The sequence below is a fragment of the Electrona antarctica genome (assembly GCF_951216825.1).
Source record: "Electrona antarctica genome assembly, chromosome: 18".
Classification (NCBI taxonomy): Eukaryota; Metazoa; Chordata; class Actinopteri; order Myctophiformes; family Myctophidae; genus Electrona; species Electrona antarctica.
Window position 1 is genome coordinate 21,465,088 of NC_136799.1, and position 106,871 is coordinate 21,571,958.

At 41.4% G+C, this 106,871-nt stretch overlaps 2 protein-coding genes across 12 annotated transcripts; both read right to left on the bottom strand.

Moving 5' to 3' along the window:
• Positions 1 to 882: 882 nt before the first annotated feature.
• sash1b (SAM and SH3 domain containing 1b) lies at positions 883 to 68,582 on the bottom strand. 6 transcript variants are annotated; one of them, XM_079528337.1, is made up of 20 exons: positions 68,459 to 68,582; positions 19,816 to 19,941; positions 18,547 to 18,597; positions 17,779 to 17,828; positions 15,421 to 15,461; positions 15,069 to 15,155; positions 14,788 to 14,903; positions 13,611 to 13,712; positions 10,292 to 10,424; positions 9,656 to 10,092; positions 8,793 to 8,867; positions 8,282 to 8,425; positions 7,988 to 8,120; positions 7,403 to 7,572; positions 5,881 to 6,087; positions 5,399 to 5,549; positions 4,262 to 4,393; positions 1,890 to 2,794; positions 1,288 to 1,419; positions 883 to 1,129 (listed from the first exon to the last, which is right to left on the bottom strand). In XM_079528337.1, exons 1-20 carry the CDS (start codon positions 68,531 to 68,533, stop codon positions 1,061 to 1,063), a joined length of 3,336 nt encoding a protein of 1,111 aa, XP_079384463.1. In that variant the 5' UTR covers positions 68,534 to 68,582; the 3' UTR covers positions 883 to 1,060. The 6 variants fall into 6 exon arrangements, with proteins under 6 accessions (XP_079384463.1, XP_079384464.1, XP_079384462.1 ...); XM_079528338.1 differs by lacking the exon at positions 68,459 to 68,582 and adding an exon at positions 68,254 to 68,452; XM_079528336.1 differs by lacking the exon at positions 68,459 to 68,582 and adding an exon at positions 67,325 to 68,452 and having other exon boundaries at positions 14,788 to 14,900.
• Positions 68,583 to 68,761: 179 nt separating this feature from the next.
• stxbp5b (syntaxin binding protein 5b (tomosyn)) lies at positions 68,762 to 106,575 on the bottom strand. 6 transcript variants are annotated; one of them, XM_079528341.1, is made up of 29 exons: positions 106,065 to 106,575; positions 104,804 to 104,901; positions 99,265 to 99,346; positions 98,599 to 98,699; positions 97,026 to 97,160; positions 93,994 to 94,057; positions 92,127 to 92,210; positions 90,790 to 90,913; positions 90,034 to 90,112; positions 88,869 to 89,023; positions 88,666 to 88,738; positions 88,342 to 88,483; positions 87,263 to 87,330; positions 87,047 to 87,087; positions 86,305 to 86,525; positions 85,705 to 85,904; positions 84,925 to 85,050; positions 83,103 to 83,251; positions 81,194 to 81,256; positions 81,059 to 81,109; positions 80,911 to 80,958; positions 79,545 to 79,595; positions 79,245 to 79,334; positions 77,977 to 78,216; positions 77,172 to 77,547; positions 76,203 to 76,368; positions 74,756 to 74,867; positions 73,839 to 74,059; positions 68,762 to 72,283 (listed from the first exon to the last, which is right to left on the bottom strand). In XM_079528341.1, exons 1-29 carry the CDS (start codon positions 106,200 to 106,202, stop codon positions 72,242 to 72,244), a joined length of 3,540 nt encoding a protein of 1,179 aa, XP_079384467.1. In that variant the 5' UTR covers positions 106,203 to 106,575; the 3' UTR covers positions 68,762 to 72,241. The 6 variants fall into 6 exon arrangements, with proteins under 6 accessions (XP_079384467.1, XP_079384468.1, XP_079384469.1 ...); XM_079528342.1 differs by lacking the exon at positions 80,911 to 80,958; XM_079528343.1 differs by lacking the exon at positions 79,245 to 79,334.
• Positions 106,576 to 106,871: the final 296 nt, after the last annotated feature.

Genomic DNA, 106,871 nt, shown 5'->3' on the forward strand with positions numbered 1-106,871 from the left:
CAGATTTCAGAGAGGGAGGGAAATACTAAATTAACTGTTAACTACATTAACAGATTTCGCAGGGGCGAGTTGGTAAAGGGGCGAGTCGTCTGGAATTCGGGTCTGTAACTCAGAGTGTAAAAATGGAACCAAACGGACCCTAACGGGTCAATTTGGTTCCATTTGTACACTTTCAGAGTTAAATTAACATTGATTTTACAATATAAATTGGGGGTCCCAGAGCTAGAATAAATAAATGGGGGTCTGTAGACTAATGGATGTCAAACTGGGGGGTGTTAGAAATTAAACAGGTTGAGAATCACTGCTATAGCCATACAAATCTTCTCTTATGGGGGTCCCTGGCATATCTTTTCTAATGGGGGTCCGCGGGCTAATGAGTGTCATTTTGGGGGTCCTTGATATGAAAAGGTTTGGGAACCACTGCTTTACATGATACTGACTTCACTACACTGTATTAAATAGTTGCTATTTTCAGACTTGTTATGCTCTTTTACTTTATTTAATCTTTTAAACTGCATAAAGAGTTTCACCTAACTTGTACCAGTAATTTTGTTAACTTGACAATAAAGTTTGATTGATGTGTCTATTTTTTTATTTGAATAAGAAATTAAAAAACACCTGTTTTCAGAATTTGTATTTACTACTAAGAATGATTTACAGCAAGTGTGATTATTTTTTGTAAACCAACATGATTTATATTTGTCTTGTTGCTACAATGGGGATTCAAACGAGGATCCCAGAACCCAAGAATCTGACTCCGAGTCTTGTATATCTATATATGGGACGTAACAATCTTGAAATATCTTTAAAATGAATGTCTGTTGATATGATTGACATCCCCCAGACATTATGTCCAGTAGTAGACCATAATATAAGGCAATGTCTCTCCCTAACATTTTAATTGGCTGTTGCAATGCAAGCTACTGTAAAACTGTAACAAGGAATTTCAGAAATCATTATCAGCAACTTGGAAGTCACTTTTAGTCCATTTACAGTATTTTACACTTGCAAGCTTCCATCTTCTGGTTTCTACAAACCGGTATATACAGTCCATCCATGCTCATATTCCACTCAGATGAGCATTTGACTCCAACATGTGACATGCCTTGGTCAAACCTTTTATTGGGACCTGTAGAAGGGGTGATAGAAAGACGAAGGAAAACAGATCAACCATGTAACATAATACTATATTAGTTACTGTACCAGTGTAGTGAAACCCTTATATAGTTGGTTTCTTTATCTCCCACCAACCGTAACCTCATTCAATTTTATTTAAGGGTCACTCACTGCCAGGCGGTGTTGCTTGTGTAGATGCTGAACTCTGAGCTGGTCCATGGCACAGACAGTTTCTTCTATAGGCTGCTCCAGCTCACTGGAAAACATCTCAATCAGGGACTGGGGGATCCCATATCTGCCATACTGTCAACAGGATAGAGCTGTGTGAATTACTACTGTAGTTGGATTGATGTAGTATCATAAAACACAGTCTTCAGTGGTTCCACTTTTAATGATGTCCAATAAAATAATGTCTAGGAATGTGTGTAATTACATTAAGAAATATTCCCTCTATAACACAATGATACGTGCTCAACGATTAGATTACATATCACTAATAGTGATATGGAATGTATCACTAATAGTGATATGGAATGTGTAATTAAAGTAAGAAATATTCCCTCTAACACACAATGATATGTGTTCAAAGATTGGATTACATATCACTACACTAATAGTGATATGATAGTAATGTATGACTCCAAACTTGGTTTTAACTTCCACTTAACTTTAAGCAAAGGATCTTTAAAAGGCCCACCTGTTCAAAATAAAAATAGCTTTTGACCACAATAATGTATTAACTCAATGCCTATTTCATCTTTGCAAAACAGTACCTTGTCAGAGAAGGGTTCCATGGTCAGATCAATACCCTGCAGCTGAAGTCTTTCCGCCAGATGACATTCCAGGTTCACAGACTTGACAGACATTTTCTTTTGTCCTTTCAGCCTGTGGGCTTCATATTGTGCTGAGATTGAAACATTTCTCTTGCCCTCCAAACAGATGGTGTCAGAGGTATTTGTGCACAGAATGTCATGAGCAAGGCTCATGTGGACTGGTAATGGCTCTCTGCATGGGTTTGATAATGGAAGCATAGCTACAGGATGACTGGACTGTCCTCTCTGCACTGCGGGAGGTAATTTTAGGGGTGTGCATGGGGATTCTTCTTCCTGCCCGGGCGTGAGAACAGGTGCCGTTGGTAAATCCACTTCCAAACTTCCAGGAAAACCACCACATAAAGCAGTTGATGTTTGCGATATTTGAATCCTGCGCTCTGAATGTCTCTGAGGATTTAACATGCGCTGCGTGGACTCCTCAGGCATATAAATGCTGATATGTGTAACCTTCCGATCCTTTGGGATAATAAGTAGTTGTCCTCTGTTCTGGACATCTTTGTTTGTGTGGAGGCTTCCCAGGGAGTGGCAAAGCCTTAGCTGCCTAGTCTCCACTTCACTAACACCTCCCAGTGCTTCCCAGCTATGACTCCTGGCTAGGGTTCCATATGGAGGTTGAGTCCTACCCTGGCATAGCAGACTTAAGTTGCCCTTAGGGGGTCTTAAGAAGGGTATGGTACAGGGCAGGTGTCCCGGTAAGCTCTGGAGGAAGGTCTTAGTCGGCTGGGAAGAGGTCGAAGTCAGGGTTGAGGTCAAGGGAATGGAAGGTTGTTCTGGGGACGGAAGATGGCTTGATTCAAAACCAGACGAGGACCTGCTCATGGAGGAAGATGTCTTTTTGTCCCTCCCTGAAATAAACAAGTGCAACGTGTGCATATCATGCATATTTAAATGTATTGTAAATGTACCTGATGGAAGAATATAGAGCTATAGTGCAGTACTTAGTGTTGGAAAGAAAATACATCATTAACTGATGTGAAAGGAAATGGGGGAAAATGTGAGAAGAAAATGACTAATGAATGAATGAAAATTTAAAAAACTTAAAAAGAAAAAACAAGACAGGAAACAGGCGAGTAGTCCAGTCTGGTTAAGCATTGAGCAATTTATTCCTCACGCTCAACTATGACAGTAGCACACTTCAGGACTGTTTTGAGACCAAATAATCTACACCTCAATCAGAAGTGCTAGTGTTATTTGAACTTTTATCTTATAACAGTTTTATTAATTATATCAGAGCAGACTGTATTGTCAAGGTTGTCCTCACTATGCGTTTCAATGCATTTTACAATGATACAAAAAGCCACCTTTCAACAAGTATAGTTATACCATTTAGTAAAGTTGTTTTTATTGGTCTGCTTAATGCAGTTTTCAGGCACATGATAAAATATTGCTCAACATTATATAGTACTGAACTAGAAAAATATACACACAAAACAGCAGAATTTTGAAAGATCTATACAAGAGGGGAAACATAAGCAACTAGCTCTGACATCATGCTATTCCCCACATGCCCTTTTAACATTCACAAGAGCCTTCGATTATACAGTAAGCATAACCTTAAACTTTTTTTTTCTCTTCCCAAGACGTAAACCAATGCAAACAACCACAAAAAAGAATGATTAAGCAAGCTTTCACAGTAAATAAGTACTGCAATTACTGTTAATTAAATGTTCAGTTTCTCTTTCTTTTTTTTAAAAACTAGTACTTTCATCACGCCTTGGTTCAACAGTCACTTTCAGCAAACGTGAAAAACCACCACGCGATTCACAACAGCAGATGTATTTGTGTAAGCAGACCTACAGGCAGCTCTACACAGAAACTGTACAGGTATTCTGAGATGTGGGTAATCTAGAAAAGCGCGCACCACCATCCCTTGCGAATCACAAACGAGAAGGTAATTTTTGGAACGAAAGGCCTTAGTATCTCAAATGAATTGAAGCAGATGGGAGGGCACGGATAATAGGACATCCTTTTCCATCCAATGCTGAGGAAACAGAACAAATAATGACTGACAGAAAAAAAAAAAGGAAGTTATGCGAGGAGGTGGGAAAAATGAAAGTTGCATATGCATGAGCGGCAGGGAAAGAGGCTTTCCGAAAGAGCATGAAAAACTGAAGTTTGGTTTGGAATGCTCAAGCATGAAGACCATGGTGTCCTTAGTGACGAAGGAGGGCAGAAAGCATGAAGACCATGGTGTCCTTAGTGACGAAGGAGGGCAGAAGCATGAAGCATGAAGACCATGGTGTCCTTAGTGACGAAGGAGGGCAGAAGCGGAGGACAGTGATCCGGTCACAGGCGACTCAGGCTGTCATTACCGTTCTCCAAATTCTCGCTGCTCTCGTAGCAGCCAGAGTCCCTCGGTGAGTCGCCTAAAAGGCCACGTCTGTCTAGGAGCAGCTTCTCTTGCGAGCCTCCAGACTGGCCGCTTCGCTCCGGGTCACTGCTACCTGCAAGGCACAACAGAAGCACCTCCAAGGTCAACAACACATGTTCGTCCTTGTACTGTTGTCTTTTATATTGGGTTGTATTTATGCAGTTCTTTACGCTGAATTGTATTTTTAATGCTGTATTTTACACTGAATTGTGCCGTGCAGTTTTGTTGCCATTTAAAAAATTCTCCAGAGGTGACAACCACGTGCCTCCTCCAAAACAGATGGAATCACCTGCACGCTTTATTTATTAGTTTCACCAGGGAATCAAACATAAAATCAAACATAAAATCAAACATAAAAAGTGCAGGATGAGAGGGATTCAAAGGCTTGTAAATATAAAAACTGAGGTTATAAGTCTGGAGGATCTCAACGGAGGGAGCAAACCTAACATGTATGCAGATGTTTACACAATCTTCCCCAGTTTCCCTCATTGAGTAGATACCCTCACCAACCAGTAGGACACAACACCCCTGCTGGATTCTCACCCGTTGGCAGTAGTGGAAAAAGTACTCACATGTTTTACTTAAGTAAAAGTATCAATACTGCAATATAGAAGTACTCCGTTAGAAGTAAAAGCCTGGAATTACAAATTTACTTAAGTAAAAGTACTGTTTGACTCTGCATGGCAGGGGCGTCCTGCTCCCTGAACCAAGCTTGCGCCTAACCGCATACCTTGGCATCAAAATGTACTTAAAGTACCAAAAGTAAAAGTAGGCATTATACAGAATGTCCCATTCCAATTACTCAATTGTATGAAAATCTTTTGAAAATAGCCGATCTACAAGCTCAAAATGCGTCGCATCGCGACGACCACTGTAGTACTTGCTTTAAAAAGATACTTAATTGGTGAGTGCATTGTTGTATTAAAATGCAGACATTTTCCAGCTGATACGGAAATAATAATAAAAAAAAGAAGGAATTGAAACTCAACCATACCCGATTTGTAGCTACCGTACCACCGAAAACAGGATGAATGAGTTATGAAACTAAATGTGTATGTTGTTGTCGTCTCAGACCCACCATCATACTCCTGCAGCAGCTCCACAGCCGTGAGCAGCACAGCTCTGTGCTGAGGGTCTCTGATGTTCAGCTCATCCAGGTCCTCTTCCTCCAGAAGCTTGAAGGTGTCCAGGTCCTCGTAGCCATTGAATAGGAATGTGGGAAGGTGCTCCTGTGGAGGAAAGAGAACACAGAGGATGTTAAACCACACAACACTGGCATCCCTATTTTTGGGAATGTTATTATAGAGAAAGATTTAAAAAAAGAAAAAATGTTCAATAATGTTCTAAATGTACTACTACAAATAAATCCACAACAATTCATACATTTCCAAATATTCAAAAACAGCTAAAATAGAAGATCTACAAACGTGTCTATTTCATGTACATGGCTTAATAAGTAAGTGGTTAATTCTTATTTCTTTATGTGCCATAATAATTTCCTTCCAGGAAAATAAAATCCATTATGTCTCTATATCTCTCTTTGTTGGCTTCATTAATTACTTTGAGGTTGATGCGATCAAGGAGCTCCTCCACAGAGGTGGGTTTGGGTTGCCGGGCCTTCCTCCTCCTGCGGGTCTTTTTGGGCTTTGCCACCTCTTCATGCAGGACATCCACATAGATGAATTTGAAGGTGCCCACTTTCCCGTTTAGCAGGCCCATCCATGTACCCATTGGCGGCTTGCTGATGACATCAATGACCTCTCCAATCTGCAAAACCAGAGGAACTAATTATACTGACCGTTCACAAAGATTAATGCTAGAGTAGTGGAATGGGTATGTCATGAAGGTGATGTGTATGTGGGTGGCATTGTGTTTTAGCCTACTAATCAGGGCAGTACGAAAGATCTTCAAGTTATAGTGTGCACCTTTTTCCAAAATAAAATAAGGTATTTTATATATAATCATTCACAGGCAAATCTCTCACAATAACTACATCACATTGAACATGCAGATCTAAAACATTAGAAGACAGATATAATACAGAGACAGAGAGAGAAAAAAAAAGAACATATCACAATAGACAGAAGTCATCAAACAGTAAAACCTCTATAGGAAAATATTGAGGAGACCAGGTTAATTTAGCAGACCGTATGGGAAGACAATTGCCATAGATGTAAAGTTCCATATTTTAGACCCTCTGAAGCCTATATTAAACTGAGATTGAGACGTACGGGCCTTTGGAGGTCTAAGGTGATTTGAGCTACCTGTTGGATAATTATGAACCTGAGAATGATACCCAAATAGAGTGGGAAGGGCTTTCCCCAGTGAGCCATGAACAAATAGACCAATTTGAAGATGGTTCACTTGGTAAACACTGAGGACACCTAATCGAATGTCTTGGATGTACACAACTTATTGTTCTTACAGCTCGTTTCTGAAGACGGTATAATGGCTCAAGTTTGGTCTGATGAGTACTAGCCCAGACTATATTACAATAATGAATATACGGATAAATCATAGAATAATATAACATAGTGGCTACCTCAGAGCTGATCAAATGACGGGTTTTACGTAAGATACCAATGATTTATTCAAACTATGTGGTTTAAGACCAAAACATATGAAGTTTGTGTTTTTAAGTGATATTTATCAACCAAATTGACAGATTACCAAGTTCTTCATTCAAGAACTTTATAATGGGTGACACGTATCTGAATACCATTATAATCACACAAGTGTCTGCTGGTGTCTGCCCCTGACACGGCTATCGCTGTTTTTAGGCCAAGGAGTGTCGCGAAAGTAAAAACATCTACTTTCGCGATGTTTCCGGCAGAGCAGACCTCTCATTCTGTGGACCTTAATGATCAAGTGAATAGAAAAAACACAAATAAAAAGTATGTCATGACATCACAGGTTAATCCTTAAGGCCTGTGACTCCCCCGATACTGTAATGACCACATAACTAAATACACACAAAAAGCTAAGTTACACAGTATAACTTTCACAGGGATGTGTCCCCAAATTGAACCAATGTAAAAAGACCCATATAATATTTGTTATTGGAACTTCTGAACTGCCTTACCTTGAGTTTAAGTGAGTCTGTGTCATATGGGCTTGGAGTGAAGTCAGTGTGGACCAGAGCACGTCCACAGAAAGGTCCTCTGTAAGGCAGTTCATCTTCCTCCCCATCCTCGGACTTGACGCTCTCCCTGTTGCTGTTGGAGGAGTCAGTGGTACCCACCGTTTGACCACCTGCAGACAGCACCAACCGCATGGCGTTCTGAATATTGTCATTGGATGTGCTGCACACACAGTCACAGAGCATGCATGCATACAGTACCAATTTGTAGGTCAATGTCAGCTTTTATTGTACCGAAATTGCAGGGAGTCACAGGAGTCATCAATGTGTGTGTGTGTGTGTGTGGGGGGGGTGTTGCGCGCGCGCGCACACACACACACACACACACACACACACACACACACACACACACACACACACACACACACACACACACACACACACACACACACACACACACACACACACACACACACACACACACACACACACACACACACACACACACACACACACACACACACACACACACACACACACACACACACACACACACACACACACACACAAACTCTCTCTCTCTCTTACTCATAGAACTCTGTCCACTGAGTGAGCTCCTAAGACTCTCCACAGACCCTCCTGGCTTCAGTTTGGATTTTCCCAGAGATTCTCTCTCAGTGTGGGGTGACTGGGGGCAGCTGGATATGTGGTCAGGGCTCGACTACAGGACAGAGAAAGAATGCTTAGTTCTACCACAGCGCCACAACAGTTCTTCATACTGGTTACTGTTTTCCAGCATGTCACATCTTTTTCTTTCCTACATAAAGTCAAATAAAACAGTGTAGGCAGTTTATGTGTGTAGCAAAATTACACAGGATCTACCTGTTCAGAGAGAGAGCAGTGGTATCTCTTGGATATGCGTTTCCTCATGGTCTCTCTCACAGACTTGACCTTTTTGCCCAAAGAAATGCGGGACATTGGTGGAGACTTAACGCAGGCTCTTGGGATGCCTACAATGTTTTTGTTCTGATTGGAAAATGAGAAACAAGAACAAATTACAAAATGAGGTACAAGCATAATACGGACAGAGATAAAAAAAAAACAATAGCCTAAATGCTCTGCTTAGCTAACAGATAAATATTGTCGAGAGATATCAGCATTACCGTTAGAACACAGGTAGTCTGTAGTGCAGTAACTTAAATGTATATCTAGGTAAGGTATGCCAGCCTCCCTGGTATCTTTGCTCCTTTTAGTAAACAATTAAATGCTGCACAAATCATGGTAAACATACAGTACACAGAACCGACTGTACTAGAATGCTGATGTTATGCCCGTTTTGCCAACCAAAATGCAAGGTTGGCCTCAACCGTGGTATAAATGAATGACTACTTACAGAGCTATCACAGTCACAGTTGACTGTGTGCAGTGACCGGCTAGTCAGATCAAAACCTCCAAAACTGCAGGTTCTCTGTGAAACAGAGGATATTCTCGTTGTAAGAAATGAATACACTGGGATGATGACGTGACTTACTTATTTGGCATTACTATTGCTATCTATGGTTCAATCAAACAGGTAGGCTAATTCTTGTTAAAGGAGAATTCCATGCTAGAAGGCTTTCTTACCTTTATTTGTAGTTGTTACGTCCCCAACAAAGAGGTCCAGGTGTTATATTGTGCAAAAGTGCATTATTGGCTATTTCCCCTACCATAAGCCCTCAATGGGGGTTGGGTTTTTGTGCTAATTCGCTTATTTCCATCGAAATAAGTAGTAAAGTGATTAGATTTTTGAGCGATGGAAATAAGCAAATTAGCATAACACCCCATAGCCCCATTCAATTCAATGCAATTCATTGAGGGCTTATGGTAGGGGAAATAGCCAATAATGCGCTTTTGCACAAAATAACACCTGGACCTCTTTGTTGGGGACGTAACAACTACAAATAAAGGTAAGAAAGCCTTCTAGTATGGAATTCTCCTTTAAGTCAAACATCCATATATTTATTTTTTATTTTATACATCTTTGATGAATACTTGATTCTGATAGCATTAATTAATGTTTTAAAGTGCAGACTCAAGGCATTTTGTGATTTCCAGATGGCACTCCAATGTTATGAAAAATAGACCAGTGTTCTGCCTCCATTTACGTTGCTCTGGAAGTATACGTATTGGAGTTTATTCTCCAATAATGACCACCTTACTAACTACACATTATTATCCTCAATCTTCTCCTAGCTCCTCTCATTCTACAGTACTTACCCCATGCTGGCTGAGAGGACTCAGTGCCCTCCGGCGGAGCTCTCCCTCAGTGACAGAGCGTGCCAGTTTGGGCTCCTCCTCCACACCTTCCCCAGTGCACCCTATCTCTGTCTCAGAGAGAGAAGAACCGCTGCCCCCTAACCCCAGCTCCCTGGTCCGCTCTCCAAGGCCTTTCTCCTGGTGGCTGAGGGAGCTGCTGCTGCTGGTATTCTTCCCAAAGACTCTGAAGATCTTGTGGCTGCTGCAGGTGTCCAGGCTGCTGGAGGAAGGGGAGGTGGTGCTGGTGGTGGCGGCGGTCAGGCTGTCCGAGTCACGGTCGGAGGTCAACTGATCACGCAGGGCCGCAGCCAGGGAGTCCACCTGGCAGCACGTCACATGTTTCTTCTGCACCCCGGAGTAGAAGGAAGCAGCAGCATCCACCTCAACACTCAAAGACTCTGTTAGGGATAGAGGACAGGATAGATTACATGTAATGATACTATGCTTCGGTCATCACCGAATATGATGTAAAGGCAAAATGGCCGCCATGTGATTACGGTCAATGCCATTAACTACTTTTCTTCTCCATCATGTGACCGATTGCCTAACCATGATAATTCCCTCAATATTACATGCAGTCAACAGTACAGTAAGTACCCTCTGATCCAGGCTTCTTAGACTCATCAATCCTGATGAGCTTCTTCTTGGCCTTGCGGGTGGAGTTGACTAGTTTGTGGAGTCTCCTAAATGTGACCGATTCCTCCTGCTCGTCGTCCGACAGGTCACACGGCTATCATGAAGAACACACGGAAAAGGGTTTGTGAGAAGAATCTGAGAGCTGACGTTTGAGAGTTGTCCTATGTTATTATTAACAATAGCACAATACACAAGCTTAATGTAAATTCCCCATTTACAGAATGGTGATAAATGAGAGAATATACACATTACTCATAATGAGGTAACGTTTGTTCATGAACATCGCCAACCAGCTATATTTTACTCTAATGTGACATGGGTAAACAAATGGGTTGTGTGACTGTGTCCAATCCCGAAACGTGAGACGCTTTGACTAGTGCACATATACAGTACAGAGTGGGTAGAGAGCCTGCCTGGGAATCGTCCAGTGTCTAATTGTCACTGAGCAAGACCCTCCTGGGTGCTGTATTAATAGCATCCACAGCTCCTAATAGTTAGGATGGGTAAATGTAGTGGACAAATTCCAGGTATGTTCAAATAAACTTGGAAAATCATCATCATCATTTTTCGACCGCGGTCGAGATCATGGATTTCACAATGCCATGCCAGACTTTCCGGTCCTTCATTGCCATCCCCAGTTCCTGCTTACTGATGCATGTGCCCCTAGCGATGACATCAGGGAACAACAGTTTTCTACCTCTGGTCTGCTTTGAGGCAGGATTCCAGAGAAGAAGGGAAGATATAACGTCATTGTCAGCTCTGTAGCAGTGGCCGGCAAACTGTGTTCTTCTGGATCGGACTAGTGAAGAAATACGGGGAAGGTTGCCGTATATAAGATTAGTCGATGGGTGGCTCTTCCAAGACAGATTTTGCGCTCTAATTAGAAGGCCATCCAACCGTTTCTCTAATTTCTTTGAAAGTGTCCATGTCTCGGAGCCATAGAGTAGAATCGGCTCAACGGTCGTCCTAAATATTTTCTTACTAAGCTGGGATGACCAAATGTTATGCATGTCATTGCAGGCTGACCAGGCCATACCCTTCCTAGTTTGAAAGTCCTTTTGGGAAGAGGATATATGAACCCAAATACCAACCTGTTTCAAAGGAGTGTTTTTATAATGTGGTTATTGTTAGATTTGCATATATTTACGTATTCAGTTTTCGTCTCGTTGAGATAAAGACCAACACAGTTGGAGGCCTGCTCAAGAGACTGAAGGAGAGCCTGGAAAAACCCTGACAACAAATAAAGGGGATTTATATATTACATGGCAATTGGGTGGGGTTTTCTAGGGCGGCGGCCATACAACCAGTGTCATAATGTTTAAACTCCCATCCGTCTGGTAAACCACACAGGTTGAATAAAATGGTACAAATGCTTTGCAAATTAACAGCATGGGTACTGTACAGTAGGTTTGATTGAAGAGAGGGGAATGTGAATGTATCTGTCAGAAACTGTCAGTGGGAGTGACGCGTGCTTTTCACAGTATACCCAGGTCTCAGAAAAAGGCACATGCGTACAGGAAGGCAGCACGTTCATCTCCTGATCCAGACATATATGAGCTATTCATAGTGGAACGTACACACGAGAGAACAGAAATTCAAAGTGTGTCAAAAGGTCAGGAATAGAGCGCTGTAATACAGTTACATGTAGAATTGTAGATGGTAAACAGAGACTTTCAGTAAAATGAAAGACTGTGTGTGGGAGGAGAGAGAAAAAGATCAGAGAAAGAGAGAGAGAAAGATGTGAGAGAAAAAGAGTGAGCATAATCACATCTCTCTTACATACAAATACGTAACAGAGAGAGAGAGAGAGAGAGAGAGAGAGAGAGAGAGAGAGAGAGAGAGAGAGAGAGAGAGAGAGAGGGCCGGAGAACACACAGCGAGAGGAGAAACACTGAGGCCATCCAGACAAATCTGAAAAATGTGCTCTGAACCTGAGCCCCCTAATCACCCCACCTAAGCATAAAAGAGCTGTGGCGGGCATAACAGGGCTCTGTGCTGAATCCACCCGCTCACCACAGCACAATAGGGGGTTAGCGCTTTGACAGCGATGAATAGGAGCCTGCCCCGTGCCCTGGAGTTGGGAGAAGGCCTGTGCAACATGGCTTTAAAGAGGCCCCGGTTCATAGCCAGGACAGAGCGAGCGAGAGCGCGCACGAGAGAGAAGACAACAGCTACGCAGCAGCCTTGGCACTGGTAAAGCGCTGCCTCTTCACTCACTCATGTCCGAGGTAGTGATTCAGCATTTGGACTGCAACTAGGCATGGAACGATATGAAAATGCCATCATGTAATCACAATGAGTGAAATAAATCTAAAACCTGATATCCCAGCATCTATTGTTTCAAATAGTTATGTGTTATAGAATAATGATTGTTTTTGTAGTTTCAAATTACACAGAGAAAGGACAGTTTTAAAAATACATAAAATGAAAGAAATGCAATTATAAGATCTCCCTGCCTGCATAAATAAGGAATAAAATGAAAACAACAATAGCAACTACTGCTCTTTAAATAAAAATAAGTCCATCTGGTATTGTGGCATAGAGTCACAAAGAACTACTTTGGACAATGGACAAAAACCCCAGTATTTATTTGAACAGGCAGTATACTGTACTGTACGTAAGAGACGGACATAACCATATGACTAGACAAGCCAGTTCAGGTGATCTGGTAACACTTAAACCAAGAACAAATATTCTCAAATCTGTTGCTCCACAAGCTCCACAATGTTTGGTGAATTCAATGTTATTTTGCATGTTATTTTGTATGTTGTATGTTAATACAATAGAGCTAGAAATGTGCCCTCTGCAGGAGTAGTAGCAAAAAGTGAGTTTTGGAAATAAATGCTAAATGACGTGTGTGGGAGTTGCGTATCCAAGGAATCCAGTGACATGTTCACATTGATTGGTCCAGTGGTGCTGGAGATTAGCTGTTCACAGACGGACACACAGACATACGGACAGACAGGGATGAAAATATCATCTCTGGCCTTTGGCTGCCTGGAGGATAACCAACACAATTTGAGAATTGTAGATCCTGTGGTAGGGTATGACCACTTGAAAAGTTGAAAAGTGGTAGGCCTACAGTCTACTGAGTAAGTAGGTGTGCTCTATTAAGGTAAACATTTTATCACTTGCGAAGGACATGATAGTTACAGATTGGATAGTAATCGCATAATAATCACAGTAACAATATTGAGAAAAGATTTCTGAATAATGCAGCCCTTTTCAGTATAAAAAAAATCTAAAAGGCTCTTACTACGACATACAAAAACAAACTTACATTGCAGTTAAAAGGCTCGTTTGTGGGACTGGAAGGATCAGTAGTCCATTCTGTTGGTTCGGGTCTGCAGGTCTGTCTGTTCTGAGATTCAAACTCCTTCAGCTGCAAACAGAATAGCAAGCAAAACAATGAGAGTCTGTGAACATCTCAGTGAATGATGCAGGTCTACAGTACAGTCCACTTCCTGCGCTGTACCAGCTGGTAGCCTATTGTTCCTTGAACAGCTGATAATGTATTTCTGTTCAAATGGATGGTTAAAGAATGATTACCAAAACAAATAAGCCCTCAAAATGTCCTATTAACACAAAGTTACAGTTGGGTGCCACCGATATTGTCCCTTATCATTTGACCCATTTAGGCCTGACCTCAAAACTTTTAAAAATCCTTCTAAATCCTGAAAAAAATCCTTCTAAATTTTCACGATTTTTCAAAAATAGCAGACCTACAAGCTCGTAGCGCGCCACTCGGTGGCGCGCTATGAGCTTGTAGATCTGCTATTTTTCAATAGCTAAATTATAACATAATGTTTAAAACACCAAAAGGGGTTCCCGCCCAAAATAGGTTAACTGTCCTTTTGCGCAGATCACGCAAACCTCAGCAAAAAGAAAAGGACAATATCGATGGCCTCCAACTGTACATTCAGGTTCAGGTTACTTCATCACTTGTTTTAACATAACAGCATCTCTTCTCAGGGTTGTTTGAGACAGTACACATTACTGACCAATGTTGTTTTGATTTCTTTCTTTTTTTTAAAGTTTTATGAGCCCTAGACAATATACATAACAGCTGTCATCAGATAAAAAATAAAATAAAAACATGTGTCTTTCACAGTCTTTCTTTATTTCAGTAAGACTATCCTATTGGATATGAAACCTTTTACAAGAAATATAAAGGTACAGTCAGGTAAACTTTCTATGCCAGGGGTTAATGGCTAAGCAAGACCTTTGTCCCTTTGCAGCAGTAAATAAACAAATAAATATGTTGTGATGTGACGGGATGTTAGCTTAAACATCTGTTCTTTTCAGTGAATGCCACCATAATGCGATGTTGTATAAATTAAGCTTTAACAATGCCAAGAGGCAGTGACAAGAGGATCTCATAAAAGGAAAAAGACAGATATATTGCAGTAACTGGTTTTCACATGACACCACTAATATGGGGAAGGAGATATTTGTACCCGTGCCAAAGCTTCCTCCACAGAGATCATGTTTTCTTTCACCATCATCATCAGTTGGATACGCTCTTCATCACTCATGGTGATCTCACTCGCCACAAAGCCAACATCGTCACCTGCTGGAAGGGAGGAGGGAGGGGGGTTACAAATACACACCTGTACTGGTAAAGTGTGAGCTAATGGGTTTAAGCACTCAATTTAGAGGTTATTAACATCAACCCCCGAAAACATAATTTCTATGCATTTACTTTTTAAATAAGTGTTTTCCTTTTGACTAAACATACCTTTTGAAGTCTGACGCACGACAGCCTTCTGCGACTTACGGAAACTCTGCCAAAAAGACTTGTTTTTTCTCTTTCCGTCCCACTTTCCTACACAAACATTTGTATTTAGTGCATGATGCAACATGGCCACAAAATGTAACTGAAAATATAAAATAAGGAAATATAATAAGTTATGATACTGTACAAAACTAGAGCAAAGACAAATTTAGCTTCTTCAAATGACTATAGGCTAGAAGTTTTAGCAACAATTCATTATATCCATTCTCTCAGGTATAATGGAGAAAGTGTGGGTTAACTAACAGCTCTCTAAACAATTATAATAACATGAAAGTAGCAGAAAACCTATACTTACCCCCTGATCCATCATCAGAGCTGGATTTGTGTACGGGGAACCTACGAATCACAGACAATATTTACTTGTTTTGAACTGGAACAGATGAAAGGAAATCAAAAACACAAGTCAAATTCAAATATGTTGTCCCACCTGTTTTCCAATACTATTTTCTTCATTTTATTCTATCCTACCATCTCCATCAACATCTTTATGTAATCTCCCTTCTTCCCTCACATAAAAAACAAAACAAAAAAACAAGCAATCACAATGGTGCACTATCCGTCATGACACTAGCTGCATACTGTTGTAAAGAGAAAAGGAAAATCAAAGCAGTCAAAACAGAGGAAAAAAAAGCTCTGTGCTCTTGGCTGATGAACAGAGGTCAGTGCACTATAGCCATCACCAGAACAATGGAGTCTTTCTCACGTTCTGCTGGGGTTTTACAGCTCAACTCGCACTAACGTGGCCCCTGCATTCCCTGCGTTCTCTCTCTCTCCCTCTCTCTCTCTCTCTCCCCCTCTCTCCTCCCTCTCTCCTCCCTCTCTCCTCTCTCTCTCTCCTCTCTCTCTCTCCTCTCTCCTCTCTCTCTCTCTCTCTCTCTGCATTTGTAGCTCTACCTCATTATTTATATCTTTAACTGTCTCTATTTCCCTCTAACTAAACTGTATCTTGGTTTCTCTCTTTGTGTCGTATATCACTCCCTCTCTCTCTGTCATCAGCTGACACTTGTTGCTGAAGCTAGTGGGAAGTGGCCATCAGCCTCATTCTGTTTGTGTCCCACAAGGGGGCAGTCCAACACAATGATGAGAGCATCTCAGACCATCTGTTTCTATAAACAACCTTTCAAATGATCTGCATGCTATCTTGCCCCCTCTCTCTCTCCCTCTTTCTGTGCCCGTTTGTCTGTCAGTATTTCTCTCTCCGTGTCCATCTCTCTTTCTCTGCCTCTCTGCTTCCCTTTCTTCCCCCCCTCATCCTCTCTCTGTCATCAGGTGTCAGCTGACACTTGCTGATGCCAGTAACCAGTAGAAGAGGCCAGTGTAACATGTACTGTAAATGAGCCTCCAGTTTTTCATAAACAACTTGTGAAAGCACATTTAGCCTGAAATGACCAGGAGGAAAAGACGGGGGGGAAGAGGAAAAAAACGTGGTTGCTTCTCACAGCTTTATACACTTTTTGTGAATGTGAATGTGACACGAGACACACTTATACAATAGACTATGAAATGCAAATAATTTCAGTGCACTGGCCCTTTAAGGCACTTAATCAAATCAATATGTCTGTTATTAGTCATTCATGACCTATATTCCCTCTTTTTCTTAGTCTACTTTCCAATGACAAAAATATGACTAATCTTCGAAATCCATCAAAAGAAACAATAGAGGGAAGGATGTCTGGAAGGGGAGTGGGGGGTGTTTCCTAAAAGTGACTGTATGGCAGCAGGAAGTTTGAGAAGCACACGTGTCCTCATACTGATGAGCTGATAATAAAAGTGTAATCCTAGTTTGTCCTCTTAAAAGCCCAAGTCAACAGTACTATATACACATTATATTGCATATGGGAAGAAAAATGTCAGGAACCCTCCATTATGCCCAGAAATGGTTTGGTGGTTTAGATTCTCTTCAGCAAAACCACTTGTACACTACTGCTAACTTAAACGCTGGCATGGTCTGTACTCCTGTCCTCACTGATCCTGCTCAACTCTGTTTTTCATGCTGCTTTTAAAACCAAAATGTGTTAATAATTCATCCATTTGTCAGTAACTTTGAGCGTGTACAAATGGAACACTCTACTTTACCAAAATAAAAGTGCCCACAGGTGTAGTTGGTGCTGGCTATAATCCCACCAGAGCCTTATCTCGTCGGTTTACCTCTCAGCCATTGCAACCATATGTACAGACACTATAGTAAGACAGGAGTGGACAGCCTACTATCGGATGTAAACCAATATGCAGTGCAAGATTCCATAATGTAGTTCCTAACATTAGTCATTTCATACACTAACAGAATACTGTTCCACTGGACTCTACAGTCCTACTTAAAGCTGGATTGCAGTTTAGAATGATGTCCTTCCTGGGATTCAAACCCAGTTCTCCCAGAGAACTGAGATTACTGAGCTAAAACAGAACTCCTGCTTGGGCAAGGGAGATATTGCTCCTTGAGCTTCAGGCAACACCACTTGTAAAGCAAGAACACAAGGTCTTAATTTGTCAATAGAAGAGCAGAGAGACCACCTTTAAACACTGCAGATGTGTTACTGTAGTTCTATTGTATTAACAATTTGGTAAAAAAAACAAAACAATTTATTCACAAAACAATGAACAGGTTCCTGATTAATGTTTTTTTAAGAGAAAGCCACGATGGTGTATATCTTACCTTCTGTCTGTCTCTGGAGTGGACATGGTGCTACTGAGACCCAGCGACTCCTGTGAAGGCAGGACCACAGTAATGAGGTCCAGTATGGACACAAAACAAACTAACCTTCTGCCAGTCTCATTTTGTTCACATCTCCACAACACATCACACAAGAAGAGAGTGCTACTGTTCAGTTTTCTTGTAATTGTGTTAATGTTGCTTCTTCCTGTTATTGAACTGAATGCAAGTCACACTCTGGATACCACCAGTGCCAGATACATGCCTGGTAAACACAAGCACAACAGTCCTATTCTTACTTTGAACATTTGGAATTCAGACATTTCATATCTCATTTTGCAACAGATGATCACACATGCCAGGGGTCACGTTCCTCTATCATCTCACTCCGGATGTGTGTCATCAAATTTGAGGGGGGACAATCTCAAGGGCACCTTTCTCTCTCACTCGGCATCTGAGCTTTCCTGGGGACAAATCATGACAAGGCACTTCCAACTGTCTCTTGTCAGGGTCCTCTTGTCAGGGTGAATCATTTTGGGTGAGTCAGAGAGAGGAAGTAACTTCTCCTGGGGACTAATGCCTGATTTATACGTAGTGGTGTGCAGGTGTGGCTGTGTCTCGCACCAGAAATAGTAGATCTACAAGGTCACAACGTGTCGCGCTGTGACACGTTGTGATCGTGTAGATTTTTGGTGCGAGACACACCATGCAACCGTACCAATCAGGCTCAAAGGAACATACAGTACATGAGGCCGGGGCAGGGCTACTCACCTGGATCTGTGAGCGGAGCTGCAGTGATGTGGCCACTGAGTCAACCTTTCCCTGAAACACACACAGGCAGTGGGAAGTGGACGAGTAAATTATAGTGTCATCATAGTGCTGAAATAGACATAATATTTAGATGACCGAAGCCACAGTACTGTGGAGTAATACTAGGTGTATGTATCGCTGCTGACGTCCTTAACATCACACAGTGCTGCTAACAAAAAAGTTTTACTTTGGACACACTGGGTATGAAATGCAAAAAGAGGCAGGTTTGATGGTGTATTTGGAATTCCTTCATATAAAATGATAGTATATATTGATAACCTTTTGATTTGCATTATATCTATCTACAGTATCAAATGATACAAACACCATGATACCATGATACATCCATGGTATTTGTCAATAGTAGTCAGAATACATGTTTCCTACAGTAGGTCTAGGACTGTCTGACTTGAGGTCCCTGGTGTCCATGTGCGTTGGTTTATATACGGTGAAATTTGGCAAGTTGTCAATGTCTCAGTCCCAGTATCACAAAGGCAAGGCAAAGTTTATTTGTATGGCACAATTCAACAACAAGGCAATTCAAAGTAATTTACATAAAGCATCAAGACATTAAGACAGAATTAACCACATGAACCCAAGGGGCGAGCATTCAGCAAAAATAGATTTACAAGCTCACATTGTGAGAGATTTGGTGTTGAGAGAAATCCTAGGGGACCTAACGGAGCCCTGGGGCATCCCAGTCAACTAATTATAGAGGGTTTAACTGGTTACGGTTTAAGTGGTTTAAGGTAAATAAACACATTATGAAAGGGCATTTCAATACAAAAAATAATAATAATCTTGCTGATTAAACTGTAATCCGTCTGTAAACTGTAATGTCAATTTTCTTTCAACCACATAAACCCTACAGTATATACTTCATTTACTGGGGTGCCCCAGGGGTGTATACTTGGCCTCCACCTTTTTTCCCTCCACTCCAAATCTCCTTGCCAAAAATAGCTGATCTACAAGCTCTGGCATTTTCACCAAATGTTCGCCTATTATGACATGCTCAGAATAGGGAAGCTATATGGTTCATGTGTGTTCAATACACTGTAGAATCTTTGGTGGTAATTGAACTCTCAGAATTACCGACCCTGGTGGTCTTGGCAATGAGAACCAGTGTAGATAATGTGGCCTAATGCATGTCAAACTGGCGGTTCTTGAAATGTAAAAGTGTGAGAACCACTTGGATAATATAACAGTGTAAAGTAAACCAACCTTACTTACCATGTTTGCATCTACCACTTTACGTTTGCGTATCTCCTCCATCCTTGCACAGACGTCACTCACTGAGGTGCCGTAGAACTCTGAGTATTCCTGAGCCAAATCATCAATGTTACCCAACGACCCATCCTGCCAAGAAAACACAAGAGTTTCATATGAGTGAAGATCGGAGAGGTAAAACATTGAGGCCCCTTTTCCACCGGTTGGGAACCGGTTCAGTTCTTTTTGGTCCATGGGGGAACCCAGTGTACCCTCTGCTGCCCCATCTGGCGGAGTCAGGTTAAGTCCATGAGCCAGAGCTCCAAAATTGGAATGAATTGAGTGTGCAAAACCATACCTACCGGTATATTAAATTGTTTTCACCATGAAACTTCCCCAGTTGATTACTTAAACAAAGACAATGATTTATTGTTTTCCAAATCTTAAAATTTTAAATATGCAAATTAGGCATTATATAGGAAAATATGCATATATATATATGAAAAAGCTACTACTGTGGAAGGGTTATCATATATTAATTTACTTATATTGATCCTATAAACAATTTAATATAAGTATGGTTATGCCCACTCGATTCATAATTAACGTTCCAATTTTGGAGGTCTGGCTCATGGACTAAAAACTGGTTCTGAACTGAACCGGTTCCCAACCGGTGGAAAGGGGGTCTCAGTGAATAATACACTACTGTACTGTTCTGGGTTCAACAATGTTGCAACGAAGGTCTCAAACAAAACAAAGCAAATATCCAGAATAGATTCTGTGTGTTTAAGATACTATCAGCAACAACAGCAACATATGGTGTATGCACAATATTTCCATGTTCAATTGGCGCATATCATCATCCGTTTCTCTGATTTTTTTTCTTGACTCTACAATAGTCATTTATGACTATTGTAGAGTCAAGAAAAAAAATCCTCAAAAGCATTTATGATAAAACCAACAAACCAATATAGCAAAAATAAAATAAGAGAAAAATTCGACAAATACTAATCTTGCCAACTCCTCTAGCTACAGTAGTCAACATCAACAGCACACAAGGAAACACTGAGATGAGAGACGTAGAAATGTATAACTCTGAGTCTATAAAATTAACCAAACGGATCAGAAAAGTTCCATTTGTACACAGTTAAATTAACAGGAGGATTTTACTGTGCAACTCCAACAGATACAAATCAAAAAAGGATATAATGACCATCTTCAAGATAATCCAATGCTTTTAAGCAACAGTCACCCCCAGCAATCCCAGGAAACATAGAAATACTGAAACGATCTCTCTGTGCGTCTCTGACGCACTGTGCCTGTTCACCGGACCCCTATTCTTCCTGATCAGTGAACCCTCTCCTTAGGCCTACTAAAGACGTGACCCTCGGGGACAGGGGAAGTGCTGTGTGACGCAGCCATGGCCCACTCGCTGGGTCCACTTCAGGAGTCACCAGCAGGGAAGTCAAGAGGCCAGTGGGTTAAGTCTACCGTATATCACGACAGCACACTGCCCACGGGTCAGTCCTCCATAAATCACACGTGTGTCCTTTGTCTTGACACCATCTGAAAAACGTCTCAGTCCCTACAAACTTTGGGAAATATCCTGCAATTGTGCTGCTACCTGATGTGTTGTTATGGCACATCATGGATGTGTGTGGGAGTCATACGAAAACAATAAGTGATATATCATCTTTTGCTGAGGGGATTTAGAACCCAGTGACCTTTGTGAGTGTCCAGAATACTTCATGTACAACACTATATCCATATTCCACACCTGGAAATACAATATATATTAAGCATGAGGATGAGATGTGTTTAATTCCGTTTGGTTGTGAAGTGGTATGTGTCTAAATCAAGCACATGTAATCGTTGACAATATTCTATATAAATATAAAATAATTTGTAAAGTAAAGAAATCTCCACATAGTATTGTCCAATTAAAATAGCCCAGTAGCTTTCAGATAACCAAATTACATGATGTGATTGTCTTTTATTACCAAGTGATCAATATGTCCTTTCAGATGCATTCTTCAAAACTAAAGTATCTTGGAGCATATTCAAGGCTACTGAATTAAACATTTAACTCAAATTCATTGCATTTCCTTTTCTTTTAATGTGAAGGATTCCACATTTCTGAACACTCTCTTTATCTACAGTCATCAATGATCAGGCAGCTACAGTACAGAAGATCATTATAGTGTGTAAATCATGCTATAATACATTGTTTAACAGCTTAATAGGGGATCAGCTGATTGACAAAACAGAAGCAGCATAATAGTATGTCTGTCTCTCTGGTCAGTAATGGAAGAATGGGCATGCAGCATGTCCATAAACTGTACCACACAGAGTTATTATCATTATCTCCCTCATGCCGTTCCCTGTAGGTATGCAAATGCATCTGCTCAAAACAGTGGTCCGCTGTGAATAGTAATACTGTAGGCTCACTTGTCTCGTGGTATGATGCTCAGTGACTGGCTCAACAGTCCAGAAAAGAGGGACCATTCATTTGGTAAATGACATGCCCCAGGGTCGAACGCTGCATGAAAATCTGGCTGTCTTTTCAGCCAGTCCATAAATGAGGATGATGAGGACAACACTGTGCCTAGCTGCAGTAAGTCTTCAAACTGCCACTGTGCCACATAAACAGCCTATTGTGATTAGACCACATGGCATCGCATTTCCCCGGGTGCTATTAAAGACTATTAATTTATACTTTGTCATATGATCTTGTTGCTGCTCTCTGAAGAAGGCAGATTTTCAAGTGAAAAATGTGACATGCTAGAGACATGCTGTGCACTGTATATACACCCTAGCAAAGAGAACCACCCTACATAAATATTGAATAAATCAAACAGTGGTGCTGCGTCATATTGTCACTGATTAACATGAGCAGCTCTTTGTACAGTGTACTGTACATCCCTGTTTATCTGTGCCACAGCTGTGGCCACATCCACCTTGTCTGATGTATTTACATCATTGGCCTTTGTGGTCAGAACATGTGACACAACCACCCTGGGGGGTGTTAGACATGGGTGTTTTTCTGCACACTATTTATTTGTCCAATTACCCTGTTTAATCTTGCACTTAGTAAGTCAGCCTGGATAAGTGTGTATACTTAACTGTAATTGTACATTGTGTGTATGCATTATACAATAGATACTGTAAAGCCATTACAATCAGCAGTCAAAATAAACTGCCTTTAATAAAATAGGCCTCCTGCAATATGAAATACAACATAAGTACCCTCCTGAATTTTCACTCTGAAAATGCTCTAAAAAGAAACTTCCCTTTCAAAAACCTCCCCATTCATCAATATACTTTTCTTCTACAGATTAAAGGTCTCCAAACCAAAACTGAGGCATGATCCATCAACCACAGACATATCTGTTCTGCCGAGAGGCTTGAAAAGGAGAGTGTGGGGTTGCGTTTCTCTCCTGACAATGATTAGGGTTAGGGTTGAGCAGCATCTCGGAGGCAGACAAAAGATCCACGTGCCCCTGAGGCCAGAAGTCTAATGAGTGTTTTTACAGTTCATCCGTCTTGTCTCCTCCGTTTAGCGAACAAGAATCAAGGTCCAGAACTTAAGAGTTTGTGGTTTTCATTTTAACTTACTTAGAGAAGCAGATAGGTGGGGTTGACAAATAAGTAACACACCCAAGTGCCAGAATGTTTAGATACCTTGCATGGAATCACACCTTCTGTGATTGACAACTTACTTAACTGATGCAATCTTAATCGGATCAAATCCACCCATCTGGTGCGTGCAACAAGTATGTTAAAACAAACAGCAAGGATTTTAAACTCTACCCGGCTCAGGGCTGCTAGGAATGATACCAGTGGGAATGGCACATCTGGGCTGATGTGGTTGCGATTATGCCAGACAGGGTTAGCTCTATATAACGCTGTTCAACTGAAACTTCTGCATGTACCGGTAATTAAATTTGCCCGTATTATATGCAATTCAAACAGACATCATTGAATGTTAATCAGCCTTATTAAACACATGTATGTCTCCTTTGGTATAGCCCAGTCATTCATTTGGCGATCCACCCACTAATCTAATTTCAGTGGAATGCATCAATGTAAGACTCCGATTGAACAGAGAAAAATGCCAAGTTGTCAATGTCAAGGTTCTGTGAATGGGTACTAATGCTACTTTAACGATCACCGTTGACAGGGAGTTGTAAAACAAAACAAATTGAGAACTATAACTCTGAACTCGAGTTGAATGTCTTCATTAATCCACAACCAACAGCCATCAAGTCTGCGCAACAATATCAACAACAAAAGCCTGTAGTGAATGCTTTATGGCTGTCATTTTAAATGCTGAATGAAGATGTTTCTCAATGAGATAAAACTACAGTAGCAGCACAGTAACAGCTGGTTCATGCCCAGGCAAAACATAAAAATACACTTACCACAAGCCTGAGACTGGCTAAGATACACAGGCAACGTCTTGTTCTGGTTCCTCAGTTCCAACTCACTGAAACTTTACTCAGCTCAGTGAATGGAGAACAATGCACGCCGGAGTCAAGGGGAGGGGAGTCCAGCGTGCATAAATCTGAGTTTCTTTTTTTCTTTCCTTTTTTTTGCCAGGGGGACAACCACATGTGACGATGGAGCTCTTTGGGTGTGGCTCCCACACTCTCTCCAGCTGCAGCCCACAGGGACTGGCTGACTCACAAGTTCAAATAAACCACCACCTCTGCTGAGTTTTAAAATTAATGTGTGTATCTGTCTGTGTGTGCACATGTGCAGTGTATGTGTGCCGCTGTGGCTAGTTGTGTTGTGTGCATGCACACGTGTGTGAATATAGAGTGATTATGTGTGCGCACAACCGTGTCTGTTAGTCTGTACTGTATGTGTGTTACATTACATACATGGGAGAGTGTATGTAAGAGTGAAAGGGAGACGATACACAATTAAAAGGTGCTTGGTTCTGGGTTAAGTATTTGTGTGCTTTTAAGATCACTCTACGGTTGTTCTGTCCCCTGTACAATGTTTATTTGTTCCTGTACTGTATTGTATTGTATGTTTTTGTATGGATAGTTTTATTGTTGTATGTGTTTTTGTATGGATAGTTTTATCATCATTTAAAGAGCCTGCTCAGGGACTACAGATGAAAATTAGCTTCTGGCTAACTCTGGCCCATTTACATGGATGTGAAAACTGACGTGTTGATTATGAGCATTGTCCCTGTCAAATAAATAAATAAAATAAGAGAGGAAGTGTATATTAATGAATGACTCAGCAAATGAGAAAGAATACTAGAAAAAGTGCCACCAGGAGGATAGGAGTGTGTGATGTTTGGCAAAATGTTTAGGAGTAATATAAACATGTTTTGTGTGTGTGTGTGTGTGTGTGTGTGTGTGTGTGTGTGTGTGTGTGTGTGTGTGTGTGTGTGTGACACGGCTTGGCCTGTTGTAGCGCCACCATGAGGCTGATTTGAAAACTGTCAAGTAGTAGCCTAGTGGGAATATGCATGCACAGTTTCACCGCAATCAACAGATAACATCTGAAGGAGTAATATTAGAAAATGTGCTTTACATATGTCGTCCTCCTGGTGGCGCTATAAAGAGCAGATGTGAAAAATTCCAGGCAAAGGTTTTTCCTTGGCCTCTAGGGAGTTGGCATACAAAGTTATCCACAAATCCGTGCAGTTGGAGGTAAAAACACTTTTCGGCCAGTTATAGCGCCACCATGAGGCTGAGTTGAAAATGTTCATGTGGCATTTCTTCCTCGGCCTAGTGGGAATGTGCGTGCGCAATTTCACGGAAATCACACGATGTGTTCATGATTTGCAGCATTTTGTTTGAAACTGAGCACTCCTGCGAACTTTGGAAGCCAATCTTAGCCAATCAGGATGGAGTCTGAGAAATCTGAAAGACCCGTTTCGTTGAATGGCTCTAGAGAGACTGTGTACCAATTTGCGTGATGTTTGGACAAAATCTGTAGGTGTACTGTCCAAAAACTTGTTTTGCACAAAGCGGCCTCCTGGTGGCGCTATAACAGGCCGTTCTGAAATTTTTGGGGCAGAGGTTCATCGTTGGCATCCAGGGAGTGTGTGTGCAAAATTTGGCATCTACCGGGTTAACGGTGCCGGAGATTAGCTGTTCACAGACGGACGGACACACGGACGGACGGACACACGGACGGACGGACGGACGGACGGACGGACGGAGTGCAAAACATACTCTCTCCCCATGCCTTCGGCCTGGTGGAGACAACAAAGGATAAAGTGCAATATATACACACACACACACAGTGTGTGTGAGTGTGAGTGTGAGTGTGAGTGAGTGAGTGAGTGAGTGAGTGAGTGAGTGAGTGAGTGAGTGAGTGAGAGAGAGAGAGAGAATTACCTACTGAATCTGAACCAACCAATGCTGTATATTCAGGAATGTATGTGTAGACCAACATCAAAGTATCACAACTGCTTAGAGAGCAAAGGCATACAGGCTATCCAGCACTACCAAACTTGTGGGTTCAAGTCTGACTCCTAATCTTTGTTGTCATCCACCCATAATCCTCTCTGGCCCTCCCTCCATACTTCCTGTCTCACTCTCTTCACCCTGCATTCCCTTTAAAACAAAGTAGAGTGAATTAAGTTGATAAAAGTAGGCTTAACTCTGTCTACCTCTGTTAAAATAACAGTACATGGAACAACTTTTCTTTTAATGATTCTTAATCCAACAATAACCAGCAGGTGGCAGCAAATAGCAACTCTTACTGCCCTGGTGACACCAAGTGATGACTCAGAATGGCAAGGTTTATTTCAAGTTACCCATCAAGAATAATCCAAATTAATAATGGCATCTCAAACATCCATCCTCCTCACCCCTGCTGATGAAATAAACAAATGAGAGCCCAAATAAGAGCCCTATTTCAAATCAACAGAAAGAAAAATGAAACTGTAACTGCCCTTTCAAGTTAAAATGTCCCCCATTTTGACGGGTCATATTCGACACATTGCTGGCCAGGCCTGGAATCGAACCTGGGACAACTGAGGACTCCTGCCCCTAATTACAATGTCGCTTTAAACTAGTGGAAAGTTGAAACACAAGCCGGTTCACGGACGGTAACGTGAAAGCACCAAGGTTCCAAGGATCTAGAATGGAACCAGTCCTAGAACCAACATTATTTTGATGAAAAAGGGCCTGAGAGGCAACAGTGTTAACCAGTTGTTCCAGCAGTGAACAACAGTGTACAACTGTACATTACACCAAACAGTATCATTCAGTGTAAAAACTACAGCAACACACTGATGGGATTTTCTCCTCCTTTCTACTCCAAAACAAATGCAGCATCTTTACATTCTCCTTAAGGAGGTCTTATGGGCGGTGACCCCTTTCTCTGATAACCACATGGTAAGTCTGCAATGTGGGTGGGAAAATCCTGTTTTTCTTTGTCTATTCTTTAATCTTTCACCTTCTGTAAGTAAGACTAACCCAGTTATACAGAGCCTATATGCACACCTCATTCCGGTTGGACTGCACTGTGCGTTCCGTGTAGCTCCAGATCAGTAGTACTGGCAGCTGAAAAGGGCATCAATATGTCTGTACACAAACAAATGTGTTTGTGACAAAGACATGCCCTTGTCCGTGGAAAATGTTCGATTTTGTTTTTAGTACATAACATTATAATATTCTTATTTTGATCATAAGACCCAATTACTGAATGTAAGTCTCCAGGTTTTCTTCAGAATATGTATGACACTGATTTACTATGACACTATGGCACATCAGGAGCCCACTGGTACAGACTTTATACTTTTGTATACTTTTCAATGTTCCCCATAACTCAGAGTGTAATGTTCCAAAATAAATCACACCCGTGTGAACTGAGTGGTGCAACTACATGTCAGTGACGTCTAACCATAGCAACCATGCTCACCCGTACAGGCACGAACACACACAGGTACTAACAAAGCCAGTTGTTGGAGTGGTTTGCACCACTCAAAAAATTAGGCGAGCGAGAAAGAGTGAAAGGGAGAGAGAGAGAGAGAGAGAGAGAAAGGGAGAGAGAGAGAGAGAAAGGGAGAGACAGAGAGAGATAGGGGGGGGGGAGGAAGGAAGGAAGGAAGGAAGGAAGGAAGGAAGGAAGGAAGGAAGGAAGGAAGGAAGGAAGGAAGGAAGGAAGGAAGGAAGGAAGGTATGCGAAGCTGATGGGTACACTCTGTAAAAGCAGTGCCAGGGGCCAAGACAGCTAAAGCTAGAAAGGGCAGTTTTCCGCCTGGCTACACAACGGTGGGCTGTCCGTCACCTTGGTGCACACAGGGGACCTGGAGATGGATGCCATTGCCCCGTCTGCGAGCCAGCTCATCTCTTGTCATGTCTCCAGCTTTCCTGTCATCTGTGACAAGCTGGTGCATCAGCATGGTCATAAGCTTTGACCTCCGAAGAGATAGCTTTCAAGAAGTGCATTTTGTTTTTACTTTTTTTGGAAAGTCGGTTCCTCCAGTTATGCATTACGCGTTGTACCTGTATTTACTTACTTAGTGTTTATTTGAGAGGGACAATATATATGAATGCACAATGCATAAACAAAATGCACAAATATAGTGCATTTAAGAAGCAATTCAACTATACAAAAGTAACAGCAAAACTGTATATCCTCATTTTCAGTCCCTGACAGATAAAACAGATCGGATACCACAGAATGTATGGCAATACAGAACGTAATGTGAATTGTTCCAGCTAGCCATTCCAGTCAAGACTAGACTGACAGGCTTTTGGGTCCCCTAATGAAAGGAGGAATAGCCTAACCAGCCATGCCTGGCTGCTAAGTGGGTTTTGACATATTCCAATGAGGAATGGATTTGATGAGTGGGGTCACACTGTGACATGTGTGCCGTCACTCAGCAACACACAAGCTGCATATAAGCCCGGTCTCTCATCTCAACCTCTCAGAAAAGTAATATCAGATGTGGAAGACAAAATAGATATGATCAAACATACCGTAGTTTTGCGTGCGTTTGAAAATCTTGCAAAAAATGATTTCCTAAATCTTCTCTTAACAGTAGGTTCGTTCACCGTTCATGTATTTGCTTGCAAAAGTAACAGATCTACAAGCTCACAACAGAACGGACGGATCGCTGTATGAGGATGTATGTAGATGTTACTTTTCACTTTGATGTAAAACAAAGTATATTGGGTTTAAGTGGTTTAAAAATTACTCTAAAGAAGATTTAGAGGTTATAGAGTGTACAGAGGGCAAAGCTTTTGTCCAAAGCACTAAATCTAGCAAATCTGAAGGGCATTTTAAACATTAATTTAAATTCCTAACAGTTATTTTAAGCTAACTAATGCATTTCCCTTGTCCTTGGGACATGTTTAATGCAGCAGTGCTGAAATCAATTCCATCGACATCACTTTAAAAATGTAACACGATCCATGCATGGAAACTATGCCATTTATACTGTATACTGGATTGTTTTGTGTTTCCTCTAGTAGTGCTGTGGCCTAGGTGAATTATTCCTATCCCTATATCCCTAGTTGCGTGGTTGCTCCGTGTTTTAAAGTAAAGCGGCCAGTACTGTACATTGTTCCTCTCTTAAAGCAAATTCAGGAACTCTGCCATTCATTTTGTAAATCGACAGAGGCCAATGTAAATTTCAGCAACCTCAACATTCCCTTTAATGATAAGAAACCATTGCAGAGAACACTGGACTGTTCAGCATTCCTCCTCAAGGTGAGGTAACCTTCACACTGTCCACTATGGTGTAAGGAACCTTAATAAAACCTTTTTTAATCTTTATAGCATTATCCAGTGTGTGGACCTTACCCTTTTTTAGCCTTCACACTGTTCCCATTTCTTGGAGCATGTGTAATTAAATCAATATCAGATATAACCTACCATTCCCCCGCCTTAAAAATGCATCAGATTTCACTCAAATGTTGTTGTTTTTTTCAAAACAAAGATTTCAATTGTACATTCTAAAGAACCCTGTGCACTGCTACAGTATATGCTCCATCTTGTCATGAATCAGCCTGTGGATTCTTCCCATTCCTTGGGGCATGTTTAATTCAGAGGTGCTGAAATAATTTCATCCGACCTCCCCCCCTCTGGTAATTTGGTAATTACCCTTGTGTGACTGAGACATGGCTGCCAGTTCACACTGTCTCCAGCTGTATTATCAATTCAGCAGCACACGCAACAAGTCTACAAGATCCTCAAGCCTCCCACGTCCCCTATGACAGGGGTTCTCAACGTTTTTGGCCGGGGACCCCCGGAAATGCTTTGGCAATGTCTCGGGACCCCCGCCCCGCCCCCCAATATAAATTGACTGCTACAATAACCTTAACCCATTTTGGGCGGGAACCCCTTTTGGTGTTTTAAGCATTGTTATAATTTAGCTATTGAAAAATAGCAGAATAATTTGGGGACCCCCTAAAATAATTTGGCGACCCCCCGAGGGGTCGCGACCCACGGGTTGAGAACCCCTGCCCTATGAGATGCAGAGCAGGGGCCAAGTGTGGCTGTCGATCATGCAGTGTAAGATTATGGGGGCCCCTGGAATGAGGTCATTCTATGCCGGGTGAAAACAATAACAGAAAGTGGATTGGTCCCATAGGAAAGGAACTGCCCTTTGGACACTTGTTGGAATTTTACATGAAAAGCACATGCAGTAAAAGGCAAGCACATGGGCAGCAGAGGAATTTATACATTTGATTAGCGTGACAATATTACAGAGGTGTTGGAAAAGACTTAAATAAATAAAAATCACACCCGTGTGAAGTGAGGGGCACTCTTATCATACATCATCACATTCCGGCCAATCACAATTGGCGTCCTCACTTCTCAGCATCCAATCACAATTGGCGTCCTCACTTTTCTATCCTCACTTTTTATTCTCAAATCCAATCCGGATAATCACTTGTGATTAGCCATTACTGTCTTCACTTTTTATCCTCAAGTTCAACCCGGCTAATCACTTGTGCCGTCCTCACTTTTCTGTCCTCACATTTTATCCTCAATACGTACATTGCTCAGCCAATCAAATCATCGCTATGGGGTGCTCAGCCAATCAAATCATCGCTGTGGGGTACACACAAACACACAAAGCTGGGCATAAGAGGGGCTAGTGCGCAGCGCCCCTCAAAAAGACTGGCTTACAAAGTGCACCGTGTAAGAGGTACTTCATAACCTGCTTCAGAGAGCTGCCATCCCTGTCAGAATGACTCTACCTCCTGTCTGTCTGAGTGAAATATGGCAGAGGCTCTTCTGGCAGTGCCATGCCGATGTACAGCAGCCCCTGTTCCTGAGACACCGTTCACCAACTACACCCGCAAGTAGTTGGTGTGCCTGTGATTGTCAAAAGATGCATCTTTGCATCTTTTGACAATCACAGGCTCACCAACTGCACTCACATCTTTTGACAACCACAGGGTCTGCTAGAGATGTCCCAACAGAGCTGACTACCACATCTCTTGTCAAACCTTGTTTATTTCCTCTGCCATGCTCTCAGATGACCTACTCCTCTGCCTTTCCAAGGACATCCAAGGTATTGAGGCTACGCAACATCCACAAATGGCTCCGTCCTAACCACAGCTAACTGCCAAACATATTGAGAATTGCATGAGAATCCAGAGTAGTTCAGCTGAAAACTCATTATCAAATAAAAACAATCCAGCTGGGGCCTTGCTCTCAGTGTTTCCTTCTTGCAAGATTGACCTTCTAATACAGGAACTAAGTAACTAACAAACAAACAAACAAACGTATATTAGGACTTGACTTGTCGAAGCTTGAGCATGCTGTAAAGAAGCATGCAACAATACAATTAATTCCCTAGCAAATGTGTTTTTTATAAGTGAGCATTTTAAGTTAGCATTTTGCACAAAATGTGTAGGAGTAATATAAGTAGTATAGGAGTACATATATATTTTTTGACATAATCTGTCGTCTGGTGGTTGTATAACAGGGCAATAAAAATAAATATATAACACGTAACAGTGTATTCATAATGTTTAGTAGTGCGCATACAAAGTTGTACACGGTGCAGTTATACTGTAGGTGAAAACATGAATTGGTCTGTTATAGCGCCACCATGAGGCTGATTAGATTTTTTAAGTGGCATTAAATCGCACGCTGTGTTCAAGATTTGAGGCATTTTGTTCAACATGGACCAATCCTGCAAACTTTGGAAGGCAATCTTAGCCAATCGGGATGGAATATGGGAAAATGGACAGATCTGTGTTGATCACATGACTGTGGAGAGAGTGTATACCGATTTGCGTGATGTATGGATAAAATGTGTACGAGTAATGTACAGAAATATGATTTGCCAAAATCTGCCTCATGGTGGCGCTACAACCGGCAGATGTGAAAAACGCAGGCCAAAGGTTTTTCCTTGGCCTCTATGGAGTGTGCCTACAAAGTTGTACACAGATCGGTGCAGTTATAGGTAAGAACGTGAATTGGCCTGTCATAGCGCCACCATGAGGCCGATTTATTTTAGTTTAAGTGTCATTTCTTCCTCAGCCTAGTGGGAATGTGTGTGCATAATTTCACAGAAATCGCACGCTGTGTTCATGATTTGAGGCATTTTGTTCTAAACGGCCTCATGGTGGCTCTATAACAGGGCGTTGTGGAGAATTTGGGGCAGAGATTAGTCGTTGGCATCCAGTGTGTGCACAGTTTGGTATCGACCGGGCCAACGGTGCCGGAGAATAGCTGTACGCGGACGGGCGCATGCGCGCGCGCGCACACCACACACACACACACACACACACACACACACACACACACACACACACACACACACACACACACACACACACACACACACACACACACACACACACACACACACACACACACAGAGTGCAAAACATACTCTCTCCCCCCATGCCTTTTGCGTGGTGGACAATAATGAAAGCACTTCCAACATTGATTATAACAGGCAGGTGTGACTATTAGTCACATTTTTGTTCTTCCGTGACACCGACTTCTGGCCAAGTGTTAAGCTTAAACACCCTCTGAGCCACATTTCTCAATCTATGTTCAGTCTTACATTTAGCTGATTTTTCTTCTCTCCCCCTAAGATAGGGGGGGTAAAAATATATAATTGCAATTAAACTAGGAATAAAGGAATATTTTGAGTATACATAGGCAACTGAAATGTACTTATTTGGCAATATAGAATATTGAATGTAGTACAACATATTCACATTGTGTTTGTAATGACTATTATGTATGTATTAAGTGGCATTTACTTTTTAACATTTCACTTTACATATACTTCATTAAATATATTCACATCAATGCACAAGATAAAAATAATGTTACAGACAGAACTCAGATATACTGTAAGTCACTTATTTATTGTCGCATTGACCCAATTTCAGAATAAACCCCTTCTACAATGTACCGTACAATTCACTTGCACGCAAAGTACATGCTCAAGAAGGGGTTTATGCCTGAACGTCAAATGTGCAGCAATAGATAACAATGACTTATACCTGCTGTTCATACATTTAAAAAAATAATCTGGAGTCATTTTGTGGATTCAGCAGCACCCGGTTAAGCTTCTCATATCAAGAAGGTTGAGCATGTTCTCCTTATTTCATGTCAATGCACAACCAGTTGGGTCACAAAATGTTGTTGCTGGAGGCCTTCAAAGCCCTCAAAAAGGTGACCCTTAAACTCCCATAGTGATAAACTGTACATTTCTATTGAAGTGCACTTACAGGAACTGAGCGACCTTGTTGAAAAACTATCACCAACCTTTAATAATGCAAAATATTTAAACCATGGCAAGTGAAGTGGAAGAAGTGGAGGATAAAAAATTATTAGAGTCATGCATTATACAGTGTACTTACATATCACACACTACACACTTTGGCTCTTAGCACCAAAACCACAAGAGGTACAATAAAGTCAAATGGTAAATTAACTACGTATTTGCTGGTAGATAGTTGGGAGTAGAGCCTTGCATTGGGATCCCGCAGGTCCTGTGGGATCCCAACACAAATGTGAGAGTGGTTTTCAAATAGCTGCGGGTGGGAATGGGCGGTCCCCCCAAAAAAGAAGAAACCGGATGTAGCACACCTGGAGCATGGAGCACAGCATGGAGTCAACAACAATCCAATACAAAAGCAAAGCAATTAGGCAGGTCTGACATTCGGACGCATTCATCAATTGTTACTAAATGTAGTTACATCATCTATTTATTAATAACCTACTCACTGCCTGGGGGCACCGATGGCCTGGTGGTTAAGGCACATACCACATAGCCTAAATAGACTCCAGGCATCGACACCAAGGGTTGCCCACCTGCCCATGGCATGTAAATAAAACATGTTGTTGTGAGTTCCAAACAGCACTGAAAGCCAAGCATGTTTTTAGCACTCAGAGAACATGAAAAGTTGAAAACAGTTTTCATTGGTCACTCAGTCCCTACTACAACCACAGCCACTTCTCTAAATTGACAGTAATACTACCAAAAAGACACCCAAAAGGATCTACATACTCTTTAAAAACATGTGTGACTCGCATATAACTGAAATTCATCCTGATCATACGGGAATGTTACAAAATCTTCATTAATGCAGAAAGAATTGCTGTGCTTCGCCCATTTACTTTGTTCTATCTCACAGGATTTTCTAGTGGGCCCTTAACTGAAATTCACTTCTATTTGTCTCTGGTTTAATGCCCTTTCAAATTGGGCCCTCTCCCCCTCAGCACTTTGTGCAGCTTCAGTGGGCCACAGTTGTTTCCTTGATTGAAAGCCTCTCTCTCTAACCTCAAACCCAACCCGTTTGTCTTCATGTCCTCTCTCTTTCCCCACGTGACTACCATCTCGCGCACTCTTTGTCCTTAGCGCTCATTTTTGCATAAGCCTCATTTTCCCCACCTTCTTTGTCCTCCTTTTTCCCTCCCTCATGTATGTATCGCTCTCCTTTATTCTTTCTTCTCATCCCCTCTCCCTTTCACTGCATCTCCCCCTTGCTCTTCTCTCTTTAATGCTGAGTCAATCAAAAGCTGAATCTATCCATTTGCTTCATGATGCATTAAAAAAGGAGACCTATATGATATACACTATAAATCTAAATAACATTTAGACTTCCTTGGATATTGAATGGAGAATAGATTACTTGCTAAATGCAATACAGTATAGGCACAAAGTAGGGCTTCTATCCTCCATACTGTATGTGAAATTGGAGTCATGACTGAACTATGGAGAAATGTGATGTAGCATAAAGGAGGTCTTGAGGTGATGGTACATAAGCTATTTTATGAACCATTTCCTTTATACGAAAAGGCCATGAATTTCAGTAGACAGATATATTATTTAGAGACACCATTTTCAGTCATGCAATTAAGCACATTGTTTTGAGCCAAGTCAGACGAGGGGCAGCTGATGAGTAATACATTACCACATGGTAAGGAAGAATTTTACTGGTGGTCTTTAAGTCAGTCAAAGATAGCCTCTGGTCCAATATGTCCTTCTACTGCCACTGAATACACTGCTGTCTGCAAATCAAATTAGCCCAGACAAATTCTAAAATAATTATGTTTCTACAAAGGGTTCACTTCCAAGCAGCAGCAACCTCCAGCTGGCTGGGTGCTTCAATAGACCATATTCAATCAGCGGCTGTTTTGAATTTTTTGCATTGACAAAGTTGCCACCCTGCCATTAACTTAATGGCAAGATGGCAGCCATGTGAATATGGTCCCAACAATCCAGTGTTCACATGTGGGAGGATTGTCTCCTAGTGACTGTATTAGCCCCTTCGAGTGGTGGATTATAGTATTCATATGTTATGATCCAACAGATATAAAAGTGCACAGTATTGTAACTGTTGCCAAGGCAATTCCCTGTCCGGGTGGACTTAAACCCTGTTGTTGTTGCGTGCTAACGGTAGGCGGTTAAGAAAACGTCTCCATTTGGCCACCCCGAGTCCCCGACAGATAAGAATTCCGTTGTGATCGTGATGTTCAGTGTGTCACGCAGCCACGCTGGGTGCGCACAGGGCTGTAACATGTCGTTGTCAGTGTCCAGGCTTTCAGCGTGCATGTAGCCCATGTGTATGGCAGGTGCTTTCAGGTGCCTGTGCCACGCAACCCCCGCGTTGGCCGCGATGCTTCCCCAAAGAAGAAGTTATGTCGACTGACGCAAGAGTAGCTGTAGTATGGTCCGGCGCTAGGTGCTGTGAGGCTGTCCGTGCGTCGTTGCGTTGTGAGGAGGCGCTCGAAGCGAGCAGCTGTCTTGCTCTATGCTAAGGAAGTATACAGAAAGACAGCGACCGGTCCTTTTAGTAATGATAGTGTCTGAGCAAATAGACATAGTGTCTATTTTTACGTCATGATGATGTACGATGATAAGAGCGCCCCTCACTTCACACGGGTGTGATTTTTCTAATATTCAGTGCCCTATACGTGAAACATATTAAAGCATGGCACAATCAATGCGTAAATACTGTATGTATAGATACATATGTATTGATGAATTGTTTAATCTCCGACCACACAGCTTCTATAAGCCACGCAGTAGGTCAGTCCAAACGAGAGCTGGTCGAGCTGGCCTATCATGATGTGCTTGATAAACCTTCTCTAGATTCTCTGTACAAAATGTCTTATTGTAAGGGGACTGCTCAGCTCACCCAAACAGTGTTGATTTCGTCGACTAAAACTAAGACGAAAAATGTTAGTCGACTACCTTTTTCACTGACGAAAACGAAATGAAAATGAAATGAAAACTAAGCTATGATGACTAAAACTAAGACTAAATATACTGATAATTTTGTCAACAAATAAAAACTAGACTACAATGTTAGGAAGGGACTAGTCTAGTGGACAAGAGTTCCAGTATAAGTCATTTTACAATTAATTGCATGCTGAAAATAGCCGATCTACAAGCTCACAACATGTCGCAGTCGCACGTTTTCAGTAAGTGAAAAAAAAACAGTAAGTGAAATTAAAACGGCATCAAGGCCTGCCAGAATAGATTTTGTTCGACTAAATCAACTGTACAAAACTAGACTAACACTAAAACATTCCAGGTGACTAAAATGTGACTAAAAAACTAAAATCAAAATCTGCTGCCAAAAACAACACTGCACCCAACTAGAGTGAGAAAGCAGTGTATTCTATACACAGGAAGAAACAAGAGGATTGATAGGGTCCATGCTGCTGGGCTGACTAGTACAATACCTGACACACAGCTTCCTGCCATTTCTCACAAAAATGCACATTCTGCATTTCCTTATGGCAACCCACCTCCACTATCACTGGAACACCCACATCCTCCATTTTATGCTGAGAACTCAGATTTAAGCAAAAATAATGTTGGTTGTGCTGATAACCCCCCCACACACAAGAATATCAGTTGAGAATATAGAGCTTTTTGCATATAGTTTCCCACACACACACACACACACACACACACACACACACACACACACACACACACACACACACACACACACACACACACACACACACACACACACACACACACACACACACACACACACACACACACACACACACACACACACACACACACACACACACACACACACACACACACACGTCGATTGGGATTGTCAATAGCGCAATTTCAATCTTTTTCTTCATTATAGAGTCCTAATCTCTAGTCTACCCCAGACACAATGGATATAGAGACTATTAGAGAGCACACACTGTAACGTCCTGAGTGTTCATTTTTCTCTGAGAGTGTACAAAATCTAGAAATGGAACCAAATGTGTTAAATTAAATTGAGGATTCTACAGTGCAGGTGCTTCAAGGCACATCTCCCTCCCTGGAAACAAGACATCAAAGCATGGCAGATGCTCATTGCTCAGACACATCACTCCAATGCAGTATGTACAGGTCGCTCCGGATTTCCATGGTTGTTGAATTCTGGCGGGATGTCATCAACAGATGCCTTCTTCCTCTGCCAACAAAGCTTAAAATAGCCTTGCATTTTACAGTGCATATTCTGCCCTGGGCCTCATTACCTCATACACTGGAGGTGAGTGACACACATGTATGTCATTCAGACGCCTGTTGCTATACTGCACTGTTACAGGGGGAGTATAGCTGCAGGATGAGCAGAAGCCGAATATCTCAGAGGGAACCATGCATCAACCATCAGATCACTGAAGAATGAAGATGATGTATCTATAATCTAGGCACGTCTTGGTAGTCAAATCCTACAGTAGGAGCAATGCAGTCCATTAGAACAGTTACTGTTAATGGGGGATAATGTGATATTCGTGACCAGAATATATAGTAAATCTGTTCTAATCAGACTCTAAATGTATAGAAATCATCAAGAGACTGCACTGTCTGAAACACCAGAAAGTGTCTAACTAAACCATGTCCCGTGAGATCTTGGTAAAGATCTCACGGGATTAGGATTTAGTGTTCACAAACTGGAACATATTTGTCAAAACAGCTGAGGTTTACACTTGTGTGCTAAAAGGGAAATTGGCCCAAAATGATTTTGGCAACAGACAAGGGAGAGAATACCTTCTGGACAACTGAAAAATCATCCACGTGCACTCTCATGGAAAAGCCAACAACATTGAGAAAACAGGCAGATTGAATCTGATTTAACCACCACATGTGTTATTATTCGTCAATCGTCAGTCGGGCTACAAACAAAACTACAAGCTCACAACAACGCATCACATCTCGGGGAGAGAAAAAAAAGGATCGGCTATTGTTTTAATTATGGCAGGGGCGGGGTCATTTTGGAATACGTTTGTAACATTTTTGCCTATAATGACATTATTAGCGTTGACCGTGGTTACGGCGCAGTAGACCATATTTAAACTAATTTCTTGATGGAAGCCGTGCGGCAATTGTCCATTCACAAAAAGATGATGAATGGAGTAATTCAGTGCGCATGAATAATGTGTTTTATCAGTTTGATTAAGGATTTGTTCTAGAAAGGTATTATAGTCAAGAATTGTGATTCGTGGCACAGTACTACTAAAATAGACCCTTCTCTGAAATAGTAATTATAATGTTCTCCTTCAAATCCATCCAAACATCTTCATCCACTGATCTGGAGTGGAGTAGCGGGGGTAATAGTTCCAGCAGAGTTCCGGGGCTACATTAGCCCCTTCATACTAGGGGTCCAACTCCCTAGGCATCCCAAGGCCAGTGAGGAGATTTAATCCATCCATCTGGATTCTGGTCCTTGGTCTTCCCCGTGGCCTCCTCCCAGTGGGACGTGCCCCGGCTGGGATCTCCCCAGGGAGCTGCACTAGAAGCATCCATAGTAGGTGCCTCAAACAACTTTCCACATGCGGATCTAGTCCCATATCTTTTCCAGGTGACCAAACTTCTCACCCTATGCAATGAGGCCAAAAGACGTGTAGTAGGTAGGTATTAGCAAAACGAATGTCTAAAAAGCCATAAACTGCCCACTGCAAATGAGATCACATGGCATACAACGACACTATAAACAAAAGAATGAGCACTGAATAAGAGGAGAGGGAGCCCAGACTAATATAATATAAAACTGTAACTCAGCACCTTACTAAACAGTCTCCACTACTAAACGCATGCAGCCACATCACATGGAACCTTCTATAAACTGACAAATAATGTGACTTTTAACCAGAATAGTGTACAAAATATGAAATCAACTTTAATTTATGAGTGGTAAGGATGGCATGGCACAGTGATAAATCTCAGGTACTGAAATGATTACTATATTTACCCAGGGTATCTGGGCTAAGCTCAAGAACTTGTTTCCAGCCAGGCCCTGCTCATAGAACATTTCATCGTAGTGGTTCAATGCCTTGTTCAAGGGCACTTCAGCGGTGGTAATTTCAACGTGTCGGACCGCTGATTCGAACTGGCGACCTTCCGGTATCAAGACCGCTCCGCAATCCGTTCGGCCACCGCTGCCACTAAACCACTGAAACCTCTAATAGCCTCTGAAACCATTTGTAACACTAGCCCTTGGATGTGGTGTGCCATACATCACAATGTGTCACTGCCATGTTTCATGTTTACATTTAACATGTTGTTAGTGCTCTCTCCAGGGCTAGCCCTGTGGCCCGCCAAGGTTAGCCCTGTGGCTATGTTTTCACCCCATTCCGTTTGTCTGTCAGCAGGATATCTCCAAAAGCTACTGGATATGGACTTGCAATAGAACTTAGTGGAAAGGTTTGTCATGTGGCAATGGACAGTGCACTGCACACGTCCTGTGACGGGACTGGTTCTAGCTCGTATGGTGCCCTAGGCAAATCCCCCCTTTAGATCTCTATATATGGAGCTGACCTGTTCTGACATTCCACATGTCCGTCCTTTCTCTTCGATGTCTCCATTTTGACTGATACTTACCTGACTTACTGGCCCTCATCAAACCCTGTACATTCAAGACACTGCTCCTGCTGCCACCCTTAGATCTCCATATATGGAGCTGACCTGTTCTTTTTTTTAAATTATTATCTTTTATTTACTTTTAACATTTAATTTACATACAGTTATAAAATGCAACCTATAAATAAATACTAGCTGACCTGTTCTGACATTCCATATGTTGATCTGACCTTATCAAACCCCGTACACTCAAAACACGCTCCATATATGGCCAGTACAGAATTAATTCCATATGTTGATCTGACCCCCCAGACAGCAGTCTGCCGTCACCCAGGCGGATGTGCGTCGCGTCCTCAGGGCATCTTACTGGAATTAGTATGCGAGTCTGTCAGCCAAGATGCATTACATGTATTAAAAATAACGATGCCACCGATTAATCGAGGGAGTCTCCAAAATCGAAACAAAAAAACAAAATCCCACTCGTGTGAAGTACGTACAAGATAATATCTTGTACGTACAAGATAATATCTTGTACGTACGAGATAATTATTATCTTGTACGGACAAAGGCCGTCGGGATTGGGAGTCGAACCCACGGCACGCAATCAGGCTGGCCAGGTGCCCGGACGGTTGAGCTGGCCTATCAAACATACCTCTGTGGCTAATTGGGCATATAATGAAACACTCAATATATGAAAAAATCACACCCGTGTGAACTGAGTGGTGTAAGGTATTATATAGCCTGATCAGCTCTGACGTAATGAAATCAGCTCTGACGTAATGAAATCACACCCGGGTGAACTGGGTGACCGTAGCAACCATGCTCATTTTTTGAGCACAGACTAACAAAGCCAGTTGCAGGAGTGGTTTACACCACTCAAAAATATACAAAATATCAGCATATTTTTGAGGGGTGCTAGCCCATCCTATATACAGCTTTTCGTCACGTCACGTCTCACTTTTGCCATCGACAATGAAAGGAGAACTTACGTCATATGTGCCTGAAATATGACGTAAATTTGTGGCAACATAAACATTAAATGCCATTGACAATGAAAGGAAAGTTTACGTCATATCGGCTAACCAATTACATAAATTCAGTTGTCATCTTACATGATCATGTCGAGAAAATGAGTTTTTTTAAAAACATTGTATCATGGTTAAAAGATAATAACATAAGTTGACAAATTAATTCATGAAGAAGTATATTCATTTTTTATTGGATGATGTACGACGACAAGAGCGCCCCTCACTTCACACAGGTGTGTTTTTTTATTTAGCCTACAGCTTTGGAAATTCCCCTTGGATGATGTACGACGACAAGAGCGCCCCTCACTTCACACAGGTGTGTTTTTTTATTTAGCCTACAGCTTTGGAAATTCCCCTTGGATGATGTACGACGACAAGAGCGCCCCTCACTTCACACAGGTGTGTTTTTTTTATTTAGCCTACAGCTTTGGAAATTCCCCTTGCAAAGCTAAGGACTAATTCAATGCAATCACAGAACACAATTACAATGGCACCTTAATGAAAGCCAACCAAATCAATAATGTGCTAGTTGGGTTATAATCAACGTTGACTATTCCCCCCTCCTCATCTTGTACATTTGAGTAGGAGACATACATGGTGTAGCCGGTCTACCTTACAAAACAGAATCAGGGTTTTTCTGTGCACAATTTTGGCACTCCACTCGTGCTGGCACCCTATCCGGCTGACCATCACCTGATGTGCAGTTGTGCACTGAACTGAACGTGCACATATACCATATCTAGATAATCTGTTACTGGTATAAGGTAGTCAGACAAACCTCTTTCTCGCTTCAAAAGAAACACCTCCCATACTTAGTTACAGCCAGGTATATCCAAAAGTGGTCTTTTGGGGTGTGATCGGACTGGGCTTGGAGCCAACAACTTGCTAGTTCAAAAGTACAAATCACACCCGTGTGAAGTGAAGGGCGTCCTTATTATCGTATATCATCATACATCATCTCATTCTGGCCAATCACAATTTGCGTCCTCACCTTCGTCATCAATGTTTGTGTTACGCAATGTTTGTGTTTACACAAACACTCAAAATTGTCCATTCATTGTCAATGGCATTTTAATGTTTGTGTAGGACAATCGCATTTGGCAAAATAAAAAAAACCTGTGCTCAGACGTGTAGTCTGTGAGCCTGTATATGGTTACCACCTTATTACATTACATTACATTACAGTCATTTAGCAGACGCTTTTATCCAAAGCGACTTACAATAAGTGTATTCAACATAGGTAGGGAACAAAAACTACTAATCACCAGAAGTCTTTAGTGCATTTTCTGCAAAAACAAGCAACCAAGAGTATACCTAGCGCTAAGGTAAAAGTGCAATATATCAGCTACCTATTTCCTTAAACAGATGAGACAAAATAGCTAAATCAAATGAGCATGAGCTAAAACAATTAAGTGTATCGACTAAACAAGATCCAATAAACAATACAACAATAGAAAACAAGCGTTCGTACAACTAGTTAACAACAAGTAGGTCAGGCAGAGAGGAAGGGTAGTGTTTCCTGAAGAGGTGGGTTTTCAACCTGCGGCGAAATATGGGCAGAGACTCTGCTGTCCTAACATCAGTGGGAAGTTCATTCCACCACTGTGGGGCCAGAACAGAAAAGAGTCGTGACCGTGTGGATCGGCCAGAAGGCCTTATTTTGGCAAGGTATAAACAGTATATCTCTAGACTCTAAACATGTGCTAGTATTGCACAAGTGCTACAGTAGCTTTGTGTGCCGTCTTGTAATTTTTGTAGTTGGCTGGCTAACATTTGCATTTCACAACTACAGTACATAGTAGAAACCGTTCCTGTAGCTTTGCTCTGTACCATGACTTCATCTATCTACTGAAATGTTGTTAATGACTTTGGAGTTTGGTCATCATCACACTTGATTTCACTTCACTCTTCTACACATCATGCTTTTCATGGAATGCATTTGCTAGTGGGTCTTCCTTTAGTCCTCATCATCCATTGCTCACCAATCTCATATGCCTTAATCAGGTTGCAGGCAATGTTCTTAGAGCGCCTGCCTTTGCCACAGAGATGCTAATGAGGTCCTGCTTCTCGGCAAACACATTGACCAATAGTCCATGTTAACCACTATTGCTGAAACAGCTTCCACATCTTTCTGTATTCTTGGCCGCTGTAGCTCTGCATGACAAAGCGCTGATTTGTTGCCTTGCACCATCGCCCGTAATTGTCCCAGGATTGCACTGCAGTGCGCAGCTGTTATGTACGAAAGCTTCATAGCATTCAGGCTGAACCGTGAGATGCATCTTGGTCTTTGTTAAAGCTACAATCCGTTAACTTTCGTTCTACCCGGGATTTGAACCCACGTCAACCATGTAAGTGCTGAATTCTCTACCACTGAGAAAAAATGTACTCCATGGGGAAAGATTTGACCTTCCTCCACAGGAGATTTGACCTTCCTCCACAGGAGATTTGACCTTCCTCCACAGGATTTCTCAGTAGAAGAGCAGGGAGACCAAATACAACCACTGCATAATTGTATTCACTAAACAGCTTTAACTGTGAGGATTCTCTGGGAGGTTTGTCATTTGAACAAAGTAGGAGATGACATAATTCAACTTATCATAGACATTAGACACCACGGGATGATGGGACGATGGTTCTTATTATAGCAAGGAGCTGCACTGTACGTCACTGTACACAGTATGTAATCCAGAACAGAGCAAATAGAGAGCTCTCCATTGTTGTTACACAGGTGTTCCATAAAGTCTTTCCACATGGTTATCATCTCAACCACAAGTGGACTTTGCAGAAAATGGTTCAAGTCCTTGGCAATGTCTTTCACATTTTCAGAATGATTTATCATCCGATCCTACGCTCTACACTATATTCTCCTGAACCACAAGATGAACTCTGCCCATGCAAGTGTCATCAGCAGTGATGTAAATAGGTTGATGTAGGTCAATGTGGTCTTTCAAAGGGTGGACTTTTAGACGGGTCCCAGGGACATTTTATGAGTCCTACTTCAACAACATTAGAGTTTAGGAGTTTAGTTTATTTGTGATTCTGGTATTGTGGTTGAGGCAACTATAGGCAGATACTGTACCAGTTCCATACCCCTGATAGCCTATGGTGGTTGAAATATGGGCTACTGTTTTAAATGCATTTAGCTGTGAAGTAGCCTACTGCATGGGGAGCTACGTGGAGCCAGGTGACGGCTGCCCAGTGGTAGTGGTAACCCCCCTTTGTTTCAGTTTGCTGTTTTTGCGGTGTTCTTTTAGCTTGCTGTGCTTTTGGGGTGCCACTACCCTGGGTCGGTTGGCCTGCCCACCTCCCTTTTGGGGTGCCACTACCCTGGGTCGGTTGGCCTGCCCACCTCCCTTTGGGGTGCCACTACCCTGGGTCGGTTGGCCTGCCCACCTCCCTTTTCCCTCAGTACTGGCCTGTATGTGTATCTCCCTGGCTATGCACTTTATATTAATTGCACTTTTATCCTTTGTGGATGCATCTATACTTATTGTTGAATGCTGAAATATGCTGATGGTTGAATCATGAAATGTCTTAATTGCTGTATAATTAATTGGTGACTATTATTGATTAATTAGTTTAAAAAGCAGGTGACGACCTAGTTAAAAGGGAGGTTGTCACATACTAACACTTATCACCTGATGAAGTCCGCCTGCGGTCGAAACGTGTATATTATTATGGTGTTTCAATAAAAGAACACCATTGGAGCAAACCTGTGTGCAGACTCTCTTCTCTTCACTATTATTGATTAATTGCCATAATTGTGAACTACTAATTTAATAAAAAGCTTTTGTACACACGTTTCTGCCTGCCTTTAAATATTGTAACAAACTGTGTGAGGAGTCATTAAGTACTCAGGGTATTCATCATTGCTATATCTTCATAAATATTTCCTGGGGCACTTCCTCAGGTGGCATAGTTGGCTATAGTTTAATTCATACCGGCGTGTTACATTAGCATGTTATTTGGAGATGCTACAGGACAGGTTTCTTTGTTTTCTTTGAGGCAATACATTGTTCTCTGGCACGCACAAGGCACGCACAAGTCGCTCTTGGTGAGAGCATCTACTAAATGCTTAAATTGTAAATGAATTTCAGTAAACAGTGTTTATTGTCACACCTGACAATTTCATTCTACTGTAAGTATCTAATCCACAATTAAAACAAATACCAATAATTACTGTCTCAGTGGCTCATAACCATGATCTGGTTACCTTTGATCTTTGTATTCGATGGTTCAATCGTGTTTCTTGATAGTTGACCCTAAGAATGACAATCAGAACAAGGAAATTCAATATTCCCAACGAAGGATTGAAACAGTTCAGCCGAAGGGTATACAGAATAGTCACCTGTAATACTACTACCTACCACCATCCTTTCACTGACAGCATGAAATACCAAAGCCTCACATAGTTACCAACAGTGACCTAATCAGTTCGTGACATTTAAAAAACTCCCAGCAAGATGCAATCTGTCAACTTGGATGATTCTCAGCCGCGCATGCAAGCAAGCACGCACGCACAGACACACACACCTCTAGTGGGTGACATTATGAGGTGCAGGTCACAGCAGGTCAGTGTGCCTGACATTTCAGTGTTGACATTGTCCAATTTTCTCTAAACTACCAAGTTATACAATCCAACAGTGTACGTCCAAGTTGTCATGTGATGTATGCATTTAAAAGAACAGTATATAAAGAAAAATATTAGATTTCCAATCCAACAACATGGTTTAACTGAAAACATTGCACCTGGTTACAGCTGCTATTGACAATATAAAGTATACCAACATACTGCACACGCACGCACGCACGCACGCACGCACGCACGCACACACACACGATTGGTCAAATGTATTGATATGCAGAGGATGAATACATGGCACGTAAATATACAATTTATTGCAGTTCGAGCAGAGTTTTGCGATGAAGGAATTTGTGATATATTGTGGAGCCCTAATGGACACTAAATTAGATTGGACTCAGGTGGTATTGCCAGGAAAAAGCTCTCAGAAAAAAGCTTTTGCGGCCACAAGATGCGCATTACAGTCATCTAATGGACAAAATATGGTGCGGAATGGGGATACTTCCTGAATGTATTCTATATCTCTAGGACTAGCAGTATAGTATATAAGAAAATATCTTAAAGTATTTGTATTTAACTACAAAAGCAACATAATCAACACTATGTTCTACTGTAGGTAACATGCAGTTCAAGTTTTATCAAAGCATGAAAGTGTATTTTATAGTGAAGTGGCACCTGAGCAAGAAGATTCATGTAATGTCATGTCGATGATTTTCTGTCTGGAAGTGGTCAATAATGTGCGAAGAACAATGTCATACAAATGTAAATTCGACTCCGGGGTCTTAGCCTCTGTCAATTATTGCATGAATAATTAAGATCACTGTTCTCCCTTCTTAAGCGGGTGTATTTGTCATCAATAACTAATGATCCATGGAGGTGGTAAAACCAGAAGATGTTGCATCTTTAAAGTCAGCTACGCATGACAGGTCCAGGTGAGGTTTTAGTTGTTACAACATTAATGACGCCTCATTCAAGTGTAATGTTGTGTGTATCTACACAAGTTTATACACTTTAATTACAAAACCCTATATAAGAGAATACATTCTAGAGAATAAAATTAGATAAGCCGATGTTAATGAACCATTTAAAAAAAAACATATGAACATTTGACTAATCATGTGGTTTAACTACATAAACGCTACGCTAAGCATTGCTAATCTGAGGTTGAGCATGTCATAACAGGCAAACATTCAGCGAATTGTGAAAATAGCCCATTTAGCTTAATAGTAGCTTGTAGATTTTTGATGAAGAGATTTGGTGAAAAGGGAAGTGACCAATTAAGTATATAGGTTTGAAGTGGTTAATGTCATGCTTAATACTACATGTACTTTGAATATTATAGTACAGTTAAAGTGACATGATCATATTAAATGCATGATGTACGTATAATGATGTCATGCCGTCAGCAGTTCTAACGAGGTGGAATTATCTCATACCGCCTACTTGTTCCCACAGCTATGGCGCTACAGCGCTATATTGCTTTAGTTTTGCATGTTAAAAACAAAACTAATGTGGGTTTTTAGGTCAAAGAGAAAGAGCAGTGACATGAACACTACAATTGTACAATTGGAAAGGGCATCGATTATAACAAGTCAGTAAATCCTACTAATCCTAATATGCATTGCAGTAGTGGCAGCAACACAGTGTGACAGATGGTTTCTAAACACAGTTCTAGGGTCAACAACATTCTGAAGCACATCTGAAGCAGCTCTTCTGGTAGCAGAAAACAGGTTTCAGGCAATAAAAAGCTTCAGTGGAAAGGAAGGGAGATATACGAGACCTACAGTATAATGAGGGATCATGATGTATGAAGGGAATGGCTGGATGTAAACAAGCTTTCACATTTGATACACCCAAGCACAAAGTAGACAAGATCAAGCGGTTTGTGCATAGCCTTTATACAGTACGTCGCACTGAATGTATTATGGATGTTTGCATCAGCCGCTCTGTGCATCTGTGCTTGCTGACAGGCTAGCTTAGAACCGCAACAGAGTACGAGTATGCACTCCCTTCCATCTTACACCAGCCCCATAACTCCAAAGTGAATTGTTGGGAAAGATCACATTAGCAGAATTGTGATGGTGCACAGTAAGGCAGAAAAATGCCATGTCCTCTTTCATTACACTACTGTTGTTCAAATGACAATATACAGATGGTGGGATTTAACAGCCTGAAGGCAAACAGGAACATTTATTTGTTATGATTATAAATAAATTATATATTTATGTGGTATATTGTCCAATTTAAATGGATAGGGCAAAGGAGAGAGACAGACAGCAAAGTGAAGGCAGAGTTTAGGAACAACATGCCGCACAGGTCCCAGAATCGAACTCAACATCAACACCAGTTGAAGACCTTGACTTTGCAGATGGCCTCACCCTTATGTCACATATACACACACATCTTCAGGAAAAAACAGACGGACTCCAACACTATGGCCAACAAGTTGGACTGATCATCAACAACAATAAAACCAAAATCATGCCCATCAACACCAATACACCAACACATAGAACAATAAAGGAACAGGTATTGGAAAATACAGATCACTTCACATACCTTGGAAGCATCATTCACCACGATGGGGGAGCTAGTAAGGACATTCAAAACCGGATCAACAAAGCATACACAACCTTCATCAAGACTTAAGCAAATCTGGAAATCAAAGCAATACAGCACAAAAACAAAACTTCGGATTTACCAAAGCTGCGTACTCTCAACACTACTATACGGTGCAGAATGCTGGAAAACAGAAAACGATATCCATAAACTATACACTTTCCACACATCATGCCTGCGAAAGATCCTGCGTATATTCTGGCCCAAGACCATCTCAAACATTAACCTCCTCAACATCACCCAACAAGACAACATGCACAGTATAATCGACAAACGCAGGCGGACCTGGATTGGCCATGTCCTCAGAATGGACATCAATCCCAAGAGTCGCATTACACTGGACCCCCGAAGGAAAGAGAAAGAAAGGCAGGCCTAAAATGACATGGCGTAGGACGATCGAGAAGGAGCTCCAGCAACAACATCAGAGCTGGGGGACCATAGAGAAGATGGCCAAAGACAGATGCAAGTGACATATTTGAGTTTAGCTCAGAGGATGAGGACCATAGAAGAAGACAAACATCTGTTCGCTCTGACAACTTTAAAACAAATATGTACTTCTGTTACAGGTATAAAGTTATGGAATTCTCAAAACCAGGAGTTGAAGAGTTAACTCATTCAGTGCCACCAAGTTGTGCCATTTTTGGCCAGGTTGTGCCATTTATGGCCATTGTGACAAATGCAAGTCAATTAAAATCTGTTGTGCACGTCATGTGCATGTCGTCATGTGCATGTCGTCATGTGCACACCGGATTAGATCAACGCAGTCAGTGCTAACGGGATACATTAAGCCACTGGTAATTAACTGATAATTGATCAGTTCTAGTTTAAATTATAGATAGGGGCAGGTATCTTCTTCCTGCTCCCTTTCTTTTCTTTTAGGGAATATGTAAAAAAGTATAGGGTAAATATAATCATGTAAAACCATAAATGAAATGAAATATACTGTATATAGTATACAGTATCACAAGTGCAGTCAATCACACACACATATGTGTAAAATCTATCCAATCTGTACATTGTCCTGTATGATCCATTACCTTGCTGCTTCATGCTGCTAATAAGAGCTTATTTATCCAGATGTTCAGTGCAAAATACACATTTTATGAATGACATCCAATCACACATTGGTCTGGACTGCTTATTTCCCATACAGCGGACCAGTGTGTTGTAAGTGACCCTTTTTTGGCCTTCCACATTTTAATCTCTTGACTACCGCCCCCCACTCCCGGGGAATCAATTTGGAATACAGGCTTCTGATTGAGAGATTAAAGGCCTAAGCATAAAGCCAGACACCATGAGTTGCAGTAAACAACATGAGTTATATTCACTAAGCCCCATCCTGCACACATTTCATTGTATATGAGACAAAAGTAGAGTAAGACCTAGCACCGTGATCACAATTTTTTTTTTGAAAAGCCAAGCAACATCTCCTGATGTATTCCTAAAACCAATCCCAGCAGAGTAATGTGAAAAGAAGGTACTGCAATGATATAAAAAGAATACTGATCAATATTTCAAGATGTCCTATTACATCTGATCCAGAAAAGCTGTACTCTGTACACAACACTTTTTGTTTGCCCTGATTCTTTCATCTCATAACATAACACCAACCGTAATGGTTTCAGATTGATTCTTACAAAAATCCATTTTTGTCATGAACCAACCCTTGGGACGGTCTTGGTCATGTAACTGTCATACCCTGAATCTCCACGTATCTAGCTCCCCAGAAGCTCTTTTACAGTGGTTGGAGCCTACATAACGCAGAAAGACTATATAATCTGGTGTAATACTATTGTCTGGATTGCAGCCAGGTACTACAATTTTCTATCCACGATAGCAAGGATACTGTATATGAGCACACAAACAGGTTAGGATTCTTCCGTCGTCAATGTGTAAATGTATACAAGCATCACATGCATTTTATCAATAAAAAAGAATATATGTGTGTATGGTCCACATTCGCTGCTGTAAGCAGCCTTGACCTGGCTGTGTTAAACACAGGGATTGAACTGGGAATCTTCTGTTTCCCAAGTGGCTGCTCTAACCTCCTGAGTCCTGAGCCACTGCTGCATGGAATAATTATATTACACATAACTACCCCATTCAGTTAATGTGGTCTGTGCAGACACATATAATAAAGTTGTTTTATTTAGAAAACATGCCTATTATATTTTCTTAATGAACATATTTCAGCTGCAGAGTGTAATTGTATTTGGGCTCTGGTCAGCTGGGCTGCTGGTTGTTTTTAGAAATGGTGTGTATAGGAAATTGTATTGCCTGCATGCATCCAGACTTTAGTATCACACCAAATCAAATTAATTATAGATATAAAACTTTGTCTGGGCCAGATTATTCACACCTTTCTTGAGACTGGAGTAGCGTTGCTATGCATTATTCAAGTGTATTCTGATTCAGTGCAAGAGATAGTCGGCATGGGAACAGATTTTAATGATAAGGAGAGATAGATAAAAGTTGTGAGTTAAACCTGTGATAAATTAATACTATAGATACTGTAGATGCACACAAAGCTAATACAAAAATAGATTAAAAATAAATAAATGAAGGAACATGACAGCCAGTCAAGTCATTGCCAGAGACCCATTGCTTCCAAGCCTAGTGCTTGAAAACCAGTGTTGTAGACTGTGCATTTGACACATACATTTGGTAGGGAACTACAAAAGCAGGTCAAACACAGATGCTTGATTACATGCATGTGCAGGGACCCATAAGGCATCGGAGACTGAGTGTGCTCTAGTCTAATTCAAATAGAGACTATAGTCATTCAAGTCCTCAGGTCTATGAATTTATGTTGTGGGATGTGCAGTAGGGTGAGAGAAAATGGAACAGCTGGGAACAAGTGTGACATCTGCAGGCTTTGTCTGTAAACACTTCTCAACCCATAATGTAAACATTAGTTTACAGTACATTAGTTTTGGATTAAAGTATGAAATGATGCCAAGACTCAAGCTAGGAGTCACTGAAAACACCAATGACATAGTTACCATGTATAGACAATTCTGTGAGCGTGTGTGCGTGCGTGCGTGCGTGCGTGCGTGCGTGCGTGCGTGCGTGCGTGTGAGAGTGATATTTTAATTTTGTATACATTTTAAACTGATGTGAACACAACATTCCTCCACAATTCAACTGGTGTCATGGTTACAAGTCTGAGGGATGTTTAAAGCGAACACTTTGACTCGATAATACAATGCTTTTATGTGAAAAGATATTGAACTTGTGCGAGCAATACATGTTTCAATCATCTAAACAGCAGTTTGTAGGTTGAAATGAGGCCAGACAGTTACAGTATGTTCATATGATATCAGCTCACTTTAAAATGTCCCAAAAGATGGTGGGTCACGGGTGCAGGGTGGTATGAGGTTATTATTAAAACGTAAAAATGTCCATTTGTTGAGTCTACTGTATAAAACCAGTTTCTTCAGAATCAGGTTTATTTGTCGCATCATAGGTTTAAACATGTAAAGAAGTGGGTGAAATAATTGTTTTGGTGCGCAACCATCATTTCTTAAATTCAATCAGTAAACCACGATTTAAAATTTTTGATCAATTGTTGTGGCCTAGTGTTTGTGTGTCGATTTAAACTCATTTGCGCAAACAATGGATTGAATACGATTTATGCATTAGAAACGTCTAATAAAGCAGAAACGCCTGAAACATTATCTTCAAAAATGCTATGGGAAATAATCCTTCAACTCCAAGAGTCAATGGTGACAGTAATCTCAGAACTATACTATATGTATAATATATTTTGTACCCTTCCCACATAGCTTTAAGGATTGGGCATAAAATACTTACTGGGTGCACAGCAGGAGGCTCATAAAAGCTTATCGGATTCTCCCTTAAAAGAGGGTGCTCTTGGGGTGAAATAGGGAACTACTCCATTTAACTTGGATTATCTTCAGGTACGTTATATTAGACATGTTGACAGATTAGGCAAATCTAAATATTCTAAGAAATAAAAAGCAACGAGGATGAATAAATTAAGTTAATAAAGATCATTCTTATCTCAATTTAACATTGGAGAGAACAAATCCATTGAACTGTTATGATCTAGATTCTATGCAAATGGCTAAGCGTTTGGAATTGGCTCGGCTTACAGTCTGATGGCACGAACCACGTGCAATAGTGTCAGTAGCCATGTCATATGAAATTCATAAGGGAGGAGGGGTCCTTGGCTGCCTGTGCTACATGTACAAGATGAGGAACTGGGTCATAATCTCTGAGGTGCGGAATTTCCATGCACTGCAGGACTGTGACCCTTCGCTTTCTGCCCATCTAATTGCCTGTGAGGTCCTACGCCTGAGGGTAGGAGTGCGATAATGTTATGACAGAATGAAAGCTAGACTTGCGTCACATCAATGACACGATGCACTGATCCATCTAGCTACTAGTACAACACAGGCACAGCTTGAATGAAGGTCAATCCATGAAACTGCTCTGCTACCTTACTCTTTGTATGGATTAATCAATGACATATACATCTGGACAAAGATGGATAATCTATCAGGACAAGCATACAGTTGAGAGACATAGAAAATAATAATGAAAAGGCCAATAATGTGAATCAAATGGGCAAATACACAGTACAATGAAAAGCCTGTCAGTGAAAAGTGTTGCATGCAAAGGGCCCATAGTTGTATTTTAAACCTTTTTTCCACCTTCAGTCACCTTTGCTGTTAATACCCTCTTTTGTTTCACAAACATCAATCAACATCTAGGGAGCACACATGGCAAAGTGGAAAAAAAGATGAACCCTAACCCGGACATGGATTGGATAAATGTCATATTATGGCACATTGAACACACTATAGAACAGTGGCATGGATCTAATCCATCCCCTTGCCCTAGAGGCCAAACCACTAATGGGTCATCATATCATGCAGATGCTTTGGAGGCCTGTGATTTAAGTACCCATTTCACTGACACTAGATCTGCAACCAATCACAATTCACATCTGAATTTTGTTTGTAAAGAGGCTAATATTAAAAGTATACAATTACATTTTACACTCTAAACGTAAGGCTTACCAAATCTAGAGCCAGGTGTGAGAGGCTAGCATTAAAGTCCACAAAAAAAAAATATATATATATAGCTGCAAGCAGCGATAAGACGGGACCAAGCAATAAGCCCTTTTAGGCTGCTCAACAGTGCCACGTTAGGTCACCCAGCGGTATTGCAGCTGTTCGTACCCCAAACGTACATTACAGACAGACAGACAGACGAGGCATGAGTTATGCCTGTTCAAAGTGCCTGCTTTTAGCTATATTTTTTGTACAAACTTTCACGTACAAACTTCTCTTCAACTGGGATTTCTGATAATGATAATTTTTCAAACTGCTCAAAATGGCAGAAAATTACTGGTCAAAGTGACAGATGTGTTCCCCATGAGCCAAGGCACATGTGGAAACAAGTGCCATAGCTTTTGGCCAAACGAGGCACGAGTTATGCTTGGTCAAAGGTTTAATTTTTAAACGATTGCTGTAGCGCCACCTTTGGCCAATTAGAGTAAGATACTGGCAATTTGGAATGATATATGAGCACAAGAGATATGAGTGAAGAAAAAAAATACAAAAAGTAGAAGCAAATTGCAGTATTACACTCAATATATCAAGTCAATATTCAATAGGAGCGCACACGTGTGTGTGTGTGTGTGTGTGTGTGTGTGTGTGTGTGTGTGTGTGTGTGTGCTGTTGTAGCAGCTAACGAAACGAAATGCTGCTACTGCCGTTTGTTGCTGTCCTTTGTGTATTAACCCATTTAGACCTGAAGCCGATTGTAAAAACGCGTTCTAAATTCTGACGTATGTTTTCGCATCTGCTCTTTATATTATTAAGATTAACAATAATCGATTAGTTATTTTAACCGTTGTACCCCTACTTCAGTGTCTCCTCAGCGGTGTTATCCCTAAGGTTGATATAGCAGCACCACTCACTCAAGGCAATATATTGGCATCAGGACATTGCCATTGCATAGGCCTAAATTGCTAAACAAACTGAACACAAGGAAGGAAGCCAACTTGCAAGATTAAGAGTTTAGTATGCATGTCCGACTAAAATCTATAGTAGTTAATAGTCTTTCAGTGTTGTTGTTTTTTCTCTGTGAATAAGAGTGAGACAGAGAGATAATACAAGTGCGTGTTGTCCGTGCTGGGTACCTTTACTTTCCCTTTCAACACGGAGCGACAGACTGCTGCTTTTAGGAAAGGTCCGCTGTGATTGGCCAGTAGTCACAGTCACACAACGCTGGGTAGAAGACACAGAGGTAACGCCAGTGGAGTATCACGGCCAGAAAGCACAGGCGTAAACGGCACTTCCCGCATACTCCGGATACATCACGGTCAATGACTTGACCACCTGAACTGGCACACAAAGTTGTGCAGTCCATGGGCACAAATATGTGGCCATGGAATTCTCCCAAATGTAATAATAGATTGGCAAAGTCTAGAAAGAAGATGGGAAGATGAAGGCAACTTAAGGGGACTACAGTATATGGAAAAGAAATGGGTGCAAAATGTCGACAAAGTTGCCCTTCAACAGTGCCATACAATCGGTGGGACAGCAGCAGTTAAAATAAAAATTGAGTGCAAACAAAACAAACAACATGTCAATCACAGGACAGAAGAGTATGTTAACATGTCACAATTCTACAGTATACTCCATCAGATGGAGTTCTTTCATACTGTACATGTTCAATTCTAGTGGAGTTCAAACCCCAACTCCAATCATGCAAAACATAAAAACATGTATAACATAAATAAATCACAACAAGACAAACATATGACTACGCTAGTGTAGTGGCAAGTATACCATGAAGTCCCATGTTGCCTCTGGCAATGGGGGGGGGCAATGCTGCTCCAGTGACTGAACATGCTTGTCAACCATAAATGGCCTATCTTGAACATACAATAAAAATAGCTCGGCGGAAAACCTCAGCTAAGGGTGAATTATACTTAGCTGCATGCTGGTATCGCGCAACAAAAACAACAGATCTATAAGCTCACAATGTGTCACACTGCGGCCCATTGTGAGCTTGTAGATCGTCTATTTACGGTGTGCGACAACATGCACAACAAAGTATACAAGCCATTTAGCGAAGTGATGGAATGTGGCCATGATCACTGTAGCGTAACTCAAAGACATCCAAGACCCACGTTCTGACCCACAGCCACAAAGAGAACATGTGAGAGAGAGAGAGAGAGAGAGAGAGAGAGAGAGAGAGAGAGAGAGAGAGAGAGAGAGAGAGAAGGGGTCCAAAAGGCTTTTATCTGCAAATCCACACCAAATAATTCATGGGAGAGTTGAGATTCATCAAATGGTTTAGCCAACATTGATTACCGTATTTCCAATGTAGTGATTTGATACACATGTGGTATTTGAAAAAAATAAAATAATTTACGCTTCTAAAATCATATAATACAAATGAGACACTTTGTCTGAGAGAACCTTGGCAGATGCATCACTATTGTACTAGTCAGAGCTACAGCCACACCTACATAGTAGCTGCTTTTTTTCTAACTTCTGTTTTTCATCAAGCACCAACAGCAGCCAATGAGAGCTAGTGCTCCAACGCATTCCATAGAATTAATACCCCGTGCTTCCGAGGCAGTCTCTTATTGAACTTCCACATTCAATTCCATTTCCTCTGAATAGTGTGTCTGCCCCAGTGGTAAAAGAAGCCCCCCCCCCCGCATTGATTTAAATTCGGAGAGCACCATGGAGGTTCAAAGACCTCTACTCAGCATTGTTACACAAGGCCATTGAAGGCAAAAGCCTTAAAGGATTGGGGTGTTTCAATTGTGGAGAGGGTGGCAAAGGGAAAATAAGCATTTATATAAATACCTTTTGGCAGAAAGAAATCAGAAAAAGTGCTCGCTTGTGGCTGATATAAAGTCAAAAGGGGTGTGCAGTCGGTGTCTGCCCATTATTCCGACATCTCAATATTGAGAGGTCGGAAATATGACATGGCACCGTGCAGTCATTAATGCAGACCCTTTCGACAACCTTGTAAATGAGCGCTAAACCAAAAGCTCCTTCCATTGGAGAAATAATCTCCTGGTTCCATGTTGGTATACAACAGAACAGAGGACAGCAACTTCACCCCTTAATCATACACACACATCTTCCCTCATAATATGGATGAGAACCCCTGCTCTAGAACGATCTACAAAAAGGCTAATAGCTATACGGTATAACCACCCACTTGTCCTTTAGCCTCCAGTCCGCTGACCCTAGATCATTCTCATCTTAAATGCAACAATATAGGTCAATGATTATGCCCCTCTTAACACAGTGTTTACATTATGCATAGCATGGCTTTCACCACGGCAACAAATATTCCCTGTGTGAATACCATATGCAACTCAGAGACCTCAGAGAAGCTACAGTGCTGTGAAGAGCAGATATGCACTGGTACAATGTCAGCCGTTATATTGTTCATCTGGTTTAAACATAAAGCATATTGTGAAAAGAAGAGAGGAGCAGATCCCCTCTGTATTAATGTAATGTCTGAATGGGGGGGGATTGATAACATATCATACTGCTGGGCAGGCTACAGCTTAGCTTTTGAGTGCTCCTTGCAATGCAGTGCTACCCTCCAGGCAGGCACCATCAGTGCAATAAGCCAGTGATATTCCACTAATGGCTGCATGATTTGTCCAGGTCTGTATTCACATAAGATTAAAATGTCCATAAGTAGGCCTGCAGGACATATGACAAACAAGGGGACATTTGCTAATGCAGAGGTCACATCAACTGTATGGACTTAAGTCTAGTGTGCACTACTACAATGTGGTAGTGGTTATTCTAAGAAGCAAAGCATTTAGCAGAGGTCAGATCTAAATCTTGAATGCTATACATCAACTGAAGGTCATATGATAGAATGAATGTAAACTGAAATGCCAATTACAAACAGTGCCAACCAATCACCATCAACATAATGTTTAGATATGAGATTACTCATTGAGGAAAAGAAAATGATTTCCCCCCAAAAGTCTCTGCATTGATCATTTCACTCCATTGCTGGTGTTTTTAAAGCTAGCTAAACAGCTCCATTCAATCCTCTGTTTTGTGGTGACAAAGACAGAGACAGCTGCCAGCTGCTGCAGTGTCTGTGTATTTGCCAACCTCCATTCAAAATGTATTTTCTTAGAGCCATTTCTATCAAAAGAGGCCTGCTGTTTTTGCTTGTCCTGGGAAACTCAGAGGGCAAAACAGGCAAATCTTCTGGGTGATGTGAGATTTGTTCCCCAGGTTTTGTGAGGGATTGTAGGTCCATTGCATCCCATTGTTTGGACAGAAGGGAATCTTACCCAACAGGGTTCCAGCATGACTAGCCTCGCAAGCCAGTCTGTTTCACTCTCATTGCAATACGACGAACACGTTGCCATATGCCTTGCTGACAAATCACTCTATTTGACTCATTTGTCAGCAAGGCATATGGCAACTTGTTGGTCGTGCTGCAATGAGTTATGAGTGGCAACCTTTTTTTATTTAAATGTAGAGAAAGAGCTCAATAATTACAATACAGACATTTTCTTGAGAACAACTTTGATAAAATAAGTATACCTAATGGTTGCACATAGGCAAACTTTAAAATACTGTAAAAGATCAAGTCAGTGTTTTTGATAGAACAGCTAAATAAACCGAGATAAAGATATTTACATAAACCTTCCAAGTTAATGGAATCCAATTTATCTCTTTTAAAGTCAACAAAACTTCAGTAGATTTTTCGACTTTGTTGATGACATGACGGATTATAGTCTTGGATCTCTTGTTTATGGATTTTAAGAGAGATGTTGAAATACAGAACAGTTTAAACTCTAAAGTGGTATATAATCTTAAATGGGTTAATGTTCGCCTATTATGACATGCTTAGAATACGTTGCTTGATTCAACATTTAGATATTAATGAATTTGGAATATGGTATATGAACTACATTATGAAAAATCGGACAGATACGTCTTGATCACATGACTATAGAGATCATGTGTACCGGATGATTGGATAAAATCTGTCAGGCAGAAAAGCACATTATCTCTGTGAGAATTGATTGCACCACAGACTCTACAGTATACTGAGAGGTAGAGTCACTGCATAATTACAGTATAGATCCATTATTCATTGATCAAATTAGGATAGGTTCTGAATCACCGGCATTCATTGCGTTGCAGACAAGATGGCTTCTGAGTAGGCCTGGGTAATGTAGACAAAATAAAATATCACAATATGTTTTACCAATTACCTTGATATTGGGATGATAATACTGTATTGTGACAATATCTAACTATAAATGCCCCTGTAGGTCTGTAATCCACGTAACTCGAGAACCGTTCGCCCCACAAATTCGACACACACGTTCCACACCCCCACAGAGAGTGCAGTGCCCGGTGTCAACTGTCAGGTCGGTCGGACCCATGGTTGTCCAGAACCGCCACAAAAGGATATTTGGGCATGCCTGACAAAGAACTCCATATATGGGCATAAAAGGGGATACCGCTGACATCACTTCTGACATCACGATATAAGTGCAGTGCCGGTGTCGAGTCGTTCAAACCCACGGTTGTCCAGGACTGCCACAAAAGTCCTCTAGCTCTGGATAGGGCCCCTGAGTTCCTTCAAAATATAGCAAAGCTATCGATATAATATAAATGCATGGCCACAAAATAGCCTACAAAAGAATACGTAGATTGAAATGAACAACTCTGTCATGTTCCGATTATAGGACACCATCTTCCTAAACATGAAATGCTATATACTGTAGGACAGATGAGATGATGATATTAAAGGACCACTTCACCACTTTTCAACCTATCTTCATATAATTGGTCCTCACTAATGATCATGATAAAATAGCACAATGTTTTTCTACTCGGTCTGTGTCTCATAGGAGGGATGTGGGCAGTTCAGAAACCCGTCCACCAGTGACATCATTGATGGGGAATCCAAGCTAATAGAAATGGCAGGCTTTCTATTCCTGAGATCTGTCTGCGTCCCTGCAGAGGACGCACCACATCTGTGTGTGTTTGGGAGGGGTGTGGGCACCGGCTAACCCAATTGCTGAACGTTTCACGTACCTTGTACTTCATTTACTTTCCTTCCAAGGAATTTTTATATGAAGTCACAGGAATTAATGCAACAGGTAATATTTACAGAGGAGATTTATTTTTTTATTTTTTATCATAACACACAACAGACATGACAAACGAACACCAAATCCCACCCAAACACAGCCTATCCTGTTAAATCCAAATAAGGAAATAAAAATAGAGTAGAGTAGAGCAGGCGGGTAGGGAGACGTGGACAATCTGACAGGCGGAGAGGCAAGCAGGCACACTACTGTGAAACTGTCACGTTCGTGCTCGTCGTCTCATGCTGTTTTTAAAGTTTTGGTACTTATGTCTTCCTTATCGTTCGATGATTGATAAATTCCCTGTAGAGTCTATTTTTCTTAATGCAAGCTTTTTCCAAAACCTTGGTTAGCCATGGTTTCATCCTCTTTAGGATTTTGTCTGTATTCCTTCTATGGACAATGACGGTCATAAAATGACAAATGTACCTAGAAATGCATTTTTTTATGTTTCATTGGTATCCTCTACATACCAATGGGCGAGCCGAGAATGGTGGTAGGTGGATGTTAAGCTTTCTCTGTAAATAAATAGGCACTAGTATGAAGCAAAGATTTCCCACAGGAGGGAATCAAAAGGAACCTAGGATTAGGGGGAAATAAAATACCCCCTAATAGTGACAAAACATGGCCAATTTTGGCCATGGCCTACATATATACATTCTGGATCCAAATGAATGGAGTAACTGTGCTGAACCTGAACACTGAACAGCCAGACTGCTCTAAAACGCTCTTTCTACTGTTCAAATCAGTGTGAGCAAGCTGATGTGCTCTTTCTGAAATGGCTTTTCAGTGGTGGTGTTTCACATCAAGCAGGGGCTCCAACACACTAGAGCGTGACCGATCTCATAATTTTGGGTCCGAAGCCAATGCCAATTTTGGAGTCCTAGACCACCAATTACCAGATTTTGAAGCAAATTTTGTCAAAAAGTGCAAAATGTTATAGTGAAGGCTAGGAGAATAACAGTTTAAAATATAAATGTTTCAGTGTGAAAGGTCAATACATTATTTTCACAAAAGGGAGTTCTGCATTTGTGACAACTAGGCCTACTCTTAACAATACACATACAGTAAGCTTAATTTACCAGGTCCTTCCTACATTTGTAGTCCATTTGTTTATTTATATGTATTGTGGTGAAAGAATTCAATTCAGCAAGTTTATGGTGACCAAACATCCCTAAGTCAAAGAAAGTACGTGAAGAGGCTTTTTGCAGAGCCAAGCTGCATGTGCACGTGTTGGAATGAACATAATAAAATTATCAGAAGTGAGTTACAAAGAGGTACCCTGCTCACTTTGACTACAATATAGGCCTACATAAGGACAATGACTTGGGTTTGATTTCCATCTCAGGGCCCTATAGTTGCTGTCTCTCGCTCTTCAAATGGCAAGTCTCAATAAAGCATAAATCCCGAAAATAGTCCTTAAAAGTGCAAAGTGCCTCTCTGCACTTTGCAGTATGTAACCTTTGAATCATTCATGAACTTTATACTGTACATGTGGCAGTGACTCTGAGTAGTCATATACAGTAGATAGCCTGATAGGCCTACAGTGCAACCGTCTTAAAAGCACATGCCAGTATGCAAAGAAAATGTAGTATTTTGACAAAATGTAGCTTTGTGAAAAAGCATACAAATAATGGATCCATTGTAAGTCCCAATTCTTAGTACAAGTGTACTGAACAACCAAGGCACATTTGCTCTATCCCCAAGAGGAAAAGTGTTTGGAAAACTAAACAAAGAAATCAATCAAAGCTCCCAAATGCTACAGACTCAACCACTTTAGGAGCTTCTGGAGCTACTTTGTACTGTACAGACTTTAATTCCGTTTCCATTTTTTGCATTTCTTTTTGTACTACTGTAAACCTGCCCGACATTTTTGGATATGATTATATTATTAATTTATCCTTGTGTTTACCAACTAGACAGTCAACAGACATTAGTCCTTACAATATGCTTTTTTGTTGTAATCCTAACGATTAAGAAATATTGGCTTGCAGTGGTAATGCAGGATAACTTGGTAACCACTACAGTGGCATTGGTTGCCATTGTAGCTAGTGCCCCGTATGAATAAATAAGGCTACATGATATACTGGATGTTTTAAGATACCGCAGTAAAGTGGACAGTGTCTGGCACCATTATGTGTTATGACACACAAGTCAGCTCAAATCAAAATTTCTGAGTAGACCGTGGAGTCTTCTGGACAACCGTGTCTGGCTCACCACTTTCTCAGATCACATTCCTTCATTGGTAATGAGCAACACTTTAAACTCATATCCGCAGAGACAAGGCAAAATCTAGAACAGTATGAATGTAAGTTCCCTGACTTTCCCTCGCATGAGCTATAGAAAGTGCCATCTCCAACAACACACACTGTGTATAGGTCTCTTCAAACACAACATAAAATGGGACAGCATCCAACAGTGGAACTCAACAGGGATAAAGCATTTTATGGTACGTGACAAGGCCAATCCGCTATCACTTGGTGTCACATGGTGTATTACAGCAACCAGAACTAAACAGGGATTCAGTTTACTGTGGTACAATATAGTCAGTTCCACTATCTATTTTTGTCGGATTGTTTTTGTAGATTTGCATAAATATACATTTTTGGAAAGGGTATATTGTGTGAGGAATCAGAAAACCAATGTTCCCATTTGCCTAGATTGGAATTTACAAAAAGTCAATTATTCAATCAAAGCAAACGGTACAAACAATATTGGTTTGCCTCTTCTACAAAAATAAAAGTTACAAGTTACTGTCGCGTGTTGCCATTCTCTTGTACTAGTATTATTTCCCACCACGAAGTAGCCTTGCATCTCGGAGGACAGGCAAGACGGGCAGTGTCGGTAGGCCAATCAGAGGCAGGCGGGGCGTTACCATGTCTAGGCTCGGACGTAGAAAGAAATCACGCCATGTTTGAAGTACCCATTTTCCAGGGGATCCAGCTGTCGATCCTGCGGAGCAATGGCTGCTTGTGCCCATGCCCTTGTTTGGACATGGACTCTCATGATGTGCTGCTTCAGAGCTCCAGGTGTTGGAGGGAGCTTGTCACTTCCTGCCCAATGTTTGCAGAACAGATGCCATCGCAGTTCAGGGATTGTCTTGAAATTGATACCCTTGGGTGAGTAAGGTACACATAGGACTCCAGTTATCGAGATAGCATTCCTTCCGCCACGTCTGCTTCATCCAGGTAGACCTGCAGCCAGGTTGCCTTGCTTATACCTGTATGAGAGAACCTCCCTGTGTTGTCTGCCCCGGTGAATGCAAGGCTGACAAAGCCTTTGCCCTTTCTTTACCTAGAGCTCGCCACAGTGGTTCAATCTGCACAACACCAGAGGCCATAGAAATGGACGTGTTCTTCAGCAAGAGGTCATAGTTTGCTGTGACTAGCACCAAAACGTCCATATCTGGGGAGAAAAATAGCAACTGTGCATCAGGTGGGTTTTGTTGTGAAGCCAGCAAAGCCTTGTGGAACAGCAGTGTGTCTGCTTCTTTGTGTTTTTTTCCCTCAAAGACCAGGTCTTTGTATCCAGAAGCAGACGTGATGATTAACTTGGAGGATCCCCTGTTGTACTCTGTTGTAGAGTTTTGGCGTAGATGGATTAACTTGGACTTGTTATCATGGCATGGCAGAATTGTTCCATCAAGAGCAAACAGTGCCCTTGGTGCCAGAGTGAATTCATAGTTTCCTATGGCCTCTTTCTGGTTGATGTTTCGGCTTGAGCTGGCAAGTACCATCAGCCTTGCAAAGAGGTCATTGGTCTCCTTCAGATCTCTAACTCTAGTCACAGCAAACTATGACCTCTTGCTGAAGAACATGTCCATTTGTATGGCCTCTGGTGTTGTGCAGATTGAACCACTGTGGCGAGCTCTAAGTAAAGAAAGAGCAAAGGCTTTGCCAGCTTCCATGCAGTCACTGGGGCCCGACAACACAGGGAGGTTCTCTCATATAGGCAAGGCAACCTGGCTGCAGGTTGCCTTGCCTAGTCCTTTGTATGTTCAGCTTACTCACCCAAAGGTATCAACATCAAGACAATCCCTGAACTGCGATGGCATCTGTTCTGCAAACATAGGGTACAAGCTCCCTCCAACACCTGGAGCTCTGAAGTCCATGTCCGAACAAGGGCATGGGCACAAGCAGCCATTGCTCTGCAGGATAGACAGCTGGATGCCCTGCAAAATGTGTACTTAAAACACTTAGGGGCACGGTGGCACAGTTTGTAGTGCTGTCGCCTCACAGCTAGAAGGTCCTGGGTTCGATTCCCGCTTGGGACACTGTGGGTGCTGGTGGTGTGTTTCCTCCTCCGCGTCATCAGTGCCCATACCTGAGGCGGGGTTGGCGAAAGGGCCTAGTGTCCCCTAGGGTAGGTACCCTCTCAAAAAACATGCAGTAATCCTGGTCTCTAAACTGCCTCCCCCTGGCCAGCCGGGGCGCCTGATGGAGGGGAAAGGAACTGGTTGGAATAACCTGGGAAACTCCCCCCTGTCAGGTGTAAAGGAGCAACTTGGACGAAGGAAGGAAGCATGAGTTCAAGTCCGTTACTCTCCCCATGTCCCCCATATATGGGGACTAGGTTGGCGGAGGGTGTGTAGAGCCCAGGATCATATTAGATAATTGACACAGGGGTGAAAAATGGGTTACAAAATCGTGGGAGTTTTTTTTAGAAAAAAACAAAAAAACACTTGGATGGCATGCTGACACCAAGGACCACAGAGGTCCTCACAGCCCAAAGGCCATTCTTGAGACTGTTCTTGCAGATGTTCCTGCAAAGCTTAGGACTTAGCCTATACTTTTTTTTTTTTTTAAGATATTTTTTTTGCGGCTTACGCCTTTTATTGGTTTTTGAAGGGACAGACAGTAGGCTGGAAACGGGAGAGAGATGGGGGAAGACATGCAGTAAAGGCCGTGTCGGGCTCGGGAGTCGAACCCGCGGCACACTGCGACTGGATTACCAGTCGGGTGCCCAGACGGTTACGCCACCGCCTGGGCAGGACTTAGCCTATACTGACATGTGCCAGTGCCAGTGCCAGAACAATGCACGAAAGTGATGATGATGATGCATAGAGGCTGTCTATGATCACACGTCATGATGTTTGAGATGGTTACACAAACATACAAAGTTCACAGTTAAAAAAGAGATCTCTCTGGGGCGCCCAATGGCCAAGTGGTCCAGGCACATGCCACATATAGGCTTTGGCCTGACAGCGCGTCTTGTGTTCAAGTCCCGTTCATGACGACCTTTGCTGCATGTCTCTCTCCCTTTTTTCTTTCTTTCTTCTATCTTCTCAATAAAAATAACTCAGAGTTAGTAGACTGACTGCCTGGGCTGTGCTGTTTTTTGAGTGGTGTAAACCACTCCTACAACTGGCTTTGTTAGTTTACGTGTCTGTCTGTCTGTCTGTTCGTACCAAAAAATGAGCATGGTTGCTATGGTCACCCAGTTCACACGGGTGTGATTTAATTACGTCAGACATTACGTCAGACCACAGCTGATCAGTCTATATAGGACATTACACCACTCAGTTCACACGGGTGTGATTTTTATCCATATGGTGGATTATGTATTTCAATGGGATGATACAAAAAATTAAATGATAACTTGGGTCATTGGATTCCTTGACCCTGAAAATATAGGTTTAGCCATTAAAATCAATGTTCCATCTTATTTAGAAACCAAGATATTACAAAACGTACATTTTACGGTGGCCATTTTGTAAATTCCAATATGGACGCCACAGACATCTGGGCAAATGGGAACATTGATTTTATGATTCCTTACATAATACCCTTTCCAAAAATGTATAGTTATGCAAATCTTCAAACAAATCCAACAAAACTTTAAATCAAAGCATAAGGGACATGTACCTATACACAGTAAAGCATATACATAAAATAATAATAATAATCCAACATTCAGTAATTAAGACAACACCTTGACTGTGACAGATTGTTGAACCCAATCCAACTAGGTCAATCAACCATTCGTCAGCTGGCCTCAGAGCAAACACGGAATATGTTATGGACTAAATGAGTTCATGTATGCCAAAGCTGAATTACTACTGCCCCTCTCGCTGTAATTACATTAAGTAACAGTCTCTAAAGACAAGTCCACAGCATTCGCTCCAGTCAGCAGTCGTGGGAATCCAGGCAGATCCCCAGACAGTAGATTGTGTGCTGGCTGTCAGTGACTGCATTTCCCTGGACTAAACGTCTGTCATCATAGGATATGGCTGACTGATCCGTGTTCCTGGATCCATTATCCCGCTGAGAAGTACAGTCTGACTCTGAGCTTTCTTATCCATCTCTCAGGGAGTCTACAGCTGTAATTAATTGTATACTATTGCAAGTATAGATTTAGAGTATATATTGACAGCAATATTTCACTTCCTTCAGAATGATTGCCTGTTATGGTTGAAAATAGCCCACATCTTGACTTGAAGATATGACATGCGATCAAAACGTGCAAATCCAAAATCAAATATTGATTTTGATTAATAATTGTGATTTCCATTAATATTTAGAAATATAATCCAGATGAACACTGTGTGATGGTGATGGGGGATATCTGATTTAAGCAGTCATACCAACCTTGAACCTTGATACCTGGCCTGAGTCAAACTAAAGGTCAGCTACTGTAGGTGTGAATACACACCTTGTGCAACTTCTGTCATTTACGTCGTTTACGTTTGTCGTTTACGGTGTTTTTTTTTTAATCATTTTGCTACCTTGTGCCTATAGTAAGCACATGATAGATCAAGGCAGGGCAAGCAGTTTGTAGCTACATGGAAATAAAGAGAACAGAGTACTTAAACCCTTGGCTGTCGTCCGTCCTTCAATTGAGCCTGTTACAAACAACTTAAAAGAGCACTTCACCCAATACAATTGGCCCTCAGGCCCCTAAATGCTCATTATACTGTAAGATTGCACAATTTCCATCTACTCAGTACAGCTCATTGGTGGGCTATGGACAGTTCAGAAATCTGCATACCAACGACAAACAAACAAACTACGACCTTTCTGTTCCAGTCTTGTTTGAAATTACCAAACCTGCCTGATGTCACTGGGCAGATTTGTGAACTGTCCATTCCACAGCCCTCCTCCGAGACAGAGCACGTAGACGGAAATTATGCGAGGCCTAATTATATCAAGATGGGTGAATTGGGCCTTTAAGCTTTACATGTACGGCAGCTGGAAATAGGGGATATTATCTTTCAGCAGACCTGCGTGTTATATAGTCTCATCATATAGTCTTTCCTGCAAATTACAGCTAGAATGAGTGGCCACTAGTGTGTCTGACTGACCTACTGTATATACATACATCTATACAGTGTGCCTCTTCTCCTGCTGATGGTCATTGGTCAAACATTTACCTGGTAAAATTAGTCTACTTTTAAAGTAGGTCACTGGTACTTGCTGCAGGCTGTTAGATGTTACCAAAATGGGTCGGAGGTTTGTTCCATACTGCATCCATAGCTCTAATGCGTTGCATTAGAGCTATGGACCAGAGCTACTGCAACCCCCATGTGCTTGAGTTAAGTCATAAAAGTATGGTTTTGTACCCTATTATCTGGCCTCTGTTATTTTATCATCTTTTGGTCTGCATGATTAATTATACATATTAAAATAACAATAGGCCTAGGCTATAATGTATAATCATTAATCACTTCAGGTTTTCAGAGAGAACACCTGCCCATCAAACCCAAGCGAGTTTTAAATCATCCCTTGGCATGTATCGAGGGCCCTTGGCTGCCTGTACAATTACAGACATACTCAACACAAAGAATACAATGTAAGCCTGTGAAATTGAATGAGGCAGCTATGATTAGCCAACACTTAACTTAACATTAACCCATGGTAAACAGAGCCAGCTCCTACCTTGCAGCTGTAGGGTGCATCACTGAGGTCGATCCCATCCTTTGCAAGTTTATCTCTAATCAATATCTTCAACTTCAACTTTGGATAAGTCACAAAGTCATTACAATCTGTGAATCTTAGATTGTGGTTTCCAGGACAGGAGCGTTGGTGTCTCTCTGTGTCCCCTGTTCGTGACCTTGACCTCTGGGACTGATTCTCTCTCTCAGAGTGATGAGTGTGGAGACAATGTGAGGGACCTAAGTCACCCAAATGCTCCAAGGTGAAATAAAAACCGGCAGATTTATTCGTTTCTTCCTCAATCAACTTCTCCACGGCATCGAGCAGCCTTTGTCTGTGGTACTGTATGCGGACGCCTATGGCATCAAGGTCTGGTTCACCTATTTGTTTACAAACTTCCAAGTCGTCATATCCATTGTCAACAAACGACTCCGCGTATTGAGTCAAACTAAGGCTTGACAGCCATTCAAAAACAAGGTCTGTCCCTTGGCTCATCTTGAGACAGGATAAAAGCGAGGCTTAATCCTTATTCACCGAAATATATTTGGTGGAGGCATCAGTCATCTCAATTCACATCATTGTGTCACCCCGGGGCAAACCGGCGCACGGTTCCACGCTCTGTGTACCAAGAAGTTAAAGTCTCCAAAAAAGAAGCATCTTCTGATTGTAGGGAGTGCAGCAGCGGCGACATTGGTATTCACGATAAATCATGTTTCACGTGTTTCTTTGCCGCAACAACAAAAGATTCTGGTTGGCAAACTCTACAGCTAACCTAGAAAAAAAACAATCCTTTGATCAAATAGAACGCGCAGCAGTATCATGTGCGGCCAACGACGCATAGATGATAGATATATTGCATTTCTTACAAAAATACAAGTCTTTTTTTTTCTTCGCATGCAACAGCAAAACAGTGTTTCGTTGATTGCGCTTACCAAATATCTGAAGTTACCCTAACAAATGTCCGGGTCTCCCGAAGTTGGCTACCAGACTGGGGTTCATCTCTTTTGTTTGATTCATAGAGCCCGTGCGTTACACAGTTGACACTGTGCAGAATAACAAACAAAACACTGCCATTGTCTTGGCATTGAATAAAACGCAAGGTTGAATGCAAACAGGATTATTGTCTGACGTCTGTACCTCAGTACCTGTGCCGTCCCTCCAGACCAGCTTCCACGATATGAACTTTTTTGGCTCTCCCAGACTCCTCTCCATCCAGTGAGCGTGATGCTCAGAGACATCAAGCACATTCACAAAGCTTGGATTAGTTCTCCTTGGTTTGGTTGAAAATATTTTGACCTCTGGCGCCCTCTGTCGGTGTTATTGGGACAGGCGGCTAACTCGAGAAGAGCCATGTGTGATTCAGGACAAGTACAAAGAAAAACAAAAAAGCCTCAACATGCAATGAAGCTGACTGACAAGAAACATGAAAGACAAAACAACCACGATTTAGTTTACATTTATTTTCCATTATATATATATATAGTATACATGTTTAAATTGTTTGTGGCAGATCATCAGACAACCATGTGAAATGTATCTTAATAAAACTGTACAAAAAATGTCTACTATGAGAGACTATACTGCAACTCCACAGATATTCATCCCCGTAGACAGATATATGTTAAGTTATGGCGACTGATAAAACCTGGACCACACCTGCAAGTATACTGCAAGTCAAGTGTAGATTTCAATGATTTGCTAGTACAAGGTGAAGGTATGCAAGAGTTGTGTACAACAGAAAAACAAGTACAAACCAACATACAAATAAATATCTCTCACAGTTATACAATTAGCATGTTCAAAATGAAAATACAAAATAAACGGTAGAAAATGTCTTGTTTTGACGAGAATATAGATTTTGTTCAACTTGGTGATAGATACAAATGCCAGGAACAGTCAATCTCTAAAGGGGATAATACATGGTTGTTTCAACTCTGTAAACACTTCACATCATGCATCCTCCAATGTGCAATAAGAGACCATTTAGGACATACAATGTTTTGTGAATTCAAGCACTTCTTTTCCCATGGGAGATTACACACTCCTGAGACTTCAGGAAGCTCCAATCTAAGATGAGCATGTTTATTTTCCATGTTTGGACAATGGGTAATTTATACAGAACCATTGTTTAGACGTAAATATGTTTTTATCTCAAAAGTACATTAAAGGTATTCATTTTTAATATATCATTGAAATAAAATGTATATATGTTCTCAAATATATAAATATATCATATCATTAAACTGACATTGAAAACAAATCTGAAAGTGAAGCAATCAGCAGAATTGGCAAATGACATAGATAAGCTTTAATTCATATTTTGGTCCTTTAAAAAAAAATCAAGATAAATGTAGAGAAAACAAAATCAAATTAGACACATTACTCTTAGGTACAAAAAAAATAGTGCAAACCCCCCCCATCTGCTCGTTCTAACGCATTTTCTCAGTAGTACACGGCACAGTAACAATGAAGTTTATTTCTGCCAACTAATAAAAATGAAGGGTGTCACTCCAAAACGCTCTCAGTCTTTGATAAAAGAAAAACATTAATTTGTGTTGATTACTCAGTACTTGGTGGTGGATAAATACATTCTAAGATGATGTGACAATTTCATAAGAAAATGATCATAGGATACTAAACCAAAGATGTTCACCAATACTACATGGGTTTAAGTGTCATTGCAGCAATTGTTTGATACGAGTCCACAGCACATAAGTATCTCACATATCTCATTTTGGAATGAACCCCCTCAAATACACTTTTCCTGTCTTCTGAAAACATCTACAGCAGTATGGGACAGTCTGAGTGGATGCTATGGCCTCAAAGGCACCCTCTCTCTCTACAAACAGTAGACCTCAGGATTTATAACCATTGAGAAAACAAAAACACAAGACAACGCTGTGAAATTAAGCAACTCTTTGGTGTCAGAAAAGAACATGGCCACTAATGTATGTCATGTGGCCAAAACCTGCACTGTCAAATTTGTGTCCAGTTGTCCTGTTATTTACAACATTTGGCAGCAATCTGGATTGATACAAGGTCTTTGTCTCTCTCTTTTCAAAATAAAAGACAGACAAATGATGCTCCTACATTGACACAAATAGCAGCATATCCTTGCACCTCATAAAAAGAATCCTAATTACAAGAGAAGTCTAGGTAATCACATTGAAACACACTGTCAAGCAAAAACAAAAAATCTCAAAAGACCTAATGTAATTAATATACTGTATCTATGTAGTATTATAAATAATGGTGCCCATACACATATTCCTGAATATATGCATGTTCACAAACACACAGATATACACATAGGTAGAGGTTAGTATATATGCGTCATGATAGGCAAAGGCAGAAGAGAATCTTTTTTTGTTGATGGTTTCAGAAATATGAGCAATGAAAATTTGTACTGACACTTTGGGGTGCTTGGTCATTCTACTGGCATCTAACAATACAGTAACACCATATCCATTGTGCTGGAAGAGATACATGCGTATTTAGGTGGAAAAGCAAAACCCTACCAAAAATGATCAAAAGAAGAACAAACGGCTGTCTAGATCAGAATCATTCACAAAAGGAGTTTGAGAACTGTAACAGAAAATAAAATAAACAGTTATGTAATCTAATCATGTTTTAAGGATAAACCCACGAGTGAATCATTATTCCCGTGTGATTTACACCTGATTTTTACTTGGTTGCACGCCGGTGTCTTGCACCCATAATAGCCGATCTACAAGCTCACAACTCGTCGCACTGCAACGTCAGGCTATACTGTAGCTGCAACCACTGACAACTTCAGGGGTATCAACTCTTCATTTATAAATCGATGTAAACTCTCTCAGCCCGGGGTAAACATTTCCTGCACATTCATGTGCATTTTGTTGATATACAGTAGGAGATTTTTTTTTTTTTTTTTAATGCCCAGCACACATTACTTACTGCTTACTTATTAGGATGGTATCATCCCAATAAATAGGCAAAATTTGGACTTCCAGAAAACACATTGCATCTACGTCTCACCTAGAACCTTCATAGGTAAATGTTTCCATACAAATGATGGGTGATAATCTAGTGTACTACCAGCCCTTATTTGGCGAGATGCAACAAGGCTCATCATCACCTCTTTGTCAATAATCTGCTGTTCCAAGTGTTTGACAAATCCTTATATTAAAAAAAAATAGTTATTCTGTTCTAAGTGCTTGACAAATCCTTCGTATAAAAATCAAAACAAAATCAAGCTGACATATAAGATCAGATTAAATCCTGAAATAATTTAGAAAGAGTACAAAAACAAAACAGAACAGGCAGAGTGCTTCATTCTTCCAATCGTTGATATGCATACTAACAGTCAACAAAACGTCAATCTGACAGGCCGGCTTCTCCTCAGACTTTTCTCCTCATGTCAAGTCCTTCACATATGGCACCATAAAGGGCAAGTAAAAGAAAAGATAAACCACAGCAATCAGGCCACTACGAGCACTTGTTTCATAGAATTGTCTTTCCTCTTTCAGAACAAAACAGCAGTATAGTATATGTATAGATATTATATATATACTATGGACAGTATGTGTGTGTGTGTGGGTGTGGCAGATGGGAGTGAAAAGTTCCTGTTCTTCTGTCCCTCTGTGTTGAAACAGAAAGACATGTTCAGAAGACCTCCTTATTTTCCATTCCTCTCGTGTGTCTTTGAATCATCAGGCTGGATGCCATCCACTCCCTCAGCAATCCTCTGGTGACTGAGGTAACGCATTGTGTGAGACCCCCCCAAAAATCCTCAAAAGCATCATATTTGTTAGAGGATGGACCCCTCCCCCCACATGAAGAGAAATGGAGAACAGAAAGAGAGGGACCTGCTGCTGTGTCTCCTCAGAGAGAAAGTGGTGAACGTGATTAAAGAGTCAGAATCGCTCTGCAAGCGGTCCATCAGAGCTGGTACCATTTCTTATCTTTGTACTTCAGCATCACCTGGGGGAGAAATAACACAAGTGAGAGAGTTGGTAAACAGAAAGAAAAAATATGTAAAAACGCTCTACGTTACTGGGCTTGATATGTTCTGTGTGCCATTGTTAACAAGACAATCCGGTTGGGTGGTATCAGGTTAATCCCATTTATTCACATCAAATGGGGCACAAGTTTGAGTCTATGCGGACAATGCTTTTTTCCGAATAATGGGCCACATTGACCAGACATCCCGCTGTGACAAGGTTTGGCGAGAACAGTCGCAACGCGAACAAAGCTCCACGCACAATAAAGTACAATTTACTGTACATATTTAGTTGATGGCATTTAGCAGATGCCCTTATCCAAAGTGACTTACACAAGCTCAATCGGGGGAAATGGCAGGAACCCTAGTCAACAAATAACTAAATGGTCAAATACATTGAGTGCCAAGAAAACAAACAAGGATACCAGTTATACCTCGCATCCATCCAAACAACATGCCATCTAAATAAAAAGTCTTAGCAATGCATCTGTGGACAAGCAAACCGTATACGTCTATCGAAATAACATACTGTACATAGTATTATGTGAACAGTAACCAACATACATCTGCATAGAAAAGATGGCATGTACTGTACTGTACACACACACACACACACACACACCATTTAAGAGGTTTGATGACTTACATTTTGTATCCAATCTAGATATATGTATTTAGCCATGTAAAGCCTAAACCACACCAATGAATCGGCATGCAAGTCCTTGCAGCACGCAACTACCTGCGACAGAATAGTGCTTTAACAGCACATATCACACACACAAGTGTCGAGGTGCGCCGAGCTGCAATGAATATGTTTCCATAGCAATGATTTTTGCGACATAGCGTAAACCGCTGGGTTTCTGTAGTTTGCGACTTGACATAATCAGACCACTGCGACGTACGCTAAAACGGTTTATTTGCGTCTCGAATAACAGCATTACAAAATAAATTGTTTAGTAAAGCAGCCAGTTACAATACATAAGCCTAAACAGGATTTCCCTGACCACTGTCCATGGTGCTGATCCCACCCAGTACCAAGGCAATCATCAGGGTACTGATGGATGAGAATGCTAACCCGACTCCACCAGATTGAAGCTTCCTTCACTTGTTTCACAAACTGGATTGTGAACTTGTGACTCAATACCACCCCCATCTGGCGGAGTCAGGTTATGAGAATGCAGCACAAATCCAGTGTAATGGACTCTGTCAGCTATCATATTGGAGGCACCAACTTTGCCCGCTATACAACTGTCAACTTTCAGATCCCTTTGAAAGAAAAAAGATCCCTTTCTAAAGACGACAACACCTGTGTCTAAGTTTGAATTGCATCACAATTTTATGAAGGTGTTGAAACGGATACCATCGTCATTTTCAAATACCTCAGGTTACCATATTAAGGTTATAACTGCCCAACCCTATCCTTTGCACATACTGTGTTGTACTTTTGACTGTAAAGCCTAGGCGTAGCTCTGATTGTAAAGGAAGCTGAGAAAAGGGATTTGGCGTCTTGAAATTAAGGCCAGATGTGAAACATACATCATGGGCGGATTTGGAGAAATCGTCTGCTGCGTTCATCATAGCCGCCGTTCGATCCTCCAGCTCTCCCAGTTTTTCCCCTCTTTCATCCAGAGCTATCCGGGCACGGGCAAGGTCCCCAACCACTCCAGTGGCAGCCCCCTTCATGCCCTCCAGGCCCGCTGGGCCAGGGATGTGCTTGGCAAGGCTGCGGGAGGCTTTACCAGCAGTTGTCTCACCAACTACCAGAAATACAAGGAAAGGTTTCAAAGTCAGACTGGTTTCAGTGATTAATTAATGTTGTTTATATAGTATAGAAGAAACATTTAAACGTGGGGAAAATAAATAAATAATTGGTACAGCAGGGAATGTAAACACAATCTTATGGACAAATATATGACGTACAAAGCCAGTGCATCAACAAGGGATGAATTCACTTCTTAAATGCTGTGCATCGATTTTGGCAAACAATACATTATCTTAAGTTTTAGTACAGTACCTCCAACATATGGACAATAGAGTCTGAAAAGTATTGGCATTTTGTCTGAAAAGTATTGGCATTTTGTCAGCCAATGACTTCAGCTGCTGGCCTCTATTTCTATAAAAGATCTGCCATTCGTATCTTCATACTGCTATGTACATGCTATTATTAAAAAATATATATATTTTATATTTTTTATGGAGGGACAGACAGTAGGCTGACAAGAAATGGGGAGAGAGATGGGGGGAAGACATGCAGTAAAGGCTGTCGGGATCGGGAGTCGAACCCGCGGCACACTGCCAGACTGGATTACCAGCCACGGTGCCTGGACCACTGAGCCATGGCCCAAGCTGTACATGCTATTATTGCACTAGGATATCTTATTTTAGAATGAGAACAGAACTTGTAAACAAAACAGCTGAAGTTAACATGAAGCTACAGTAGGTGGTGTACTCACAGAGGTCCTCCCTGTCTAGGGATTGTGCCCCTCCACCAAACAAGCCTTTGAAGAACCCTCTGTTGGGAGCCTCTGGTGTCTCCACCGGGTTAAACAGCTCACTGAGCATCTCCTGGAGAAGAAACAACATGTCAAACGATGTACAGTATGTATGTACTGGATTAATCTGTGCTCTAGATTAGGCTGCCTGATTGTCGCCAACCACAAAAGGTGGGGGGGACTATAAAGTCTGTCTGTGCGTGCTAACTTGCTTGCATGTGTGCGTTCATGCATATGTGCATGCGTCACTTCCTGATCTTCATCTCCTCTAGCATGGTGAAATTGGTGATATAAATTTGTGGCATGCATAAATATGTCACCATCTTGTGGACTTAACATAATGCATATCGAGGTCTTGCAATGCAATACATACCGGTAACCTAAATACAACTATGCTCAACTATTTAATAAACAAACAGCAGTCATTTATGTTCAGACATTGACATGTGAAGTCCACAATTTGTTTTTAAGTTTATAATAGTTGTTTTGTAAAGCACTTGTCAAACCATTAGTTACACAACGTGCTAATGGATGGACAAATGGAGAACAGTGTTAAGTCAGGCCTATAACCTAAACCTACCCATTTTCGGGAAAGCATCTGTGTCATTTTAGACTTTTGCGTTTGCTATTCAAAAATAGCACATATTAAACATCCGCATTTTTGAAAAATCTTGAAAGTGATTAAAAATTGTTGAATTTTGAATTAGGAAAAAGTTTGAAAACTACTCAGCTATACAAAATGCTGTAGGGATCTGCCTCTGGTCTTAAAGGGTAAGACTACTTTTGTAGAGGTTTGGGTTGTGTACCATCATGTTACCTTGCCATGATGCAACTCCAAATGTGGACAAGGGGGGGGGGGGGGGGGGGGGAGTTCCAGACCCATAGGAACGCACCCAGGGTGCCGGCCCGGTTCCAGCGAGCCGCCCCGCGTCCAAAACGGTAGAGAAATGACAAAGTTACCATGTGGGGGTCCCCGAGAGTGGGGAGTTCCAGACCCCCAGGTACGCGCCCAGGGGGCCGGGCCGGTTCCGACGTGCCGCCCCGTGTCCGAAATGGTTGAGAAATGACAGAGTTACTGTGTGCTGGTCCCTCTACTGTACTGTCACTGTACTGTACTGTACTGGCACACCCGAAATCATCATATATACAGTTAATATGTGCGTGTGTGTTTGTGTTAGGTTGCGCACAGGTGGTGAAAAACAACCGTGCTGTTTTCATGCTCACACCTACCCAGCCAGCCAACCAGGCAGGCACCCACACACATAAGTCCGTAAGGGAGTGGCTTGCACCACTCAAAAATAATTGCTCACATTTGGAGTTACATCATGGCACAACCCAAACCACTTCACTGTATATTATTGATATGAATTCCCTAAAACAAAGTGGGAGTGATGTGACGGTATGTGACCTGCAGATTGTCACAGGTCTCCTGGCTGTATGTGATCCTCTGGATCTCCATGGGGGAGGTGAGGTACAGGGCCTGTCCCAGGCCGGAGAAGCAGAACGTCCTGGCTATCCTCATGTCTGTCAGTGGCAAGTAGTTCACATCCACCAGGGGGCGCAGACTGGGCAAACTTTGGCAGAAAAACACAGGAGTATATACATCAGGGCTGGGCAACTTTGACTGGAGAGGGCCACTATATTTCCACACTCATTCCAGAGGGCAACATTGCAGGTCGGGGGCAAAAATAGCCGATCAGCTATTTTTGCTATATTTTAATTGAAATCCTGAATATTTTTTAATTGGGATCCTGAATGGTAACATTTTTATTTTATTTCAAATTAATTTAGTTATACTTATGTTAACTTTATGAACTTAAATGCAAATACATTGGACATAGTCATTCAGCTACTAATATAGACTGAAGTGATTAAAGCAGGTCATGTTTGGAATTGTAACAGCTGAAATCAATAATATATCAGTATCCCGATATTAACCTGCAGGCCGCATTAAGTGAAGGTGAGGGCCGCATGTGGCCCCCGGGCCACCAGTTGCCCATATATGATATACATGATGTACTACACTGATTCCCAAACAGTGGTTCCCCCCCCATTTTATACATTGTGTTGAATTATGTCTGTCTCTGTACTGTCCCATCACGAACAGAGGATAAAAATCACAAAACAAAACGATAAAATGAAGAATACATTATTATTAAAACCCCAAGAGACCCAAGACATGTTGAAAACCAAAAAGGTTTACTTTTGCGTTCTTGTTTTCCTTTTTTTCTGCTTTAAGTATTTGTTTCTACATTATTGCAAAAAAAAAGGAAATAATAATCTGTACCCTGTTGATTGAAAAACAATAAAACAAAATAAAAAATAAAACACACTTGGTATTAATGACTACAGATGAAGCATGTATGGAGGAGGCTACCTCAAAGTCATGATGTGTCCGTTGGCGCAGAAGCAGGCGATGCAGTTTGTTGCGGCCATCTGCACCACATCGGCTCTCAGCACGAAGGAGGACTCTGTGATGTTGTGTTTGTACAGGCAGGTCTGCGAGGGCATGGCCACAACCTTGGCCTGCTTCTCCGAGCACACCACAACATACTGGCTGTCCTGGACCTCCTGGGAGGAGGAGGCGGGAGGGGTGGCGGGAGGGGAGGCCGGCCTGCGTCTCCTGCTCCGCTCCTTCTCCTCTTCAGAGGCGTTGGGGTCGTACCACGACTCGTACGTAGGGGGCAGCAGAGAGCCAGCTGCATCCAGCAGGGCCATGGTCAGGATTCTCCCCTCCAGTTTTATCAAAGTGCCTGACAATGCACAAAGAGATAAGTTTACATTATTTCTTGTGTTAGATTGATTTATTCGTTTTATTTATAAAACTGTGCGATTCTATCCGTTTTTCATAACTGTAATTAAAGCACTTTGTAACTGATTTGAACAGTGTACAGTGGTCTATTAATAAGCCCCCATCCCGAAGTTCTTCCATCCATTGGAAAATAGATAATCTACAAGCTCACAACGTGTTGCCGTCGCACGTTGTGAGCATGCAGATCGCCTTGTAGACCCCCAAGATAGGGATGCTAGCGTTCGTTCAAGTGGTCAACCTGATAAAAAATAATTTTAGAATTTTTAAATCTATTAAAAATCTGCCAAGTTACATTCAGACACCACACACCCACACTCCCTGCATAGAAGACTGAAAATGCCACAGGTTGAGGCCCACTACTTCTTCGTACCACAGGAGGATATTCCAGTGCTCTGCAGCAGTCTGTGATAAGCACTGGCTGGCAGGCTGAGGGCAATCACCAGCACGGAGCCTGTGGTGGTGCCCACCAGCACAGTGGGGCTGACAGCCACGTCCGTCTTCCTGGGGAAGCTCTCGCAGAAGTGGAAGGAGGAGATGGCCTCTCGAGACTCACTGTCTATGCTCGTCTTGCTGGTGCTGCGTGAACGACAGAACGAGTTGTCCTTGGCATCTGGACAGGGAGAGGAAGGTGGGTGGCACAAAAAAAATGGAGTGAAGGAGAATTAAAATGAGAGAAGGGATACATGAAAGAGAGAGGAAGTATGAAGAGAGCCTCTTCTTCTTGCACTAACTGGTAATCACCCATGAACAGTGAACTGCTTGAACCTAAGCAGTTCACCTGAGCAGTTCCCTGGACCCCAGGGACCCCATGGGGGTCCCTGGACCCCATGTTGAGAACCAGAGCTTTATAGCACAACTATCACTTGCCAAAAATAATTGTTAAAAAAAAATGGAAAAATGTTTTGTTTAGGCGAGCAATGCTGGCATATGCATAAAGCATAAATCTGGCTTAAGTCAGCAGTCTAGTGTAAAAGGTTGAGAACCACTACTGTAGCACATGCCATTCTCCATGCTGTAATGCCATGTGGGTAACAACGTTTGCTATTACGGCATGGTTCTTTTTAACGACATGACCCAAATATGCAGTAACTAACAAAGGATAACCCAGTATGTAATGTCCCGAAAGACTGAATATCCTCCAGGCTTTTTGACATTGATCTTATTCTGCTCATATCACACTTCCTTTAAATAGATTCTTAAAAATAATATATATATATATATATTTTGGCAACCCCACTACAACTCTAGAGAAAATAACAAATTCATGTTTTGTTGCCAGGCTGACAACATTTCTAAATACAGGCTTTTACCCTCTTTGACAAGGCTAATGAGGTCAACCCAACAGAAGCACCATGTCTCCCATTAAGAACTTCAAACACAAAGGGCGAACAAATCACCGCTGTGTTTCAGAGGCAAGAAAGTGCAAACAAGAAAAGCCAGATTTCCAACACCGAGTGCAGTCATACAGCTGAAACTTCCTCAAAAAAAAGACAAGGAAATAACTAATGGTGAGAGTATTAGTGAGTCAGTGACCACACAGACTTGCATGCCAAGCCAGGAGAGGCAGACCCCAGCAATGGTGCAGATGGGGTTAGTAAACGTTATAATAACACTTCAGACCACAGTTGGTCCACTCACGATATTCAGGGTTTGAGCATAGTCTACGACGGTAGTACTTTGTGACACTCTTTATATATGGCAAAGAGCACTGGCGCCGCAACCTCTCCTCTGGGTCAAAGTGCAAACACAGAAATTGGTCGCTGTGTCTCAGCTTACAAAACAGGAATTTCACATTCACGTTGACACAAACTTGGAAGAAAAACAGCAGCATACACACACACACATTCTAAACAGTGGATTGAAAGGTGATTACGCAGGGAGGTCACACCTGTAAGGAAATATGACGGTGGTTCAAAACTGAAAGTCAGGATGGCTTACCCAAGTCTGGCTTTTGCTCAGTAGGCGAGCTAATTTTCCATGACATCTTGGCTGTAACAGAAACATACATTCCTATTCATAAATGCAAATGGCAATGTAAATTATTCCAATTCTGACAAATCTCAGCTTTCTCAAATGTCTTTTTACTCAACAATCCACATTCAAATGAGATACTGCAACCAGCAGGCACACATTGAGCTACTGCATCATGCTCAAACATTGGATAGTGATACACATGACATCTTTTTTGGCAACGTCCAAGAATAAGATTGGAATTTGTAATCTGTAGTGATAGGAAATTAAGCTTAAAAAATGGTTGCACTTGTTGAAAGCAGTTCTGGATAAAAGTGTCAGCTAAATGAAAATACTGTAATGTAAATGCTAATCCAACATAGTTTCCTTAATAAGCCCTTGTCTGGGTGCGTTGCCCAAAAAACTGCCAAGAATATCCCACAAACATTTGCGAGACACTGAGCAGTATCACACAGCCATGGGGACTGTACTGTCAAACAAAGCAGGAAAAAGTCAAGACGACGTGGCATTAAAATGTCATTATTGTAGTTTACTACAAAGTAGGGCAATAAGAAGAAGCAAAACAACTGAAGCAAAGTAGGGTCAACAGAAGAAGCCCTGCAATCAAAACATATGGCATCAAGGACAGCCTCTATGATTGAAGAGAGTTCACTTCAGTTATGGTTAGACATTAGTTTTGTGAGGAAATAAACAATGCAGATTTTCTATGCTTCTGAATGAATAATAACATTTAAAAAGATCTGTAATGAAAGTGGGGCCTTTTTTGCCATGGCATGCTCAAGCCATAAAACCAGCAGTGGTGTATCAAGGGCCCATGATACTGTAATTGGAGGAGCTGTTTGTTTATTTTTAGTATGTGATTGTGACTAGACTTTGTATACTTGGAGTTGGACCAGAATATAGCCAGAGAGGGCATAGGTTGGTGTTCTTCATTTAAGTACAGGCAACACGAAACTCTGCTTCTGTTTCTTCTAAAAATGAACAGTTTTGTGTACATACACAATTTTTATATTGACAAATGGCTACTTTAGTAATTGTGATTCAAGCCGCATAGAAAATCTGCAACCTGTACAAAAAGATATGCAGTACTTCTATCATTCATGCATTTGGGAATAATCACTCCTGATCAATTTGATCAATCAAATACAGTACATGACCCCAACACCTTTTGATTAGTAAACAAAGATCACATTGCTGGAATGCATTTCTTTGTTTCAGTGGCACAAGTTGCACTGCGTGATGCTCTATTAAGGCACAGCATGGTTAGACGAGTCATTTAAGATAGAGAGAAACCGAGAAATCGGAGCGAGAGTACATTCTGATCATACAGTACCAAAGTCATTGGCAACAGTCTTGGAGAAACGCCTGCTTTTGAACTTCACTGAAAAATGAGTGCGAAAATAACAATAGTACATGTCAATCATTTGACATTTTTCAGCTCAGAGATTTGTAGGATGCAGATTGTTTGACGAATACAGTACCCTTTTCAATGAACTTTTGCTGTTTGCGTTCATCGTCAGATGAGGTAGATCCTACGTGCCAAGTAAGTAACAGTGTAAGCAGAATGAACGATACACCAACAGTTGCTTTGTAGAAAGGTGAAATTGGAGGCTTACCTGAAGATGGTGATTTCCCATGATCCTCTGAGGCGTTGGAGCCGTCATTGGAGTCACAGAATCCTGTCGGGAGGATGCAGAATGTTTTTAAACAAACACTAGCTGTGCCCGAAAATATTCACTCATTCACTACTCCTTTTATAAGAGTTCTATGTATGGAAGTATAGTGAAATTATCTGCAAAACAAACAAACCTCAGCCCACCCTTAATTACATCATTGTTGTTGCACAATTAAAAAGGTGCCAAATAGAATAGAGGGTTTGCCAACATGACCATCAGTTGTAACCTACTTTTCACAACGCATTGTGGTTTAAGATGAGTCCGATATACGTAGGGCCTAATAATTATCCCTATACATTTGGACACCACTACAAAATGGCATAATCACTATATAGTGCAGTGCACTTACTGCACTATATAGTGAGTATTAAAGAGTGATTGCGAACACATTGACATTGTCACAAAGTTTATACAAAGGGCTGTTCTTACAAACACTTTCTACAGCTTGTATGGTGAGTACAGTAGCATTCTTTATGCTAACATAAGCACACTCAACCACATAGCAAATAGGTTTCCACTTGAGTTAAAAAGTTAATATTTGTTGACCCAAGGTATCTCAGCGGTTTGTACTGTCAAGAAACTACACAGAAACACTGTATGCAGCAGGCAGAGTTAGATTATTTGTAAGCAGGTTGCTGATAGAAATGTCATTGCCAGTACTTAGTTAGTTGTTCACATGATGTTCAGTATATTTTATGTATTCATCACGTAGTATATAACAATCATCTGATGTGAGAGAAAAGAGAATAGACAAAAATGGAGGACTTAAAGAACAGATTTATGGTATTGAGAGATGAAGGAAAAGAAAGACTCACTTAACCGAGAAGAGCGTAGTTTTTTCACAGACTCAGTATACAAGTTAGAAAGGCTGGACATGCAAGACGTCAAAGTTGGAATGTCTTTACAAAATCATAGAGAGAGACCAACAGTCAAATAAGGTCAACAACAGAACAGGGAAAACCTAAGTGCATACACTAAAATCCAGATTGTTATTTTAAGAGTAACACTCAGGATTTCAGGAAGAAGCAGAGGATCACAGGAGCCAGCAGCTGGACTCGTACCAATCCAAACAACTGATTCAGGGAATATTTTTGAAATGTCAGACATTGCCTTTATCCTTTGTGTAGCTTAATAACTGCTATTCTTTGCACAAAAAAGTGTTGAATACAGCTCGATGGCCACAGTGAGAACAAGATGAATGAACAACGCAAAGACAAAGCGAGAATGAAAGCATGATGAGGCACAGAGTGACATAAAACAACATGACTTGACAGAAGCAAATAAGCAAAGCTCAATTACATGTTATGACTTAATAAAGTGATAACCATGTACTGTAGTGCCACATCGTGCCAACAAGTACACAGCTCACTAAAGCGGGATTTCTACTTTAAAAAATGACTGATCTACAAGCAGATACGTTGTGAACATGTACAGTACATGTGCCCTTAGCATGCTCTGGTGTCTTTTCAGTTTTCACTGTCCAAATGAACAGATGGGAGAATCTGTAAGTGACGCCCCCTCTTGAGGGGGAGGAGCTACTGCTGGGGGGGTGGGGCTCAAGTTGCAAAAGCCAAGCTGGCTGCCAAGTGTCACACCTGTCTTCTCTAGCTTCACAGATCGCCTGCGATGGACCTAGACAGCCGACACCATTCAGACGATAATATTAATCTCTTACCCGATGTGAAGGAATACTAAATGAATTACAGCTAAATAAAGCAATAACTGTGTAAGACATATTTGACTGTGGCAGCCAGTGCAGGATGGGAGACGTCACAGACGGAAAGGAGAGGCCTTATGGAATAGAGAAAGACAGACGGCAGCAGTGAAAAAGTGACATTGAAATGCTCACCTCCGGAGGGCTTTCTTGATTTGCGCGGAGAACAAGGCGTCTGGAAGGGATCAGACGGACTGTACAACTCTGATGTGCCCATGTTCAGCAGCAATGTTTTTTGGAGGTAGTCCACCACGGCCAGACCGTTACTGTTGCCCAACACCACACTGTAACACAAGAGGTGGTATTTGTTTGTCTCATTCTAGCCTTGTGTTTTCTAATACAGTCTCCTCTGTATTCATTCAATTAGCACTTCGATAAGCTCCACCCACTCCACTCCTTTTGAGATGCATGTTAAATGATAGGATTTCTCCATATAAAATAATTGATCATTTCAGTAGCAATAGCTTAAAAATGTCTTCTAAGATGTTATTAGGGACTTTAAGCAACGACTGTTTCAGGACACCGTAGCTGTCAAAATCGTTAAGCAAACAGCCGTCGGCGACATTGGTTCCCATGGTGACGCGTCTATGCAGTGTCAAACATAAACACCCCGTCGCGCGTCAGCTAACTTGCCGATATTGCTTAATTCTTACATGCGCTGGACATGATCAGCAGTGGAAAGAGGAAGGTGTTGGAGCAATCTGTGTTATTCTAAAACCGTTTTAATAAACATGGTTAATATGACATATGGTATTAGTGTTATTTCTTCATTCAGAGCATGCCAACACATTACACAGCATAAGAGAGGTGATGGAGCAATCGGTGTAAATGTATGACAGCTATAATTTCAATAAACATGGTTATGACATGGCGTTGTAGACACTACATGTAAGTGTAGGTTCTCCCGTAGTAGAAAGGGCTGCGACGGAGAGCAGGTTTATGTATCGAGCACTGATCCATTTCCGGTCGCCGTAGCCGACTGCCGTATCCGTCGTTGCTTAAAGTCGCTATTGGCTCTGCAACGGCACCCTGCCACTATAATCAATGGAACCGTGAATGCGGAGCGCAGGTTATGCGTAAGCTACACACATGAATCTTTTTTTTTTTTACGCTTTTATGCTCTATATTTCCGTGTGCCCACGGGGGTTATGCAGCCCTTCGCCTCACCTTCAGAGGAACGAAATAGTAAATACGTAACTCTCCACGGAACGAACCGTCACGGACAAGTTGTCGGTGTAGCCAGTCTAGTTGCGTACAGTTCCGTTCCATCCCCAGTGTAGCCCAGACATAAAGCCCTAACCACACCAAAGGGTCAAGACGGTTTTAGCGTTGTCCCTGCAGTGTGATATGTCTTGTTACACGTTGACCCTAGTGATTCAACGCATGGAATTCAATGGCACAAACCACACCAAAAGGTCGAGACGGTTTTAGCGTTAACTCCTTGCAAACGTTTGGACCCAAGGAGTTGCATGGTGACCCTTTGGTGTGGTTAGGACTTAAGACTACAATAATTAGTATTATTGCCATCACCTTGGTGTGTCAGTCGTGTAACTTTCCCAACACACATCTTAACAGCTATGTGTATGTATTCAACAACACAGCCATGCAAAATAACACTGACAGCAATGAGGTGACTAAAGCTTGCCATCCATGGCAACGGTTTCTAAACTATTTGGATTGGCATTGGACAAACCGCTTTTGGGGTGGAGTTTAGCAAAGGGTATCGTTGTACTCTTAAATGCTACTTGAGGTATTTAACTGGCTGCAATGTGTGGCAACAGTTAGTTTATCTGGACAAGAAGTTCAGCTACACTCTACTGCACTGATATAATCAAATCAAGCAGGATTTCCCCCCGACAGTATGACTATGGCCTCTGGCTACAAAGAACAGACAGAAGGACAGTGTGAGAGTGTGTGCATGAGTGTGCGTGCGTGTGTGTGTGAGTGAGAGACTTACAGGCCGTAGGAGGAGTTGATAGCTAGGCTGGTGATCTGTTGTGGTGGCTCCCCACTCACCCAGACCAGCTGGATCACTAACTCCACCTGGTAGCCCGGAGACTGCCACTGCGGGGAGCTCCTCACCCTGCAGAAAAAAATATTGTCCGCAACAATACGCAGAAATTATGCCATAAGCTGTTGAAAGTAGTTGCTTGTTCTCCATGTTGTTATCCTCATCTTATTTCGGTGTGCTACACACTGATCGTCTAGAAAAACTAAGCATATCACTACTCTCACTTCAACAAATGTTGGAATAGTGGTGAAGGAAATCCTTAAATGAGTTACCCCCTGACATTCCTAGTTAGCTACTGGTAGATAAACACCCTTTAGGACAGAAAGAGCAGTGAGATTCAGAAACTGCAGTCCTTTAATTTGACATGTTCTGACTAAAAGTTATGTAATCTGTCCCAGACATTACATGACCATGTAATGTGTTTGAAGAATGAATGGTCCAATTGGAAGTCAAACTCCTAACCCTGGCAGGGTCAAAGCCATGCTCTACCCGCACAGAACTTACTTTCTTACTTAATGACTTAATCTTTCAAAATAAAAATATTTGTAAGTTTGAACTGTTTAAGACATAACTACAGGTACTACTTGTGGAATTCTCAGTTCCTTAATCATGCCGTCTTAGAATAATTACATCTGGTTTGCAGATATTCACACAATTCTGAAGTATTCGGCCACCTTTGTGGCATACTGTACACAACAAGGATGACAGTATAAAAAACATTCATACTGAACGCATGGCATGTTGTCACGGGGTCCATCAGAGTTGGTGCTGCCTGTGGAAGGCTGGGCGAGAGGCTCAGTCTCCTGCGGACTGGAGGCGGCTCCTCCTGGGACGGGCAGGGTGGGGGTCTGCTGCTGCTCCCCTCCTGTTGGGTCTGGAGACTCCATCACATCACACAGTTCACACTGCATGCGCACCTCTAGTAGCTGTGAAGGAAGTCCATTTATACATACTCATATAAACATGCAGGCAGAGAATTCAGATAAATCTATCTTTACTGCACCACATTGTACTAAAGTACATGTTGATGTGTGGGCATGAAGACTATTTGAACCTAAACCTTGCAGGGAGAAACAAAAACAGATACTCCTGAATAGTGTAGTCATCAGGACTCTAATTTCTGAAACTATTTATTTTTGTATACGTTTGTGTTTGTGTCTTCCTTTCTCTCCTCTTAATGTTCCCGTCTTAATTAATAAAAAACTAGCTGAAAGGTGAACTGCATCAGCAGCAGCAGAGCCTAGTCAACTCTAATGTGGTAATGGAAGTTTGTTCACAACCCTTAAGGCAACTTCATCCTGATTGGTGCAGTGACTGTATAGGTACCTGCACATCTTCAGTGGTCACTTCCTGTTTGCTGAACCTATAGACAATGACGTGGGCAGAGACTCCGGCCACACAGAGCATCCTGCTCTCAGGGCACCAGGAGAGAGTCTGGATGGCAAACGGGTCCTCTTCTACTATGTCTGTGCTCGGCTTCTCCTCCTTGCCGCGAGCCTTTTCAAACACCTTGGTAGTCTTCAGCTTGTACAGTACTTGAAGCATTACTGCAGGAAAACAGAAGTAAGGAAAGTTATTATGACATAGATGATTAAAATGGGACTGGCCACAGTACTGTGGTTTGGTACAGACATAACTTTACACACCAAGCATCATGCAAATAAATGAAACACTATCTAATTTAATAGTTGACAGATTATTGTCACATCCTATTGATTATTACTCGCAGCCTTATGGTTGCCGGAAGACACAGAGGAAAACAGTAACCAGCCGGTAGCTTCCTATCTAGTTGTCAATCCATAATAGGAATAATCGCAAAAGACAATATCTAATCCCTTCCTACTATTGGTTAAACTTATTTTGTGTACATATTGTGACAGTTGAAATGTAAATTTGCTCAATCAATATGTCATGTAACATTGACTAGATATAGGTTTGAGAAATAAATATGACGTGCATGCAAATAAATCACACCAATAAATCTCCCCTGGTGTGTGAAGGTGAAGGGCTTGGACAATGACATGTAATAACACCGGTATGGTCTCTTAAGACTTATCAAGATACTCACATGCAGAAGCGTCCCAAAATTTGATTGACCCATCAGCATGTCTATGGTCAATGTCATGTTTATAGTTGAGAGAAGAAAAAAAAAACTCCTGATTAGCATACAAGATAGCGTCCATGTACTATTTTATATATATATATATATAAATATACACATACTGTACACACACACACACACACACACACTATAAGATTTCCCAAGCTTTGAGTCTAAACTCACCCTGTGATGATGATCTCTGGGTAGCTCAGTGTGCCTTGACCCCAGTTTCCTCCATTAATAGGCCATTCCTATGGACAGCAGAACACACGTTAAGTTTTATGCTGAATTCACACCAGCAGTGGTATGCCACTTCCGCGTTCTGAGAAAGATTTTCAATGCATGTGCCTAGACTGTGGCAAGGAGCGACTACAGCTTTCACTGCAGTTGAGAAAAATGCAACTTTTTCGATGCCACTGTGCGGCGAGACCAAAGCGCACTGTGCTCTTCATTTAAATACGCGTGGATTGGGCATAGTGTGCACACTAAACAGACTTTATGGAAAGTACTGAATATTGATTTTAAGTTGAGTTTTGAAAAGCAGTCGTTTAAGGTATAGATTGTTCATAAACAAGCTACTACAGTTAGTTAGTTGCTGCGAGAGTGAGGTCTAGCCAACACCAACTCGGGATTCCTGGATTGATGCCCTGTTGGATTTCCTATCCAACATCAGGTTCTTGAGCTCTTCAGTGTTGTCAGCCAAGCTGTCGCGCCCAGCATGTCTACATGGTACGCTTCTACCACCTAGAAGCTACCACAGATGGGCATCATCCCTGCCTGTGAGCTTTCCTAGAGGGCACACCTGTTCTGGCTTGAGCAGTGGAGCTCTAACTGGACCATAACTCACTTATTTACGACATGTCAGTCATACCTCGGGCACGCCCATTTAGCGGAATCCTGTACTACGAAAATGTGCTCACCGCGGCTGGTGTGATTGTGAATTCAGCATTAGGCAGCAATACCATTTCAGAAGCAGTGCTTCAAATTTGTAGAGAGTTTAAAAGGGAACATACTGCAACTCGTGATTCAAATTAGGGATGGAGATCTTGCAGGTCTTTTCACAGATGAGGTTGCTTTATTTTTGTACATGCTTATTGAAAAATCACACCTGTGTGAAGTGAAGTCTTATCACTTCTTATAATCATACATCATCTCATTCCGGCCAATCACAATTTGGTTTGTGTAGGACAAAGTTTGTGGACACACACTAAAAGCCTAAAAAACTAAAAAGTGTTTGTGTTCCATCCTTATTGTGGGCCTACCTTCTTACTGTAAACTTGTCTCTTGTGTCTTCCGACAGAGTAAAGTGCAGGAATCAGTTCCGCGGGGCAGTCAGCAAAGTATTCACAGCAGGTTACTGGTGATTCATGGATGGTAGGATATGGATTCTCAAAAATTGGGTACCTGTCAATACAACAATGCCATTACAATAAAGCTGGCAATGTTATGAATATGTTTTCATATAACCCATTGTTATTTGGTATGGATGGGTATTTCAAGACTAGACTAATCTATTTATCAATCTCAGGTGGACAACAACAACAATACTTTATAATGACAAAATAATTGTAGGACCACATATTCACCCAATCTGTCCGAGATCAATTACAACTAATTCCTCGTCAAGCAGGACCACAACACCATAAGGCTCCTGGAAATCTGGTAAATCAGCAGAAAACACAATGTATTAAAAAGGCTCTTCTTACATAAGTCCCCTAATACACCCTTCCCCCCAAAAAAAGAAAAGAAAGAAAAGAAAATCTGCCTAGAGCCATGCGTGGGAACGTACCATTGGGATATGGGGTTTCACAGAGCATTAGGAAGTCAACAATGGGCCAGTCCATCTCCAGTGCTACAGTGCTCTTTCCATGCATCACTGTCAGACAGGATCTCCTGCCCACTGCGTCGAAAGACAGACCACCAGACATGACCATGAATGCGTCCCTGGACACAAGAAACACAAATAGAAAGACGTACGATGTAGACAGTAGACACACACATGCAGAGATAAAACAATAGATATACAAAAGGCCCAGACAGACACACACAAATAGAAACATACCTGTTCACTAAAAAATGGTAAAATAAAATGGTAAAATGGTGCATTTATATAGCGCCTTTATCCAAGGCGCTTTACATAGATTGTGCATTACATTCACCCATTCATACACCGATTGAGGATATAGAGGGACTGTCCCTCTATATCCACTTAGTCCTAATTAGATACACTGAGAGCTGCTGTAGGTTTTACTATTGCAGCTTCTGGGGGGTGTCATGAGCCTACTTCAACAATACATCATTCTGTGATGGATATTCATGCCAACTCCAAAGACAAACCGGAACTAAACCCTTCCCGACCCTTCTCAACAAAGTTCGTACTAGACCTAAACAATGCAATAACATCCAAAAGTTAAATGTTGGCTATAGATTTATCCATATCTGAAAATCCCATTCCAATTCCTCTCAGCATACAGTAATTAAATGCATCTGTATCAAGTCCAGAAATAATGTAAAAATAAATAAATGAATAAAATATTGTATGTACTGTACAGCTACTGCACAGCACATGCATGCTACTGTATCTTGAAAACAACCGGAAAAGCTGCTTTCGCTACAGGACATGGAGAGTGTACAAATATAACCAAATGGTTACATTTGTACAATATCAGAGTTAAATTAACACGAGGATTTTACTGTGTACAGTTGGTTTTGACACAGGATGGGTGGGAACTCACAACATGTCAGCTCTTAAGGGCACACTTAAGAATAAGAGGTCTCCCTTCCTCAGGTTCCCCTGAGGAAGACCACTGGTTTAAATTTAAACCATATAAATGTATTCAGAGCAGCAGCTGCCTGTGCAGTCTTCTTTTATTCTTAAACGTTTGTTTGTTGTCCTGCACCAGCGACTAACGTGGATGTGCATAATTCTGTTTGAATCAGCTCTGTTCCCTTACCCAGCCCTGGTGGTTTTATACTCCACTTTGAGGATAGGCTTGCATCGTTCGGACTTCTTTCCATCCCAAGGTTGCTTTCCTGGTGGAAGTAACACAGTATACATACTCAAATTAAGACAAATATGCAGTATAGTGCATAGAAGACTTGAAAAGAAACATAAAGGAAAATAAAGAAAATAGCTGATCTACAAGCTCAGGTTGTAAATTGGCTACTAATTGATGTATGACAAAGTGTATAGGGCTTATGTTATTAATAAAGCTAATGCAATGAGCACTACGGAAGACCTACAGTACATGATGTGTGTACAACACGAGTAGTCACCTCAGACAATCAGTTGAACTAAAACATTTTTAATTTTATTAATTACAAATATAACACTGCCCTACCCAGTCAAATTAATGAATTGCTACTTATAAAAAACTAGAAGTACACAAACACGAAGGTGACCCATATGGTACAGTACATATGCTGTCCATATGTCACACACATGGCAATATCAACTGACCAATGTGCATGTTTGCCAATGTGATGATTCATGTCCGTTGTATGCACATTTAAATGAGTAAAATATATTGTATACTGCAGATATTGATGTAATTTAGATCATATTATGTACTAACAAGAGGGAAAGCACTGGTGTCATCGCAGGATGTAAAACATTGCTTCCTCAAATAAATAATGATCACAACATTTGGACAATTAATTGGGATTAATATTGTAGCCCAAACTGTGCAGTCCCAATGTGTAGATCTTACCATGTGGTATGATGGTCTGTACAGGCTTGGCAGGGGCTCGTATATTCCACGTGGTCAGAGTGCCATCAGAGTGGCTGCACGTAAATTGCTTACCCTCATGATGCCATGCTACGGAGTGGATTGCCTGATAGAAACACGGACAAACACATGCCTGAGATAACAGGAAAACTTCTCCCCAATTTTATTGCTATGCCAATCACCCCAGGCCCATACTAACCGTCAACCCCTTCTGTTGGTCTGGTTAGGGTATGAACCAGTGGTTCCCAAACATTTTAGCTCAAGACCAAAAGAGAATTTAGAGATTTACCCTAAACATCTTAAAATACATTTTAAACTTTTTTAAAATGTATTTATGTTTTTTTACAGATTTGATTTACTTTAATGCCTTGATTGATAGAACAGTAGGTTGACAGGAAATGGGGAGTGAGAGAGAGGGAGAGAGAGAGAGATGAGGAGTGACACGCAGAAAACACGGTCGGGATCAGGACTCGAACCTGCAATGCGCTGTCAGCCTAGCCTACATTGCTTAGTTGCATGTGGATGAACACACCTACCCTTACCCAAACCAGAGCCATATAATAGAAGAGTTGCGTTATTGAGGGGGCACGGAACAGCCCGGTCACGTGATCCCGGAAGCGCTCGGGCGCACAGCTGCGCTCTCATGGAGAGCCTGATTAGGGACAGTTTGTGCGCCGGATGTTGACAGACTGCATGGCTCCGTCTTTTTAGCAAATCTAGAACTTCCTGTTTGAGAGCTAGCAAATTTAAGACATCCGGTTGCTTTCAGAATAAAGCGTCGTAAATTAAATAATTATTACATTACATTATTAGTATTATTATTACATTACAGTTATGGTGAAGACACACATTATGTTTCTGTGTAAAAATAAGTAATTAAATAACGTAAAAAAGTTGTTAAATTTGCTAGCTCTCAAACAGGAAGTTCTAGATTTGCCAAAAAGACGGAGCCATGCAGTCTGTCAACATCCGGCGCACAAACTGTCCCTAATCGGCGTCCCCAGTAGCGCTACATGCCGCCATTACGCAGGCCCCATGAAGTCAACGGAGTTTGCAGAACTCTGTTTTTTCTAAGGCTCTGACCCAAACCAGCCAAACTGTGGGAGTGGCTAGAGCAGCGACAGAGAGTAGCGACTGCCAGCTTCCCACCCACAAACAAACAGTTGTGTTCGCAAAGGAGAATTGTGTCCTGTATTCTTATTACGTAAATTGGGACGATTCAGTGGAAATATTGCATCCACATTGCGGAGATAACGATGAGAAACCCTGAACGACCTGGTGTCCCGATATGACCTGAAACCAAAGGAAATATGCCTTACCTCATCATAACTGTAGCGGTAGTCAGCCTTTTTACACTTCAAGTCCCACAACACCACTATCCCGACCTCAAATCCAATCAGGAGCTGGAATAACAACAGAAGTGGGCAGAGCTCCAATGATTGCCATACAGACATTGCACATAGTATATTGTCGCTGTCATGCAGAAACCTTGTATCCATCTATCCACACACACACACACACACACACACACACACACACACACACACACACACACACACACACACACACACACACACACACACACACACACACACACACACACACACACACACACACACACACACACACACACACACACACACACACACACACACACACACACACACACACACACACACACACACACACACACACACACACACACACACACACACACACACACACACACACACACACACACACACACACACACACACACACACACACAGTTAAGTTTACAATTTAACAAAGTCCAAACAAGTCTGTAGCATTGCTGTCACACACACTGTCACACACACAAGAGGCAGCTAACAGCTAGGCATACTGAATAGAAAAAACAATGAATTGTATTATATTGCATTATTGCTATTATTTAATTTCCAGAAAAATATTTTAGAAGCTTAAAAAAGGGACACACATATTTAGGAAAAGTCAAGAAACGTAGTTCAAAATGTAGACTAAACTAATGCAGAATACAGGATAAACAATGACATTTTAAGTGATTAAGCAAATAAATAAGCAGACAAAATTTGAACTGGAATAAAATAAATAATGAAGAAAATGCCAGCAGTCAATATGTCCTTTTTCCACATGATTTTATTTACCTCTGACAAGCAGACAATGTACCCGTTTCGGCCTAGTAGGCCTTCCTCAGAGTTGTCAACAACTCTGAGGAAGGCCTACTAGGCCAAACGCGTAGGTTGTCTACCGTCAGAGGTAAATAAAATCAAAAAAGACATTGAGTAGAAAAAAAAGACATATTGAGTGCTGGCATTTTCTTCATTCTATAATGCATCATCGAGCCTTGCACCTATAAGGTTTCTCTAACCGGGAGTGTTGTGGGTTGTCTGCCTCGGCAGTACTCTTCTCTTCTCAATAAAATATATAATACATATGGTATTTCTGGGGTTCTCCCTCCTGACTGAATGAAATATATATATATTTTTTAAGTGAAAATTCTGCCCATTTAATGTACTTAAGGTAACCAGTCCCTCATATCCAAGACTTTTCAGGCGTCCCACAAAATGAGACCCTGTTCCACACTGTGACTGGCGGGCATCAGAGTTCAAATGCCCTAATAGTTAGTCCCCTAATAGTTGGCTTTCTGTTGTAAAGCTCTCTCATTGTCTCTTTTCCTGCATGTGTTTTTAAGCCTGTTAAAATTACATGAGAAATATCTTCTAGGCTACAGTACCAAGTCGGCCATACCACCCATGACCAAAATTAGCTAGAGGGGTCCCATTTAGGCCTAAGGCCGATTCTAAAACGCCTTCTAAATCCTGACCTAAGTTTTCTGAAAAACTTCAAATATTTATAGCAGCATAAACTTTTTTTAAATTTTTGAATACTGTACATACTGTACAGAACCCTTCCCGGCCTGAAGGGGTAAAACACTAGGCAATATTTGGCCTATAATGGTTGGATATGACATTAAGGCATTTAATAACTTCTTAAGTAGTACGTCCCCCCGTCCGTGGATAATGTTGGTTCACCAATCTGAGCGCCCGCCCCTGCCCCCCTCCGCTCCTCCCACTCCTAGACCAGGAAATGTCTTTCGTTCCCCCAGGCTTTCATTTTTGAGCTGAATGCCAACGAAAATAAAAGCCTGGATACCGAGGCTACCCTAAGTGTACTGCTTTGACGTACCTTTCCCTCATCCATGGGGTGTTCACTGATGTGACAAACAGGCCCAGGGTGTGTCTTGGTGGATCTGTGAGGTTTTGCAGCAAGAAGGTGGGGGAGGGGGGGGCAGGCAGAGTGAGAGAGAGAGAGAGAGTGACAGACATTAGTTATAATTGATTTAATCAATTAGAAAGAAATAATCAATTTGGATAAAATCTCTGTTGTGAGATTTTATTCGGTTGTGAAAGTTACAGAAGTGCATATGGAGTGTGATACTGTATGAAATGTAAGCTTATCATATAAACACAAGTACATGTCTATAAAAATACAGTAGTTTAGATGGACTGTTAAGTCCAACAGGGCTGAAACATTTAAAGTAGGGGTGCAATGGCTTTTTCGGTCATTTAATTTTGAAGTTTCAGGCTGAAACCGAAGGCTGTATGTTTCTGAACCAATCAGAGCGTCACATCCCTTCAGGCTATAGAGCGTTGCAGTCCCGCCCCTGACAACAGGCCCGGGAGAGAATTCCCCCATTCATTTTTCCCATAGACGTTTCAAAAAAGTATTTATTTAAAGACCCTTGAAGCCTCGGACAAAGCCAACTCTTGTTGTGACAAATAATGACAAGAAAAATCAAATAATTAAAAAGAAGAAAAGGGCAGGGTACAACACTTTTTTTTTTCTTCCTGATGTCTTTAAATAAATACTTTTTGAAACGTCTATGGGAAAAACGAATGGGGAATTCTCTTCGGGGACTGTCATCATCATGAAAGGGGGCAGGGCGCTCTATGGGACATTTGAATCTCACTCTGTGAGCATGGCTAGTGTTTGTTTACCAGTGAGACAGAGTGTACAGTAAATTCATATTTAACTCAGTGTAAATGTAACCAAATGGGCAAATAAGGTTCCACTGTACCCTCGAGAGTTAAATTAAAACTTTACTATATGAGTGAAAAGGGACATGATGTGATGACGACAGGAGATTCAGAGAGTCAAACAGGAAGACCGATTGAGAAAGAGGGTCGAATGAGGGTCTGTGCGAAATTACAGCAGCGGCGTGTAGGAAGAGACAGTGTTGCCGTGACAACAGAGAGCGAGAAGGGGCACCGGGGGAGGTCTAGTCTAACTGCAGTGTCACCACTGAATGTGGCCTGGCTCCAGTAAGATAGTGATCTCATCATTAGTGCTGCAGATGAGTCAATATGGTCTAATCAACAAGGATGTAGTCGTGAATAAAGTTGTTGGGCAAATGTTGAGGTCTGGTTGCTGATGACCACAGTGTCGACTAACATAACCACCACCAAAAATGACCAGTATAAATAACAGTATTATCAGTCTTATATGTATTTATGAAATTGTATAAAATGTAAAAAAATACTGAGGTGTTATTACATTTTTATTTTCTCTAAAAGGCTATATTATCTTATGACAAATTGCAAATTCACTAATGAGCGAGGCTTTTGATGTTTAGGTTTGTGGATTTGGTTTTGAGTCTGTTGGTTGGGCTACCCTCCATCAAACTATCACCCATGGTAACGAGTTTCGCTTTAAAAGGAGTCAGTAGACCCCTGCCTGCCGATCTGAGGGTAGGGCTTTAACATTGCTAAAATGTAACTTGGGGCCAGCCCTCGCATGGCTTTAAAAGTAGTCAATAAAATCAATTCTAAAATGTACTGGCAACCAATGAAGGGAGGAGCTGAATATGATATGAGTGTGTATAAAATGTGTCTATGGCCATTACAATTGGCCAAGAGCTCTCCGTGTGGAAAATGTTAGTCAACCAAATTGCAGAGTCACCAGTGCCACAAACTGCATAAAGTTGATGCTGCCTGGAATGAAAATAGGCAAAACAAAATACCCATCAAATAACACAATAAAATAAGTACAAATAGTGTTAATCCATTTGTAACTCAGTGTACAAATTAAACCAAATTTACCCATAACCAAATTTGAGTGTACAAATGGACCCTTACGGCAGTCGACTCAAACTTTTTCAGGTCATAGACCGCCAAATGTATTTGACCATGGACCCCCGTCCGCAAATATTATTGCTAGAGACCACCATACTATATTTCCGTTCTTAAAATATTTCAGAAATATTACACATTTATTACATCATTGATGTTCAGTTGATTTTTTTCAGATCTACAAGCACACAATGTGTCGCATCACGATGCATTGTGAGTTTGTAGATCAGCTATCTTCAAATAGCCGATATAGGGTTAAACTGTTAAACTGATTTTGATGCTGTACACTGAGGATTATACACTTTAGCTTTTTCTACAACAGTCTACCATTTTACATCCATGCAATAAGTCAGAAAAGCATTTCTAATCTCCAGCGCCTCCATGTGAAGCATTAATCTGAGTTGGCACTTGGCACCGTACTTCAGCACCATGACACGGCCAAGCCTAAGATCTAAGACAGCAATTTATCACATGGCAGCCGCAACCTCACCTCGAGGCAATGGTATTTTACAGTATTTCCAATTTTAGCTCCTAGTATTATGTTTTACCATTACACAGCATCTGATGAAATAATCCCTTGTATTATTTAAGGTCAGCACCTATTGTCAGGACACCAAGGGTGTTGTTGGATGGTAGAGCAGTGGTTCCCAAACTTTTTAGCTTCAGACCCAGAGAACTTCCTGGGCAATTAGAAAAAAATAGCGTAGATCTGCTATTTTCACTATTTCTTAAAACTTGTTCTAAAAAAGGACATTTTAATGTTCTTTTGAAAAGTTAGTATACATTTTATTTTTAAAGAGAGATTTACTTACATCACATAAAATGGGTCACACCAGAGTGTTACAGAACCACCCATTGCCACATGCACCATGGGAATTTAATTATATGTATTCATCTCCGTTAACCGGACACTGATGGCATTATATAGGCCAAAGCTCACATTAGGAACAGAAGGCACAGGACAGCACATTCCTTTGTCCTTTAAAACTTCCTCATTCATTTTCCGGTTTTCCCACTTCAACGGCATGAGAGTAGACGAGGGTGAGCGAAAGAGGGGGGAAATAAAATAAAAACATGGTAGAGACTCACAGTTCGATGGCTTTGTTCCACATGATGGCGTAGCCTGAGAGAGTGAAGGACTCCACGTTGACGATGTGGATGTTTCCTTGTTCTGTGCCAATATAGAGCCATTTACTTTGGAATGGCATATGGAGACACGTGATCCTGCAAAGACCAGAGATCAGTGTCGGTCACAACAAGCCAGTCTTGTCATTAGCTCATGATCTACAGTTTTCTACTACAACATCCCTGATTTGAGTCTACTAGCTGGGAGGGACAGTCGAGTGGAATGCTGTAGTCATAAACACAACATATGCCATTTGGTGAATGCTTTTAACCAAAGCACATTAGAGTACCATGAGTGAATATTATTTTTAGCACTGTGCTCCCAGTGGGAGACAAACCCGCAACAATGAAATTGCATCAATGTTCTAAATATTGAGCTCTGCGGGACCACAAAGAGGCTTTAATAGAGGATTCATCCATCTTTCTTTAGATAATAAAAGCAGTATTTAAATAATTACTTGTTAACAATATCAATGTGTCACATATTTCTAAACACATTTTGGAGATTTGCTGTTGGTGATGAGTGCAAATGAACAAGATATGTTCTTAAAATTAACAGTATAAAGTTGTGTGGGGAAACTCGACCTTTGGAATGTTTAGATGACACTCTTATCCACAAATAAGTCAATGTTTCAAGGACACATTCACAGAATACAGTACATGGCTGTGAGCTTTTGGTTACAGACTAACAGCTAGGTCATCCTGCCAGCATATCGTCTCTGGTTATGTTAAGGTGACACAATGCATTTCAGTTGTGCACTGTGTTCCTCCACATGCATTAAGTCATCCTGGTGAAACTCATAATTGCCAGGGGAATAGATGTCACATGTTATCGTAGGAGACACCTGCACCTCAACACCCTCCCCAAGAACTAACATTATGGGTCAGCTGTGATAGGGACTAGACTACATAATAAAAACTACATTGCGAGAAAATGAAAAATGGAAAAACGATATTTAAAAGAAAAAGGAAAAGATAAAAGATGTAAGACAAGGAATGCATCGATCACTTCCTCATCTGAAGTTGAATTCACTCAAAAGATCATTCATGTACATAGTCCCATCTGCTCCTGGACTAGAGATGGATATGACCAAAATCAAATAGGAAAATCTACTGCTCTGGTGACTTTTCTTTGAGCAGTCTCCTAACCTGCCTCATACACTTCATCCCCATTAAAGATTGAACAGATCAAAATGGATGATGTGGAAAGGCAACTTAACCAGGTTTTTGCTGGTGTTGAGAAAAATGTTTTGCCAGTATTGAGGGTAGAGGCCATTCCCATCTGCCAAAGCAGTGTCAAACATCTTCACTTGATGCTAAACAGAGAATGACCTCTGGGTGTTTGAGTGGCATTTTCTACGATTCTAGAAGTACCGTTGCAATTCTTTATTACACATGTAAAGACCACTGAACGTGGCTTACGACCAATTTTACTATATAAATTAATAATAATCAGACACGGACTGTACTTGAGAGCAGAGCATGTATGATCGCTCAGAAGTACTGCAGGGTTGTCATGTTTATTAACTCTTCTTACCTCTCCCTGTTGAACTTGAGAGAATGCAAGATGGCTGGAAGCTTTTGCCTCAGGTTCCACAGGTGGATACTGTCATCAGATAAGGCACTCACCAATGCCCCCTGGGGTTACAATTAAAAAAAGGGAAATCATTTAATCCAATTGTCCAGTATAAATGATGCATGCTGTGGCATGACTGTGTGGTTTTGCGTTATGCAAGAAGAACATGAGCACACAACCAAGAGACCATTACAGAGACTCCAGGTCACAAAAATAACATTACTGTTTAATCAATCTGTTCACTAAAAGCACATTTCACACAGCAAGAGCAGATTCATGGCCTATAAACATTGAAGAAGCACTGCTAAGTAGTGGTAATGCTGCCTACTAGCAAGAAAACAGGACATGGACAGATGGCTGGATTGATGACTAGATGGTAGGAAGGAAAGATGGAAGTACAGTAGGAAATAACAAAGGAGGAAAGGAAAGATTAAGGAACAAAGAAAGGATGGACAGAAGTACAGAAGGAGGAAACGGTGGATTGTTGAAATAATGGATGATGAGCAGATACACTGGAGAGACGAGTGGTTGGGTGAATGGATGGACAAACGAACAGGCAGCCAGGCAGGCTGGGGCTGCATGGGAATGAGCATGCACCCCAATGACAAACAGAGGATGACACCAAACCTCGTTAATGAGGAACTGGAGGTGGATGACAGAAGCACCACTCTCATGCTGGCAGTAGCACTCCACACCTGCACGGCCAAAGCTGAAGTTCACCACAGTCAAGGAACAGAGGAGAGGTGAATGCAGCAATAAATCTGAATCCAGCGATACACAACTTAAGACATCATAATACAATATTTAAAAGCCATTGTGTTGTGTAACATGCAATAATTTAAACATTCTGGCTGTGCATTGTTGTTGGGTCATCATATCAAACCAAATATAGGCCTATTCGAGGCTTATTACAGCCTACAACTGCATGGAAGCAGACATTTGGTGGCAGCTTTCCAACAACTTGGCCAAAGGAAATACATACTAATTACCTGCCTTGATCATTTATTAATATCTCTATGCATCAGCCTGTATGGCAACTGGCAGATTAGTCGTGTCTCTTGTCTAAGCCCACATCTATCCATCCATCCGACACTGAAATACAGGTAAGAGGGTAGCTGCCTGCTAAATATGTCTGTGCAAAAACAATCAGGCCAACCACTAGGGCTACGGTCTACTCTACAGTGGAGAACACAGCAGCTAACATTAACTAGGTAGATGGCACCATCTTCACCTGTCTTGGAAACGTTACTGTAGAACCAGCAAGTGGGAGAAGCTATAGAAAAGAACAAGAAACGAGTACCAGCTGACTCGGCTGACGACAGTGATGACTTCACTTCTACCACAATATGAATGTTTTGTGCTCTCCAAAAAGGTTGAAAGTTAAAACAAGTTATATTTATCAACATCATGTGCCAGGGTGGACATCTTGGAATAAAAAGGTTTCCAGTTAGATCCCCGGCTCCTCCTGGCCACGTGTCAAAGTGTCCTTGAGCAACACCTTACTGCTGCAGATGAACTTCTTATCATCCCTGCTAGCAGCCCCTAGACTCCTAACCAGGGCTCCAAAATGGTTCGAAGAACAAAAATAAAAACCGGAAACAAACTGTTACTAGGAGCAGTATCTCAACAGCAAATCTCAAATTTCTCACGAAATAGACACGATAAGTAGGCCACGTTATGCATGGCAAACAAAGGCATCAGGAAGAGAACATAAAACTGCTCAAACAGAATTCTAGGAATGTCCCGTTGTTTCCAGTGTTGTGTTACAGCTGACACAAATGTAATAACATGTATGACTCTGAACACATGATTAATAAAGACATATATACAAACCGGATTAACAAATATAATTATTAACAAGACTACCAAAGCTACAGTCAAACAATCACTAGGTGCCTTAAACAAACTAAGGTGGGGTCTTTAAAGACAGGCTCATGATTGATTGAGCATCCTTCTGTGGAAGGACTGAGGCAAACACAGACATACTGTAAGGACCTAAACACTGGCGCCAGCCACAGGCAACTGAACTCACTTTCACCCCTGACCTTTACTACCTAGATTGAGCTTCTGGCTCTTCCAAGTTCTTAATTTGTAGTAATTATTGATGTGTATTGAGCATCCATTCGGCCAGTTATGCTGCGATTCATTAGTGGTGTGAACAAGTTGTCTTACAACCCAATCCAAGCCAAGGAACGACAGGTTACGTTTTAAGCACTATAACATCCTATGCCAGGACGTAATTTTGCGTCTTAAAAACATTTTTTTCTTTTTTTTACAATAGAAACGCTGGCACCTGGTCTGCGTTTCTATTGTAATGTACTGGCATGGATTGTGTTAAAAGAGGAAGTCTAATTTGGAAAATGTGTCAAGTTGCCGTCCAGTGTTGTCCAGTGTCCAGGGGTAAAACACCAAAAGGGGTTCCCGCCCAGAATGGGTTAAAGCCTGATTCATTCATAATAAAATAGCTATAATAATCTACAAGCCGACACGTCGCATCACAGTGAGCATACACTGAGTAGCATCTTTACAGTAGCATTTTCATGTAGCTTATTTAATAACAGGTAAAATAGTTGTGTAAAACAGAATATAGAATAAAATGAGAGAAATGCCATTCAAGGCAGGGGAGAATCAAAACCCTGAGGCTCCCGGATCTCGTCTCACAAACAAATAGAAAATTAAATAAATATGGCAATGTCATAAACTAATGAAAATGCTAATTAAAATGGTAGTATTGACTCCAAGAACTACGTTGTCCATTTAGGTTTTATTGACACAAGTTAATGTCTATTTACTCTGCTGTATTTACTGTATGTTACTGTATGTACACCAACTCACCAAATGTTCCTGGTGTTTACAATGTCTCTATCGCAATGTGCTGTAGTAGGTAGGCTAATGGTTTCGTTTGTCTGGCTGCCTTAGGCTAGCAGAAAGAAACCAAACCAAGATTTTATCACTGTGGCAGAATATATCCTCTTCCTTGTGCACTGAGCTGAATGAGTGATAATGATTAGCATCAGTGTGAATGTGAACAAGTGAGCTGAATTCACAATACAGGCAACAGCTCCATGTTAAAACCACCTCATTACACACAAGCCAAACTGTTCACATGCTCTGCACCTCACATCTCATACAAACTCAAAATAATAATGAATTGCATTTTATAGCGCTTTTCCAAGTGCTCAACGCACTTTACAATGGTTCATGCATTCACACATTGGGAGATGAAGCGGCGAACAGTCGACGCCAGCGTCCTCACTTCCCACATTCACACACCAATGGTGGCAAGCTCACACCGACCAACTCATTGGAGGCAATGTAGGGTTCAGTGTCTTGCCCAAGCCAAGGACACTTCGACATGTGGACAGGAGCATAGACATATAAATGTAGACACCCTATCCAGCTCTAGAGTGTATGTGCTCAAGGGAGGGAAAAACATTCCCGAGATTCCTTGCGAAGCACCGCGGAAGCATGAGCGTCCGTCACAGAGCGCATGTTCGGGTCTGTAAGTCCCAGAAAAGATGCGCTGTGATTGGCCAGTAATCACTTGAGTGGCAGCTCCTTCAACACACATCTCTCCAACGAACTGCAGCGGCCAATGAGGCATCTATTTTTTTATATCTATGGACAGGAGGAGCCGGGATTCAAACCACCGACCCAGGGATCATTGGAGGACCTGCTCTACCTCCTGAGCCACAGCCGCCCAGTATAATAGAAACTTAGAGGCTCATCAGCACAATAAGCCAGGTCATAATGACCCTTGCCTAAGCCCATAACATCTTGGTGAAAAAAGTTACACAAATGTATCTGATATGGCCAAAGTTTGAGTGGTTGGCACCCAATCTTATTTTGTCTCAGCTGTTTTCAGCTCTCACCCTATTGTCTTCGTGTTACATTTTCTCCTTCTGCCAACTGACAGTTTTGCAAATATCTCTGACATGGTAAATAGCTGAGACATGACATTTTCACAAGTGATTGGACGTTGTGTGCAATAATGATGTTTGCATTAGTCATGTTTATGACTCAAGGGGCGTAGTTTTTAAGTTTGTTAACACTCAGCATTGTCACATGACTCTGAAATCATTTGTACCGAATTTGGTGTTTGGGTACGAATGATTTGTCATATTTCTCCAACAACCATTGTTGTGGGTCTAACTTTTGGCTCTGCATTGTTTAGAGGCCCCTCAATGGGCGATTCAAATTTGTTTTTTTTGGCAAATTATGCCAATCGGAATGGAATATGAAAAATCTGAATGATATACGTTTATCACCGGACTCAACAGTTAATTGGTTTGGTTTTTTTCAGCAATTTTTTTTAAAGAAAATTCCAGGAGTTAGGAAATAGTACAACATAATTTATGATTCAAGAGTTAAAGGCTAAAATGCAAAGTGGGAGGCTGATCTGAAGAATTTGGGGAGGTATATATTTATTGATCAGTCCAGCGGTTTACGAGATTAGCTGTGTAGTGTGTACACACAGACATGGATGGGGGCAGAAACATAATGTCCACGGAATTAAAAAAATGCATCACTACAACTACACAGTCTTGAAGATAAAGACTTCCTCGTGTTGGTACAGCAGTGTGGTTCACCAAGTGACATTTCAACAGCTCAGTTTTTCACTAGCAACTGATAATCATCAGGACAGGAACTTGTGTTATTCACACTAGCTCAAAGAAAAGTAAAGTTGTTCTATTAAGCAACCTTGTAAAAAGCCATACCGATTGTTCATAGTTTTTTTTTTAAATCTGTCAATAGTGGCATTGTGAAATACAGTATGTACATTCAATCATCAGCACTTTGAATGCTTAATTTGGCATTGGCCCCAACAACCCAAAAATATAGAACAGTTTATGTTTTTAATGGCCAAGAGCAGCTAAAGATAAACCGATTATGTGGAATCGGGGAAATGTCGCAATTATGTACTGATTAAAACACTGTACTATAAGACACATCTTGTAAAAGTAGACATTTATAGCTTGTAGACATCTCATTGAGTTTATGTCTACTACTGAGCTGTGGCTGTGTTTCCAAACTCCAGGGGCAATGAGGTGGATCAATACAGCCTGTCTTTTGATAAATGGACCAATTGCCTGAATGACAGTAATCCCATCAGTTCCAACATGCACATTAGGACAACATGGAAGCAGTGTGTGTGTGCGCGACATGCGTGTGCGTGTGTGTGTTCTTTGGGAGTTGCCCCTGTAAAGACAATGCTCTCTTAATACTGAATACTTCTCAATACTGGATAAAGGCAAGGACAGGATCCACCTCGACAATAATCTACATAAGCAGCCATGATACTGCAAATATCCATCCTCCAATAGTGAAGTAACCAGAAAGACATACAGTAGGCATCAGGCAAAACAAGATGCACAGTAAAATACTGTGTTCATTTCTGTTCAATTAACCCTTAGTGGCCCTGGTGGCCCATTACATTTGGGAATACTGTAGGCAGACATGTTGGCCATTGCCTTAACTCATGCAAGTTGCTTATGAGTGGCTAAAAGGCAGATTTGTATGTGCAAATATAAACACAAATCAAAAACCGGATTCCTAACTGCCTGAGGGCCTTCCAGTATGGCAGCAGCTTGATTGTGTGCACATTGAGCATGGGCCCGACATTCGCGCACAGCAGGACCAGTGATGTTTACAGCACATATGAAGTGGCATTCTGGCATGGGCTGGGCCACACAGTTGATGAGGTTGGCTCCTCGGCATATGGCAGAGGAGCTGTTCACTTCATGCTACTGCAGAGATGCTGCTAATGAGCCTCTGCTATACCAGAGGAGGCGGCTGCTACAGAAAACACATGCTAGCTCTGCCTGCCACTGTGACAAGCACTTTCCCTCACCCCAAGTTTGTTTTTTGTTCTCTTCTTCTAATGCCAACTGACAGGAGTGTGGGGGGGGGGGGGGGGGGGGGGTCACGTGCTATATGATAAACATGTTTATTATGGGGCCGGCTACAATGTTTGCAGCGGAACTAATGTGGAACATGAGAAGTTGAGGCTTGGGTTTGTGCTGCGCATTTGTGTATGTGAGTGTTTGTCTAAGAGTTGGAGGGGTTGAGAAAAGGCGTATCATATGCAGAATGTACATGATAGAAAAGTATTTCTTGTCTTCCATTTCTTTATACATTTTTGCCTTTAGATAAAATAAAAGGATACAGCCTCAAAGCTCCCCTCTGTGTCCCAACGGCCAGTATCTTCTGCACAGGGTCAAAAGCCATTGATACCGGTAGATGTGGGAAGCCATGACGCACAGTCTGTTAGGAAAGAGCATAGTTTATATTAGAACTAGACTAATCCATCATCTGCCACTACACAAAGATTTTATTTATTTTTTGGTGGCACAAAGCTGCCACAACTGGAGGAAGAAAAATGAAAATGTATATTAACATAACTGCCATCAAAGCAATTCATTAAGGGAATTGTCTCAAATCTCATTCAAACTGTAATAAAATAAAATTAACAAGGGCAATACAAAAATGTAATTGGAAATCTCATCTACTCTTTAAGAGCTCATTTGTAGAGCACATGCCTCATCATTTCAAGCCTCACTTTCACATTTTAATACTTAGTTGCAAATTAGTTTGCATGCATAAATTGCATATACACAGAATGCATATACTCAGCAATATTCAATGCAGCTTCAAAAACAGGACAAAATGTCAAAACCCTCATGTATCCATGACTAGGTTGTTTAGGATTGACACAACCTTGCCCAGCTCTCCACTTTGGCTCACCCAAACACAGTTTGCTGTCAGGTTATGCAATACCTAATGCCCTGCCCCTGTAACCTGGGGGATTTGACCTAATCTGATATCATCTGGGCTGGCTTGGCACTCAGGGATGCACATGTAACATGTTCAGCCCAAAACAGCCAATAAACAGGATTGGGGAAAGTATGCGTCAGCATTATCACTAGCATTATCCTTATTTTATATGATTATTATTATTTGGACATGTCAAAAACAACAAGCGCCCACATGGGGGTTAGGGATAACTTCGGATGTTGTGAGATTTCCTGCTTTCAGCAGGCTGCAGTGTTTCTGGTTAGGCTAGCTGGCTAAATCAATGGCTCGAAGCAAAAATCCAATGCAATGCAAACATCTATGGTGGTAAATACGACAGCCTGGCTACAGCCTTCAACTACAACCATGGTAAATAGCAGCCGTGCATGGGTGACCAGTCATCTGATTAAAAGCCAGTCCCCGCGGGGGGTCTCTGTACAGCAATAATAACAACAACCTATGCCTAAAAATAAATCACAATTATATTATATTATATTGGTGCAGCAGCGTGGTGCACTAAAGCCGTTCTCTTTCCCAATAACCAATGCTGAGATTGCTGACAGATTAGGACAACGTTGGTATCGGTCACGCGCTGTCATCTGACTGTGTTGGCTGCTATTTAACGGAAAGCCCACCTTACTGAGCTGAAAATGCTCGGACTGTAGGGTCTCTTGGATAACATCGTTCTCCCTGGTTGCCGGCGGTGGAGTTTCAGAGGATGAGGAAGCCGCTGTCAAGACGTCCAGCACCTTCCTAATGTTAAACTTCTTCATTTTTTCCCTCGGTACAGACGAGAATCAAATAGGAAAAAACAGATCAACTGAGCTACCATAAATTGACAGGAGGGGTAGCCGTTTAGCTAGCCAGCTAAAGACGCACAGTTAATATCTTGCTCTGTTTTAATCTCACATGTTACGGAGGTTGTTGCCAACGCACTGTCCAAAAGCACCCACGTTATGCCCATATACATTGAGTCATGAAGTCTGTTCTGAGATCGGTATTAATCCGCCATTTGTGGTGCCAGTTCTTCTGGCGTTATTATTCGATCGGAATCGTTTCCGTGCGCTGTTTCCCAGGGCTCAGCTGGTAGCAAACTGGCTACGGAAACGCAGTGAACTGCAGCGTGTTTTGAGTCTGCGCTGAGTGCGCTCCACACGGGCACCCGGATGACATGGCTAGCGCTTGTCCCGCCCCCTTCATAACTAAAGTATTTATATAAAGACGTTTACACCGGGGACAAAGCAAACTCGAGTTGTGACAAATTATGACAATAAACACAATGTTTTGGGCCGATAAAATAATTTGTAAGAAGAAAAACAAAACAAAAAGTGTTGTATCCTGCCCTTTTCCCCTTCTTTCTATATTTGATCGGCCCAAAACATTGTGTTTATTGTCATGATTTGTCACGATCCGAGTTGGCTTTGTCCGCGGCGTAAACCATA

Coding starts and splice junctions, on each gene's coding strand:
- stxbp5b (XM_079528341.1), bottom strand. CDS start 106,202: ATGAAGAAGTTTAACATTAGGAAGGTGCTGGACGTCTTGACAGCGGCT. Junction 87,331..88,341: donor GACAAGTTTACAGTAAGAAG/GTAGGCCCACAA, acceptor TGCTGTCCATAG/GAATGGCCTATTAATGGAGG. Junction 83,252..84,924: donor ATCAACTCCTCCTACGGCCT/GTAAGTCTCTCA, acceptor CTTGTGTTACAG/TGTGGTGTTGGGCAACAGTA.
- sash1b (XM_079528335.1), bottom strand. CDS start 67,816: ATGAGCCAAGGGACAGACCTTGTTTTTGAATGGCTGTCAAGCCTTAGT. Junction 8,868..9,655: donor GTCCTCTCAGCCAGCATGGG/GTAAGTACTGTA, acceptor TCTGTTTCACAG/AGAACCTGCAGTTTTGGAGG. Junction 1,420..1,889: donor TGGAACCCTTCTCTGACAAG/GTACTGTTTTGC, acceptor TCCTGTTGACAG/TATGGCAGATATGGGATCCC.